Below are 144179 nucleotides of genomic sequence, written 5' to 3'. Positions count from 1 at the left end.
GAAGGGAGTTGGAGAAGTGAAGATTAAATTGAAACCAGGAGCAATTTTACCAAAAGCACAACAGTATCCCATGTCTAGGGAGGCAGATGAAGGGATTTTTAAGACAATTTCTGTCATGATTCAGCAGGGCATCTTAGTGACGTCATGCAATACTTCTATTTACCCAGTGAATAAAGCGAAAGGGAGGTCTTGGAGGCTAGTGCAAGATTTATGCCCGAAAAACCAGATAGTCGAGGCTGAGTTCCTTCTAGACCCTAACCTGTCCACGATCCTATGCAATATACCCGTTGAAGCAAGTTATTTCACGGTGATTGACTTGAAAAATGCATTTTTCTCAATCTCATTGCACAAAGTCTCACAAGATTTGACATTTTTTACGTTCAGACAAGTTTGTCTGAAAAGCACAAAGCTGCCTCAAGGCTACTGTGAGTCTCCTTCGATTTTCAACAGAGTACTGCAGATGGACTTGAGCAATATCGCATTAGAGAGTGTTGTCTTACAATACATGGATGACATTCTAATTTGCAGCATGACAGAGGAAAAGTGCAGATACAATTCTGTTCAGCTATTGACTATACTTGCTGAGAAAGGATACAAAGATGACAAAGAGAAGTTACAATATTGTCAACAAGAAGTGCTGTATATAGGGCAGCTAATCTCTCATGAGGGGAAAAAGGTTACCCCTGAGAGCTGAAGCCATTTCAAAGACAGCCAAACCACACACGATAAAACAAATGCAGAGTTTTCTCGGATTATGCGACTATGTCAGGGCATGGGTCTTTGACTTCAGTTCCTATACCAGACCTTTGTTACAAGCCTTGAATAAAGCACAGGCAATGAAAGAAAAAATTGTGTGGACCAAGACCATGGAAGAAGGGTTTGTTGGACTAAGAAAGTCCATTTGCACGGCACCAGTTTTAGGGATTCCCAATTATGCAGAGGAATTCTACCTCTTTTCACACACAAATGGCAGTGTTATGACAGCAGTACTCACACAGAGAACCACGTTGGGGTACAAGCCCCTTGAATACTACGGTGGGAATGTGGACCCAGTGATGAGGGGTCACTTCCTGTGCGTACAAAGTTTAGCTGCAGCAGCATTCACCATAGAGAAGGCTACAACCATTGTGATGGGATGCCGAAAGACGTTATTAGTCGAGCACGCATTATTTGCCATTTTTGAGAAACCAAAAGGCACATTGACATCTCAAAGAGCTTCTGCTTATGAAGTGATCATATCAAATCGAACGATTAAAACAGGTTGATGCAAAATAGTGAACCCAGCTATGTTTATAGCAGAGCCAGTCACTGAAGGAGAGCCAGTACATGGTTGCGCAAACTATGAAGAATTCTTTGATGAGATTCCCAGAGTGAAAGAAAATGCATTGGCAGGAAGAGAAATCGTCTTTGTTGATGGTTCTTCGAGGATTGATCAAAATGCTGGGCAGAGATATACAGGTGCCGCTGTGATGAAGCACGTGGCAAATGGAAATTTCGAGTACTCATTAGTGCACAATTACCCTCACATTATTCAGCATAAGCTGCAGAATTATTGGCGTTGATACTCGCACTCGAGAATCACGCAGACCAGGAAGTGACAGTGTACAGTGACTCCGTCTATGTGATGTCAACAGTGCATGCAGGCCTAGCATGCTGGAAAAGGAGGGGCTTCCTCCGAGCGGACGGCACACCAGTGCAACACGCAGCCTTATTGGAAAGGCTCATTATGGCACTACAGCTCCCACTGGGCATAGCGGTCGTGAAATGTGCCACCCACACGAAAGGGACAGATGTTATCTCACGTGGAAATCAAGCAGCAGACACTGAAGCCAAGCGTGTGGTGACTAAAGACGAAATAATCATGAGTGCGGAAATAACTGATGTGCACGAGCGAATGACTGTTGCACGAAGCGAGCTTGAAGGCTATAGCAATTTGGCAAGAACTCAGTTAGTGGAGCTCCAAGGGGAGGCACCACAGGAAGAAAATAACTTATGGAAGCGACAGGGGTGTTCTTTAAACCCTTCTGAGAGCTTGTGGTGACAAGACAGCACTGGTAAACCGGTAATGCCTATAGCCTTATTAAAGATAGCACTGGAACAGTTACACTATCCAGCGCATATCACAAAGGAGAATCTAGCAGCAACGATTGCTGAAGACTGGTTCATACCGAACTTGGCAGAACACGTTGCATTTTTTATGGTGAACTGTATAATTTGTCATCAGTTCATGGCTGGGCATTCACTACGTGTAATTAGAGGAGTAATCCCAAGGCCTAATGGGCCTTTTCAGCACTTGCACATCCACTATGTCGTTATGATTCAAGTATGTAACGGGTTGAGATATCTAATTGTTGTGGTGTGTACATTCTCTAGATGGATAGAAGCAGGTCCATGTACACACCCAGACTCTACCTGTGCGGCTAAATGCTTGGTGAGGGAGGTGTTTCCAAGATGGGGAGTGTGTGAAGTCATAAGGTCAGACAATGGTCCTCATTTTGTTAATGCAGTATTTGAACAGGTTAACTTGTTGCTTGGTATAAAGCACAAGTTTTCTTCGCTGTATCACCCTCAAGGGAACGGCATATGTAATAAGCTCAACGGCTTGTTAAAAGAAAGGCTAGCCAAGTTGAAGCTTACTCTGAAGAAGGGATGGCTACTCTGTCTTCCACTGGCACTGTATGCACTCAGAAACCAGCCTGGTTCTGACCATCATCTCATGCCACATGAAATCGTGACAGGCAGAAGAATGCGCACACCATTGACACCTCAAAATAGAGCTAGATGTAATGCCCAGCCAACAGGAGAAGTGTTAGGATTGGAAATACAAAACTACTTGAATTGCATGACATCTTGTCTTACTGTAATTTCAGGACAGCTGCAGCGATGACAAGAAGGGTGCAGGCCAGCACAGAACAAAGGAGTTACTACAACAGACCCAGTTCTGAAATTACATGTTCCTCCCATATTCCCTGGGGACACAGTACTGGTGGAGTTAAAGCGAGACGGCAGATCGAGCGGTTGCAGATGTTCATTGAACTCCCCATTTTTTTTACTTGTCATTAAACGGACTCCCTTTGCCCAACTATTGAGTTGTCATTATTATTTGATGCAAGAGTACGAATCTGCATCCCCATCTATCTCGAGGGTGCTGCTGCTCATCTTAAAGGGCTGTTTGGAGACCCCCAGTCTCATGGGCCGGCTGGGGTCAATCCAGTTCAAATGTGTTCAATTATAAGATGGGCAGGGGGCAGCCAACCTAGCAAGCCAAACAAGGACACGTGCCCAGATCATAACAATGCAGGGATAACATTCCATTTAAACAGCTAAACTGGGGTACTGCTGAACTGCATGCTGGTGAACACAGGCTTGGATCTCTGCAGCTGCATCATTCTGCACCCAACTCAAATCACAAAAGGCTTTCTCCCAACCAGTGGAGCGAGGTGCCCGCATCCACCTGTGTAGTAGACTCGCGCAGATCGGGTACACTACATCAATTGCGTCTGTGACGCGCATCGGATGCAAACTTATCTGGTACAAAAATGGAGGAAAGTAGTAAACGACACAGGTCCCTGAACAAGAATGGCGGTAAAACTTGCACTTGCTGACATCACATAAGACAAGAGCAGGTGTGCACAGCAAAACCAACACAATGCATATAGCACAAGTCACAGAACGAGCATAGTCGTTGCTATGACCAAAACCCCACTCCGGCACTGACTCTCAGCAACAGACGCTCCCACGCTTTTCACATATAGTGAAAGTTCAGGATTAAATGGTATAGCGTGTAACTCCAGCACACCCCGGGAAAAGAGGCAGACATGAACCACCAACATTACGCCTACCAATATGATGACGGAGAGCATCCAACAGAAAACGCACAACCAAATGTTGCACTGGACTACTGGGGCAGAAAACGGGTGCTACAGGTCCAGCCAATCCCCAAGTACACAAGCTTGCTGAGTTGTTGCAGTGGGCACTCTACACATAACAAATGATACGCTTCAAGCACCAGACAGCCAACTCTGGAGGTTTACCGGTGTCCAGTGCTTCATTTTTATGGGATGTTTGCCAGGGTTCAGCCCTGGAGCTTATTTCTGATCCCTGGCACTTAGTTTCTCAGACTAACTTTAACTATGAAGTGGTGATGGTCACTGCATCCATCAACCACAATGAGCAGGTGTGCGCTGAAATGTAACCCCAAATCTGTCGACACTGTGGGGAGCAGCTATGGGTGGTGGCAGCAGTGCTGTGGAACTGCACACCTGCAATGTCACAGTATTGGTAGAAAACGTTAGTGCCCTGGCACTTATTTGTTTACAAATGAAACACTACATACTGCAGGCCATACCCACAACTATCAAATGTAACATATTTGGCAGACTGCAGGCAAAAGCAGCCCTCTGGCATCAAGAGCCATCAGGGACACTCAGGACATCTCTACACAGGAGTTATAACATCAGGGGTGTTGCAAACGCAGTTGCTGCACATACAATTCCTTGAAAATCAGTGCCGTTTGAAGGGCGCTCATGGGACGGTCATCAAAACATCTGGCAGAAATCCACATGCACCACAAAGGCAGCTCTGCTTGCGGTGCACCAGACCACTTTGTTTGAATCTCATTTACATGGTTGCCTAGCAACAGGTACTGTGGCTCTTGAGAGCCAACCCGAACGCCAGTAGGTGTTAGCCGGCCCCTTCAGGTAAGGCCCCTGTCTGTGCCTTAAGAGGAGCCACACACTCTGCCTGTGCATGGGCAGGAGCTCCTCACTCCGAGCTGCTACAGGAGCAGCATGACATTCATCCTGAACATTGCAACAATCCACAGGGGTACAGCACGCTCCCCCTGCACATCACCATTAAAGCTCACTTTGCTGAAAATTGACTAAGAGTCACCTGCTATGAGACAGGTTGTCAGATGTGTGCAGTTTTCAAGTTGCTCAACTCACCAGCTTAAGATCTTCCTTTCTGACACCGAACACTGCACCAGAATGGCCGCTCTGCTTGCGGCACGCCAGACTGCTTTGTTTGAATCTTGTTTACATGGTTGCCTAGCAGTAGGCATGGAGGCGCTATTGAGAGCCAACCTGGATGCCAGTAGGCCTTATCCGGCATCTTCAGGTAAGGCCCTGTAGTGAAGGCCTCTGTCTGTGCCTCTCAATGCCAGAAGCACGGTATGTCGGGTCAGACCTGTTGGGCGATGCACTACGGTGTATCTTGCATCCTACCAGCCAAACTCGCTGAATCACAACATTCCAGGACACACACCACGTCATACAGTCTTACGGGACCAGCCCGATTCCACCCGACTCCCTGCACAGTGATTCACGCCCACAGTGTGCTTGGTTTAAGGTAAGACACTTCGTGACAGTGCCATTTTCATCATTAACAACCTGTTGCCATTTAGATATGGATGTAACTCCTTGCACCTTAAGGGGCTACACCATTGGAAATGCCAGCCTGTCCACTTGATATCAGTCCCAACCATACGAGACATGTACACTACCATCTGTTCACCATGAAGCCTGGGTTTGAAGATGCAGTATATTCTTACCTTGTTAAAATACTATGCATAACTAGCCTCAATTTCAGGGGTGACATTATGTGATGGCTTATACCTACCCTTCCGAGTTTAGCTTACCAGGGGGGTCATTACAAGGTGGGCGGTAAGGGATACCGGGCACCGGTAAGGAGACAGGTGCCAGTAATCCCTTACCGCCCTATTCCAAGGTCCCTTGGCGGGACCGTAAGGAACGTGTGGTCTGACGACACGTCCCTTAGGGGTCCCGCTAAGGGACCAGGGTGCTAATAACGGGCTTGCAAGTCGCAAGCCCGTTATTAGTGCCCTTCCCTTTCTCATTGAGCCCTATCGGGGCTCAAATGGGAATGGGGACTGGTTTGTACAATGGGGACTTACCGGTCCTGCCAGGGTCAGACTACACCGGTAAATCCCCATTGAACAACACCGGACACGGGCACGGTATGGGAGGCAGCCATGGAGCTAATAGCTAATAGCTCCATGGCTACCAACCATCTCCTAATGAGGCCCTAAATCTTAGCCTACTTTGCTCCCAGGCCTGAGGTAGCTCCCCGCAACAAGAGGCAAGACTTTCCCAGCCTGTATACTATGTACAAATGATGTCCCATTTATGCATTCCTGAAGTAGCTCTCTGCAACAAGAGGCGAGACTTTCCCAGTATGTATGCCTTGTACCTTTTAAGTCTTTGAATGCCTGATTTGCAGCTATTGTAACATGTTGTCAACAGCACTTTCTGTAACTGAATTCTTAAGTTAAAAGTGCCTAGATGCCTCTAGGCTTTGTGCGCTATATCAATGACTAAATAAAAATAAATAATAAAATGAATACAGCTTTCCCAAAACTAGGCTACAGATCACCTGAGCTTCTGAAGAGATTATGACATGGATCTGCAATTTTGGCTTGCAAGGTCTTTTGGGCTACAACTCCCATCAGCCCTATCTAGCCTAGTCAATGGGGAGGATCATGGAATTGTAGTCCAGAACATCTGGTTGCAGCCCTTGGCATTATGGAATGCCTTGGTATGGGGGCGGTGGGGCTGGGTGAGGATAAGGAGGTCTGTAGCACGGTGCTTTACAGAGAATACTGTACTGAAGTCAGAGCATTTCAGCATGAGTTGCTGAACATAGAGCAGTATGGGGCATGAGACTGGATTACAGAAATGGGGAGGCGATGCAGAAGGGATGTGGGCATGCTGTTGGGACAGTACTAGAGGACACACTATTCATTGACATTTCTACTTGTAGACATGGCATAGCACTTGAGGCAAAGGCAGATGAGCGTTCCTGCCCCTTCCGTAATGGCATACCACACTGAAAGACAATCAAAAGGATACCGTCTCAGAGCAATGCAAGTGGTTTTGTTTAATTCAAATCACGTCCATATATTACTCTTCATTGCTGCAAAGTCGTCATAGGTGGCACGGGAATGCCCAGCCCGGGGTCCAAACTTTGCTATCCCAATCTACACCTCACCGATGAAGTCCAAAGAGGACGAAACATGTCTGGGGTTGCTTATTGCAGTCATGACCGGAGGGATGTGTCCTATCAGTTTAGCTGCACTGCTCCTTTTTTATGGAACTAAACCTGAGTTCTAGATGTTTTCCCCTTCTTTAATGGCATAGCAGATTGAAAAGCAATGGCATGGAAGGCTACCCAGCACAATTACCAGTGGTTATGATCCAGATCTAGGTCTTGGGAGGATAGCTCAGCGGCAACGTGCTTGCCTTGGAAGCAAGACTACACGGAGCACCACAGGTTCGATCCCTGGGTCCGCGCTTAGAAACCTCTGGGTATTAACCAATCATATCATATCATTCAATGGATAACTGGTGCACCCAAGCACCCTACAACACCCTACTCTCTCTACTGACCTGGACTACGGTCCCCAACGGCGTTCAACCTATCAGCGCTTTGAGGGCATCCCAATGATATATAGAGCGCTACATAAATGCCAAATAACATTAACAATAAAAACAATTTCCATCTGTCACACTCCAGTAGTGATCTGCCCAGAACGACATGATTATCTCAATTATCCGCCGACGCCAGAATTAGAACCCGGATCTACAGGTTTCAAGGTCAGCAACATAGATACCGGAAATCATTGTAAAGCGTTGTAGGGTACAAAAAGAAAGCATACACCAAAATATGCTCATTGTCCAACAACTTCTTGGCGCCCGAATAAATACTTTACGTTACCTCGAAACCGGTTAACAGCTCGGGAAATTTCTTTTGTTCCAGCTTGCATGAAATGCAAAATAATTTTTGGCAAGCCCTAATTCCAAATGATTTAAACAGAGGTTTCAATAAAACATTCTAGGTTTTAGGAGCTCAGGACAAATGAGTAGCACGCGGTCTACTGTTGGTATCCCAGTGTCTGCACACCCTTTATTGAATGGGATTTATGTTGCAGGTTCCAGCTATCAATCTAGCTTTAGAAATCAGCATTCACTTGCCATCTATCCGTTTCTTGCATATCTCCAGACAAACGCAGCTGGATGCCGACCAAATTCTCATTTTCATTTTTGCCATATGTCAAAAGGTTTATGGCTACCTCAAAACTCACTTCCTTAATAACATGGGCAGCCAAGTAACTTTCAGTCTTTGCCAAGACAATGCAATATTCTTTCTATCTTCACCAGAATTAAAAATATGTAGCTATTACTGTGTTCCATTCTGTCCAAAAAAAGGCTCCTTGGCAAGGCAAGGGGACTGAGCAGTTCAAGGAAGGGCCAAAGACTGCAGGCGATGGAGAGATCTCGGAAACATTCTCTGAACATGGCTTACTGTGCCTTAGTTTTAAAAATACTAATAATGTAGCGGTTACGTGTCTTTATATCGAAGTAATTTATAACGAATGCCCATATATCGAATCTTTTATCTTGAAAACCTTTATAGTGAATGCAATTTATTTTGGGGGTGGGGGTCCCCCAGACCCCTGTTTCCCACCCCTAAAAACCCATCCCGACTGTTTTCCAAAAATATTTCACCATTTACCCCACCCTAAATACATTCACTAAAAAAGTTTTCAAGATAAAAGATTCGACATATTTGCATTCAATATAAAGGATTCGATATAAACACGGTATATATACCAATGGATTTCTTTCTGAGGTATGCAGCGGAAACGGCAACATAGTTCTTTATGTGCCAAAGAAATCCCCCCAAACCTAATTCCTGTCGAATAGTCACAATTGCGTTCCTGTTCTTTAATCTTTTAAGTGCCTGGACCACTTCCCGGGGCCCAGAGTTCCGGGTGATAAAACTCCTGGCGGTGGGCAGGAGTTCTAGATCAGCTTTACAAGCAAAACCATACTTTAGAGTAACATTGTGCGTGCAATGGCTGCAAGCAATTACTACGCAGTGCTCCGCTTTGCACACTGCTTGAACCATACAATACAGGTTTTCTCACAGTAGTTGCCAAGGTAATGGCCATATCTAATAGAATGTGTGGCCATTTTAGCCTTTCTGTGAAATCCCGGAAGATCCTTGGAAGTTTGCAAATCACAACTTTCCTCCCCTAGCGTGGGTGGCCTCATACAGGTTTCAACCTGATGGAAATCAAACTCTAGAGACTAATTACAAGTTTGCCGGTCCGGAAATAAGGTGCCGATATTAACGTATATGGCACAAACTACAAGTCTGCCGGTAGGAGCTCTGACCTGCCAGTAGATCTGACCCCTCCTGGCAGGAAATTGCCTGAATCACCGGCACTGTTACTAATGGGGAGTTACCGGCATCTTTGCTGCCCGTAATATTTATTTATTTATGTATTTATTTTATTTGTTGATAGCGCACAGGACCCGGAACTATCACATCGCTAGTAGAATGCAGTTACAAATATAGTTTGGTTGGTGTCCAGTTAAAGGATCGAATGTAAAAGGATTGAATGTAAAAGGATCGACGCAATAGGGCCGAAAACAAAAGGATCACATTTTATTTTTTTATTATATATATTTTTTTTTGTTTTCGTATAGTTAAAAAAGTGGTTTTTACCACAAAAACAGGGATTGGGGGGGACCTCCCAAAAAAAAATGTAAAATAAAAAAACGTTATTTCGATCTTTTTGTTTTCGATCCTTTTGAATCAATCCTTTCTTTTACCATTCGATCCTTTTTTTTCGATCCTTTGACCTACAACCAGTTTGGTTACAGGCACAGTTTTGGTTACAAGCGGTACATTTCAGGCAGTAAGGTTAGGCATATTTGTCGAATAGTGCAGTTTTGATTTTTTGGTGAAAGATCGGGTAGGAGGGTTCTTCTTGGATAGAGGATGGGAGAGTGCTCCAGAGCGTGGGAGCAATAACGGTGAAGCGACTTCCTCCGGCTCTTTTCCCGATGAATCTGGGGGTAATAAGGGAACTGGTGGTGGACGATCGCAGGCTGCTATGTGACGCACCTCAAAGATGAAGCAGGGTCATCCATTGACTCGTAGGCAATGGGGTCCTGTGAAGACACTCATGCTGTCATCAATGATAATAGTCAATTTTTGGATCCTCGAGTCACTTTGTGGGTCCCTTAAGCATATGGTTTTTCTTCTGCCTTGCCTAGTTTTTTTTGCTTTAGTTTTGTGGCCAGAGGGACCTCTGCTCATGTGATTTGTATGCCCCTCATGCTGGTCCCAAAGTGATTCCATCACCCTATCATTGTGCAGTGAAGTAGAACGGGGGCAGCTGACATTTAAGTTTCACTTCACCAGAGGTGCAGACTTCACTGCAGATGCCAGTCACCACTGGCATTCTTATTTACGGCGCCTCATGGACCTCTGAACCCAACACCATGCACCAGATCTCCACCGCTGCAGCTCCATTCTGATGAATTCATTCATTGGATTCAAAGCAGCTCACCCAACAACTACATTGCAGCCAAACCTGAGGGAAAGCTTGGATTCGGCAAGCAAATGAACCGCAGCACTGGAGTAGCACAATCCCAAAACATATTATAAGCAGAAATGGATGTGGGTAAATGAAACAATTAGATTTGAGCTGTGTGGCATTTACAGAACCTATGAAATACTTCTCTAGCATCTGATTTATGCACATCATCTTCCTGTTGACCTGTGGTGGATACCCAGAAAAGGGGTGCGGGGTGGTGTTCCACTCCCAATGCTGTACATACAGCCACCCAAAACCTTAGGATATATGGCAAACCTCAATAAGAAATAATCTTACATGGTTGGCCATGCAAGCAGAATCTAACCACTACCAGTGCTGTGTGTAATCCCTAAAGACATGGAAAAGCACTATGTTATAGAAATAAACACTCCTTGTCGGGGGGCTGAACCAGGTGGTAATGGCCTAGAGCCCAGGTTCTAGTCTGTTAACACCCGGTTCAACTCCAAGAAAGGCAGTTCATTGCTATTAGCATCCCAAGGGAAACCTCCAGGGTGCAAAAGCAATATTTATGTTAGGAACAATGTGTCGCGGAGTGCGCGCGTGCCATTGTATCTAACAATGACATCCTCACCTAACATGGCCGCCCCGTACAGCGACCTTCTTCCATTTTCGTGGAGACCAAGCACAGGCAGACAGGTGCGGTGCGGCGGTGCCCCAAACAAAAGCTATGGGTAAATGAGGGCTGGTGAGATCAGGAGCGAGAGGTAAGATGTCCAGCAGATGCTTTTGGCACACAGGTTTCTCCGAACCTGGGCTCGGATCACGATATTCATCCCGGGTTTGAAGCAACCTGATTGGCCGATGCATTGCTATGGTGCCAATTTACTAGGTATAACCCTAAGACAAAGGGCAACGCAAGAACACAATCAGGGTAAGTTGAGGCTTTGACAACCGAGCAAGTAAATGAGATGTTAATTTATGCTATGTTATGTTGATTTATACTGTGCTCCGCTTCGATTTGCCTGGTCTCCAGGCACTCACGTGGATCTGTAAGAAACTGGGTGGGGTTGGTCAATGAGGGAATAGGGATAGAATAGAAGTTATGCTCTTCTGTTGATGCTTACAAAACCAGGATAAACTGACGTCTGAGCGTGTCGGCTTTCTGAGTGCTTTGTTGTGTGCATTTGACGTGTTGTGTTTGGAGGGGTAACATCCAGTGTCTGGGTTGTTTGTTGTTTGCGGTTCTTTGTTCTTGCGGCATGTGTGTGTCTTGTGTGTTGGTCTGTGTAGTGTGGCAGCCCTTCAGAGGTGTGCAGTAGAGGAAAATGGAAAGGGGCACTAGTTAGTTAGTAGGTTTGGCTCAGGGTGTGTGGTTGTTTTACAATGTTTGCCTTGAGTCCGTGGTATGATTTGTGGTGGTGCCTGTTTTTATGCTTATCTCAGTGAATTGAAAAGCCGCGTATTCAGTTGTTTTCTAAAGGTTAGGTGATCTTTGGTCATTCTTATCTCGGTAGGTAACGAGTTCCAAAGTTTGGCTATCAAACGGGAGAATGCAGTTGATCCAAATGTCCTTTTCTAATAGTGTTTCATTTTGATGTGGATGTCATTGCTCGATCCTAGGTTTCTTCCTGGTTGGGCTTGGAGGAATTCAGCCCCTTTCCGTGTAGTGATTTATGGGCGATGCACAGGGCTTTAAAGTTGATGCATTTTTTTATTGGAAGCCAGTGTAGACTTCTCAGGGCCGATGAGATGTGGTCTCTTCTGTTTAGGTTCAGGAGTAGTCTTGCAGCAGCATTTTGGATTCGTTGGAGTTTATATGTGAGGCGTTCTAGAATTCCAAGGTAAAGGCTGTTTGCTTAGTCTAGTCTCGACAATACCAAGGAGATGATTGTGAGGGATCTATGTTGGAAGGTGAGGTAGGGGAGTATTTCTGTAATTAGTTGCAGGAGGTACAAACATTTCTTCCCAATTGCATTGACTTGTGGTTCCAGTGAGAGACTGTTGTCCATGAGTAGTCCCAGGTTTTTTATCACTGAGAATGTCACTGTTTGGGTACCCAAGCAGGGTGGCCAACTCAGACGTGCGTTGCATTGTCTTCTGGTGGGGAGATCATTATTTCTGTTTTGGTCGGGTTTAGTTTGAGATTGTTGCATGTTATCAGGTGTATATGTCCATGAGGCAATTGATGAGAGTGTTGTTTGGTCTTGAATATGAGTTGGGTATAGTCTGCGTAGTTGTAGGCAGTCAGTCCATGGGTATGAATGAGTTTCTTTAGGGGGGACACGTATATGTTGAAGAGGAGTGGGCAGAGGCTAGATCCTTATGGTTTTGCCACAGGTGATGTTTTTGGTGTTAGATGTAAATGGCGGTAGCTGTGTTCTTTCACTTTGGTTGGTGAGGAAAGATTTCAGCCATTGTACTGCAGAGTTTTTTTATGCAGCATTCCATCAGTCTCTGGCTTAGTCTTGTGTGTCTGATTGTGTCTAAGGCGGTTGATATGTCTAGTAGTATGAGGGCCGATCACTTGCTGTTGTCTGTGTTTATTTTTAGGTCATTGTTATGGACAGAAGTGCTGATTCTGTTCCATAGGTCTGAAGCCGACTTGTGAGTGGTCAGGTATTCCATTGATTTCCACATGGTAGTATATTGTAGATGTGGTTCTCAAGTAGTTTCGCTGGGTAGGATAGGTTTGATATAGGTCTGTAGTTGGTGAGGTCTTCTGCATTTCCTGTTTCATTTTTAGGAGGGACTTAATGTATGCTGATTTGTACGTTTTAGGTACTTTTCCCATGTCTAGGGAAATGTTCACTAGTATCGCATTCTGTGGATGCCCAGTGGCATGGGTTGCTGGGGGATCTGACGAGGTTGGTGGCTTTTAATTGTTTTTTGAAGGTTTCTTTGTTTACAGGTTCAAAGCGGTCGAGTGCTGTGATGATTAGTGGAGCGTGGGTTTCCAGTGGTCCCGGAGTTGGGTTTTCTGTAAGCCAGCTTGCATCAATGGTCTGTTGGATTGTTTAAATGTTTGTTCTTAAGTCATTTTGTGATGTTGTCACATAGGGATTGTGATGGTACGACACATTTGTTGCAGGCAGTTGGGGTTTTGATTTCCTTGATGATTCTGAATAGTTGTTATTGTGGGTTAGTTGACACTTGGATTCTTGTAGTGTAGTATGCTTTTTTTGCTTTCAGGACTGCTGATTGGGAGATTTGGATCCATTTTTGTTTTTGTCCAATTGGTTGTAATGATTTCTCCATTCTTTTTCCAGTTTGCGTTTATATTTTTAGTTCCCTCACTTCTTCTGTGAACCATCTTGCTGCCATTTTCTTTGCAGTGGCTTTGATGAGTTTTGCAGCTACTAGTTGGTCTAGGGCCTCTGTGATCCAAGTGTCATGTTATTTTTCTGCTGGGTCCAGAGTCATTCTGTTTAGCTGGGGGAAGTTTGGTTTTGTTGATTCCATTAGTTCTGTTAACGTTCTAGGTGAAGCCTCATTCAGTTTCTTTCATTAGTAGCTGGGAGTGTTATGTTTGCGGGCATCATGCAGTATGGGATTTTGATGGCGAAAGGGATCATAAGGTTATGGATCCATATGATTGGTACCAGTGGGCAGCGATTGAGAGTCCATCTTGGCAGAAAATTGCATCTAGGGTCCTAGGGTGTGTCTTTCATTATGGGTAGGTCCATTTACTATTTGTTTGAAGTGGAGGGTTTCCAATAGAGCGCTCAGGGTGTTTCCTGAGGTTTTGTTTTCTCTCTTGAACCAGATATTAAAGTCCCCCAGGACAATTTTGTTATCATGGTAAGTAGATAGGTTGGCAATGGCATCAGTGAGATTTATTGCAAAGCTGGGCTTTAGGTTGGTATATCAGGAGGAACAGTAGGCTGGATTGGCCATTGAGCTTGATGTGAATGAGGAGTGATTCCCAATCTTCTCTGTCGGTTGGGGGGATTGGTGTGTCTTAGATGGGGTCTTGGTGCGCTACTGCGATTCCTCCTCCTCTTCAGTTTTCTCTGTTAGCATGTATTAGTTTTAAGTTGTCTGGTATGGCTTCATGAGCGGTTGTTGTGTAATTGTCCAATAGCCATGTTTCCGTGAGGAAGATCACGTTGGTGACGCCCTCACTTAGGAGGTCGTACATTTCTGTTTTGTGCTTCACCATGGATTTAACTTTGAGTATATCTTTTTGGTTCTCTCTGGGGTGAGGCTGTTATTTGCTGGTTGTGTAGTTGGAGCTTCTGTCTCTTCGTGGATTTCAATTAAATTGAGAGATGGTTTTCTATGTTGTGGTTCATAGTAGTTAGTTGTTTGGAAGAGCGTGTGATCTATTTTATAGTCTTTGGTTATGAAAAGGGTGTAGATGGTTAGGCGTTCTAGATTAGCTCTGAATCTTGTTGAGGTATTTCAGAAAATGTTTCCAGAGTTGCTAGGTTTTGTTTGTTGCATTGTGCGGTTTGATGGTCCGGTGTGATCCACGCTGGGATTATTGGGTCCTTCTTAGTGGGGAGTTTGTTTTCTGCTGCAATAGGGTCATAGGTGGAGAGGTAGCGGTAGATGTATTCTGCTTTTGTTCTTGTCTTGGTCCATATTCTTAGTCCATCTAGCAGTGGCTGGCAGTGATTTTTAGTGGGTGAGTTATGTGAGTTCTGGTAGGTTGTTCTGGTTCCACTGGGGTGCAGTTTCCTTTCTCTTTCTGTTTTCCATTCTTGTTTTTTTGTCCTTCTTGTATAGTGGCATGTTTGTTGTTTGGATGTCTTGGTCTTGGATTTGGGTTTGTGGCATATTCTAGGGGTGTATTACCTCCTGGGTTTCTTTCTTTTGCTCATGTCAGAGGTAGGACTATGTGCTGTAGTTTACAGTGGCATCTGCCTCACTGTGGTTGTAGGGCTGTGACTCCGTTTTGGATTCAGATTTGAGTTTGCAGTATATTCAAGGTGTGGGTGCCCTCCTGGGTTGGTTACTATCCTGTTCTCATGTTAAATTGGTTTACTCCGACCCACAGTGGCGTCTGCCTCACTGTGTTTGTCGATTTGTGCCTCCGTTTTGGGTCTGTGGAAGAGATATGTTCCAGCGGCGGGTGCCTTCCTGGGTTGGTTACTTTCCTGGTTATGGGTTGAATCTGTGTGCTCTGACCACAGTGGTGTTTGTGTCGCTGTGCTTGTTGTGTTGTGCCTCTGTCTTGGGTTCGGGTTTGTGATATGTTCCATGTTTGGGTGCCCTCCTTGGTTGGTTACTTTCCTGGTCTCGGGTTGAATCGGTGTGCTCCGACGCACAGTGCTGTCTGTGATTGTAGTGTAGTGCCTCTGTTTTTGATTCGGGTTGGTGATATGTTCCAGGGGTGGGTTCCCTCCTGGGTTGGTTACTTTTATTGGTCTTGGATTGATCAGTGTGCTCTGACACACAGTGGCGTCTTCCTCACCGTGGTAGATTTGTTGTGCCTCTGCTTTTGCTTTGCATTAGTGATATGTTCCAGGGGAGTGTCCCCTACCAGGTTGGTTACTCTCCTGGTCTTGGGTCAAATTGGTTTGCTCCGACACACAGTGGCATCTTCCTCATTGTGGTTGTTATATATGTTCCAGGGGTGGTTGGCCTCCTGGGTTGGTTACTTTCCTGGTCTTGGGTTGAATTGGTGTGCTCTGACACACAGCAGCATCTGCCTCACTGTGGTTGTTATGTTGTGCCTAGGTTTTTTATTCTGGTTTTTGCGGTATGCTCAGGGGTGGGAGCTCTCCTGTTCTAGTGTGGCTAAATTCAAGTCAGCATCATCTACACCATTACAGGTTCTCTAGTGTGCTTGAATTCAGTGCAATTCTGGGGTGAATGAATTCAGTAGCAACATTGTCTAAACCGTTAACATTCTAGTGTGGCTATACTCACACGCTAGCGTTGCCTGATTCAATACAATTCTAGTGTGGTTAAGTTCAGCTGCAGTATTTCTTGCTTCAGTACAAATCTAGTATGACTAAGTTCATCAGCAGTGTTACCTGATTCCATTCAATTCTAGTGTGGTTTGATTCAGCAGCAGTGTTATTTGAATCACTACCGTTCTAGAGTGACCACATTCTACACTGCCTGATTCTGTACAATTATAGTGTGGCTAAATTCAAGGGCAGCAACAGTGACAAGCTTCAGAGCACAGTTTGATTTAACACAATGCCAACATTCAAAGGCAGCAGGATGAGAGAAAGTGGCAACATCAAAGGTAGATAGATTTGAAAAAGTGACAATTTGTCAGACTACAGCTTGATTCAATACAGTGCAGAGATTTAAAAGGCAACAGGCTTTGAGATAATGGCAAATTCAAAAGGTAGCTAGATTTAAAACAGTGTAAATACTTCAGAGCGCAGCTAGATTCAACACATCGGGCAATATTCAAAATGCTGAAGGATTTGAGATGGCAGCAAATTCAAAGGTGGCTAGATTAAAATAATGGCAATAGTTCAGAGTGGAGCTAGATTCAAAACGGTGGCTAATTTCCCATTGCAACAAGATTCATCCCAGTGGTAACATTAAAAAGCAGCAGGATTTGAGATGGTGGCAAATTCAAAGTTGGATAGATTAAAACAGTGGCAATACTTCAGGGTGCAGCTAGATTCAACACAACGGGAACATTTAAAAGGCAGCAGGATTAGAGATAGTATAGCAAGAAACTATGTACAATATTAAAACAGGGATTTCAGAAATGCAGCACTGGCTGTGCTGCTACTTTTCCCACCTTACCTGATAGTTGCAGTAGGAGGCTTGGCAGGATGTCCAGGGAGAACAGGCAAACAGGCACTAGAGCTGCCGTTGGGAGGTGCCCTTTGCCGTGCCCTTAGCCGGCTGCCCGGGCAAGGCTGCTCTGGTACTCACTGCTAGGAGTGTTTCCTGATGCGATGGGCCATTTAGGGATGGGGTGGGCGGGAGTAGGGTAGCGAGATGTGCTGGGGGAAGGAATGGAGGCCGATGGCGGCCAAGAGAGTGTGAATGGCACAGAAAAATAAACGGGCCAAGCCAGAGTGGAGGTGGATGTTTACCCCAGGTGCAAACCAGTCAAGTGAGGAGGAAGGTTTGGCGAGTTGTGTTCACAAGCATCAAAAGCACAAAGACTGCTTTACGAGCAATGTTTAGAGGTACAGCTGCTTCCTGGTGCAATGGGCCAATCGGGGATGGGGTAGGCGGGGAGATGATCTCGGGGAGAGATTGATGATTTGCACTGCATGAAGAAAAACATAGAGGTGAAAATCGGCTGCTACCTTGGGATACTGCATGGAAAAGTTCACAAGTTCTAAAGTTGCCTTGACCCTCTCGATGCCAAGAAATACCATCGTCATTAGACATTTCTACTTCCATCGACTCCATTTGTAGTTCAACAACAAGCACAAAGAGAGCTGGACCCCAAAAACCAGCAACACATCCTCCAAGATCAGTTTGACTGAGAATGGTAATGATACTCATTTTTCTCTTTGAATTCCGAGAAAATCCCACAATGTGTTCTGGAAACACCAAATAGAAAAACAGACACTCCACATGGCCTAACTCGGGATACTTTCTCGATAAAGGCATCAGCCTTTAAACTATAAGGCATGTGTAGGTATCCAATTGGAAAATCCTGATGAACATAAAATAGGTCTATCTAGACTACTGACTGTTTTATTTCATTGTTCCGTACAGCTCATAAATGGGGCTGGCGGTCCCAACAATGAAAAATCTTTCATTGACAACTGCTCTCTCTCAATCTCAGAGGCTGTCCCTCGGCAAGAAATGTATAAGGAAGATTAAAATATAAGGTGCGCAAGCTGATTATCCTCCCGAGCTTTCAATAAAATAGCACCAATTTCTCTATCTAAGGCATCAGCTCAACAACAAAGATGTAATGGATGGAATGTCTAAAAAGAGGCGCTGAAGTTGAGGCCTTCGTCAAAGTCAAGAAGTTGCTTCCATCCTTTTCATTGCAGTGTAAATCCTGCTGCAGATTCTGTTTGTGAAACGACATGATAATGACACATATCTAAATTGGCAAATCACAACAAATGCTGAGCTTCCTTTACAAAAACAGGCACTTCAAACCAGACCACGGCAGCTATCTTCAATGCCAGCCAATCAACCAACAAATTATCCCCCAACTATTGAATTATTCAGTCAAATAGATCAGAGACTTTACGAATTTAGCAGAGAACAGATTGGTTTGTTGCATCTCCAAAACCTGACAAAGAACTCTCTGCTGATTTAACATAGTGACAACACTCAAGATGCGCACACCCATGGGAGGCTGGACAGGAACGCAAGCTAGGTGCACCGATACCCAGGAGTTTCGACAGAACCCATTTTTCCATGGATCCTGCCCCTGAGTACTTACCTACCCAACTGCACTCTGCTGACATGCACCCGCATTCGCCAGGGCCTATACTCACTGCACTAGAAAAAGTATTGCCACTCAGCCTGAGCTCTCTTTACTAATTCCAGCTGCCATCTTTCTAGATCTATTAAAGGAAATGGACACGCGCAGTACTCATCAAGCCAATTTACCTTAATAGGTAATGGCCATTAGCACCCAAGATATTTTCCTGGGTTCCAGATGGTGTTAATGTCCAGGGGTGGGCTTAAAAGCCAGGTAATGGCCCTAAACACTTGGTGAAGCCTTTCCATTTGCTTGGGGGTATCACCTGATGATATCAGGGCATTACTAACCTAGTAACCCCGCCCTAACAGGCATTAACCCCTTGAAAAATAGAGGCGCAATTATGCAACCCCCCATTTCCTAACGCTTTGGAAGTGCGAAGGGGGAACACCCTGTTGCTGCTTCAGTCCTTGCCGAATGCTAGCCCTTCCGTCGCCATCCACTACATGGCAAGCACCAACTTGTAAAATACCTTGTGATACTCATGCTTCATGGCTCTTCTATGGGTTGACAGAAGGTGCCCATGCCACACAGCGATACACGATGGTGCAGTCTCCCCGAGACTCCCATTCCTCTTGCCCCACTATGGGTGTAGCACCAACTCCTTTCAAAAAGCTGGGAGTAAACATCGATTCTGATTGCCCTTTCACCCCACAATTCAGTGTCATTATACAGGAAAACGTATTTCTGTTTTTCCCAGCTCAAACATCTTCCCCGTACTCACATGCAAATTAAACATCTACTGATCAGGGCCTTCACCCTCTCCTGATTGGATTTATTTATTTATTTCATTTGTTGACAGCGCCCAAACCCGTAAGTATCACAGCGCTGGTAGCTTGGGAACATGGGAAAAATGTGGTACATACAGGACAGTAAATGTTACAGAGGGACAGGTAGGCACCAAGGGCTGCCCCGAAACAGGTTTATCATTTTTTTCAAACAGTCTGGTTTTTAGCAGTTTTCTGAAGATGAGGTAGGAATCCTGCTCTTGTATGTGGGGAGGTAGGTCATTCCTGATGGCTATCTACCTGGGTTCCCCTAAAACGTTAGCTTACCATAGGCAACTTCAAATGAGCAAATCCGCAAGGGTGACCTTGGGACGCATATCACGCAACCAAATCAGCCCAGCACCAAAGGCTAGAACCGGACTCCTGGCAAATAGCGGATTGTTCTCATGAGATTCGACTGGAGCCATCATGCCATATCATGAAGCAGCCCAATTTCCCTTTGCCAGCTCTTTCCGAAGCATGTTTCCCAAGAACCTTCACACTCATGTCCCCTGGCAGCCATTGCACCCCCGGGTACAATACATTCAAGCATAGAGGCGGAGCCCTCTCGGTTCAAGGCTTGAGAATGTGGAACAACATGAGCCGAACCATCCAAATCGATCCCAACTAGAAACTGCTCCTCAAAGCCTAACTCCTCCGCCAAGTCTAATTCAGCCTGATCCCCTCTCCATGCAGAAACTCCCATAATGACATGAGCCTGATCTCCACTACTATTCTTTCTTTATAATGTGCCCTGAAATGCTTGATGGAATTTGCACTTGGTTTGAGCTGGAATCAGAATGTTAATATTCGTACTTAGCCTGATTGACCCTCCCTCCCCTCTCTTTAGTTCCCACTCCTTCCACCCGGGTTACTCCTCTGCTCCTTCCTCCTCTCCTCCATCCTCTCTATAGCTCCTTGAAGCAGCTTGTGTGTCTGTATAAATTAGAGATAAAATAAAATAAAGTCTCCCAGTATTTTCTGGGATAGAACATTTAACTTTATCGCTTAGTTCAAATTTAAATCCTGCAAGACTCTGTATTAAGTTCAAATGAACAATGGGCTTGGTGTCCATAGTCACGTGTCTTTCCTTTCCACTTTCCTGGGTAGTGAAATGGTCCTTGTCCAGCACTTCTATCCACAGGCAGCTAGCCTCTTCCCAGCATACAATTTCTCTTGCCCTTCCTACACCCAAGGTCAGGATGTCTGCTCCTTCTCTTTGTCCCTTAGCAAGCTGGCCTAGGGTGCACCGACATGACCTTCAAATGCCTGCAGAAGCCCACTGAGTGCTACTAGTCCAGGAACATTTTAAGTATCAGACACTCAACCTTAATGGAACCACAGATATGGGAGATGGTACCAGAGGTAAGTACCAGACACTGAACCTTAATGGAACCAGTGAAACCAGAGATGGTACCAAAAATAAGTGAAACTTAATGGAATCAGAGATACACAGATGGTACCAGAAATAAGTACCAGACACGACCTCGGCGGTAACCCTTAAATCCGGCGGTAGCACTATTACCGCCAGATTTAAGGGTCCGCCGAATCAGGGCTTTGGCGGATTTCGCCCCAGCTCTTGGCTGGGGGGAAATCCGCCGAAAATTCGCGCTATCACCGCCGGCGGAAAATCGCCGGCGGTAAGAGCGCAAATTTTCCCCATTGAGCCGACTGGGGAATGGGGCATTGCCGAATGGGCTCAATGGGGAATGGGGACTCCCAAGTCCGCCCAACTCGTGATCCCGCGCTATTAGCGCCGAGGGCTATGGCGGTCGTGCTAATAGCCCCCGCGCTAATAGCGTTAGCGTTACCGCCGAGGTCGTGATCAAGCCATAGCCTTAATGGAACCAGAGATATCAGAAATGGGACCAAAGATCAGTGAACCTTAATGGAACCAGAGATACCGGAGATGGTATCAAAGATAAGTACCTGGCACTGAGCCTTAATGGAACCAGAAGTATCAGAAATGGGACCAAAGATCAGTGAACCTTAATGGAACCAGAGATACCGGAGATGGTATCAAAGGTAAGTACCTGGCACTGAGCCTTAATGGAACCAGAGATAACAGAGATGGTACCAGAGGTAGATACCAGGCACTGAGCCTTAATGGAACCAGAGATACCAGAGAAGGTAACAAAGATATGTTAACCTTAATGTAACCATGGATACTAGAGATGGTACCAGAGATAAGTCTCAGATGTTGAACCTTAATGGAATCAGAGATACCACAGATGGTACCAAAGGTAAGTACCTGACACTGAACCTTAATGGAAACAGAGAAACTAGAGATGGTTCCAGAGATAAGTCCCAGACACTGAGCCTTAATGGAACCAGAGATGGTACCAGAGATAAGTACCAGACACTGAGCCTTAATGGAATCAGAGATATCTGAGATGGTACCAGAGATATGTCAACCTTAATGGAACCAGAGATACCAGAGACGGTACCAGAGGTAAGTACCAGACACTGAACCTTAATGGAACCAGATATACTATAGATGGTACCAGAGGTAAGTACCAGACACTGAGCTTTAATGGAACCAGAGATGGTGCCAAAGATAAGTACCAGACACGGAGCCTTAATGGAACAAACCATGCAACATGTTTCTGAGTCCGCAAGTGTGATTCACTTGGTGCTCCTGCCAAGCTCTAATAGAACTTTCCTCGAGGTATCCTTGAGCTCTAAACCCATCTAAACTCTTGGTGTCGGTTTCTGTTGCACTTTATAAATCCCACTGATACAAGCATACGTGCATGCATGGGTAGGCTGGGCTGGGGTTCTTTCCTCTTGCTATTCTTCTGGATGTGTCTGCCTGTGTCAATGTCTGGGCCTGGTGTCAGTCAGGGACCAAGCCCCCACTCCTTCTCTGGCACAAGAATGAAGAGAAGACAGATTTGTGCATGTGCCATGCACCTTCCTTTCATAAAGTGGTGGCAACACCCGGCATACATCCAATGTGGCCGGGTGCACCCGGTTCCCTGAGGGCTGCATTAAGGGCCTGGAGATTAACTCAACCAGTGCAATTTCCTAGGGCGTTTCCTCCCTTCTCATGCAATACTGAAAAAATGCATACCTTCACCAATCCCCTTATCCTCAATTCTTGCAACCACGTGCAGTTATTCCCCCGCCCAAACCCCCGAGATCGTGTGAGCCAAGGAAAGTTAAAGTGACAGAAAGTGTTCGTAGGTGTGTTGTGCATATTTGAATGATCTGTATTGCAGTGTGCGTACTGTGCGCATGATTTGTAATGTGTGTTCCTGTATGTGTATGTTTGTGTGAGCGAGTCTGTGCTATTGAATCTGCGTGTGTGTTGGCGCATGCAGTACATGTGTTTTGCTGATTTGGGCTCTGGGTAGTGGAGACGTTATGATTGGTTATTTATAACACGCTTAATGCCCAGAGGTTTCTAAGCGCGAACCCCGGGATCGAACCTGTGGTGCATCGTCTTGCTTCCAAGGCGAGCACGTTACCCCTGAACCATCTTCCCGAGAACGTTGAAATTTATTTACAATCAATCAATCAATCATATTTATTTTGTTAAAAAAGTACTATAAAATCATAATTTTATAGTAGGATAGCCCAGGGGCAATGCGCTGGTCTTGGAAGCAAGACCATGCAGAGCAACAAAGGTCCGAATCCGGGATCCGTGCTTAGAAACAGAACTCAGGGATGGTATTAGGCATGTTATAAAAAAGAAGAATAAAATAAATAAACTATATCACTATTGATACAAAAGTAATTCCATGCCTTAAACTGGCACAACTCAAATAGCAGTGAGTACACATGTGGTGCGATATAAAAATTAAAGAGATAGATAGATAGATAGATAGATAGATAGATAGATAGATAGATAGATAGGTAAGGTGTATAAAAGGTGGGAATTATATACAGTGTGGGACTATAAACTCAAGCAATTCTCACGTACGACAATAAAGTCCAAGAAACTAGCAAGTAGAAAATGCGTGTTGCAGGTCTCCAATGCATACAATTAAAATTGCGTAATATCGGGAGTAAAGTGCACTTGCCGGCTTCTATAATACGTTTGGCAAAAAAAAAAGAAAGTTTATGAGGTCCTCGGTTCCTCCATTCCACAAATCACAGATAACATTATCTGATGGGGAAACAGCGCATTTAGAAGTTACAACCTTCAAAGGTAACAAGCTCTCGCAATAAAATACAGTTCTTTTAAAAGTCTGGCGAAAGCTATTGTGAACCAATGCACATCGGTGCAAAATGCTGGCAATCAGAACTTTCCGTAAGCTCAGTATGTTCTCTTTGCACTAACAAAATCATTTGAAGGCTAGATGTGTAAATCTTGGCTGCTTACAGGTGATAGAGCTAGGGTTTGTAGATATACTTTCACAGTTCATACCATCAGCCAGCTCTCTAATATGTCTAAACCAAGAAATAAACATCATATTATTGCTAGACTTTACCAACCATATGATAATTTGTTGGACTAAAACCGCATTCACTTTACCCCAAATACGAAACCATAAACCATAGCTTCCACGCACACGCAGAGCACCGCCATTTTGAAATAAGCCCTACAAAAGCCTAAACAAGCCATAAATATAAGAAATAAACACACAAGCTTCATTCTAAAATACCGAGCAAGACCCTGGAATGATGACCTTCCTAATAAGAACATAACCTTCAGAAAAGAATCAATACCGGGGCAACCTCCGTGGAACAAGGACCTTGCAAAGCACATAGCTCCAAGGAATTGGAGAGGTTTCCATGCAATACGGGCGATGCGCCACTGTAAATTGACTCTGCATCAATACTTGATGATGTGAAACAATAACTGATATGCAAAGATTATGATGATGTGTTAAGAACAGATCGTATGTTCGAAGTAATTGGAATAGCATCAGAACAACCTCTGGTCGTTATCAATTTGGATTTTGAATTAACAACGTAAGGATGGATTTATAGAATATTATGTACACTGGAACTAACTAAGGATATATCGAAAAACCTTATGATATATTAACCTGTACCTTCAAAACAGTTTCCTTTGTTTTAAATTGTTAGGAGTTTGCTACGTGTTGACAAAACCCGGTCACGGTAGAAACATTTGTATTTGCCACCATTTGGATGATGTTGGCTTGGGATAGGTTTCAAAATAGCCTAGGATGATTTAGGATTGTGATAAAATATCTAAGGACTCTAGTTTTTACAACTAATAAATCTATTTATTATTCACACACTTGTATTGAGTTTAATTAGCACTGGCGCAGTACGCTACCTAACTACTCTTTTTCCAAAGCAAGCGCTTTCTTCAAAAAAGGGACGTCCCAGGTCCCGATGAACCGTTGATGTATATATTTTTAACATCAGATCAATGGGAGAGCAGTTATACGATTTCGCAAAAAAAAAACTACAACTCCAATTGCTTTGGCCATACTGTCTGCTTGTTTTATACACACTTGTGTGCCCAAAAGAGAGGTAGTGAAGTTCAAACCTCGATAATCATATGATGTCAACCGAGTTAGTTTTCTAGCCTTTACAGTCAGAGAAGGAGAGGGATCAACCTGCCTTCCTGCATGATTCGTCTGACAAATCATCATGTCTGATTCGTCTACATTAATTTCTAAATCCAAACTATCCATGAAATCAGTATATTTACAAATGATCACTTGGAGGGCCCGTCGAGTTCTACCGATGAAAACCATAACATCTGCATACTCCAGTATGGATATTAATAATTTCCCAAAATGGGGGACACCCGCATTACATGCAACACGTCTGTCCATAAGCCGATTAATGTATAATGAGAACAGGAATGGGGCCATTGCACAGCCCTGTCTCACTTCAGTCTCCACAGGGAACCATGCAGTAAAGTGGCCATTACTACCACTTCTGATAGATGTACTTAGATTTTTATGTATAAGGATTCAAATTTGGACTTAGTCTTCCGGACAATTATAGTCTCCCAGACACTGCCATAATATCTCCCGATTCACCTTGTCGGAGGCAGTTTAAAGATCCATAAAGGCAAGGTAAACTCTCTCCTTCTTCAGCCACAGTGAATTTCCTACTGTCAGGTACAGATTTAAAGTCGGCTCATTATTATTTAGGCCTTTTCTAAAAACCAAGTTGAGATTTGGACAAGATATCTTTGCTAGATTGCTAGATACCAAGTAATTGTATTATAGCTAAGATAACTCTATCGAAAATGTAAAACTGTGTATTTAAAAGTGAAATTAGCGTATAAGAATTGGGCAGACCTCTCGGACCCTGCGGAAGATAACCACAGAATGCCACGTATAAGGGAAACTTTAATGTTTCAAAAATACATTAAAAAAGATGGTAAGAATGGGTTCCAGGAATTCATGCACGTTTTTTGATAGATCTACAGGGATGCCATCTGATCCTGGTCTGCAGCCTAACTTCTGATTAGATAGTACGAGTCACACTTCTTCCAGGGTTATTCTCATCTTTATCGGACTGGTGCAATGCACGACATTCTCCCTTGAAGTATAAGGATTTGCCATGTAGAAGTCACCAAAATGGGTCACCCATGCAGAATCAGGTACATTAACTTCAATGGTATTATGGTAAGGGGTATTACTGACATAGATTGTAGATGCAACTGCTTTAAAACAACTTACAGTGCCTGTTATTGACATACATCGTAGTCACAGGTTCATGAAAGTGATTTACAGTAGGGACCATACAAGCATAGGTCATGGCAAAAGCATCATGAAAGTGATGTTCAGTAATGATCATACTATCATAGTTTGTGGCATCAGGATCATGAAAGTGGTTCAGGATTTTCGAAAGATGGGTTAGGAAAGGACCAGGCTCACTTATCTGATGTTCCGGAGATTTAAATGACAGATGTTCAGGCATAATAACTTATGGTGGTTTGACGATGACAGTCATCTCATATTCCCTAAGCCCAATTTGATACACAATGGGGAAGTACACTAAGGACGGAATGGGAAACGTTTTTTAGTAACTGTAACTTAATGATGGTGAATAGCAGAATATCGGGGGACTGTCCCAGAAAATACACCATATTTGACTCCAAAACTGAATCTACAATTTACTATTATTTCATTAGCACATAGCATTGTGACAAGTGTAAAGCATTAAATACAGATATAAATAATTACTGTGACCATGTGTTTTCATCCTTAACACTATCTGGTAGAGCTTGACCAAAAAATGCAACTTCGGGGCTCGGAGAAATCTATTTAATTTCACAAGCCAAAACTATATTGTGGTCAAGTTTATGTATTAAGGCGTTCAGCAATTACATGACATAAATACAATCAAAGAGGTGGGATTGTTTTCCGGTGATCCTAGCACTGTATATAGCCATTCAGAGCTATGCCAAACAAATAATGAGAAGGACAGAGGATTATTTTTGTCTCAAGGTTTAGATATAAAATAACATACTACAAAGAATTTTAGAACTAGCATGGGCCTCAAACAATAATGTGTGTTAGCCCTCTCCCTTTTCAATCTGTATCTGTCAGATTTCATAGGGATTTCATAAGATAAGATCATGTTCCCTCCTAAACCAGGGCAATACAATTTACACTTCACATTTTATGTGGACAAATCCCCATAGGACTACAAAGATCACTGAGCATACTTAGCCAATATGCAACAAGAAAGCATTTCATAATAAATACTAACAAAAATTATGATATTTTCCCCTTTGAAAACAAACATTGAGAAAAATGATTGTACATGATTCTCTAAAATATAGTGGTTACTAAAATATAAATATCTTGTAAGAGATATCTTCAGGGAAATCTGACGTTAGTGTAATAAAGAAAGGGGTCAAAAAAGCTTGGAAGATTGGGGGCTTCTCATTATTCTTCTGCGCACTCATTACCTACAGAAATTCATACCGATCATCATTTACCGGTTAGAGGTACTGAATATTAACATTGACAAATAACTCGCAAAAATAGAGGGACATTTTTGTCGTGCAGCATTGGGTCTGCCTAACAATGTAACACTCTATGCAATTAGACTAGAAATAGTACTGGTCGTATTAAGTATAGCACTCACAATCAGAAGAGGCTTTATTCCTTACTACGATAATTACCTCACCTCTTTGTGTGAGATGAACAACATATTGAGACTAGCTATTACACAAAGAAAGCACTCTAGACCTAATAAGTCTAGAGAGTATTACATGAGAAGTTTTTCAAAATATAGACTAAGTCTCCAGGCCTGAACTTTCCATAGAGATGAATTTGAGAAATTTGAAAAAAAACATTCAAATGAACTTGGGTCATGAATTGGTCGGATGCGATAACCAGACACAATTTAAATTAATTCTGTTATTTCCCTCCACTACCAGAAGTCCCACAGAAATATATTACACATTTTTTCACTTACTTAAAATGTTGGTTTAATTCTTTAGATTCAGAAGATTACTGGTGGTAGAAGAGGGATTTTGAGATTCAATAGATCATTTAGACTATGCAAATATATAAAATACATAGAAAATCTGAAACACCTGTATTTACATTCACCGATATTAATTGATGACAGGGTTGTGATCTTTGAAAGTGTGTCCACAATACAAACAATCTGATCTCGAATAAACTCTGAATGAGGTGTTATGAATGGGCAAAAACAGAGCTTATCTTTAGTTGTGACAAGAATTTGGAAATTAATATAAAGTAAGTTAATTTGTATGGGATAGATACGTCTGAGGGAGCTCTCTAACTAGATTGACATCAACACCATCAGTGAGTTTGGGATATTTTATTGTACCATTAAATAAAACGTAATTTGAGCAAGTTTATTTTTGTTATAATGTTTACAATGTTTATAAAAGTTGTGCACCACAATTTTAATAACAACTGTGTCACAAGTAAACGTTTACTATAAAACCAATGAAAACTTCTTAATTTAAAAAGAAATCATAGATTGTCGCTGCAGTTTCATGATAGTGATTTACAGGAATATACAGACATAGAAAGTGGCAATGACATCATGAAAGTGATTTTCATTACTGACAATACCTCCATATGGTGTGGCTACTGAGTCATGAAATAATTTCAGTAGTGGCAATATTGGCGATGATAGTGACGGCAGTTTTATCAAGGTGGTTTTAAGTGACCATACTGGCATAGAATGTCATTGGAGCTTCATGAAAATAGTTTACCATGACCATTACTAGAATATATTTTGGCTACAGCTTCATGTAAGTGATTTCCAGTAGTTATTAGTGACATAAATTGTGACCGCAGCTTCATGAAAGTGATTAACAGCAGTGAATGTATTGACATAGACTGTGGTCACAACATCATGAAAGCAATTTTCAGTAGTGACCATACAGGCATAGATTATGGCCTCAGAATCATGAACGTGATTTACAGTGACCATACCAGCACAGACTGTGGCCAAAGCTTCATGACAGTGATTTACAGTAGACAAAACACATTTGTTTTGAATGGGATAGAGCATAATACTCAAACAATATATACATATTGAGATGCAAAAAGCTATCACTGGATTAAGTGGAGGTAGCCACCGGCCAAAAAACACAATGAAATTAGGCAATATACAATTTATGAGAAACATGGAACATTCATCAAGTCATATCCAAATACATCAAAAAGCATAAAGATTGAGTGCATATGTGTACACTGCACATAAAGTGCAACAGCAATGAAGTGTTGAAGGATTCATAACCATTCAAAAACACCAAACTATCTCTCAGAGAGACATGGAAATATGTTTAGGATAATTCAATATGTATCATAAGGAGTTCATAAATGGCCTAAAAGTTAGGTTCAATATTAATTCCAATCATTGTTGATTATGATCACATTCCAAACATTATTCATTATAGTGATCAAGCTGTAACAAAGCAGATATTTCTTGCTCTTTTCCTATCCTTGGAGCTTAAATTATTTTCTAAATGAATATAAACACAAGAACTCGTTTTCGACATACTTGGCCCAGTTTGTCTCATTCCATGTCTTCCTCGTGACTGATTGATTACATCTATAAAACAAACACATTGGATGCATGTTACCAACAAAGCTCTGTTAACCATGTACTTAATGTGAAATCTGATCTATATGCACGTCCTGCATTATCTTCTCAAACAATTCTTCTATGGTGGCCGTTATCTGAATTCAAACAACACCCACTTCACCTTGTTGCATGCAAACATAACACATGGCATGGTAAGATGAATCCAACCCATATCGTGTTGCTCACTGGCTACATTCACTGAGCCTGCAAATGAGAAAATGCTCAAATACCTGAACAATTTCTTGTATGGCATTTGAAGGAAGGAATTAATCTCTTCGTTCCAAATTCTGTAGTTACTGAAAAGCCAATACAATATAACGCCCACTCCTGGGCCCCCTCCAACAGTCCAGGGTACCTCAGTTGCCAAAGGTTCCTTGCTGACTCAAGGATAGTGCTTAGGTAAAGAGAGAGACTGGGAAGGTGCATGGACACCATGCAACCTGAGAGTTAGTCTGCACCGTCCCTATACCCACAGCTGAACTGCCTGCCTGTAAGAGACGTGGTGTCCAGACATTGGCGGTCGAGTAATCTATCGACCTGGTTCCAGTGCGCTAGGGTCCATGGCAGCGTGTGGAAGGGGCACAAACATTGCATTTAGTCATGGAGTGCCATGCTGTCTACTGCAATATCTGCCCAAAGGTGCTTCAAACTGTAGTTTCATTCTTTAAATGCTATAGTCCTTTAGTGGAACCTTTCCTTTATGCTCCCGCTTGCCATAGCTATTGTATTGCTGAATAATGTCTGATAGTCTATCTTGTTGGAAAGTTTGCTATCATTGCTATAGTGGATATTGTCTGCTCCCCATGTTGATTATTGCCCTTTATGACATGTACCGTTTATGTATTTATGTCTGTTTTGTTTTTGTCTGCGCCATCACGCCTATGGGTTCATTGTGCGCATTAAAAATGTAATTAAAAATAAAATAAAAAGGATGATGAATTTCTTTCCACCAGGGCCACCTGAATGCTGCCTTTCCCAAGAGAACTTTATGCAATCCATGTCTGGTGTCTCCTTTATCCGATTTTGGTCTCAATTCCAGGATTGGTCACAATGCTCCATCCATCCATTTCTTCTTTAATTCAATGCTTCCTTTCATTGCTATTCATTTCCTTTCCACCTCTGGCATCAATCATTGACTCCCCCACCCCATCTCCTTTTGGCGTCTCCTCCTCCGACTTTCTCTGTTGCCTCCACTCCACTTCTGTCAAGGAATGTGGAGGTGATAGGGAGTGGCCATGCTCATCTTTAGGTCCACAAGGGATGGTAAACACTCAGGTGACTCCGGGCATGGATAATGGAGAGTCATGTGTTCGTTATCTTCCAGGAAGCTGACTTACCAGAGGTTCGGCAGCTGTTCTTCTGGGATGAAAGATCCCATGCACAGCAATAGTTTCACAGCTTCTTTATCTTCCAAGAAGCTGGTTTACCAGAGGTTCTGCAGCTGCTCTCTGGGAGTACAGATCGCATGCACAGCAATGGTTTCACAGCTTCTTTATCTTCCAGGAAGCTGGTTTACCAGAGGTTCTGCAGCTGCTCTTCTGGGATTATATACCGCATGCACAGCAATGGTTTCACAGCTTCTTTATCTTCCAAGAAGCTGGTTTGGCAGAGTTCTGCAGCTGCTCTTCTAGGATAACGGACCACATGCACAGCAATGGTTTCACAGCTTCTTTATCTTCCAGGAAGCTGGTTTACCAGAGATTCTGCAGCTCCTCTTCTGGGATTACAGATTGCATATACAGCAATGGTTTCAAAGCTTCCTTATCTTCCAGGAAGATGATTTACCAGAGGTTCTGCAGCTGCTCTCTGGGAATACAGATCGCATGCACAGCAATGGTTTCACAGCTTCTTTATCTTCCAGGAAACTGGTTTACCAGAGGCTCTGGAGCTGTTCCTCTGGGATTACAGATTGCATGCACACAATGGTTTCACAGTTTCTTTATATTCCAGGAAGTTGTTTTACCAGAGGTTCTGCAGCTGCTCTTCTGGGATTACGGATTGCATGCACAGCAATGGTTTAACAGATTCTTTGTCTTCCAGGAAGCTGATTTACCAGAAATTCTGCAGCTGTTCTTCTGGGATTACGGATCACATGCACAGCAATGGTTTCACAGCTTCTTTATCTTCGAGGAAGCTGGTTTACCAGAGGTTCTGCAGCTGCTTTTCTGGGATTATGGATTGCATGCGCAGCAATGGTTTCACAGCTTCTTTATTTTCCAGGAAGCTGGTTTATCAGAGGTTCTGCAGCTGTTCCTCTGGGATTAAAGATCGCATGCACAATAACAGTTTCACAACTTCTTTATTTCCAGGAAGCTGGTTTACCAGAGGTTCTGCAGCTGCTCTTCTGGGATTATGGATCGCATGCACAGCAATGGTTTTGCAGCTTCTTTATTTTCCAGGAAGCTGGTTTACAAGAGGTTCTATTGTATCTTCCAGGAAGCTGGTTTACGAGAGGTTCTGCAGCTGCTATTCTGGGATTACGGATCACATGCACAGCAATGGTTTCACAGCTTCTTTATCGTCCAGGAAGTTGGTTTACCAGAGGTTCTATTTTATCTGCCAGGAAGCTGGTTTAACAGAGGTTCTGCAGCTGCTCTTCTGGGATTACAGATGGCATGCACAGCAATGGTTTCAGAGCTTCTTTATTTTCCTGGAAGCTGGTTTACCAGAGGTTCTGTAGCTGCTCCTCTGGGATTACAGATCGCATGCACAGCAATGGTTTCACAGCTTCTTTATCTTATCTTCCAGGAAGCTGGTTTACCAGAGGTTCTGCGGCTGCCCTTCTGGGATTAAAGATCGCATGCACAGCAATGGTTTCACAGCTTCTTTATCTTCCAGGAAGCTGGTTTACCAGAGGTTCTGCAGCTGTTCTTCTGGGATTATATATTGCATGCACAGCAATGGTTTCATGGCTTCTTTATCTTCCAGGAAGCTGGTTTGCCAGAGTTCTGCAGCTGCTCTTCTGGGATAACGGATCGCATGCCCAGCAATGGTTTCACAGCTTCTTTATCTTCCAGGAAGCTGGTTTACCAGAGATTCTGCAGCTGCTCTTCTGGGATTACAGATTGCAAGTACAGCAATGGTTTCAAAGCTTCCTTATCTTCGAGGAAGCTGGTTTACCAGAGGTTCTGCAGTTGCTCATCTGGGATTACATATTGCATGCAGAGCAATGGTTTCAAAGCTTCTTTATCTTTCAGGAAGATGGTTTGCCAGAGTTCTGCAGCTGCTCTTCCGGGATAACGGATCACATGCACAGCAATGGTTTCACATCTTCTTTATCTTCCAGGAAGTTGTTTTACCAGAGGTTCTGCAGCTGCTCTTCTGGGATTACGGATTGCATGCACAGCAATGGTTTCACAGATTCTTTGTCTTCCAGGAAGCTGATTTACCAGAAATTCTGCAGCTGTTCTTCTGGGATTACGGATCACATGCACAGCAATGGTTTCACAGATTCTTTATCTTCCTGGAAGCTGGTTTAAAAGAGGTTCTGCAGCTGCTTTTTTGGGATTATGGATTGCATGCAGAGCAATGGTGTCACAGCTTCTGTATCTTCCAGGAAGCTGGTTTGCCAGAGGTTCTGCAGCTGTTCATCTGGGATTACAGATCGCATGCACAGCAATGGTTTCACAGCTTCTTTATTTCCAGCAAGATGGTTTACCAGAGGTTCTGCAGCTGCTCTTCTGGGATTATGGATCGCATGCACAGCAATGGTTTCACAGCTTCTTTATCTTCCAGTTAGCTGGTTTACTAGAGGTTCTATTGTATGTTCCAGGAAGCTGGTTTACCAGAGGTTCTGCAGCTGCTCTTCTGGGATTACGGATTGCATGCACAGCAATGGTTTCACAGCTTCTTTATCATCCAGGAAGCTGGTTTACCAGAGGTTCGATTTTATCTTCCAGTAAGCTGGTTTACCAGAGGTTCTGCGGGTGCCCTTCTGGGATTAAAGATCGCATGCACAGCAATGGTTTCACAGCTTCTTTATCTTCCAGGAAGCTGGTTTACCAGAGGTTCTGCAGCTGTTCTTCTGGGATTACAGATCGCATGCACTGCAATGCTTTCACTACTTCTTTATCTTCCAGGATGCTGTTTTACCAGAGGTTCTGCAGCTGCTCTTCTGGGATTACAGATCGCATGCACAGCAATGGTTTCACAGCTTCTTTATGTTCCAGGAAGCTGTTTTACCAGAGGTTCGGCAGCTGCTCTTCTGGGATTAAAGATTGAATGCACAGCAATGGTTTCACAGCTTCTTTATCTTCCAGGAAGCAGGTTTACCAGAGGTTCTGCAGCTGTTCTTCTGGGATTACAGATCGCATGCACTCCAATGGTTTCACAACTTCTTTATCTTCCAGGACGCTGTTTTACCAGAGGTTCTGCAGCTGCTCTTCTGGGATTACAGATCGCATGCACAGCAATGGTTTCACAGCTTCTTTATCTTCCAGGAAGCTGGTTTACCAGAGGTTCTGCAGCTGTTCTTGTGGGATTACTGATCGCATGCACAGCAATGGTTTCACAGCTTCTTTATCTTCCAGGAAGCTCGTTTACCAGAGGTTCTGCAGCTATTCTTCTGAGATTACAGATCGCATGCACAGCAATGGTTTCACAGTTTCTTTATCTTCCAGGAAGCTGATTTACAAGAGGTACTGCAGTTGCTCTTCTGGTATTACAGATAACATGCACAGCAATGGTTTCACAGATTCTTTATCTTCCAGGAAGCTGGTTTACCAGAGGTTCTGCGGGTGCTCTTCTGGGATTATAGATCGCATGCACAGCAATGGTTTCACAGTTTCTTTATTTTCCAGGAAGCTGGTTTACCAGAGGTTCTGCAGCTGCTCTTCTGGGATTACAGATCGCATGCACAGCAATGGTTTCACAGCTTCTTTATCTTCCAGGAAGCTGTTTAACCAGAGGTTCTGCAGCTGCCCTTCTGGGATTAAAGATCAAATGCACAGCAATGGTTTCATAGCTTCTTTATCTTCCAGGAAGCTGGTTTATTAGAGGTTCTATTGTATTTTCCAGGAAGCTGGTTTACGAGAGGTTCTGCAGCTGCTCTTCTGGGATTACGGATCACATGCACAGCAATGGTTTCACAGCTTCTTTATCATCCAGGAAGCTGGTTTACCAGAGGTTCTATTTTATCTTCCAGGAAGCTGGTTTAACAGAGGTTCTGCAGCTGCTCTTCTGGGATTACAGAGAGCATGCACAGCAATGGTTTCAGAGCTTCTTTATCTTCCAGGAAGCTGGTTTGCCAGACTTCTGCAGTTGCTCTTCTGGGATAACGGATCACATGCACAGCAATGGTTTCACAGCTTCTTTATCTTCCAGGAAGTTGTTTTACAAGAGGTTCTGCAGCTGCTCTTCTGGGATTACGGATTGCATGCACAGCAATGGTTTCACAGATTCTTTGTCTTCCAGGAAGCTGATTTACCAGAAATTCTGCAGCTGTTCTTCTGGGATTACGGATCTCATGCACAGCAATGGTTTCACAGCTTCTTTATCTTCCAGGAAGCTGGTTTACCAGAGGTTCTGCAGCTGCTTTTCTGGGATTATGGATTGCATGCACAGCAATGGTGTCACAGTTTCTTTATCTTTCAGGAAGCTGGTTTACCAGAGGTTCTGCAGCTGTTCCTCTGGGATTACAGATCGCATGCACAGCAATGGTTTCACAGCTTCTTTATTTCCAGGAAGCTGGTTTACCAGAGGTTCTGCAGCTGCTCTTCTGGGATTATGGATCGCATGCACAGCAATGGTTTCACATTTTCTTTATCATCCAGGAAGCTGGTTTACCAGAGGTTCTATTTTATCTTCCAGGAAGCTGGTTTAACAGAGGTTCTGGAGCTGCTCTTCTGGGATTACAGAGAGCATGCACAGCAATCGTTCAGAGCTTCTTTATTTTCCAGGAAGCTGGTTTACCAGAGGTTCTGCAGCTGCCCCTCTGGGATTACAGATCGCATGCACAGCAATGGTTTCACAGCTTCTTTATTTTATCTTGCAGGAAGCCGGTTTACCAGAGGTTCTGCAGCTGCTCTTCTGGGATTATAGATCACATGCACAGCAATGGTTTCACATCTTCTTTATCTTATCTTCCAGGAAGCTGGTTTACCAGAGGTTCTGCGGCTGTTCTTCTGGAATTATAGATTGCATGCACAGCAATGGTTTCACAGCTTCTTTATCTTATCTTCCAGGAGGCTGGTTTACCAGAGGTTCTGCGGCTGCCCTTCTGGGATTAAAGATCGCATGCACAGCTATGGTTTCACAGCTTCTTTATCTTATCTTCCAGGAAGCTGTTTTACCAGAGGTTGTGCAGCTGCCATTCTGGGATTAAAGATCGCATGCACAGCAATCGTTTCACAGCTTCTTTATTTTCCAGGAAGCTGGTTTACCAGAGGTTCTGCAGCTGTTCTTCTGGGATTATATATTGCATGCACAGCAATGGTTCCACAGCTTCTTTATCTTCCAGGAAGCTGGTTTGCCAGAGTTCTGCAGCTGCTCTTCTGGGATAACGGATCGCATGCCCAGCAATGGTTTCACAGCTTCTATATCTTCCAGGAAGCTGGTTTACCGGAGATTCTGCAGCTGCTCTTCTGAGATTATATATTGCATGCACAGCAATGGTTCCACAGCTTCTTTATCTTCCAGGAAGCTGGTTTGCCAGAGTTCTGCAGCTGCTCTTCTGGGATAACGGATCGCATGCCCAACAATGGTTTCACAGCTTCTCTATCTTCCAGGAAGCTGGTTTACCAGAGATTCTGCAACTGCTCTTCTGAGATTACAGATTGCAAGTACAGCAATAGTTTCACAGCTTCATTATCTTCCAGGAAGCTGGTTTGCCAGAAATTCTGCAGCTGTTCTTCTGGGATTACGGATCTCATGCACAGCAATGGTTTCACAGCTTCTTTATCTTCCAGGAAGCTGGTTTACCAGAGGTTCTGCAGCTGCTTTTCTGGGATTATGGATTGCATGCACAGCAATGGTGTCACAGTTTCTTTATCTTTCAGGAAGCTGGTTTACCAGAGGTTCTGCAGCTGTTCCTCTGGGATTACAGATCGCATGCACAGCAATGGTTTCACAGCTTCTTTATTTCCAGGAAGCTGGTTTACCAGAGGTTCTGCAGCTGCTCTTCTGGGATTATGGATCGCATGCACAGCAATGGTTTCACAGCTTCTTTATCATCCAGGAAGCTGGTTTACCAGAGGTTCTATTTTATCTTCCAGGAAGCTGGTTTAACAGAGGTTCTGCAGCTGCTCTTCTGGGATTACAGAGAGCATGCACAGCAATGGTTTCAGAGCTTCTTTATCTTCCAGGAAGCTGGTTTGCCAGACTTCTGCAGTTGCTCTTCTGGGATAACGGATCACATGCACAGCAATGGTTTCACAGCTTCTTTATCTTCCAGGAAGTTGTTTTACAAGAGGTTCTGCAGCTGCTCTTCTGGGATTACGGATTGCATGCACAGCAATGGTTTCACAGATTCTTTGTCTTCCAGGAAGCTGATTTACCAGAAATTCTGCAGCTGTTCTTCTGGGATTACGGATCTCATGCACAGCAATGGTTTCACAGCTTCTTTATCTTCCAGGAAGCTGGTTTACCAGAGGTTCTGCAGCTGCTTTTCTGGGATTATGGATTGCATGCACAGCAATGGTGTCACAGTTTCTTTATCTTTCAGGAAGCTGGTTTACCAGAGGTTCTGCAGCTGTTCCTCTGGGATTACAGATCGCATGCACAGCAATGGTTTCACAGCTTCTTTATTTCCAGGAAGCTGGTTTACCAGAGGTTCTGCAGCTGCTCTTCTGGGATTATGGATCGCATGCACAGCAATGGTTTCACAGCTTCTTTATCATCCAGGAAGCTGGTTTACCAGAGGTTCTATTTTATCTTCCAGGAAGCTGGTTTAACAGAGGTTCTGGAGCTGCTCTTCTGGGATTACAGAGAGCATGCACAGCAATAGTTCAGAGCTTCTTTATTTTCCAGGAAGCTGGTTTACCAGAGGTTCTGCAGCTGCCCCTCTGGGATTACAGATCGCATGCACAGCAATGGTTTCACAGCTTCTTTATTTTATCTTGCAGGAAGCCGGTTTACCAGAGGTTCTGCAGCTGCTCTTCTGGGATTGTAGATCACATGCACAGCAATGGTTTCACATCTTCTTTGTCTTATCTTCCAGGAAGCTGGTTTACCAGAGGTTCTGCGGCTGTTCTTCTGGAATTATAGATTGCATGCACAGCAATGGTTTCACAGCTTCTTTATCTTATCTTCCAGGAGGCTGGTTTACCAGAGGTTCTGCGGCTGCCCTTCTGGGATTAAAGATCGCATGCACAGCTATGGTTTCACAGCTTCTTTATCTTATCTTCCAGGAAGCTGTTTTACCAGAGGTTGTGCAGCTGCCATTCTGGGATTAAAGATCGCATGCACAGCCATCGTTTCACAGCTTCTTTATTTTCCAGGAAGCTGGTTTACCAGAGGTTCTGCAGCTGTTCTTCTGGGATTATATATTGCATGCACAGCAATGGTTCCACAGCTTCTTTATCTTCCAGGAAGGTGGTTTGCCAGAGTTCTGCAGCTGCTCTTCTGGGATAACGGATCGCATGCCCAGCAATGGTTTCACAGCTTCTTTATCTTCCAGGAAGCTGGTTTACCGGAGATTCTGCAGCTGCTCTTCTGAGATTATATATTGCATGCACAGCAATGGTTCCACAGCTTCTTTATCTTCCAGGAAGCTGGTTTGCCAGAGTTCTGCAGCTGCTCTTCTGGGATAACGGATCGCATGCCCAGCAATGGTTTCACAGCTTCTTTATCTTCCAGGAAGCTGGTTTACCAGAGATTCTGCAACTGCTCTTCTGAGATTACAGATTGCAAGTACAGCAATGGTTTCACAGCTTCTTTATCTTCCAGGAAGCTGGTTTGCCAGACTTCTGCAACTGCTCTTCTAGGATAACGGATCACATACACAGCAATGGTTTCACAGCTTCTTTATCTTCCAGGAAGTTGTTTTACCAGAGGTTCTGCAGCTGATCTTCTAGGATAACGGATCACATACACAGCAATGGTTTCACAGATTCTTTGTCTTCCAGGAAGCTGATTTACTAGAAATTCTGCAGCTGTTCTTCTGGGATTACGGATCACATGCACTACAATGGTTTCACAGCTTCTTTATCTTCCAGGAAGCTGGTTTACCAGAGGTTCTGCAGATGCTTTTCTGGGATTATGGATTGCATGCACAGCAATGGTGTCACAGCTTCATTATCTTCCAGGAAGCTGGTTTACCAGAGGTTCTGCAGCTGCTCTTCTGGGATTACAGAGAGCATGCACAGCAATGGTTTCAGAGCTTCTTTATTTTCCAGGAAGCTGGTTCACCAGAAGTTCTGCAGCTGCGCTTCTGGGATTATAGATCACGTGCACAGCAATGGTTTCACAGCTTCTTTATCTTATCATCCAGGAAGCTGGTTTACCAGAGGTACTGCGGCTGTTCTTCTGGGATTATATATTGCATGCACAGCAATGGTTTCACAGCTTCTTTATCTTCCAGGAAGCTGGTTTGCCAGAGGTTCTGCAGCTGCTTTTCTGGGATTATGGATTGCATGCACAGCAATAGTGTCACAGTTTCTTTATCTTCCAGGAAGCTGGTTTATGTCACGCTCACCTGATTCCCACGAAGGCGCAGCTCTGGCTTCGAGTGCTGATGCTTCTTCTATGGTGAAGCGCAGGACTCAGAAGATGGACTCACTGGCTCGCAGGAATATTCCCCTGTGCGTGAAAAGGGAGTATTACCTACTTACGGAATAATGCTCAAGCTTCCCACTCCCTTCCAACCCTCCACGATACCCTTCCTCGATTCCGTTAAGTCTCACCTTAGGGTCTGGAAGGATGAGTTCTCCATTCTGCTTCTGATGCAGGGGCACGTTGAAACCCAGTTACTTCACTGGATTGAGGTAAAATGGGAGTTCAAATAAGCTTGACTATTCAGGTAAGGCGCTGTAAGAGTTCTGTAGCAAGTTCAAAAGTTCAAGATTAATAATAATGTTCATTGTCTTATTGCAGCAAGCGCTAACGCTTATGTCTTTTTCCCCTTAGGGGCCGGGGTTCGGAATGCCGGAGATATGGCGCCGACCCGAAGTGAAACGTGCAGTTCCAGTAAATGACAGGTAAGTTCTGGATTAGCGTTCAGGTAATGTCTTTGCATTCGCTCATTCAATGTCTTTGTCTTTTTTCCCCATAGGGGCCGGGGTCCGGAATGCCAGGAAGCGGCAGGACCCGAAATGAAATGGGAATGACCCAACAGGTAAGTCTTAGAAGGAAACTGAGCTTTTCCTATTCCCTTCCTTCTCTCACCTTGTGTTCTTGTCTTTTTCTCTCTAGGCTCTGGGAAGAGGCTGCGGATCCAGATGATCGCTGCTGAAGATGGAGGGGCCCAGGAAAGGTGATTGAAATGCAGTGCTGCAGCGATCGGAGCAAAATGCTTTTAAAATGATGTCTTCCCTTTCAGGATCGTCGGTGTGAAGTCTCCGTGATGCAGCTTTAGCAGGTAAGGTCTTCTTTCTCTCCAATTCTCTCTTAGCAGGTGACCCAGGATGCTGACAGGCGTGGCTGAAGTCCATATGCAGGAGCTGACACGGTGAGCGTCCAGCTGCGAGGAGCAGAACAACGCGAAGCGTGAGTTGCTGATCAGGCGGGGTTTAAATAGCTTTGGAAGAAGTTCCAGGTATGTATCCTTCCACCGATCAGGTATGCATCCTTCCCCGACCACACCCAGGGGAAAGTAGGTCCACAGGTAAAGTAGTTCCATTCAGGCCTCAAGAGGGCCTGGATGTAGCAGCATGGTCTGCATCAGGTAAGTGCACCTTAAAACACTTGAACACATGTCTAGCTTTATGAGCCTGGCGCCTAAGGCTCCAGGACTGTGTCCAAAGGGCCCCAGCTTGGGCCCGCTGGCACTTCCCTGGGGGAAATGATACCTGCCTCTGGGGTTGCTGGGTCGGACCTGGCTCCTTCGAGGTTGGCATCATGAGAGTACCCCCCCTCAAGGCCCCTCCCAAGGTTGTTCCCTCCGGGGGTTTTGGCTTGTTCGGAAATCTCCGGTGGAACCTTTGTATTAATCGAGGTGCGTGAACATGGTTACTAGGCTCCCACGATCTCTCCTGATGTCCATATCCCTTCCAGTCAACAAGATAGAAGAGTTTGGACTTTAACACCTTGGAGTCTAAAATGTCTTTAACTTTGAATTCTAATTCCCCTTCAATTTGAACTGGGTCTGGAGGCTTGGACAGTCGGGTCCCTGGTTGTACTGGCTTCAAAAGTGATGCATGAAAAACTGGATGAATACGCATGTTAGACGGTAAATCCAGTTTAAAGGCCACGGGATTGATTATAGCCTTGATGGGATAAGGTCCTATGAATCTGGGATTGAAGGTTCGCGGGCCCTTGAGGGGTAAATGTTTGGTTGCTAGCCATACCTGATCTCCTACTTGGTAAGGAGGAGTTTTACTTCGGTGCAAATCAGCATTTTCTTTATACTTTTTCTTGGCTTGCTGTAAATGAGTTGCAGCTTCTTTGAAGGCTTGGATTATTGTGGAATGCAGATGATTTACTGCGGTCATTTCCAGGGTCAGAGGTGGATCTAGATCAGAGGTCCGAGGATGGTGACCATACAAAGTATAAAAAGGAGTTTGTCCGGTTCCAGAATGCACAGAATTGTTGTATGCATATTCTGCGATCCAAAGGATGTCTTTCCAATTTAACTCGGATTGGTGTAACATGCACCGAAGATATTGCTCGAGAGTCTGATTGGTTCTCTCGGGTTGTCCGTCGGTCTGGGGGTGGTGGCTGGTGGATAGCCGCACATCTATTTGTGCTAGTTGGCAACACTTCTTCCAAAAATGGGAGATAAATTGACTTCCACGATCCGAGACTAATATGGAAGGGAAACCATGTATGCAAACTATATTCTCCAGAAATTCCTTGGCCAAGGTGGAAGCTGAAGGCAAACCTTTTAAAGGGATAAAGTGGGCCATTTTGGAGAATAGATCCACAATTACAAGGATAGTGTTGTAACCAGCACAAGGAGGCAGGTCAGTTATAAAGTCCATTGACAAGGTGTGCCATGGTGCCGGTGGAATATCCAAGGGTTGAAGTAGGCCGGCTGGCCTTTTCTTTTGACCCTTGTTTTGGGCGCAAATTCCGCAAGACAATACAAAAGACTTTATGTCTTTTCTCCAAGAAGGCCACCAGAAGTGGCGTTTGATTTTTTCCTCCGTTTTAGCGATACCAGGGTGTCCTTCCATTAATGATTCATGATGATGGGCAATAACAAGTTCTTGCAATTCTTTACTAGGCAGAAAAAACCGCTCCTGGAAGTAGGGTAAGTCATCCTTAACGGTGTAATGAGGACCCTTTTGACTCCATTCCAGTAAGGCTGAAGAGTCTAGAAGTTGTTTTACTTGCGTTTGGATGTCCTCAATAGTTTGCAATGAGGTTAGGCCTAAGATTCTTTGTTCTGGTATGATTGGCACAGGTTCTAAACTCAAATTGGGTTCTTCCATGCCAATCTGGGATAAGGCGTCCGCTTTACCATTCTTGCAGCCAGGGCGATAGGTAATTACAAAATCAAATTCCGCAAAGAATAGAGCCCATCGGAGTTGTCGTGAAGAGTGAGCTTAGGCCGTCTTTAAATACTGTAAATTTCTGTGGTCCGTAATTACGGTGATGGTGTGTCTTGCCCCGAGAAGGTAGTGACGCCAAGCCTTGAAAGCAGATTTAATAGCCAGTAACTCTTTGTCGGTAATTGCGTAGTTGATTTCAGGAGGAGAAAATTTCCTGGACCAAAAGGCCACAGGGTGTAGTTGGTTAGTTTCTGGGTCTCTTTGCGACAGGACAGCTCCCATGGCCGAACTGGATGCGTCGGTTTCCACAATGTAAGGGAGATCTGGGTGCGGGTGCTTCAATATAGGTGCAGAGGTGAATTTGGTTTTCAGGTCCTGAAAGGCTTGTTCGGCCTCAAGAGTCCATTCAAAGCGTTTGTTTTTCTTTAGGAGAGCTGTGATGGGTTGGACTGTTCAGGAAAATTCCGGGATGAATCTTCGATAGAAATTGGCGAAGCCGAGCATGCTCTGAACTCCCTTCACCGAGCTAGGAGATGGCCATTTGAGGATGGCGTCCACCTTTCGCGAGTCCATTCGGACTCCTTGAGGTGTCAGGATGAATCCGAGAAACTCCACTTCTGTAGTATGAAAAACGCATTTTTCGAGCTTTGCAAATAGTCTGTGCTGGCGCAATTTCTCAAGAACTGCCCTAACATGTTTTCTGTGATCGGATTCTGAAGAGGAGTACACCAGGATGTCATCAATATAAACAATGACACAGACGTCGATAAGTTCCCGAAGAACATCATTCATAAAGTACTGAAAGGCGGCAGGTGCATTGCACAAACCGAAGGGCATCACCTGATATTCGAAGAGCCCAAATTTGGTGCAGAATGCAGTCTTCCATTCGTCGCCTTCTTTTATACGCACCAGGTGATAAGCTCCTCGGAGATCTAACTTGGTGTACACACAAGCGTCTTTCACCTGGTCGATAAGCTCAGGGATCAGGGGCAGAGGATAACGATTCTTAATCGTTATTTGATTTAGGGCGCGTTAGTCTATACATGTTCTAAGGTCGCCCTCTTTTTTCGGCATTAAGAACAGAGCTGAGGAAACAGGAGACTTGGACGGGCGAATAAAACCATTGGCTATGTACTGATCTAAATACTGACGCAAATGTAGGTTCTCAGGTTTCGTAAGAGCATAAATCCTACTACAAGGTAGTTGAGCATTGGGTACCAGATCGATTTGGCAATCATAAGACCGATGGGGAGGTAACATGTTAGCCTGTTCCTTCTGAAAAACGTCTTGGAATTCTTGGTATTCTGACGGTAGCTGTACAGGGGTGGAAGTTGCTGAGGCTAGACCCATAACTGGATTTCTTGGGTAACAAGTTGGTTCACAATTAGGAAAACTTATCTTCTTTGCTCGCCAGTCAATTCTGGGATTATGTGTTTCTAACCAAGGAATTCCAAGAATTACCTGAAATTGTGGGGCCTTGATCACATCAAACACGATTGCTTCCCGATGTCCATCCTGACCCACCAGTGTCATTTCAACAGTGGAATGCGTTACAGGCCCTGAGGCTATTTCGGTTCCATCTACTGTAGTAATGACATCTTGGGTTACTTTCGGGCGGAGAGGGAGCTTAATCCTGGAAGCCAATTCACGGTCTATGTAATTTCCAATAGCTCCACTGTCGATGTATGCTTTTATAGCATGCAACAGCTGAGGCTGTTTTGGATCCACGAGCACCATTGGCATGACAAAATGCGAGGTCAAAGAGTTTGTTTTCAAGCTCGGCAAGCGGACCCCTACGCTTATCGGGCTAGGTCGTTTCCCGAATCAGGTGTCAATAAATCGTTATCAGTGGCTCCAACCACCTTCTTAGGTGGTTTAACCGGACAATTTCGAAGAAAGTGGCCGGAAGTCCCGCAATACAGGCAAAGTTTCATTTGCCGCCTTCTCTCTCGTTCCTTCTGTGTTAATGGTCCTTTAACACCGCCGATTTGCATAGGTTCGGATATGTCGGTACTTTGGAGTTAGCGTGGGTTTTGATCGGTGCTCGGGTTTCGTACTTGAACCGATCTGCTTTTCTATTTTGAAGTCTGTGATCAAGTTGAACCACCAAGTCTATGTAGTCTGCGCAGACCTGGGGTGGATCTACTATCTGAGCTAGAACATCCTTAAGCTCTCCGCGCAGGCCTCGATGAAACAATGTGATCCTTTTGTTTTCTGGCCATCCAGTTTCCACAACCAGTCTATTAAAGGTGGCAACGTAGGACAGAAGATCCTGATTACCTTGTCGTAAGGATAGCAGTTCGTTATCAAGGGCCTGTCCTTGAGAGTGTCAAGCAAACAATCTTTCCATGCTGGCGTGGAAACCCTGAAAATTCTGGAGCATGGGATCATCCTGATTTACCAATGGAATAGACCAATCGGCAGCACTGCCACTGAGGTAAGATAGTATAAAGGCTACCTTGGTCTGGTCGTTAGGGAAGGCCCCGGGTCTGCATAGAAAGTGTAAACGACATTGGTTCATAAAGACGGCATATTTCTTGGGATCCCCCGCAAAACGTTCAGGCGGGGCCAAAGGCATATGTCCAGGTAGATTGATTTGTACCGGGTTATTCAAACCCATTGATGTGAAAATGTCTCCGGAATTAGGTAAAGGAGTGTGCCCTGCCTGGGCCTGCAATAACCTTTTGGCCAGGTCATCTTTTCTTTCCTTGGATAGGATCAATTCTCTTTTGAGAGCGTTAGTCTCCTGGCGGGCTGAGTGCACTTCTGCCTGTAATTCCCCCAAAAGCTGGGCCAGCTGATCTGTCTCGGAAGTCTCCATAGTGCCCGAGTGGGAAATTGTGGGTAGTCTTCGCATTCTGTCATGCTCACTTGATTCCCACGGAGGCGCAGGTCTGGCTTCGAGTGCTGATGCTTCTTCTATGATGAAGCGCAGGACTCAGAAGATGGACTCGCTGGCTCGCAGGACTATTCCCCTGTGCATGAAAAGGGAGTATTGCCTACTGACGGAATAATGCTCATGCCTCCCACTCCCTTCCAACCCTCCACGATACCCTTCCTCGATTCCCCGTGAAGTCTCACCTTAGGGTCTGGAAGGATGAGTTCTCCATCCTGCTTCTGATGCAGGGGCGCGTTGAAACCCAGTCACTTCACTGGATTGAGGTAAGATGGGAGTTCAAATAAGCTTGACTATTCAGGTAAGGCGCTGTAAGAGTTCTGTAGCAAGTTCAAAAGTTCAAGCTTAATAATAATGTTCATTGTCTTATTGCAGCAAGCGCTAACGCTTATGTCTTTTTCCCCTTAGGGGCCGGGGTTCGGAATGCCGGAGATATGGCGCCGACCCGAAGTGAAACGTGCAGTTCCAGTAAATGACAGGTAAGTTCTGGATGAGCGTTCGGGTAATGTCTTTGCATTCGCTCATTCAATGTCTTTGTCTTTTTTCCCCATAGGGGCCGGGGTCCGGAATGCCAGGAAGCGGCAGGACCCGAAATGAAATGGGAATGACCCAACAGGTAAGTCTTAGAAGGAAACTGAGCTTTTCCTATTCCCTTCCTTCTCTCACCTTGTGTTCTTGTCTTTTTCTCTCTAGGCTCTGGGAAGAGGCTGCGGATCCGGATGATCGCTGCTGAAGATGGAGGTGCCCAGGAAAGGTGAGTGAAATGCAGCGCTGCAGCAATCGGAGCAAAATGCTTTTAAAATGATGTCTTCCCTTTCAGGATCGTCGGTGTGAAGTCTCCGTGATGCAGTTTTAGCAGGTAAGGTCTTCTTTCTCTCCAATTCTCTCTTAGCAGGTGACCCAGGATGCTGACAGGCGTGGCTGAAGTCCAGATGCAGGAGCTGACACGGTGAGCGTCCAGCTGCGAGGAGCAGAACAACGCGAAGCGTGAGTTGCTGATCGGCGTGGTTTAAATAGCTTTGGAAGAAGTTCCAGGTATGTATCCTTCCACCGATCAGGTATGTATCCTTCCCCGACCACACCCAGGGTAAAGTAGTTCCATTCAGGCCTCAAGAGGGCCTGGATGTAGCAGCATGGTCTGCATCAGGTAAGTGCACCTTAAAACACTTGAACACATGTCTAGCTTTATGAGCCTGGCGCCTAAGGCGCCAGGACTGTGTCCAAAGGGCCCCAGCTTGGGCCCGCTGGCACTTCCCTGGGGGAAATGACGCCTGCCTCTGGGGTTGCTGGGTCGGACCTGGCTCCTTGGAGGTAGGCATCATGACAGTTTACCAGAGGTTCTGCAGCTGTTCCTCTGGGATTACAGATCGCATGCACAGCAATGGTTTCACAGCTTCTTTATTTCCAGGAAGCTGGTTTACCAGAGGTTCTGCAGCTGCTCTTCTGGGATTATGGATCGCATGCACAGCAATGGTTTCACAGCTTCTTTATCTTCCAGGAAGCTGGTTTACTAGAGGTTCTATTGTATCTTCCAGGAAGCTGGTTTACAAGAGGTTCTGCAGCTGCTCTTCTGGGATTACGGATCGCATGCACACCAATGGTTTCACAGCTTCTTCATTTTATCTTGCAGGAAGCCGGTTTACCAGAGGTTCTGCAGCTGCTGTTCCCGGATTATAGATCACATGCACAGCAATGGTTTCAAAGCTTCTTTATCTTATCTTCCAGGAAGCTGGTTTACCAGAGGTTCTGCGGCTGTTCTTCTGGGATTATAGATCGCATGCACAGCAATGGTTTCACAGCTTCTTTATCTTATCTTCCAGGAAGCTGGTTTACCAGAGGTTCTGCGGCTGCCCTTCTGGGATTAAAGATCGCATGCACAGCAATGGTTTCACAGCTTCTTTATCTTATCTTCCAGGAAGCTGTTTTACCAGAGGTTCTGCAGTTGCCCTTCTGGGATTAAAGATCGCATGCACAGCAATGGTTTCACAGCTTCTTTATTTTCCAGGAAGCTGGTTTACCAGAGGTTCTGCAGCTGTTCTTCTGGGATTATCTATTGCATGCACAGCAATGGTTTCACAGCTTCTTTATCTTCCAGGAAGCTGGTTTGCCAGAGTTCTGCAGCTGCTCTTCTGGGATAACGGACCGCATGCCCAGCAATGGTTTCACAGCTTCTTTATCTTCCAGGAAGCTGGTTTACCAGAGATTCTGCAGCTGCTCTTCTGGGATAACGGATCACATAGACAGCAATGGTTTCACAGCTTCTTTATCTTCCAGGAAGCTGGTTTACCAGAGGTTCTGCAGCTTTTCTTCTGGGATTACGGATTGCATGCACAGCAATGGTTTCACAGATTCTTTGTCTTCCAGGAAGCTGATTTACCAGAAATTCTGTAGCTGTTCTTCTGGGATTACGGATCTCATGCACAGCAATGGTTTCACAGCTTCTTTATCTTCCAGGACGCTGTTTTACCAGAGGTCCTGCAGCTGCTCTTCTGGGATTACAGATCGCTTGCACAGCAATGGTTTCACATCTTCTTTATCTTCCAGGAAGCTGGTTTACCAGAGGTTCTGCAGCTGTTCTTGTGGGATTACAGATCGCATGCACAGCAATGGTTTCACAGCTTCTTTATCTTCCAGGAAGCTGGTTTACCAGAGGTTCTGCAGCTATTCTTCTGAGATTACAGATCGCATGCACAGCAATGGTTTCACAGCTTCTTTGTCTTCCAGGAAGCTGATTTACAAGAGGTACTGCAGTTGCTCTCCTGGGATTACAGATAACATGCACAGCAATGGTTTCACAGATTCTTTAGCTTCCAGGAAGCTGGTTTACCAGAGGTTCTGCAGCTGCTCTTCTGGGATTACAGATCGCATGCACAGTAATGGTTTCACAGCTTCTTTATCTTCCAGGAAGCTGTTTAACCAGAGGTTCTGCAGCTGCCCTTCTGGGATTAAAGATCCCATGGAAAGCAATGGTTTCACAGCTTCTTTATCTCTCAGGAAGCAGCTGGTTTACCATAGGTTCTGCAGCTGTTCTTCTGGGATTACAGATTGCATGCACTGCAATGGTTTCACAACTTCTTTATCTTCCAGGACGCTGTTTTACCAGAGGTTCTGCAGCTGCTCTTTTGGGATTAAAGATCGCATGCACAGCAATGGTTTCACAGCTTCTTTATCTTCCAGGAAGCTGGTTTACCAGAGGTTCTGCAGCTATTCTTCTGTGATTACAGATCGCATGCACAGCAATCTTTTCACAGCTTCTTTATCTTCCAGGAAGCTGATTTACAAGAGGTACTGCAGTTGCTCTTCTGGGATTACAGATAACATGCACAGCAAAGGTTTCAAAGCTTCCTTATCTTCCAGGAAGCTGGTTTACCAGAGGTTCTGCACTTGCTCATCTGGCATTATATATCACATGCACAGGAATGGTTTCACAGCTTCTTTATCTTCCAGGAAGCTGGTTTGCCAGATTTCTGCAGCTGCTCTTCTGGGATTATGGATCGAATGCACAGCAATGGTTTCATAGCTTCTTTATCTTCCAGGAAGCTGGTTTATTAGAGGTTCTATTGTATTTTCCAGGAAGCTGGTTTACGAGAGGTTCTGCAGCTGCTCTTCTGGGATTACGGATCACATGCACAGCAATGGTTTCACAGCTTCTTTATCATCCAGGAAGCTGGTTTACCAGAGGTTCTATTTTATCTTCCAGGAAGCTGGTTTAACAGAGGTTCTGCAGCTGCTCTTCTGGGATTACAGAGGACATGCACAGCAATGGTTTCAGAGCTTCTTTATCTTCCAGGAAGCTGGTTTACCAGAGGTTCTGCAGTTGCTCATCTGGGATTATGTATCGCATGCACAGCAATGGTTTCACAGCTTCTTTATCTTCCAGGAAGTTGATTTACCAGAAATTCTGTAGCTGTTCTTCTGGGATTACGGATTGCATGCACAGCAATGGTTTCACAGCTTCTTTATCTTCCAGGAAGCTGATTTACCAGAAATTCTGTAGCTGTTCTTCTGGGATTACGGATCTCATGCACAGCAATGGTTTCACAGCTTCTTTATCTTCCAGGAAGCTGGTTTACCAGAGGTTCTGCAGCTGCTTTTCTGGGATTATGGATTGCATGCACAGCAATGGTGTCACAGTTTCTTTATCTTCCAGGAAGCTGGTTTACCAGAGGTTCTGCAGCTGTTCCTCTGGGATTACAGATTGCATGCACAGCAATGGTTTCACAGCTTCTTTATTTCCAGGAAGCTGGTTTACCAGAGGTTCTGCGGCTGCTCTTCTGGGATTATGGATCGCATGCACAGCAATGGTTTCACAGCTTCTTTATCTTCCAGGAAGCTGGTTTACTAGAGGTTCTATTGTATCTTCCTGGAAGATGGTTTACGAGAGGTGCTGCAGCTGCTCTTCTGGGATTACGGATCGCATGCACAGCAATGGTTTCACAGCTTCTTTATCATCCAGGAAGCTGGTTTACCAGAGGTTCTATTTTATCTTCCAGGAAGCTGGTTTAACAGAGCTTCTGCAGCTGTTCTTCTGGGATTACAGAGAGCATGCACAGCAATCGTTTCAGAGCTTCTTTATTTTCCAGGAAGCTGGTTTACCAGAGGTTCTGCAGCTTCTCCTCTGGGATTACAAATCGCATGCACAGCAATGGTTTCACAGCTTCTTTATTTTATCTTGCAGGAAGCCGGTTTACCAGAGGTTCTGCAGCTGCTCTTCTGGGATTATAGATCACATGCACAGCAATGGTTTCACAGCTTCTTCATCTTATCTTCCAGGAAGCTGGTTTACTAGAGGTTCTGCGGCTGTTCTTCTGGGATTATAGATTGCATGCTCAGCAATGGTTTCACAGCTTCTTTATCTTATCTTCCAGGAAGCTGGTTTACCAGAGGTTCTGCGGCTGCCCTTCTGGGATTAAAGATCGCATGCACAGCAATGGTTTCACAGCTTCTTTATCTTATCTTCCAGGAAGCTGTTTTACCAGAGGTTCTGCAGCTGCCCTTCTGGGATTAAAGATCACATGCACAGCAATGGTTTCACAGCTTCTTTATTTTCCAGGAAGCTGGTTTGCCAGAGTTCTGCAGCTGCTCTTCTGGGATAACGGATCGCATGCCCAGCAATGGTTTCACAGCTTCTTTATCTTCCAGGAAGCTGGTTTACCAGAGATTCTGCAGCTCCTCTTCTGAGATTACAGATTGCAAGTACAGCAATGGTTTCACAGCTTCTTTATCTTCCAGGAAGCTGGTTTGCCAGACTTCTGCAGCTGCTCTTCTAGGATAACGGATCACATGAACAGCAATGGTTTCACAGCTTCTTTATCTTCCAGGAAGTTGTTTTACCAGAGGTTCTGCAGCTGCTCTTCTGGGATTACGGATCGCATGCACAGCAATGGTTTCACAGATTCTTTGTCTTCCAGGAAGCTGATTTACCAGAAATTCTGCAGCTGTTCTTCTGGGATTACGGATCACATGCACTGCAATGGTTTCACAGCTTCTTTATCTTCCAGGAAGCTGGTTTACCAGAGGTTCTGCAGATGCTTTTCTGGGATTATGGATTGCATGCACAGCAATGGTGTCACAGCTTCATTATCTTCCAGGAAGCTGGTTTACCAGAGGTTCTGCAGCTGCTCTTCTGGGATTACAGAGAGCATGCACAGCAATGTTTCAGAGCTTCTTTATTTTCCAGGAAGCTGGTTTACCAGAGGTTCTGCAGCTGCTCCTCTGGGATTACAGATCGCATGCACAGCAATGGTTTCACAGCTTCTTTATTTTATCTTGCAGGAAGCTGGTTTAACAGAGGTTCTGCAGCTGCGCTTCTGGGATTATAGATCACATGCACAGCAATGGTTTCAAAGCTTCTTTATCTTATCTTCCAGGAAGCTGGTTTACCAGAGGTAACGCGGCTGTTCTTCTGGGATTATAGATCGCATGCACAGCAATGGTTTCACAGCTTCTTTATCTTCCAGGAAGCTGGTTTGCCAGAGTTATGCAGCTGCTTGTCTGGGATAACGGATCGCATGCCCAGCAATGGTTTCACAGCTTCTTTATCTTCCAGGAAGCTGGTTTACATGAGGTTCTGCAGCTGTTCCTCTGGGATTACAGATCGCATGCACAGCAATGGTTTCACAGCTTCTTTATTTCCAGGAAGCTGGTTTACCAGAGGTTCTGCAGATGCTCTTCTGGGATTATGGATCGCATGCACAGCAATGGTTTCACAGCTTCTTTATCTTCCAGGAAGCTGGTTTACTAGAGGTTCTATTGTATCTTCCAGGAAGCTGGTTTACGAGAGTTTCTGCAGCTGCTCTTCTGGGATTACGGATCGCATGCACAGCAATGGTTTCACAGCTTCTTTATCATCCAGGAAGCTGGTTTACCAGAGGTTCTATTTTATCTTCCAGGAAGCTGGTTTAACAGAGGTTCAGCAAGTGCTCTTCTGGGATTACAGAGAGCATGCACAGCAATCGTTTCAGAGCTTCTTTATTTCCAGGAAGCTGGTTTACCAGAGGTTCTGCAGCTGTTCTTCTGGGATTACAGATTGCATGCACTGCAATGGTTTCACAACTTCTTTATCTTCCAGGACGCTGTTTTACCAGAGGTTCTGCAGCTTCTCTTCTGGGATTAAAGATCGCATGCACAGCAATGGTTTCACAGCTTCTTTATCTTCCAGGAAGCTGGTTTACCAGAGGTTGTGCAGCTATTCTTCTGTGATTACAGATCGCATGCACAGCAATATTTTCACAGCTTCTTTATCTTCCAGGAAGCTGATTTACAAGAGGTACTGCAGTTGCTCTTCTGGGATTACAGATAACATGCACAGCAAAGGTTTCAAAGCTTCCTTATCTTCCAGGAAGCTGGTTTACCAGAGGTTCTGCACTTGCTCATCTGGGATTATATATCACATGCACAGGAATGGTTTCACAACTTCTTTATCTTCCAGGAAGCTGGTTTGCCAGATTTCTGCAGCTGCTCTTCTGGGATTATGGATCGAATGCACAGCAATGGTTTCATAGCTTCTTTATCTTCCAGGAAGCTGGTTTATTAGAGGTTCTATTGTATTTTCCAGGAAGCTGGTTTACGAGAGGTTCTGCAGCTGCTCTTCTGGGATTACGGATCACATGCACAGCAATGGTTTCACAGCTTCTTTATCATCCAGGAAGCTGGTTTACCAGAGGTTCTATTTTATCTTCCAGAAAGCTGGTTTAACAGTGGTTCTGCAGCTGCTCTTCTGGGATTACAGAGGACATGCACAGCAATGGTTTCAGAGCTTCTTTATCTTCCAGGAAGCTGGTTTACCAGAGGTTCTGCAGTTGCTCATCTGGGATTATGTATCGCATGCACAGCAATGGTTTCACTGCTTCTTTATCTTCCAGGAAGCTGGTTTGCCAGACTTCTGCAGCTGCTCTTCTGGGATAATGGATCACATGCACAGCAATGGTTTCACAGCTTCTTTATCTTCCAGGAAGCTGATTTACCAGAAATTCTGTAGCTGTTCTTCTGGGATTACGGATTGCATGCACAGCAATGGTTTCACAGCTTCTTTATCTTCCAGGAAGCTGATTTACCAGAAATTCTGTAGCTGTTCTTCTGGGATTACGGGTCTCATGCACAGCAATGGTTTCACAGCTTCTTTATCTTCCAGGAAGCTGGTTTACCAGAGGTTCTGCAGCTGCTTTTCTGGGATTATGGATTGCATGCACAGCAATGGTGTCACAGTTTCTTTATCTTCCAGGAAGCTGGTTTACCAGAGGTTCTGCAGCTGTTCCTCTGGGATTACAGATTGTATGCACAGCAATGGTTTCACAGCTTCTTTATTTCCAGGAAGCTGGTTTACCAGAGGTTCTGCAGCTGCTCTTCTGGGATTATGGATCGCATGCACAGCAATGGTTTCACAGCTTCTTTATCTTCCAGGAAGCTGGTTTACTAGAGGTTCTATTGTATCTTCCTGGAAGCTGGTTTACGAGAGGTGCTGCAGCTGCTCTTCTGGGATTACGGATCGCATGCACAGCAATGGTTTCACAGCTTCTTTATCATCCAGGAAGCTGGTTTACCAGAGGTTCTATTTTATCTTCCAGGAAGCTGGTTTACGAGAGGTGCTGCAGCTGCTCTTCTGGGATTACGGATCGCATGCTCAGCAATGGTTTCACAGCTTCTTTATCTTATCTTCCAGGAAGCTGGTTTACCAGAGGTTCTGCGGCTGCCCTTCTGGGATTAAAGATCGCATGCACAGCAATGGTTTCACAGCTTCTTTATCTTATCTTCCAGGAAGCTGTTTTACCAGAGGTTCTGCAGCTGCCCTTCTGGGATTAAAGATCACATGCACAGCAATGGTTTCACAGCTTCTTTATTTTCCAGGAAGCTGGTTTGCCAGAGTTCTGCAGCTGCTCTTCTGGGATAACGGATCGCATGCCCAGCAATGGTTTCACAGCTTCTTTATCTTCCAGGAAGCTGGTTTACCAGAGATTCTGCAGCTCCTCTTCTGAGATTACAGATTGCAAGTACAGCAATGGTTTCACAGCTTCTTTATCTTCCAGGAAGCTGGTTTGCCAGACTTCTGCAGCTGCTCTTCTAGGATAACGGATCACATGAACAGCAATGGTTTCACAGCTTCTTTATCTTCCAGGAAGTTGTTTTACCAGAGGTTCTGCAGCTGCTCTTCTGGGATTACGGATCGCATGCACAGCAATGGTTTCACAGATTCTTTGTCTTCCAGGAAGCTGATTTACCAGAAATTCTGCAGCTGTTCTTCTGGGATTACGGATCACATGCACTGCAATGGTTTCACAGCTTCTTTATCTTCCAGGAAGCTGGTTTACCAGAGGTTCTGCAGATGCTTTTCTGGGATTATGGATTGCATGCACAGCAATGGTGTCACAGCTTCATTATCTTCCAGGAAGCTGGTTTACCAGAGGTTCTGCAGCTGCTCTTCTGGGATTACAGAGAGCATGCACAGCAATGTTTCAGAGCTTCTTTATTTTCCAGGAAGCTGGTTTACCAGAGGTTCTGCAGCTGCTCCTCTGGGATTACAGATCGCATGCACAGCAATGGTTTCACAGCTTCTTTATTTTATCTTGCAGGAAGCTGGTTTAACAGAGGTTCTGCAGCTGCGCTTCTGGGATTATAGATCACATGCACAGCAATGGTTTCAAAGCTTCTTTATCTTATCTTCCAGGAAGCTGGTTTACCAGAGGTAACGCGGCTGTTCTTCTGGGATTATAGATCGCATGCACAGCAATGGTTTCACAGCTTCTTTATCTTCCAGGAAGCTGGTTTGCCAGAGTTATGCAGCTGCTTGTCTGGGATAACGGATCGCATGCCCAGCAATGGTTTCACAGCTTCTTTATCTTCCAGGAAGCTGGTTTACATGAGGTTCTGCAGCTGTTCCTCTGGGATTACAGATCGCATGCACAGCAATGGTTTCACAGCTTCTTTATTTCCAGGAAGCTGGTTTACCAGAGGTTCTGCAGATGCTCTTCTGGGATTATGGATCGCATGCACAGCAATGGTTTCACAGCTTCTTTATCTTCCAGGAAGCTGGTTTACTAGAGGTTCTATTGTATCTTCCAGGAAGCTGGTTTACGAGAGTTTCTGCAGCTGCTCTTCTGGGATTACGGATCGCATGCACAGCAATGGTTTCACAGCTTCTTTATCATCCAGGAAGCTGGTTTACCAGAGGTTCTATTTTATCTTCCAGGAAGCTGGTTTAACAGAGGTTCAGCAAGTGCTCTTCTGGGATTACAGAGAGCATGCACAGCAATCGTTTCAGAGCTTCTTTATTTCCAGGAAGCTGGTTTACCAGAGGTTCTGCAGCTGTTCTTCTGGGATTACAGATTGCATGCACTGCAATGGTTTCACAACTTCTTTATCTTCCAGGACGCTGTTTTACCAGAGGTTCTGCAGCTTCTCTTCTGGGATTAAAGATCGCATGCACAGCAATGGTTTCACAGCTTCTTTATCTTCCAGGAAGCTGGTTTACCAGAGGTTGTGCAGCTATTCTTCTGTGATTACAGATCGCATGCACAGCAATATTTTCACAGCTTCTTTATCTTCCAGGAAGCTGATTTACAAGAGGTACTGCAGTTGCTCTTCTGGGATTACAGATAACATGCACAGCAAAGGTTTCAAAGCTTCCTTATCTTCCAGGAAGCTGGTTTACCAGAGGTTCTGCACTTGCTCATCTGGGATTATATATCACATGCACAGGAATGGTTTCACAACTTCTTTATCTTCCAGGAAGCTGGTTTGCCAGATTTCTGCAGCTGCTCTTCTGGGATTATGGATCGAATGCACAGCAATGGTTTCATAGCTTCTTTATCTTCCAGGAAGCTGGTTTATTAGAGGTTCTATTGTATTTTCCAGGAAGCTGGTTTACGAGAGGTTCTGCAGCTGCTCTTCTGGGATTACGGATCACATGCACAGCAATGGTTTCACAGCTTCTTTATCATCCAGGAAGCTGGTTTACCAGAGGTTCTATTTTATCTTCCAGAAAGCTGGTTTAACAGTGGTTCTGCAGCTGCTCTTCTGGGATTACAGAGGACATGCACAGCAATGGTTTCAGAGCTTCTTTATCTTCCAGGAAGCTGGTTTACCAGAGGTTCTGCAGTTGCTCATCTGGGATTATGTATCGCATGCACAGCAATGGTTTCACTGCTTCTTTATCTTCCAGGAAGCTGGTTTGCCAGACTTCTGCAGCTGCTCTTCTGGGATAATGGATCACATGCACAGCAATGGTTTCACAGCTTCTTTATCTTCCAGGAAGCTGATTTACCAGAAATTCTGTAGCTGTTCTTCTGGGATTACGGATTGCATGCACAGCAATGGTTTCACAGCTTCTTTATCTTCCAGGAAGCTGATTTACCAGAAATTCTGTAGCTGTTCTTCTGGGATTACGGGTCTCATGCACAGCAATGGTTTCACAGCTTCTTTATCTTCCAGGAAGCTGGTTTACCAGAGGTTCTGCAGCTGCTTTTCTGGGATTATGGATTGCATGCACAGCAATGGTGTCACAGTTTCTTTATCTTCCAGGAAGCTGGTTTACCAGAGGTTCTGCAGCTGTTCCTCTGGGATTACAGATTGTATGCACAGCAATGGTTTCACAGCTTCTTTATTTCCAGGAAGCTGGTTTACCAGAGGTTCTGCAGCTGCTCTTCTGGGATTATGGATCGCATGCACAGCAATGGTTTCACAGCTTCTTTATCTTCCAGGAAGCTGGTTTACTAGAGGTTCTATTGTATCTTCCTGGAAGCTGGTTTACGAGAGGTGCTGCAGCTGCTCTTCTGGGATTACGGATCGCATGCACAGCAATGGTTTCACAGCTTCTTTATCATCCAGGAAGCTGGTTTACCAGAGGTTCTATTTTATCTTCCAGGAAGCTGGTTTAACAGAGGTTCTGCAGCTGCTCTTCTGGGATTACAGAGAGCATGCACAGCAATCGTTTCAGAGCTTCTTTATTTTCCAGGAAGCTGGTTTACCAGAGGTTCTGCAGCTGCTCCTCTGGGATTACAAATCGCATGCACAGCAATGGTTTCACAGCTTCTTTATTTTATCTTGCAGGAAGCCGGTTTACCAGAGGTTCTGCGGCTGTTCTTCTGGGATTATAGATCACATGCACAGCAATGGTTTCACAGCTTCTTCATTTTATCTTCCAGGAAGCTGGTTTACCAGAGGTTCTGCGGCTGTTCTTCTGGGATTATAGATTGCATGCACAGCAATGGTTTCACAGCTTCTTTATCTTATCTTCCAGGAAGCTGGTTTACCAGAGGTTCTGCGGCTGCCCTTCTGGGATTAAAGATCGCATGCACAGCAATGGTTTCACAGCTTCTTTATTTTCCAGGAAGCTGGTTTACCAGAGGTTCTGCAGCTGTTCTTCTGGGATTATATATTGCATGCACAGCAATGGTTTCACAGCTTCTTTATCTTCCAGGAAGCTGTTTTACCAGAGGTTCTGCAGCTGCCCTTCTGGGATTAAAGATCGCATGCACAGCAATGGTTTCACAGCTTCTTTATTTTCCAGGAAGCTGGTTTACCAGAGGTTCTGCAGCTGTTCTTCTGGGATTATATATTGCATGCACAGCAATGGTTTCACAGCTTCTTTATCTTCCAGGAAGCTGGTTTGCCAGAGTTCTGCAGCTGCTCTTCTGGGATAATGGATCGCATGCCCAGCAATGATTTCACAGCTTCTTTATCTTCCAGGAAGCTGGTTTACCAGAGATTCTGCAGCTCCTCTTCTGAGATTACAGATTGCAAGTACAGCAATGGTTTCACAGCTTCTTTATCTTCCAGGAAGCTGGTTTGCCAGACTTCTGCAGCTGCTCTTCTAGGATAACGGATCACATAAACAGCAATGGTTTCACAGCTTCTTTATCTTCCAGGAAGTTGTTTTACCAGAGGTTCTGCAGCTGCTCTTCTGGGATTACGGATCGCATGCACAGCAATGGTTTCACAGATTCTTTGTCTTCCAGGAAGCTGATTTACCAGAAATTCTGCAGCTGTTCTTCTGGGATTACGGATCACATGCACTGCAATGGTTTCACAGCTTCTTTATCTTCCAGGAAGCTGGTTTACCAGAGGTTCTGCAGATGCTTTTCTGGGATTATGGATTGCATGCACAGCAATGGTGTCACAGCTTCATTATCTTCCAGGAAGCTGGTTTACCAGAGGTTCTGCAGCTGCTCTTCTGGGATTACAGAGAGCATGCACAGCAATGGTTTCAGAGCTTCTTTATTTTCCAGGAAGCTGGTTTACCAGAGGTTCTGCAGCTGCTCCTCTGGGATTACAGATCACATGCACAGCAATGGTTTCACAGCTTCTTTATTTTATCTTGCAGGAAGCTGGTTTAACAGAGGTTCTGCAGCTGCGCTTCTGGGATTATAGATCACATGCACAGCAATGGTTTCAAAGCTTCTTTATCTTATCTTCCAGGAAGCTGGTTTACCAGAGGTAATGCGGCTGTTCTTCTGGGATTATAGATCGCATGCACAGCAATCGTTTTAGAGCTTCTTTATCTTCCAGGAAGCTGGTTTACCAGAGGTTCTGCAGCTGTTCTTCTGGGATTATATATTGCATCCACAGCAATGGTTTCACAGCTTCTTTATCTTCCAGGAAGCTGGTTTGCCAGAGTTATGCAGCTGCTTGTCTGGGATAACGGATCGCATGCCCAGCAATGGTTTCACAGCTTCTTTATCTTCCAGGAAGCTGGTTTACCTGAGGTTCTGCAGCTGTTCCTCTGGGATTACAGATCGCATGCACAGCAATGGTTTCACAGCTTCTTTATTTCCAGGAAGCTGGTTTACCAGAGGTTCTGCAGCTGCTCTTCTGGGATTATGGATCGCATGCACAGCATGGTTTCACAGCTTCTTTATCTTCCAGGAAGCTGGTTTACTAGAGGTTCTATTGTATCTTCCAGGAAGCTGGTTTACAAGAGTTTCTGCAGCTGCTCTTCTGGGATTACGGATCGCATGCACAGCAATGGTTTCACAGCTTCTTTATCATCCAGGAAGCTGGTTTACCAGAGGTTCTATTTTATCTTCCAGGAAGCTGGTTTAACAGAGGTTCAGCAGCTGCTCTTCTGGGATTACAGAGAGCATGCACAGCAATCGTTTCAGAGCTTCTTTATTTCCAGGAAGCTGGTTTACCAGAGGTTCTGCAGCTGCTCTTCTGGGATTATGGATTGCATGCACAGCAATGGTGTCACAGTTTCTTTATCTTCCAGGAAGCTGGTTTACCAGAGGTTCTGCAGCTGTTCCTCTGGGATTACAGATCGCATGCACAGCAATGATTTCACAGCTTCTTTATTTCCAGGAAGCTGGTTTACCAGAGGTTGTGCAGCTGCTCTTCTGGGATTATGGATCGCATGCACAGCAATGGTTTCACAGCTTCTTTATCTTCCAGGAAGCTGGTTTACTAGAGGTTCTATTGTATCTTCCAGGAAGCTGGTTTACGAGAGTTTCTGCAGCTGCTCTTCTGGGATTACGGATCGCATGCACAGCAATGGTTTCACAGCTTCTTTATCATTCAGGAAGCTAGTTTACCAGAGGTTCTATTTTATCTTCCAGGAAGCTGGTTTAACAGAGGTTCTGCATCTGCTCTTCTGGGATTACAGAGAGCATGCACAGCAATCGTTTCAGAGCTTCTTTATTTTCCAGGAAGCTGGTTTACCAGAGGTTCTGCAGCTGCTCCTCTGGGATTACAGATCGCATGCACAGCAATGGTTTCACAGCTTCTTTATTTTATCTTGCAAGAAGCCGGTTTACCACAGGTTCTGCAGCTGCTCTTCTGGGATTATAGATCACATGCACAGCAATGGTTTCACAGCTTCTTTATCTTATCTCCCAGGAAGCTGGTTTACCAGAGGTTCTGCGGCTGTTCTTCTGGGATTATAGATTGCATGCACAGCAATGGTTTCACAGCTTCTTTATCTTACCTTCCAGGAAGCTGGTTTACCAGAGGTTCTGCGGCTGCCCTTCTGGGTTTAAAGATCGCATGCACAGCAATGGTTTCACAGCTTCTTTATCTTATCTTCCAGGAAGCTGTTTTACCAGAGGTTCTGCAGCTGCCCTTCTGGGATTAAAGATCGCATGCACAGCAATGGTTTCACAGCTTCTTTATTTTCCAGGAAGCTGGTTTACCAGAGGTTCTGCAGCTGTTCTTCTGGGATTATATATTGCATGCACAGCAATGGTTTCACAGCTTCTTTATATTCCAGGAAGCTGGTTTGCCAGAGTTCTGCAGCTGCTCTTCTGGGATAACGGATCGCATGCCCAGCAATGGTTTCACAGCTTCTTTATCTTCCAGGAAGCTGGTTTACCAGAGATTCTGCAGCTGCTCTTCTGAGATTACAGATTGCAAGTACAGCAATGGTTTCACAGCTTCTTTATCTTCCAGGAAGCTGGTTTGCCAGACTTCTGCAGCTGCTCTTCTGGGATAACGGATCACATAAACAGCACCGGTTTCACAGCTTCTTTATCTTCCAGGAAGTTGTTTTACCAGAGGTTTTGCAGCTGCTCTTCTGGGATTACGGATCGCATGCACAGCAATGGTTTCACAGCTTCTTTATCTTCCAGGAAGCTGGTTTACTAGAGGTTCTATTGTATCTTCCAGGAAGCTGGTTTACGAGAGGTTCTGCAGCGGTTCTTCTGGGATTACAGATTGCATGCACAGCAATGGTTTCAAATATTCTTTATCTTCCTGGAAGCTGGTTTCCCAGAAGTTCTGCAGGTGTTCTTCTGGGATTACAGATTGCATGCACAGCAATGGTTTCCAATATTCTTTATCTTCCAGGAAGCTGGTTTCTCAGAAGTTCTGCAGCTGTTCTTCTGGGATTACAGATTGCATGCACAGCAATGGTTTACAGCTTCTTTATCTTCCAGGAAGCTGGTTTACCAGAGGTTCTGCAGCTGTTCTTCTGGGATTATAGATCGCATGCACAGCAATGGTTTCACAGCTTCTTTATCTTCCAGGAAGCTGGGTTACCAGAGGTTCTGCAGCGGTTCTTCTGGGATTACAGATTGCATGCACAGCAATGGTTTAAAATATTCTTTATCTTCCAGGAAGCTGGTTTCCCAGAAGTTCTGCAGCTGTCCTTCTGGGATTACAGATTGCATGCACAGCAATGGTTTACAGCTTCTTTATCTTCCAGGAAGCTGGTTTACCAGAGGTTCTGCAGCTGTTCTTCTGGGATTATAGATCGCATGCACAGCAATGGTTTCACAGCTTCTTTATGTTCCAGGAAGCTGGTTTACCAGAGGTTCTGCAACTGCTCTTCTTGGATTACAGATCACATGCACAGCAATGTTTTCACAGCCTCTTTATCTTCCAGGAAGCTGGTTTACCAGAGGTTCTGCAGCTGCTTTTCTGGGATTATGGATCGCATGCACAGCAATGGTGTCACAGCTTCTTTATCTTCCAGGAAGCTGGTTTACTAGAGGTTCTATTGTATCTTCCATGAAGCTGGTTTACGAGAGGTTCTGCAGCTGCTCTTCTGGGATTACGGATCGCATGCATAGCAATGGTTTCACAGCTTCTTTATCATCCAGGAAGCTGGTTTACCAGAGGTTCTATTTTATCTTCCAGGAAGCTGGTTTAACAGAGGTTCTGCAGCTGCTCTTCTGGGATTACAGATAGCATGCACAGCAATGGTTTCACAGCTTCTTTAATTTATCTTGCAGGAAGCCGCTTTACCAGAGGTTCTGCAGCTGTTCTTCTGGGATTACAGATCACATGCACAGCAAAGGTTTCACAGCTTCTTTATTTCCAGGAAGCTGGTTTACTAGAGGTTCTGCAGCTGCTCTTCTGGGATTATGGATCGCATGCACAGCAATGGTTTCACAGCTTCTTTATCTACCAGGAAGCTGGTTTACTAGAGGTTCTATTGTATCTTCCATGAAGCTGGTTTACGAGAGGTTCTGCAGCTGCTCTTCTGGGATTATGGATTGCGTGCATAGCAATGGTTTCACAGCTTCTTTATCATCCAGGAAGCTGGTTTACCAGAGGTTCTATTTTATCTTCCAGGAAGCTGGTTTAACAGAGGTTCTGCAGCTGCTCTTCTGGGATTACAGATAGCATGCACAAAATGGTTTCACAGCTTCTTTAATTTATCTTGTAGGAAGCCGCTTTACCAGAGGTTCTGCAGCTGCTCCTCTGGGATTACAGATCGCATGCACAGCAATGGTTTCAGAGCTTCTTTATTTTCCAGGAAGCTGGTTTACCAGAGGTTCTGCAGCTGCTCCTCTGGGATTACAGATCGCATGCACAGCAATGGTTTCACAGCTTCTTTATTTTATCTTGCAGGTAGCCGGTTTACCAGAGGTTCTCCGGGTGCTATTCTAGGATTATAAATCGCATGCACAGCAATGGTTTCACAGTTTCTTTATTTTCCAGGAAGTTGGTTTACCAGAGGTTCTGCAGCTGCCCTTCTGGGATTACAGATCGCATGCACAGTAATGGTTTCACAGCTTCTTTATCTTCCAGGAAGCTGTTTTACCAGAGGTTCTGCAGATGCCCTTCTGGGATTAAAGATCGCATGCACTGCAATGGTTTCACAGCTTCTTTATCTTCCAGGAAGCAGGTTTACCAGAGGTTCTGCAGCTGTTCTTCTGGGATTACAGATCGCATGCATTCCAATGGTTTCACAATTTATTTATCTTCCAGGACGCTGTTTTACCAGAGGTTCTGCAGCTGCTCTTCTGGGATTACAGATCGCATGCACAGCAATGGTTTCACAGCTTCTTTATCTTCCAGGAAGCTGGTTTACCAGAGGTTCTGCAGCTGTTCTTGTGGGATTACAGATTGCATGCACAGCAATGGTTTCACAGCTTCTTTATCATCCAGGAAGATGGTTTACCAGAGGTTCTGCAGCTATTCTTCTGAGATTACAGATCGCATGCACAGCAATGGTTTCAGAGCTTCTTTATCTTCCAGGAAGCTGATTTACAAGAGGTACTGCAGTTGCTCTTCTGGGATTACAGATAACATGCACAGCAATGGTTTCAAAGATTCTTTAGCTTCCAGGAAGCTGGTTTACCAGAGGTTCTGCAGCTGCTCTTCTGGGATTACAGATCGCATGCACAGTAATGGTTTCACAGCTTCTTTATCTTCCAGGAAGCTGTTTAACCAGAGGTTCTGCAGCTGCCCTTCTGGGATTAAAGATCCCATGAAAGCAATGGTTTCACAGCTTCTTTATCTTCCAGGAAGCTGGTTTACCAGAGGTTCTGCAACTGTTCTGGGATTACAAATTGCATGCACTGCAATGGTTTCACAACTTCTTTATCTTCCAGGACGCTGTTTTACCAGAGGTTCTGCAGCTGCTCTTCTGGGATTACAGATCGCATGCACAGCAATGGTTTCAGAGCTTCGTTATCTTCCAGGAAGCTGGTTTACCAGAGGTTCTGTAGCTGTTCTTGTGGGATTAAAGATTTCATGCACAGCAATGGTTTCACAGCTTCTTTATCTTCCAGGAAGCTGGTTTACCAGAGGTTCTGCAGCTATTCTTCTGAGATTACAGATCGCATGCACAGCAATCTTTTCACAGCTTCTTTATCTTCCAGGAAGCTGATTTAGAAGAGGTACTGCAGTTGCTCTTCTGGGATTACAGATAACATGCACAGCAAAGGTTTCACAGATTCTTTATCTTCCAGGAAGCTGGTTTACCAGAGGTTCTGCAGCTGCTCTTCTGGGATTAGAGATGGCATGTACAGCAATGGTTTCAAAGCTTCCTTATCTTCCAGGATGCTGGTTTACCAGAGGTTCTGCACTTGCTCATCTGGGATTATATATCACATGCACAGGAATAGTTTCACAGCTTCTTTATCTTCCAGGAAGCTGGTTTGACAGATTTCTGCAGCTGCTCTTCTGGGATTATGGATCGAATGCACAGCAATGGTTTCATAGCTTCTTTATCTTCCAGGAAGCTGGTTTATTAGAGGTTCTATTGTATTTTCCAGGAAGCTGGTTTACGAGAGGTTCTGCAGCTGCTCTTCTGGGATTACGGATCACATGCACAGCAATGGTTTCACAGCTTCTTTATCATCCAGGAAGCTGGTTTACCAGAGGTTCTATTTTATCTTCCAGGAAGCTGGTTTAACAGAGGTTCTGCAGCTGCTCTTCAGGGATTACAGAGAGCATGCACAGCAATGGTTTCAGAGCTTCTTTATCTTCCAGGAAGCTGGTTTACCAGAGGTTCTGTAGTTGCTCATCTGGGATTATGTATCGCATGCACAGCAATGGTTTCACTGCTTCTTTATCTTCCAGGAAGCTGGTTTGCCATACTTCTGCAGCTGCTCTTCTGGGATAACGGATCACATGCACAGCAATGGTTTCACAGCTTCTTTATCTTCCAGGAAGTTGTTTTACAAGAGGTTCTGTAGCTGCTCTTCTGGGATTACGGATTGCATGCACAGCAATGGTTTCACAGATTCTTTGTCTTCCAGGAATCTGATTTACCAGAAATTCTGCAGCTGTTCTTCTGGGATTACGGATCTCATGCACAGCAATGGTTTCACAGCTTCTTTATCTTCCAGGACGCTGTTTTACCAGAGGTTCTGCAGCTGCTCTTCTGGGATTACAGATCGCATGCACAGCAATGGTTTCACATCTTCTTTATCTTCCAGGAAGCTGGTTTACCAGAGGTTCTGCAGCTGTTCTTGTGGGATTACAGATCGCATGCACAGCAATGGTTTCACAGCTTCTTTATCTTCCAGGAAGCTGGTTTACTAGAGGTTCTGCAGCTATTCTTCTGAGATTACAGATCGCATGCACAGCAATGGTTTCACAGCTTCTTTGTCTTCCAGGAAGCTGATTTACAAGAGGTACTGCAGTTGCTCTTCTGGGATTACAGATAACATGCACAGCAATGGTTTCACAGATTCTTTAGCTTCCAGGAAGCTGGTTTACCAGAGGTTCTGCAGCTGCTCTTCTGGGATTACAGATCGAATGCACAGTAATGGTTTCACAGCTTCTTTATCTTCCAGGAAGCTGTTTAACCAGAGGTTCTGCAGCTGCCCTTCTGGGATTAAAGATCCCATGGAAAGCAATGGTTTCACAGCTTCTTTATCTTCCAGGAAGCTGGTTTACCAGAGGTTCTGCAGCTGTTCTTCTGGGATTACAGATTGCATGCACTGCAAAGGTTTCACAACTTCTTTATCTTCCAGGACGCTGTTTTACCAGAGGTTCTGCAGCTGCTCTTCTGGGATTACAGATCGCATGCACAGCAATGGTTTCACAGCTTCGTTATCTTCCAGGAAGCTGGTTTACCAGAGGTTCTGTAGCTGTTCTTGTGGGATTAAAGATCGCATGCACAGCAATGGTTTCACAGCTTCTTTATCTTCCAGGAAGCTGGTTTACCAGAGGTTCTGCAGCTGTTCTTCTGGGATTACAGATTGCATGCACTGCAATGGTTTCACAGCTTCTTTATCTTCCAGGAAGCTGATTTACAAGAGGTACTGCAGTTGCTCTTCTGGGATTACAGATAACATGCAGAGCAAAGGTTTCACAGATTCTTTATCTTCCAGGAAGCTGGTTTACCAGAGGTTCTGCAGCTGCTCTTCTGGGATTACAGATGGCATGTACAGCAATGGTTTCAAAGCTTCCTTATCTTCCAGGAAGCTGGTTTGCCAGATTTCTGCAGCTGCTCTTCTGGGATTATGGATCGAATGCACAGCAATGGTTTCATAGCTTCTTTATCTTCCAGGAAGCTGGTTTATTAGAGGTTCTATTGTATTTTCCAGGAAGCTGGTTTACGAGAGGTTCTGCAGCTGCTCTTCTGGGATTACGGATCACATGCACAGCAATGGTTTCACAGCTTCTTTATCATCCAGGAAGCTGGTTTACCAGAGGTTCTATTTTATCTTCCAGGAAGCTGGTTTAACAGAGGTTCTGCAGCTGTTCTTGTGGGATTACAGATTGCATGCACAGCAATGGTTTCACAGCTTCTTTATCATCCAGGAAGATGGTTTACCAGAGGTTCTGCAGCTATTCTTCTGAGATTACAGATCGCATGCACAGCAATGGTTTCAGAGCTTCTTTATCTTCCAGGAAGCTGATTTACAAGAGGTACTGCAGTTGCTCTTCTGGGATTACAGATAACATGCACAGCAATGGTTTCAAAGATTCTTTAGCTTCCAGGAAGCTGGTTTACCAGAGGTTCTGCAGCTGCTCTTCTGGGATTACAGATCGCATGCACAGTAATGGTTTCACAGCTTCTTTATCTTCCAGGAAGCTGTTTAACCAGAGGTTCTGCAGCTGCCCTTCTGGGATTAAAGATCCCATGAAAGCAATGGTTTCACAGCTTCTTTATCTTCCAGGAAGCTGGTTTACCAGAGGTTCTGCAACTGTTCTGGGATTACAAATTGCATGCACTGCAATGGTTTCACAACTTCTTTATCTTCCAGGACGCTGTTTTACCAGAGGTTCTGCAGCTGCTCTTCTGGGATTACAGATCGCATGCACAGCAATGGTTTCACAGCTTCGTTATCTTCCAGGAAGCTGGTTTACCAGAGGTTCTGTAGCTGTTCTTGTGGGATTAAAGATTTCATGCACAGCAATGGTTTCACAGCTTCTTTATCTTCCAGGAAGCTGGTTTACCAGAGGTTCTGCAGCTATTCTTCTGAGATTACAGATCGCATGCACAGCAATCTTTTCACAGCTTCTTTATCTTCCAGGAAGCTGATTTAGAAGAGGTACTGCAGTTGCTCTTCTGGGATTACAGATAACATGCACAGCAAAGGTTTCACAGATTCTTTATCTTCCAGGAAGCTGGTTTACCAGAGGTTCTGCAGCTGCTCTTCTGGGATTAGAGATGGCATGTACAGCAATGGTTTCAAAGCTTCCTTATCTTCCAGGATGCTGGTTTACCAGAGGTTCTGCACTTGCTCATCTGGGATTATATATCACATGCACAGGAATAGTTTCACAGCTTCTTTATCTTCCAGGAAGCTGGTTTGACAGATTTCTGCAGCTGCTCTTCTGGGATTATGGATCGAATGCACAGCAATGGTTTCATAGCTTCTTTATCTTCCAGGAAGCTGGTTTATTAGAGGTTCTATTGTATTTTCCAGGAAGCTGGTTTACGAGAGGTTCTGCAGCTGCTCTTCTGGGATTACGGATCACATGCACAGCAATGGTTTCACAGCTTCTTTATCATCCAGGAAGCTGGTTTACCAGAGGTTCTATTTTATCTTCCAGGAAGCTGGTTTAACAGAGGTTCTGCAGCTGCTCTTCAGGGATTACAGAGAGCATGCACAGCAATGGTTTCAGAGCTTCTTTATCTTCCAGGAAGCTGGTTTACCAGAGGTTCTGTAGTTGCTCATCTGGGATTATGTATCGCATGCACAGCAATGGTTTCACTGCTTCTTTATCTTCCAGGAAGCTGGTTTGCCATACTTCTGCAGCTGCTCTTCTGGGATAACGGATCACATGCACAGCAATGGTTTCACAGCTTCTTTATCTTCCAGGAAGTTGTTTTACAAGAGGTTCTGTAGCTGCTCTTCTGGGATTACGGATTGCATGCACAGCAATGGTTTCACAGATTCTTTGTCTTCCAGGAATCTGATTTACCAGAAATTCTGCAGCTGTTCTTCTGGGATTACGGATCTCATGCACAGCAATGGTTTCACAGCTTCTTTATCTTCGAGGACGCTGTTTTACCAGAGGTTCTGCAGCTGCTCTTCTGGGATTACAGATCGCATGCACAGCAATGGTTTCACATCTTCTTTATCTTCCAGGAAGCTGGTTTACCAGAGGTTCTGCAGCTGTTCTTGTGGGATTACAGATCGCATGCACAGCAATGGTTTCACAGCTTCTTTATCTTCCAGGAAGCTGGTTTACTAGAGGTTCTGCAGCTATTCTTCTGAGATTACAGATCGCATGCACAGCAATGGTTTCACAGCTTCTTTGTCTTCCAGGAAGCTGATTTACAAGAGGTACTGCAGTTGCTCTTCTGGGATTACAGATAACATGCACAGCAATGGTTTCACAGATTCTTTAGCTTCCAGGAAGCTGGTTTACCAGAGGTTCTGCAGCTGCTCTTCTGGGATTACAGATCGAATGCACAGTAATGGTTTCACAGCTTCTTTATCTTCCAGGAAGCTGTTTAACCAGAGGTTCTGCAGCTGCCCTTCTGGGATTAAAGATCCCATGGAAAGCAATGGTTTCACAGCTTCTTTATCTTCCAGGAAGCTGGTTTACCAGAGGTTCTGCAGCTGTTCTTCTGGGATTACAGATTGCATGCACTGCAAAGGTTTCACAACTTCTTTATCTTCCAGGACGCTGTTTTACCAGAGGTTCTGCAGCTGCTCTTCTGGGATTACAGATCGCATGCACAGCAATGGTTTCACAGCTTCGTTATCTTCCAGGAAGCTGGTTTACCAGAGGTTCTGTAGCTGTTCTTGTGGGATTAAAGATCGCATGCACAGCAATGGTTTCACAGCTTCTTTATCTTCCAGGAAGCTGGTTTACCAGAGGTTCTGCAGCTGTTCTTCTGGGATTACAGATTGCATGCACTGCAATGGTTTCACAGCTTCTTTATCTTCCAGGAAGCTGATTTACAAGAGGTACTGCAGTTGCTCTTCTGGGATTACAGATAACATGCACAGCAAAGGTTTCACAGATTCTTTATCTTCCAGGAAGCTGGTTTACCAGAGGTTCTGCAGCTGCTCTTCTGGGATTACAGATGGCATGTACAGCAATGGTTTCAAAGCTTCCTTATCTTCCAGGAAGCTGGTTTGCCAGATTTCTGCAGCTGCTCTTCTGGGATTATGGATCGAATGCACAGCAATGGTTTCATAGCTTCTTTATCTTCCAGGAAGCTGGTTTATTAGAGGTTCTATTGTATTTTCCAGGAAGCTGGTTTACGAGAGGTTCTGCAGCTGCTCTTCTGGGATTACGGATCACATGCACAGCAATGGTTTCACAGCTTCTTTATCATCCAGGAAGCTGGTTTACCAGAGGTTCTATTTTATCTTCCAGGAAGCTGGTTTAACAGAGGTTCTGCAGCTGCTCTTCTGGGATTACAGAGAACATGCACAGCAATGGTTTCAGAGCTTCTTTATCTTCCAGGAAGCTGGTTTACCAGAGGTTCTGCAGTTGCTCATCTGGGATTATGTATCGCATGCACAGCAATGGTTTCACTGCTTCTTTATCTTCCAGGAAGCTGGTTTGCCAGACTTCTGCAGCTGCTCTTCTGGGATAATGGATCACATGCACAGCAATGGTTTCACAGCTTCTTTATCTTCCAGGAAGTTGTTTTACATGAGGTTCTGCAGCTGCTCTTCTGGGATTACGGATTGCATGCACAGCAATGGTTTCACAGATGCTTTGTCTTCCAGGAAGCTGATTTACCAGAAATTCTGTAGCTGTTCTTCTGGGATTACGGATCTCATGCACAGCAATGGTTTCACAGCTTCTTTATCTTCCAGGAAGCTGGTTTACCAGAGGTTCTGCAGCTGCTTTTCTGGGATTATGGATTGCATGCACAGCAATGGTGTCACAGTTTCTTTATCTTCCAGGAAGCTGGTTTACCAGAGGTTCTGCAGCTGTTCCTCTGGGATTACAGATCGCATGCACAGCAATGGTTTCACAGCTTCTTTATTGCCAGGAAGCTGGTTTACCAGAGGTTCTGCAGCTGCTCTTCTGGGATTATGGATCGCATGCACAGCAATGGTTTCACAGCTTCTTTATCTTCCAGAAAGCTGGTTTACTAGAGGTTCTATTGTATCTTCCAGGAAGCTGGTTTACGAGAGGTGCTGCAGCTGCTCTTCTGGGATTACGGATCGCATGCACAGCAATGGTTTCACAGCTTCTTTATCATCCAGGAAGCTGGTTTACCAGAGGTTCTATTTTATCTTCCAGGAAGCTGGTTTAACAGAGGTTCTGCAGCTGCTCTTCTGGGATTACAGAGAGCATGCACAGCAATCGTTTCAGAGCTTCTTTATTTTCCAGGAAGCTGGTTTACCAGAGGTTCTGCAGCTGCTCCTCTGGGATTACAGATCGCATGCACAGCAATGGTTTCACAGCTTCTTTATTTTATCTTGCAGGAAGCCGGTTTACCAGAGGTTCTGCAGCTGCTCTTCTGGGATTATAGAACACATGCACAGCAATGGTTTCACAGCTTCTTTATCTTATCTTCCAGGAAGCTGGTTTACCAGAGGTTCTGCGGCTGTTCTTCTGGGATTATAGATTGCATGCACAGCAATGGTTTCACAGCTTCTTTATCTTATCTTCCAGGAAGCTGGTTTACCAGAGGTTCTGCGGCTGCCCTTCTGGGATTAAAGATCGCATGCACAGCAATGGTTTCACAGCTTCTTTATCTTATCTTCCAGGAAGCTGTTTTACCAGAGGTTCTGCAGCTGCCCTTCTGGGATTAAAGATCGCATGCACAGCAATGGTTTCACAGCTTCTTTATTTTCCAGGAAGCTGGTTTACCAGAGGGTCTGCAGCTGTTCTTCTGGGATTATATATTGCATGCACAGCAATGGTTTCACAGCTTCTTTATCTTCCAGGAAGCTGGTTTGCCAGAGTTCTGCAGCTGCTCTTCTGGGATAACAGATCGCATGCCCAGCAATGGTTTCACAGCTTCTTTATCTTCCAGGAAACTGGTTTACCAGAGATTCTGCAGGTGCTCTTCTGAGAATACAGATTGCAAGTACAGCAATGGTTTCACAGCTTCTTTATCTTCCAGGAAGCTGGTTTGCCAGACTTCTGCAGCTGCTCTTCTGGGATAACGGATCACATAAACAGCAATGGTTTCACAGCTTCTTTATCTTCCAGGAAGTTGTTTTACCAGAGGTTCTGCAGCTGCTCTTCTGGGATTACGGATCGCATGCACAGCAATGGTTTCACAGATTCTTTGTCTTCCAGGAAGCTGATTTACCAGAAATTCTGCAGCTGTTCTTCTGGGATTACGGATCACATGCACTGCAATGGTTTCACAGCTTCTTTATCTTCCAGGAAGCTGGTTTACCAGAGGTTCTGCAGATGCTTTTCTGGGATTATGGATTGCATGCACAGCAATGGTGTCACAGCTTCATTATCTTCCAGGAAGCTGGTTTACCAGAGGTTCTGCAGCTGCTCTTCTGGGATTACGGATCGCATGCACAGCAATGGTTTCACAGCTTCTTTATCATCCAGGAAGCTGGTTTACCAGAGGTTCTATTTTATCTTCCAGGAAGATGGTTTAACAGAGGTTTTGCAGCTGCTCTTCTGGGATTACAGAGAGCATGCACAGCAATCATTTCAGAGCTTCTTTATTTTCCAGGAAGCTGGTTTACCAGAGGTTCTGCAGCTGCTCCTCTGGGATTACAGATCGCATGCACAGCAATGGTTTCACAGCTTCTTTATTTTATCTTGCAGGAAGCCGGTTTACCAGAGGTTCTGCAGCTGCTCTTCTGGGATTATAGATCACATGCACAGCAATGGTTTCACAGCTTCTTTATCTTATCTTCCAGGAAGCTGGTTTACCAGAGGTTCTGCGGCTGCCCTTCTGGGATTAAAGATCGCATGCACAGAAATGGTTTCACAGCTTCTTTATCTTATCTTCCAGGAAGCTGTTTTACCAGAGGTTCTGCAGCTGCCCTTCTGGGATTGAAGATCGCATGCACAGCAATGGTTTCACAGCTTCTTTATTTTCCAGGAAGCTGGTTTACCAGAGGTTCTGCAGCTGTTCTTCTGGGATTATATATTGCATGCACAGCAATGGTTTCACAGCTTCTTTATCTTCCAGGAAGCTGGTTTGCCAGAGTTCTGTAGCTGCTCTTCTGGGATAACGGATCGCATGCCCAGCAATGGTTTCACAGCTTCTTTATCTTCCAGGAAGCTGGTTTACCAGAGATTCTGCAGCTCCTCTTCTGAGATTACAGATTGCAAGTACAGCAATGGTTTCACAGCTTCTTTATCTTCCAGGAAGCTGGTTTGCCAGACTTCTGCAGCTGCTCTTCTGGGATAACGGATCACATAAACAGCAATGGTTTCACAGCTTCTTTATCTTCCAGGAAGTTGTTTTACCAGAGGTTCTGCAGCTGCTCTTCTGGGATTACAGATCGCATGCACAGCAATGGTTTCACAGATTCTTTGTCTTCCAGGAAGCTGATTTACCAGAAATTCTGCAGCTGTTCTTCTGGGATTACGGATCACATGCACTGCAATGGTTTCACAGCTTCTTTATCTTCCAGGAAGCTGGTTTACCAGAGGTTCTGCAGATGCTTTTCTGGGATTATGGATTGCATGCACAGCAATGGTGTCACAGCTTCATTATCTTCCAGGAAGCTGGTTTACCAGAGGTTCTGCAGCTGCTCTTCTGGGATTACAGAGAGCATGCACAGCAATGGTTTCAGAGCTTCTTTATTTTCCAGGAAGCTGGTTTACCAGGGGTTCTGCAGCTGCTCCTCTGGGATTACAAATCGCATGCACAGCAATGGTTTCACAGCTTCTTTATTTTATCTTGCATGAAGCCGGTTTAACAGAGGTTCTGCAGCTGCGCTTCTGGGATTATAGATCACATGCACAGCAATGGTTTCAAAGCTTCTTTATCTTATCTTCCAGGAAGCTGGTTTACCAGAGGTACTGTGGCTGTTCTTCTGGGATTATAGATCGCATGCACAGCAATCGTTTTAGATCTTCTTTATCTTCCAGGAAGCTGGTTTACCAGAGGTTCTGCAGCTGTTCTTCTGGGATTATATATTGCATGCACAGCAATGGTTTCACAGCTTCTTTATCTTCCAGGAAGCTGGTTTGCCAGAGTTCTGCAGCTGCTTTTCTGGGATAACGGATCGCATGCCCAGCAATGGTTTCACAGCTTCTTTATCTTCCAGGAAGCTGGGTTACCAGAGGTTCTGCAGCTGTTTTTCTGGGATTATGGATTGCATGCACAGCAATAGTGTCACAGTTTCTTTATCTTCCAGGAAGCTGGTTTATCAGAGGTTCTGCAGCTGTTTCTCTGGGATTACAGATCGCATGCACAGCAATGGTTTCACAGCTTCTTTATTTCCAGGAAGCTGGTTTACCAGAGGTTCTGCAGCTGCTCTTCTGGGATTATGGATCACATGCACAGCAATGGTTTCACAGCTTCTTTATCTTGCAGGAAGCTGGTTTACCAGAGGTTCTATTTTATCTTCCAGGAAGCTGGTTTAACAGAGGTTCTGCAGCTGCTCTTCTGGGATTACAGAGAGCATGCACAGCAATCGTTTCAGAGCTTCTGTATTTTCCAGGAACCTGGTTTACCAGAGGTTCTGCAGCTGCTCCTCTGGGATTACAGATCGCATGCACAGCAATGGTTTCACAGCTTCTTAATTTTATCTTGCAGGAAGCCGGTTTATCAGAGGTTCTGCAGCTGCTCTTCTGGGATTATAGATCACATGCACAGCAATGGTTTCACAGCTTCTTTATCTTATCTTCCTGGAAGCTGGTTTACCAGAGGTTCTGCGGCTGTTCTTCTGGGATTATAGATCGCATGCACAGCAATGGTTTCACAGCTTCTTTATCTTATCTTCCAGGAAGCTGGTTTACCAGAGGTTCTGCGGCTACCCTTCTGGGATTAAAGATCGCATGCACAGCAATGGTTTCACAGCTTCTTTATTTTCCAGGAAGCTGGTTTACCAGAGGTTCTGCAGCTGTTCTTCTGGGATTATATATTGCATGCACAGCAATGGTTTCACAGCTTCTTTATCTTCCAGGAAGCTGGTTTGCCAGAGTTCTGCAGCTGCTCTTCTGGGATAACGGACCGCATGCCCAGCAATGGTTTCACAGCTTCTTTATCTTCCAGGAAGCTGGTTTACCAGAGATTCTGTAGCTGTTCTTCTGGGATTACAGATCGCATGCGCAGCAATGGTTTCACAGTTTCTTTATCCTTCATTAAGCTTGTTTGCCAGAGGTTCTGCAGCTGTTCTTCTGGGACTACAGCTCGCTAGCCGAGCAATGGTTTCACAGCTTCTTTATTTTCCAGGAAGCTGGTTTACCATTGGTTCTGCAGCTGCTTTTCTGGGATTACAGATCGCATGCACAGCAATGGTTTCACAGCTTCTTTATTTTCCAGGAAGCTGGTTTACCAGAGGTTTTGCAACTGCTCTTCTTGGATTACAGATCGCATGCACAGCAATGGTTTCACAGATTCTTTATCTTCCAGGAAGCTGTTTTACCAGAGGTTCTGCAGCTGCCCTTCTGGGATTAAAGATCGCATGCACAGCAATGGTTTCACAGCTTCTTTGTCTTCCAGGAAGCTGGTTTACCAGAGGTTCTGCAGCTGTTCTTCTGGGATTATATATCGCATGCACAGCAATGGTTTCACAGCTTCTTTATCTTATCTTCCAGGAAGCTGGTTTACCAGAGATTCTGCGGCTGCTCTTCTGGGATTATAGATTGCATGCACAGCCATTGTTTCACAGCTTCTTTATTTTCCAGGAAGCTGGTTTACTAGAGGTTCTGCAGCTGCTCTTCTTGGATTGCAGATTGCATGCACAGCAATGGTTTCACAGCTTCTTTATCTTCCAGGAAGCTGTTTTGCCAGAGGTTCAGCAGCTGCCCTTCTGGGATTAAAGATTGCATGCACAGCAATGGTTTCACAGCTTCTTTATCTTCCAGGAAGCTGGTTTACCAGAGGTTCTGCAGCGGTTCTTCTGGGATTACAGATTCCATGCACAGCAATCGTTTCACACATTCTTTATCTTCCAGGAAGCTGGTTTACCAGAGTTCTGCAGCTGTTCTTCTGGGATTACAGATTGCATGCACAGCAATGGTTTCACAGCTTCTTTATCTTCCAGGAAGATAGTTTACCAGAGGTTCTGCAGCTGTTCTTCTGGGATTATAGATCGCATGCACAGCAATGGTTTCACAGCTTCTTTATGTTCCAGGAAGCTGGTTTACCATAAGTTCTGCAGCTGCTCTTCTGGGATTACAGATCGCATGCACAGCAATGGTTTTGCAACTTCTTTATCTTCCATGAAGCTGGCTGACCAGATGTTCTGCAGCTGCTTTTCTGGGATTACAGATCGCATGCTCAACAATGGTTTCACAGCTTCTTTATCTTCTGGGAAGCTGGTTCACCAGAGGTTCTGCAGCTGTTCTTCTGGGATTAAAGATCACATGCACAGCAATGGGGTCACAGCTTCTTTAGCTTCCAGGAAGCTGATTTACCAGAGGTTCTGCAGCTGTTCTTCTGGGATTACAGATCGCATGCGCAGCAATGGTTTCACAGCTTCTTTACCCTCCATGAAGCTTGTTTGCCAGAGGTTCTGCTGCTGTTCTTCTGGGATTACAGATCGCATCTAGAGTAATGGTTTTACAGCTTCTTTATCTTCCGGGAAGCTGGTTTACCAGAGGTGCTGCAGCTGCTCTTCTTGGATTACAGATCGCTTGCACAGCAATAGTTTCACAGCTCCTTCATCTTCCAGGAAGCTCATTTACCAGAGGTTCTACAGCTGTTCTTCTGGGATTACAGATCGCTTGCACAGCAATAGTTTCACAGCTCCTTCATCTTCCAGGAAGCTCATTTACCAGAGGTTCTACAGCTGTTCTTCTGGGATTACAGATCGCATGCACAGCAATGGTTTCACAGCTTCTTTGGCAGTTGAGACTGTACAATTCTCCAAGTTCCAGATGCCAACCACCCCTAGTGGCTGGTGCAGGCTGACACTAGCTCTTTCTGGAAGCATTCCTTCTTTCTATTCCAGGGAGATGTTATGCCAGTGGCTTTAGCATCATCACTGTGTGTGGGATGGTGCCCATATGTTGAGGAAAGACGAGTCGAGGAGTCGGTGTCCGTTCTTATGATGGTGCTATAACCCTTGTAGCCAGATAGTAATATATGTTAATACGTCTCAACCACCTCATCATCCTCTGTATGTCTTTGGACCCGTACCTTGATTGTTGGCCATTAACATCTATTGCTATCACCCAGCTGGCATGCAGCATACATCACACCATCAGAAAAACATTTGCCAAATGCAACCCATGCCTTTGTCCTGCCCCAGCCTTCTGTTGCAATGCACTGCTTCAAAACCATACCTTTCTGATAGAATTGCATACTATTCTTATTTCATTTTGGTGATTCATTAAACCTTTGCCTGGCTTGGGGAACCAATGAAGCGCTGCACATCAGTAGGAGTTGCTGGCATTGGGGAACAGTCCATATAAAGTGACGTAGGGTAGCAAGAAATGGTCAACATTAGCAGTTACTGTGCAGAAAGAGGAATGCTGAGATGAAATGGTGGATGGTGGGAGGAAATGGTGGATGGTGGGATGTAGAGGGGTTATACATGCATTTCACTGCAGTATTTTTCATCGCGTGTTTTTTCATCGCCGTTTTTATTTCGAAAAAAAACTCTTTTTTTTGTTTTTTTGGGGGGGTTAAAAATTAAATATATGGTTGTGGGTGTAAGGGAATACAAAATAAAAAAAGGGGGGGCTTGGGCGGGTAACCCCTCCCAAAAAAAAAAAAATAGTTTTTCGGAAGAAAAACGGTGATGAAAAAACCCGCGATGAAAAATACTGTGGCTAAATAACGTAGAACCGTATAGGGTGATCAGCAGGAGGGATGGTGGCCTATGTGGGTTCACTGGGTGTATTTTATGGTGTGTTAATAAGCTGCTCCTTGAAAAAGGGATTCTTGATTCCTGTTCTAGTCACATGAGTGCGGTGGTGGGAATGATGTCTCGGGAGGATAGCTCAGGGGCAACATGCTTGCCTTGGAAGCAAGACGACATGGAGCAACACAGGTTCGATCCCCGATTCCGTGCTTAGAGACCTCTGGCTATTAAGCGCGTTGTAAATGATCTATCATATATCCTATCATGTTGATGCCTCCATGAATGAGGCCAAGAGTGCTTGGGGTGTGAGGTTTTCCTGCTCTAGCCTGGTTAGACCTTGCTTCTTGGGACAAAAGGCAACAGGATGTTCATGGGTTTGCAGGGCCGGGTTTCTCGTTTTTGTGTAAAAAACACTTCTTGATCATGTAGTGAGGCGCAAGGCAAATAGAGGTTTAAGGGGTGAGGCCAAGGACTAAAGCACACTGAGATAAGGTGGGAACTGAAAGGGAAATGTGAGTAGGAATGAAACTTGACTTGGGATGGTGTGCGGATTAAAAATGGCCATAAAAGGGCACTGACTGGAGGGAGGCAAGTACGTGTCATGGAAAACGTGAAACGTGGGTCTCGAATCTCCGGTGAGGCTGGTTTGATAAAAATTTAGTAGGAACTGCAGGGTGAACACAGAAAGCCTGCATTGCTCAAACAATAATACCCTGTGTCCCAGAGCCCCCTCAACATGTTAGTATAACATTCTCATTACATTGGGCCTCATTACAACCCTGGCATTAAGGGGTTAACGGCGCCGTAAAAGGCTGCGGCGCCGTTAAACCCTTAACGCCCGATTCACACTTTAATGCCTGCTTTTTGCAGGCATTAAAGTCCAACCCGCTAAGGGACCTTGGTGCTAATTACGGCACCGTAATTTACAGTGCCGTAATTAGCGCCTTCCCCATTCCCATTGGCCAAAAATGGGAATGGGGAAGGGGCCATGGTGAATGGGGATTTACCGCCCCACCAACCTTGGAATGGGGCGGTAAATCCGCCATCCACCATGGCGGAATCCGGCATGGACCATGGTGCTAAAAGCACCATGGTCCAACGCCAGGGTTGTAATGAGGCCCATTGACTCAGGGGTGTTGCTAGGTCTGGAAAAGATCTGGGGCTATGCTAAAGTCGGGACTCAGGGCTAGCTAGCCATTTGGTTGTAGATCCTGAGATTCTATCCGGGACTACAATCAAAAGACCCAGGGCTATAGCCCCCTAAGCGCCCCCACCCCATAGCAACGTCTGACTTCAGTGCAACAAACAGAAGATCCTGTGACCTAATTTAAGAGGATTTCAGTCTCCACAAATTAGTGCAGTGGTCTTCGATGTGGAGCCAGGCAAACCTAGACACCCAGGGTCACTTCTTCAGTCTTCAGATAATCAACACAAATGTGTACCCTTAATAAAATTAAGACTCTCTCTCTTCTATCAACATTTGTTTGAAGTAACTTCTCTCTACGATGCTGAATATACTCTTAGCAGTGTAAACAAGGTTATAAGTAATTTTGGTAAAGCAACAGAAAACAAACATGTGAGTAAACACAGCATTATTTGCCAAGTTCCATATCTTCTCCGACTGCAGGATTATATTTCAAAATGGATTCTCTCCCTAAGCACCATTGGGCCTAGTGCAGAATATACAGTTCTAGTCCTTCCTATTTCAGTATTCTTCTTTGACTTACATTGGAGTTCACTTCCAATTACATTTCCCTTCAATTATTTTAGAAATTCATCTGCATTTTTCCTCCACAGAATGGGACTCTAAGATGGTACGGTTCTCAAAAAAGAAAAGCAACTTGTGAAGCAGGCCCTGGGCTAAGAAGCTGCTGGACTCAGAGAGGGAAACCGACATGGGGCAGTGCCAGAAGGGAAGCAAAAAGTGTAACTGACCTGGAAAGATGGAGGTTTACATTAGGCGAAATGGATTCACATGTTTTCATCGCAGCAATTTTTCTCGCAGCTGTTTTCACCGTGGTGTTATCTCCGCCGTTTTTGGCGCTTTAAAAAAATGTGGGGTCCCCTCTCAACGCCCCAACTCTAGCCCACCCCCATCACCTCACCCGTCACCCCCAAAACCGCTACACAAACACCCTACGAATATATTTGTACAAAAAAACAAATCGCCAAAATGGCAGGTGTGTAAACACCACTGTGAATACCGCCATGGCAAAAATTGCTGCAATGAAAACACGGTAATCAGCCAAAATATATGCAAGACACATGTTGATGCTCTGGTTCTCAGTGTTTGCAACTATTCTTTAATGTTTTAAACTTTTATGTTACTAAATGCCTATAATTATCTGCCTAAGTAGATAATCCCCATGTAGAGGTGGGGAGGAGGGAGGCTGGTGGTGCCAATGTACTTGCAACACCATTGTGACATCTCCCGTCAATGCGGTCAGGGGTGGGGAGAATGCCACCTACTGATCACCTTTATAATAATGTTATGCTATGTCATATTATGTTAAGTAGTTTCTTGGTGCTGTAGAACAGTTAGCATAAAGAGACCAGCAACAAAGTGGGAAAGGCATTAAGGGTCGGTGGTAAACAGGTATGTTTTTTCACGAAAATGCAGAAGAGCTCGAGCCGTTTTTAGGGATAGTGGGATAGTGAGATAGAAATAGTGGAAACGCTTCTACCAGCAATTCTGCGTCTATTACATTTTCTTGGTTTCATTAACAAGCCCTGTAATTGTAAGGTTCTGCCTGGTTTGTAGTGGTTTGGATTTTCTGAAATGAATTAAGGGGAATAGCCATAATAGGCTTCAGATGAACGGCATAAGACCTTAAATATTGTTCTTTTTCTAACTGGAAGCCAATGAAGTTCGGCCAGCACTCGAGTCAATCATCAGAATTTCCCCCTTCGCAGGGGTTGATTTGCAGCAGTATTTTGCAATCTTTGGGGTTTTGCTAACAGGAAAGCTGCTAAACCCAGAAAGATACCATTCGAGAAGTCCAGCCTGGACATTACCAGGGCTTGGATGGCTCGCATCCAGAGCAACAAAGTTAAATAAGGGGAACTATGTTTGTTCATGTTGTAAAGCCTCTCTGTAGCCATCAGCACTCATCACTCATACACATACCTGCTGTGGAGTCTAGATTAGTCCAGGTAAGGCTTTATTATACAGTACGTACAGTATGTCCATATTCCAGTGACTCTTATGGTATTTACAGTCACGTATGGACAGGACAGTATCATGGATAGGTAATAGCAGTACTAACAGAGGAGTAGACCCACCGGCCATCCTATCATCCCAGCTCAGGCCCCCAACCGACACTCTCAGAACAATCACACACAGATCCACTCAACATTCTCTTGAGCTGCATTCATGCATCAACATTCTGATAGCAAGCACTCCCGGCTAGTGACAAGACAAGACCACAATATAACAGTTCATCACACACAGATCCACTCAACATTCTCTTGAGCTGCATTCATGCATCAACATTCTGATAGCAAGCACTCCCGGCTAGTGACAAGACAAGACCACAATATAACAGTTCATCACACACAGATCCACTCAACATTCTCTTGAGCTGCATTCATGCATCAACATTCTGATAGCAAGCACTCCCGGCTAGTGACAAGACAAGACCACAATATAACAGTTCATCCCTACCTTTTTGGATCATGTGCAGTTTTGTTGAATTGATTTCGACTAATTTTATTTTCTATAATCGGAATCGGGACGTCTCCCCTATCAGCCACCAGCCCACACCCCTCCCCCTAATTCCCTTACTCCTACATACACAGTACCATATACATATAAATATATATGTTTATGTAATTGGGGAAATTCGAGCAAAAGCGCACTAACAAAGTGCCCACGATCAATAAGGCGGCAATCCACAAACATATTTCGCAATATGGAAACATTTGTTGCAATTGCTGTGACTAAAAGTGTCCTACTTTAAGCACTTGATTAGTTTGTGGTTCTAAAGTTAATGCAGGGTCTACCGCAACTCCCACATTTCTGACCTGCAACACTTGGGTTGGACAGGTCCCTGGTCTGTAGGCCAGATTTCTATTGTCTGCCCACCTCCATTTAACTTCCATTTACACAGTTTCATCCATCGATCAATTACTAACATACAGATCATACAATTATTACACTCTACATAGGTTTCTGGTAGTATTATTTAGCACCATCTGGGTAACTCCTGCATAATTTAGATAGGTAATCGGATGAAAATTCGAAAGTTTCATTAAGAGCTGAATATACAAATTTAAAAAAGTATTGGCGACGGGGCTGAGCCCTGTTGTACCCCACAGGGGTGAAAATGAAAAGATGATTGGCAAGGACACAATTACACTGCAAAGCTGCCACCTTCAAGAAAGGATACACACCATCTCAAACCCATCCTTGTAATACCTAAACTATTTAAAGATTTAAGGAGAGTCTGGCAATCGTAATATCACCTTTTCGTGTAGCACTTCAATGCAGATTCCTCCTGCTTCTAAGCTCTTTGAGAATAGGGTATTTTTCGGACCCACTTTGTTAGTGGTCAATTTATAGACCTCGGAAAGAGAAAAGGCTCGGGCAGCAATCCTAAGATTTGAAACTGTGACTATAGGTTGCAAACCGGTGTCTGAGGTGAACACGCTGAGCCTAGTTTTATGATCTTTCTTTGTAACCTAGAAGGTATTGTGTGTGACCGAAGGAAGGAGTACAATTGAATATTATTCCATGCATTCCTTAACATCTGTGGGCTACCCCAAAGATTAAAAGAATAAGTAGTTGTCCAGCGCATAACATGTAATGGATGATGATATGAGGTTGTTGAAAGGATCCAGCAGACAGGAGAGTTTATTTCCTCTTCTTTATTTCAGAGCTTGTCTACGCGCCACTGGCTTCCTTCAGGTCTACTCTTTTCTGTTACTCTGGGCCTCATTACACGGAAGGCGGTAATGGTTAACGGTAACGGTGACCGTTAACCATTACCGCCTTACTACGAGGTCCCTTAGCGGGTTGGTGCTTTAACGCCTGCTTTTTGCAGGCATTAAAAACCAACCCGCTAAGGGACCTTGGTGCTAATTACGGCACCGCAAAATTGCGGTGCCATAATTAGCACCTTCCCCATTCCCATTATGCCCTATGGGGCAAAAATGGCAATGGGGAAGGGCAGTGGTGGAAGGGGGAATTACTGCCCCGCCAACCTTGGAATGGGGCGGTAATTCCCCTTTCCACCAAGGCGGTGCCGGTATTTTACCAGCATGGACCAAAGTGCTAATAGCACCTTGGTCCTCCGCCTCCCGTGTAATGAGGCCCTCTGTCTTCTAAAGATGGACATTCTAATGGAAGATTCATCTTGTTACCATTCTACTTGAAGAGCTTTACATTCTAGTGTTCCAGGCACATTTGTTACATAATGCAGAATGTTACACATCGCCTTCATTCACATGACTTTGAGATAGACATAGTTAACTATTTACACTGACACAACCTATTTACAAATGGAGTTATTTACAAATGGAATATGGTCAAAGCAAACATGGCGAGGATAGCAACAACAGACTACAAGTGGTAAGCGTCAAACCTTGTTGTCCACATAACCCCTCAGTCCCTTCAGTGGTGGTGACATAAGATCACTCTGCATATTCCATCAAGTAAGGTGGCTTCTTCTTGGTCGGCCTGTATTTTTACTGCTAGATGCAGTAATAAAATCCATGTATTATTCATTTTCACTTGGTCAACACGACTGCAACACGCTCTATTTTTGTTCCAAACTTTACCATAAGAAGTTCTGACAGCACCATGCAGCACCTTTATCACTTTGATCGGTTCTGACCAACTCACCACACCTTCTTTCCCCCTTGAGGCAGTTTTATACGCACTTCATCACCCACTACAAACTTCCTCTCTTTCACAACTTTCCGGACACCAAAACATTTCTTATTCTGTAATTGTTTCTTACTAATGTTTTTTCTAATGTTATGTAAATCCATGCTAAGTCAAGGAGGACAAACTCTTGAATTGGGTGTCCTGCCCCTGGACATCTCAAAGGTTGAAATACCCGTAATGGCATGTGTAGTGAACCTATACACTACCACCACTTCATCTGCAGATTTACTCCAATCTCTCTCCTCAGCAATGGCCCCTCTGATGCTATTCTTGATGACACGATTAAACCTTTCTACTATCCCATTGCTTTCAGGATGATAGATAGAACTTGTCTTATGATGAATCCCATTGCTTTAAAAAAAAAATGTCCATCTCCTATGACCCCAATTGCACACCATTATCTGTAATGATACTTGACAGAGATCCTTCCCTCCTGAATACCTCATCTAGGAATTTAGCAATGTTTCTTGTACAAATATTTTCTACCAATGATGTCTCCACCCAATGAGACAACATGTCAACTAATACAATATAGTATAAACATGTTTGACAATGTACCGGTCCCACAATATCCAAACCTACCCGCTCCCATGGAATTAAAAGGAATGGACATTAATGTCATTGGCTCGACCCTCATGACAGAAGTTTTGCCAGATTGCTCACAGATATGACATTCTCTCACCAACCTCTCCACTTGTACATCCATGCCCAGCCACCAATAATCTTGTCTCAAAAACTGCTTAGTCTTTGTCATACCCTGATGGCATTCATGTGCTCTAGCCAGTATTTTGTTTCTCACACCTTGAGGAGGTACTAGCTTGTTACCCCTCATCAACATATCCACCTTCCAGTTTAGCTCATCAAATACTAGTCTCATGGAATCAGGTATAGAACCACCTCTCCTTATTTCGTTGCTTTTCCTTCGGCATTCAATACGTTCTCTGGCATCCCTCAATACCTCATCTTCTGACATGGCATTCGGCCATTCTTGCCGTCATCATTTGTACCTTGTTCCTCAACCACATTGGTCAATTGAGACAAACAATCTGCAGCTTTGTTTTTTACTCCTGGTACATACTCCACCTCCAATACATAATCCTGCAGGCTGGCCACCCACTTCCTATTCCTGGAGGATACCTTGTCTCGACCATTGGTGGTTAACATTTCTTTTAAACGCTTAAGGTCCAAGCAAATTGTACATTTCATGCCCAAAATAAATGACCAAAACTTATCCATGGCCCATTTGATTGCCAACAACTCTTTCTCAATTGCCGAGTCATTTTTCTCTGCTTCTTCTAACACTTGTGGAGCAAAATAAACAGTGGGTTCCTTACCCTTACAAACTTGTGTTAGCACAGCTCCTAAACTTTGATTACTGGCATCTGTCGTTACTATAGTTCTCCTACTGGGATCATAGCTACTGAGCGTTGGGCCTTTATTCAAAGCACCCTTGATAGCCTTAAATTCAGTTTCACAAGTATAATACCATTGGAATTTGTCATCTTTCTTCACTAATTTCCTCATATTCACAAATTTTGTGGCTAACCCTGGAATACATTTTGAGTAATACTCTGCCATTCCCAAAAAGGAAATTACCTGAGCCTTATCCGTGGGACTGGGAAAACCCAAAATATTATTCACAAGTTCAAATTTGTGTCTCATAATATTTTCAGAAATATAGTTTCCTAAATACTGAATTATGTTCCAGGAAAATATCAATAACTTTCTTTAGTCTTTCATCATGCTCTTCCCAGGATTGGGCATAAACTAACACATCATCTTGACAACATAGAACCCCCTATGTCACTAAACATGTGATACATCACCCTCTGGGAGACTGCAGCGGCAGACACTAAGCCCAATGGAATGCATTTAGACTTGAATAGTTCCCTCAGGTGTAATAAATGCAGTTACATTCCTAGAATCCGGATGAAGAACAATGTAATGGTAGGCAGATCTCAAATCTAGAGTGCTAATGAATTTGGCCCCTCTTATTGTGCCTAACATTTCCGTAATGTTTGGTAATGGATGCCTATCAGATATAAGTGAGCGATTCACCAACCTCAAAACGGTACAAAGTCTTAGTGTTCTATTTGGTTTGTGTACAACCAGCAGGGGCGAAACCCATTCAGAGGACTCAGTTCTCTCAATGAAACCATTCTTCTACATTTCTACAAGTTCATCTTTGACTTTCGGTCTAAGATTTATGGGAATAGGTCTAGTAATTTGTACTACTGGAAGATAGTCTGGTTTCATCCTAATTTTGCACATGTAATTTTTGAAACAACCTAATATGTTTCTAAAAACCTCATGAGATTCAAAGTTCATCAAATCACCAACTGAGGATACAACCCCAATCATTCCATCAACTGCATACACCATCTCTTCAGCATTGGGGATCTAACTTTATTCTTAGTCTCTTTTGATGAGACCAACTCAACAACGGAAGTCTACCATTATCTGATACGTATACGTTTCCTTTGACCATTCTATCTTTAAATTGTATTGTGGACCAAAACCAACCTAATATCTCAATTCCTTTCCCACCATAAGCTACTGGCTTTATATCCAGCTCGTTGAGATGAACTTTCTTGAGTAATGTGCTTTCAATAATTCTCTTCAGCATTAAGGTATATTTAGCACCCAAACTGAATTTTTACGGTCGACATGAGCTCTTCTTCATCAGCATCTTCATCAATAATGTTATATATGTCTTCTTCCTCCACAATACACGCACTCTCTGACTCATCACATACTTCGTCAACACACTTTACATTCTCTTTCTTTGTTCTGAAACAGTCTTCCTATTACATTCCTTACAAATGGCCCTGACAGCAGGACATGTGTCACTATTAGCAAAGTGATAAATACTATCACAACGGGAAAAATTATTCTATCTTCGCCTTCTCTCTTTTCTTTAAATCTAGATGCTTTCTTTTTTTTAACATACTTTTTCATATATGGTTTCTTGCTTTGTACAACTAGAGCATCCATGACCTGTGCATCATTACCTTTCTTGGTATGAACTTCAGATCTCGTGTCTAATTCTCGTACACAATGGTGGGTGTGCTCAACCTTCTTCGTGGAACTCTCTGCAATACCTGGAAAGTTAAACCCTCTCCAAACACTTTTTTCCTATTACTGTGAAGATGCAACTGACTCCATTAAATGCACTCTTCTCAGCATCGCCGGCTGACTCTGTCCTCTCCAAAGCAAGGTACACTAACCACATTGTTGTAGAGGCTGTGGCTGGCTCTGAATTCAGAAAGTATGTATATATGGAGCACTGCCATCTAGTGGTGAAACAAAGTTTATTCAAACTTTTGCCACTGACATCCTTATTTTTTAAATATATTTAGAAGATAATTGTGCGATACATGATATATAAAGGAACTACAGAAGAAGAGGCATTTAATTCCACTAGTTCCACCAAAATAATCCTTTGTAGGCAATAATATGGTGCAACTTTTAAATGTCCTTAGAAAATCCAGGTACTGCTGTCTTAAGGTTTCCAAGTGAACAAATGATGAGGAACTGTCTGTCATGAGTTCCTTAGAGATACCAGACTAGACTTAAATATGCTGGCCTTCAAAGGGGAGGACGCCCCCACACCTGTATTTCAGCTGACAGTAAAGTGCTAGCACCTTTTCACGTGACATGGTAGCACATGGTCATTAACTCAGACCCCAGAATACCTTTCTCCTTTCACTGAGTACAACACCATTGTATGCTCTGCTACTATGGTATTATTGATTGATTAGGCTTGTTCAATCATAGGAAGGCAAGGTGCCCTTCTTCAAACCTCTCACATAAACACATTTTATACAACTATTACACCCTATTAAATAAAGTGTTACCTCACACGCATTTTAGAAAGGGATAGAGAAGAACAAACGGAATGGCATGTTACATCAGCACAACATTTACACCTTTAGTCAAAAATAACTACTTTTGTACAAGAGAATGCTTTTTTATTTTACAAAATATAATATCCATCAGTTTTCTCTCTAATGAATCGCCAACAAATCAAGTCAACCCTCTTACGGGTCTATTTATGTATTTATTTTGCATTTTTAAAGCACTCACACAGCCCACGGGCATCGAGGCGCTGTTACAGGAATTGTTTGTTTTTTAGTTGCGTAATTGTTTTTGTCTTAGTTGCGTATTTATAATGCGCTTAAACACCCAGATGTTTTTAAGCGTGGACCCGGGGATCGAACCTGTGTTGCTTCGTGTCGTCTTGCTTCCAAGGCGCGCACATTCCCGGGACAATAGGCCCAATTTCTGTCAAATTTCATTCATGAACAGGGGCTGCAAGAAACCACTTTTCAAGAAAAACCCCTAAAGATGCTCTGTTCATACCCACATGGGCATATCACAATTCTTCAAAAAACCCAAAAGCTTCAACACCCAGTAAGTTAAAAGAAAACCTGCCAATGCTAGGTATTCAAACTCAAACGAAACAAAAGTATATATAAACATCTCTTTGCAAGAGCGAAATGCAATAATGAAAACACAATGAATCATTCATATATCTCAAAATTGCAAAAACCAAAAGCAAAATGCCATAATGAAAACGCAACGTTAAATAAATACATAATTCATCTAAAAAATGGAATAACCAGCAGGAGCTCACATTTAGGACGAGATATTGCCCAGCAAAGTAACTTATAGGATGCCTGCTTTTTAAGTCAACAAGCAAAAAACGGTCCCATGCATCCATAAAATGTATTAATACTGGGCTACATGCAGTTGATAGAAAACAATTATTTTAATGCAAAGGCTGTGGATATATCAAATAATACAAACATACCAAAATAATAGAACAACACTGATTGTTCAGGTGTCCTAACCCTATACAATCATCCATGCTTCAACCATACCTAAAAAGTCCTACAAACATGTAGACAACAGCAAAATAATTATAATAAAAAAAGATTAAATGAACAAGAAAAAACAGAGAGTATCAGCAACTGTCTGGTACTGGCTTAAGGCCAAGCGTAGGACCCAAGTAAAGCTGATACACCCATAGTGAGTGGATCTACCCTTCTGGTGCATCAATCCTATAATAACAGCCACTTTGAGTTTAGGCTCCGAGGTCAGTATAAATTCATAGAACCTCTGCCTTCATCAGGGCTAAATGAGACAACTTTTTGTAGGTTCTGTTAATGAAAAAACTAATGTATCACACAACACTCTGTGACTATATATTTCTAAGTCCCCAAATAGTTGCATACATCTGTGTTTCTACCGGCTATGTACACGCCCAACCCTTGCCTGTATTAGCTCACCAGAGTGCCATGCACCCCACTTGCCAACCCTGTGTCTAATTTAGACAACAAATGACAAAGGCACATGTGCCAAGCCAAAGTGCCATACTTGCCAGAGCACTGCAACGCCAACCAGCTCTCGAGGGCATTGTGAAAAGGCGTGCTTTTTAATTCAGGCAAGTCATCCCCTGTGACTGTGGTCTGTCAGTTGTGACAAGACCATCTGACAGCAACTCCTCAGTTGGTCATATCTGTTCAGCCAGACCGCCTTTTCAGGCGTGTATGGCATTTATATACTTTCTATATGGAAACCCCCTAATTATTATACTTGCATGTCACTTTATGTACAGTCTCCCCAGGTCTCATGGGTTTAATGCAGATCGATGTCACAGGGACGTTAAAGTCCTGCCCTAAGGTGTGTTACGTATCAGCAATCTAATTAGTACTTCTGCATCAGCTTAATGCTGGAGTAAACAAATCGCAATGCCCAGTGACATATCCTTCATATGCAAAATACGTACATTGTCTGTCTGGTTATCAATCTGCAGCAAAAACTGCCCAACGTGTCTGAGTTTTCTGTGCCCAGTATAATTTTTGTGGGGCAGGATTCTCCAAAGCAACTATCTCTTTGCTATACCAGTCCGTAGCTCTGTGACCCTGGTAGCTAGTGCCGTCATCATGCTATCATAGCACAGCCAAATGCATGTATGCATAAAGTACAAGGCCATTTGTACAGTGCATTCATAGAGGTCTACTGTTCTAATCCTTTTCATGGGGAATTAAAACTAAGTGGCTGGTACCTCTTGCTGGTTCAATCTGCAAGCTATAGCATTCTATTCAGAACTAGATATGTATGCATAACTCATCCATTCATAAGTGAAAAAGTACCCTAAAAACACACATCTCACTGCAGGGCCGGTCTCTGCGCCAGGCAGCTCAGGCGGCTGCCTGATGTCAGTCACCCTCTGGGGGCGCTGCACCAGCAGTCCACAGTGCTAGTTCTAGAATACACGTGTAACACGTTCGTTTTCTAACATTATAAAAGTGAATGTGCCTGTTCATTTTTATAATGTTAGGAAACGAATGTGTTACACATGTATTCTACCACTGCTGCAAGCTGCAGCCTCGGCCCTCAGGCAGGGCAGGGTAATTGGCAAATAAATGAGCAACCTTTGTTGCTTTATTCACTTCCCCGGGCCATGGGTGGTGCCGGCACCGCTGGCGCCAGCCAGTCCCATGGGCGCACGTGCGGCGTGCTCTCCTCCAGGTTATGCGCGTGCACTGACACTGAGAGTGAAGTGAGGAATGATTGGGGCTGGCTGGTGTTGTCGGCCCCGGCCAGAAGTAACTACAGCCTGCCGAGGCAAGCACACTTCTTTCCTCCTGCTCCCGTCCTCGCAGGTGTGGCATATTGCTGCATAGGCATTCTAAAATGGTATTGTAGAAATGATTGAGCCAACCAAGAACGGCCTCTGGAGGCCACAAAGCTAGACACTTTTGTCAAGGCTCAAGTAGTCATGAAAAAGGAAGCAGGCACTGGTGGTGGACTCACCTCAGGAGATCAAAGGGCCGGTTCACAGAAGACCCGGGCAGAGTGTCACTGTCAGCAGATCATAGACAGTTGCAAGTTCCAGCGGGGTTGGATTGGTCCGTCTGTCGGCCATTTGGCCCTGGCCGGGCTGAAATCACTTCGAGGGCTAGGCCCTGGGGGCCGGTACCACGCTTGGTCCGGTTTGGGGGATACAACGCCCCCCTAGATCCCGCTCCCAAGCATATTGTTCATTGTTCCCTCTTTCCTGGGCATGCACTGCTGACTGTATTTTAGTGCAAGAGTTTCATACTTTTCACTGTTCGCTCAGACTTGTCTTATACTCTTCTTTGTCGTTGTGCTTCTTTTGTTTGGAATAGAAATCACGCTAGTCTAACGAGATAAACAAACCCCTACACGAACGTGCCTCGCCAGTGCAGCTTCTGATCTCCTTTAACACAAACGCTGGGAAATGGCCATGACTAGCTAACGCCACATTAATCAAAGCCAAGTCTCTAAAGAATGCTTCAAGTGTTGGGGAATAACCTGCTCACACTTTCTGTTGTGAGACCAACCAGCGCGCAAAAGATGTTTCAGAGCATGGGGCTCTTGATGCCACCCGTTTCTGCATTTGATACACCAGCAGCTAAACACACCCTGGGTAGGCAGCTCCTTCTGCATAGTCCATTTCTCTCCCAAGCTCGGGACAATGCCCTTTACCATAATGGAGAATGTGAAAAAGCGCAGGGCTGCAAGGCTGGGGGCGGGGGTGGAGGGCAAAGCGCACTCCGCTTGGGGTACACTGGAGATGCCGCCCCTGATACCCGCAATACTCCAAGTCCCTTGAAATGAAATTCGACTATACACTGCACAATGTGCACGGGACGCTGTTATTCAAGCAGCACGTGCCTAGTAATTTGCAAAAAGTAAACTGAAAGAGTCCCAAGAAAAGGTTGCCTTGCACCCTATACGAATTTGATTGTTTTTGTTTTTATGTTGGGATGGAAGACATTGTTTTTCTTTGTGATCTTACAGTTTCATGGTGCTGTCAGAAGCTAAAATGAGTGATCACGAAGGAAACATTTAAGAATTTTGAGAGTTCATGAGCATGGGCGAAACAAACCCCAATACTCAAACTGCCATTTCTCTGCCGCGGTAATGCACTGTTGTGTGTTTCAATGTAAAGTCCACAATATAATGTCATAATTTTAGAACGCCACCTCTCCAACATTTACATTGGGAGCTATGAGGAATTCTACATGCATGTCAACTCTCTGCATATGTTTAAAGTAGACTTTATCACTCACATGGAGTAGTGATCTTGTTTACGTGTGTCCCTCTTAAATATATTTAACTTCCCGTGAAATATTTGATGCAATACATATTGCATAAATGCATGTATTTTAATGCCGAGATAGACAGGCTTGTACAGCTATCGGTGGGTATGTTGTTGGTGCTTGTTCTTGGAGGTTCGAGTAACACTGTTCAAAACCAGTTCATCGCCTTTTAAGAGTGGCTAAATGTTTGAGGTCATACGAAGGACATTAGTGTAGACCTGAAATTGTCGATTCTCTGACCTGAGTCACAGCAGCAAACTGGTCATTGTTACTAAAAATGAAGAGCAAAAGCAAACTAACATAACCAGGCCTGTTCGGGTTTGACCCTCTTCATGCAGATGCCAGCATTGACAGTTATGTTAACTCATAGTGCCCACTCCCGCTGCTCAGCCCATGACACATGCATGAGATGACAGGTCGGGGTTGGGAGGGTGCCAACGATGCATCCCGCCTGGAGTGCAATCTGGTGTAAGACCGGCCCTGATCTCACCTGAGAGGTTGTTTGTAGTACAAGCAAATAAAGTTAATTCAGGCATCTAGCATTTTTTAGTGTTTCCTTCTACTCTATATTGCTTTTCTAAATACATCTTGTTACACTGCTCTTTAGGCGCACAACACATTACTCATTAAATAGCGTCAAGGCACCATTTTCTACTACAAGTACCTGGGAAGGCCTATGCACATTTTCTTAGATGAGGGGAAGTCTAGCATGTCGTTGGGCCTCATTACACGGTAGGCGGTAACCATAGTGCTAATAGCGCCATGGTTGCCGCCGGTATTTTACCGTGTCCACCTTGGTGGATGGCGGAATTACCACCCCACTCCAAGGTGAGCGGGGGCGGTAATTCCCCATTCACCAAGGCTCTTCCCCATTCCCATTTTTGCCCCCATAGGGCATAATGGGAATGGGGAAGGTGCTAATTACGGTACCGCAAATTGCGGTACCGTAATTAGCTCCGAGGTCCCTTTGCGGCACCCTACTTTAACGGCTGGTAAAACCAGTCGTTAAAGTCGGGTCTCGCAAAGGGAACTCGTAGTAAGGCGGTAGGGGTTTACCGGTACCAGTGCCCTTACCGGTACCGGTAAACCCCTACCGCCTACCGTGTAATGAGGCCCATTGTATCTCACATGTTGCTTCCCTACCCTGAGGGCAGAATGGGTGCTAACACATGACAGAGCGATACATGTTAACTTGCAATGGGTTCTGGGGACGTAGAGAATTAGAAACATGTATAGGTTTGTTGGTTGGGCTACAGTGCCGGGGCTCATTTTCATCACAGAAAGGACCATCCTGCGGCAATCCTCTGACGTGTACTGATTGTAGTTGATAATAGGCACATGTAACAAACACATGTAATAACTGTTACCACATGCTATAATTACAAGACTCTTCCTCGTCATGATAGATCTGCTTGGTTGACACTTATGGAAGCATCATGCATTCTTTCTGTAAAGTGGATTTTACATACTTATTTTAAAACAACCTTTATTTTGAGGATGGTAACGCAAATGTACAGCTGCTGTATGATGCGCCCAGGGTCATTTCTGACGCTTTTGTGCTTGACATTGTGAAAGGTGGGCATCAGTGAGGGAGAGAGGGACGCTTTCCATCCCACCCTATGGTTGCCCACCTCCAGAACGCTTCCCTGCACTACTCGACATGTTTTTTTTAAATCTTCAGGTGACGTGTTAAAAATCGGAGGCAAATATTTGAGGTTTTTCATAATGAGGCGGTATTTTCTGCACGCAGTATTCCTATGGAATCCCTTCAGCCCACATGCCTGCTCCATTATGCCAGACCGTGTCACCGCCACTCACAGAGTGCCCAAGTGTGCACAGCTCCAAAACAACCCTCCTGACGCTTTGCATGCAACCTTGTTTAGCGTTGCGCCCCTGCCACCGCCCTACTCTGGCAGCATGCTTTCTGCACCACAAAGGAGGTTACGCAGCCTGCCGGGCCCTGCCTCCACTCATGGCGGCTGGGCTGTCTAGTCTCTCGTCTACGTCACCGAAGTGAGGTTCAGCGCCATTAAAAGCCCCACTTTGCTGACTAACGAATTGCACTCGTTCAACACTTGCTTTGACTACACACACATGGAGCAACCTGCAATCTCACCAGTCAGGAAACCACTGCGGAAAGCAACAATTAATGTATGTATTGTATTTATTGTGTATTTGTAAGGCACTTATACATCAAGTAAATTGTGTTTCAAAGCGCCCACGGGAAAGGGGAATGGAATATGGGAATGAAAGGCAATTATAATAACAATGAAGGTAGAAAGAGGCAATCCTACTAGGCCCTGTGAGCATTCAGAACGTGCAAGTGCAGACAACAATAAAAATCCCAGAGCACTTCACCCAGCAGCAGAGATTTTCAAGGTTCGGATTGGAGAAATTAGCACTGCCAGAGAGCTAAAGTACTCTTTAGCAAGACCTTAAATCCTAAAATCGCACCCATGTTTTAGGGAAGACAACGGACATCATTTATTTGTAAAGAAAATAATAATACACTTTCATATCTTTTGCGCACACACCTACACTGTGCTCAATCAACTAATATTGAAAAATGTGGTCATATTTTTTACATCATGGCCGGTGGGGTAGCTCAGGGGCAACGTGTTTGTCTTGGAAGAAACACAACGCAGTGCAGCACAGGTTCAAATCCCGGTCCTGCACCGGGATTTGAACCTGAAAGCTCCTGCAGGGAGCACAGAAAACAGGAAGTGTGCTAGAGATGGCACACGGCTGACCCGGTGTAACCTCTGGATCATGATCATTGGCGCGCACCCGTGTAAGTCCCGTGAAGTCCCGCTTTGCCGCGGACCCTGTTTCCAGCGCTTCTTTTGTGGATCCTTGGATTTTTTGACAGTTCAACTACAAGCCCCAGCAGGCTCATCTGCAATAAGGGCTGGGCGGAGCTATATAAGCTCAGGGGCGCGCGCACCGCACGCGCGCACCTGTGTAAGTCCCGTGAAGTCCCGCTTTGCCGCTTCGCCGCGGTGCCGCGGTTATCGTGGGAGAGCTAGGTTTTAAGCATTTCATGATTAATTATCAATACTGGTTTTAAAGTTTTTAAAAAGCAAAGCGAGGCATTATTGTGAAGTAAGAAAGTGTCAACTATGTTCACTCTTAAATCTGGTATGCCTTGTGCGGAACGAGTGCGTGCCTTATTGGAGTCTACCTCAAGAGATAGTCCAACGTTCACCCCCAAATTGACGCGTCCTTTTGTTAAAAGTGCGCCTCTGGATATGCGAACAAAGAAGAAAAGATCACGACTTGACTTTGTTGCAGGTGACCTGAGAGACTACGGATTTGACGTTGGTCGTTCTACACGTCCTGTGGTTCGAACTGCTGAATGTAATAATTTAAGTGTATCAAGTGTTGAGGCGCACCCTCTCAATAATGAACAAGCGGGTTCCGCTATCCAGCAACCCGCTCTGAGCCCTCGATTGACCCAGGTCATAAATGCTGGTATTGAGATGGGAGAGCAACATTGTAATATTTCTTTATCGGACTCAATGATGTTGTTGAACGCTCGCTCAGGAGTTGTTAGTTTAGCACCTCTGTCCACGCAGAAGCAAGAGTGTGTTGCTGTTGAAGACAATGCAATTATAGAGTTGGGGTCATCGGACTCTTGTTTTGTGGCCAAAGATGACGAATCCGACCTCTCTAAGTCCCCTGTTTTATTTAAAAATGGAGATATTTCAGAATCAGAAAGCTCCATCTCATTTATTCCACCGACTCCGAGGAGACTAAATAGTAATAGTTCAGCTGCAAGCCCGACTTTGATAATAAAAAAAGCAGCTCCTGTAACATTAGAAGCAATGAATATGGCTTTGATGTCCCTCGCTAAATTATTTGAAATCTTAGACTCAAAGATCAACTCATTACAAAATAATGTTGAAACTATCTTGAGGTCACAGAAGGCTTTTGGTTTATCTTTGGCCCAGAAACAAGAGTATGATGTTGATCAGATAGAATTCTTCTCTAAACAGTTAGGTGAGTTGGTGTCATCATGTAATAATATTGGTGACCAAGTGGACAGGAAATTGAGCTCATCTAGAGTTGAGAAAAATATGCAAAAGTCTATGACTGCGGTGCCTTTTGTGGAGGGTATTATACGAGAAATAATAGCAGAGGACGTAGGGTTGGTATCTGTGGTGTCACAGTCAAGCCCTTATGTGGGAACAGCCAATGTTGTTGGTGAGGACGCAAGGGGTCAAGGGACTGTGAAGCTGACTAAACTGGCACCTATATTTGACCAGGTGGTGTTATGTGAAGAGGAACCTGAGGTCCCTTATGCTATTGCCTCCAAAACAAGAGACGAGCAGCAGTCTAAAGGGGCATATACAATATTTGCTAAAAATGCTAAAGGGCTAGACCATCAACAGAAGAAAAATGTGAAGAAATCAAAAAATCAGAAGTCTAGGACAATACCTTCGAGTGGGAAAACAAAACAATTCTTTAAATCCTTGGCTAAACCGGATAGGGGCGCTTTGATAGCTTCTGATGCAATTTTAAAAAAATATCAGAACTTATCTCAAGAGCGACAACGAGTGAAGAGTGGGGGTTCGGACCCCCTCAATGTGATCCCCCCGCATGCTCCCCTCAATGAGCTGGTGCAAATAGCGGAAGATCTAGAGAGCGAATCCATAAATGCGACAGATCGGAATTCAGCTTTAAGGGCCCCGAAGAAAAAGCAATCGAAAGATGATAGAGTATCCAACTCAATTATTAACACTCAAAATCTTAGAAAGGCAGTGGATGAGTATATGGCTCAATTTCACCCAGAGCCATCTCTGACTTACCCACTGTCCAAGGTCCTAAGTCCAGCAGCAAAAAAGCTTGAATTAGAGATTGATGGGAAGATAATTACTGGGAGGGCCTCTGATAATCAACTAATAACATCATCTGGAAATGTTTTGCCAGTAGCAGATCGGACTCATGATACTCAAGAAAATCTACAAAATAATATCTTAATCACAATTAAAGACTGTCTAGCTGCTCTGACCTCAGAACAATTGACTCTTAAATCATCTCTGAAGGCAATGAGCTGTAGTCAGGCATATCTGGCAAAATTTTCTGATGAAAGATCCACCTCTAAGAAGGTTTCGTTCAAACTTCCAGTTGAAGAGACCAAATATCATCCGCCCATAGAAACATCTAGTATTCAGAGTCGCTCCGGCTCTAAGGGAAGATTCAAGAGCAAAATGCCCCCCCAGCTATTTGCCTTGTCTCTTAGCTGTCGTGAGGGCTCTTTCCCTAAGTACATTATGAATAGACAAAGTATAATGCAAATATTCTCGGATGTGCCGAGTTTAGAGGACATCTCTTCCCGGGATGTAGTACAAGTAGAATTTCCGGATGACAACGATCTAACGGTGTCCTGTTTGTGGTTGGGATCCCGTGTCATTTATAACATTATTTGGTCTGCTAAATCTGATCTTTTTGATCTGGGTTTTAACCTAATTCCAATCACAAAAGATCCCCTGGTGTCCGAGACTGCTTTCAAATCTACTAGTCAGGTTACTAGTGATGATGGTAATTCAGCTAGGAGTTGTAGCTGTGGAAAAGCATAACTAAGAACAGGTGAATCTGCTGCGCGAACCCAGAAATTTGTAGTTATGAGCTGGAATACTAGGGGCCATAAACACCTGCTAAATAATATGAGTAGCTGTTTGGAAGAATGCGATTTAGTTTCTATGCAGGAAACATGGCTAACTGCCCCACTATCATGGGACAACCATTATGTCCATTTGGCTCCAGCAATTAAGGGACAAAAAGGTAGACCTATGTCAGGGATGACAATTATCACTAAAACGTCCACGATAAATACAATTTCAGATGGTCCTAACCCAAATCCCTATTTGCAATGTTCCAGAATAATGTTTCATAAACTGACATTTCTTGTTATAAACATATACTGGAACCCAATTGCAATTACAACATCTACCTTTTTTAATGATTTGAATGCATTGATGGAAAATACTATGACCACCATAGAGATTGCGCATGTGATACTAGCAGGGGACCTGAATCTACATCTGTTGGAACCAACTAAGAAAAGAAATACGGATAGGGTCTCCCAATGGTTGGTATTTATTGATACCTGGGACTTAATAATGCTAAATGGAGCAGTTAATTCTGACAATCCACCATCTTATACTTGGACTTGTGGGGGCCAAAATGCTACAATTGATTACATGTATGTTGACCGAAAGCTATTTGAAAAAATATCTGAGTTCAAGGTAATTCCGACTACAGTAAGTGATCATTGGATGCTGAGGGCTGAGTTTTTACTCCAGGTTATGATTGAACCTCGATATTGTCAGTATCAACTGAATGGTCTGGTTATAAATCCTCAACGGAACAGGCTATTATGGACAAGCGAAGGACTAAACGCTTTTGCGGCCAGTGTAACAAATGACCATCACTGTTTGTTGAAAGGTATTGACTCATCCAATTATCATGATAAAATGCACCTCTTTGCCTCCACTCTGTCTGCAGGTTTTGGTAAGGGCAATAAGTGTCATACCCATGTATTTGATCAGGGCATCAGAGAGAGAAAAGCACAGTATCGAAAACAGAAAAGGCAGATAGCCCTTTTACCGGTACACTATCGAGAATCTGCGTTACGCAAATTGAAGACTAATTATAGGAATTGGGTCCGGGGCAACAAGGCAGCTTTGTTCCAACATGATGGCGAAAAGTGGTTACAGGTGGTTAAAACCAAAAACACATCGCAAATTTGGAAGTTGTTAAATAATGGAGTAGCTGGTACTCAACTAGCAACTCAACTTAATGGTGTGTCGGAGAAGAAGTGGGTTACCTATTTCTCTGACATATATGGTCTTCCAAATAATAAAAAATCTCACAACCAAACTTGGAATTGAGCAATCCATCTTTTCAAATCAAGTTTGATCGAGAAGATGTATTGTTTTATATAAATAAACGAGCTCATCTAGAGCTCCCGGGCCAGATGGCCTGTCAAATTTTGTATTAAAACAGAATTCAGAATTATGGGCATCAATTTTATATGATGTTTTTCAAACCGTGCAAATTAAACAAGCAGTTCCTCCATCATGGTGTAAGGCCATTACGGTACCAGTCTATAAGAAGGGAGATCGAGCGAACCCTGCGAGTTACCGTCCGATTTCCCTTCTTGACGCCCTGGGTAAGATCTTTAGTAGAATTATTCTAAGAGAGCTCAACAACTGGGCGTCAGAAGAGAATCGGCGAGACCCATTTCAAACTGGATTTGTGGCAGGTCTTGGCACCAGTATTAACATAACGACTCTGAATGCAATTAAAGAACTGTATGCATCAAGAAATCAACCAATTTATCTTGCTTATGTTGATTTTCGAGTAGCGTTTGACTCCGTAGATCGGAGTCTGCTATTGGAGAAATTGTTAAAATTTGGGTGTCCTTCTTCACTTGTACATTTAATATATTTACTCCATTCTAATACTTCAATGAAAGTTAAATTAAATTTAGAAGGACTACTATCTGAAGAGATTCTAACCCAGCGAGGCCTGAAACAAGGATGCATCCTTGCTGCCACACTGTTCAATTTGTTTATTCTAGATTTAGGCAATGAATTCAATATTGTAGTGAATGATGCTCCGAAACTAGGGAACCAGATCATTGCATGGCTTTTGTATGCAGACGATTTAGTCCTCATCTCGAAAACACCGAGTGGCCTACAAAACATGCTTGATAATTTAGATAAATACGCCACCAAGAATAATCTTACTTTGAACTTAGAAAAAACTCAAGTGATGGAATTGGGGAGACAGAAGTCAAGATTAAGGAAACAGTACTGTTGGTTTCTGAATAAACAAAAGTTGTCCGTGGTGAATGAATACAAATACCTGGGCGTTTTATTCAGTAACTCTCCCACAAATAAGCCCCAAAGAGACAGTCTAAATGGTAAATTGACCACATTAATATCACAAGCCAGAATATTGCAATACAAGTATGGTAAGTTCTCATGTAAGCATATTCTTACCTTTTATCAGCAAAAGGTACTTCCCATTATTACCTATGGATGTGAGGCTTGGCTACCTATGGAGGCATGCTATTGGAACAAATTCGAGGCAAAATTTTGGAAGAAAGTCTTGAATCTCCCAAACTCTAGTCCAACAGCACTGCTCCGCTTTGAGTTGGGAATTCTATCAGTAAATATACATGCTTCATGGAAGAGATGCTGTTTATTCAGAAAATGTGTGTTGGGCCTGGCGAGTAATGGCATACTTAAGATTCTGGCAGACTATCTTCTACGTTCAGTACACTTATTTCCATCAAGTTGGAGAGCGGCAGTTATGTCCGATTTGACGGAAGCCAATATCTCATTAGACGCTCTACTAATTAATCCCTCTAAAGCCAAAATTAAATTATACCAACTTGATTGGCATATAACCCAACAAGATTGTCTAAAATTAAAAGATTTTGATAGAGCTCTGTTTGGGCATAAAAAATTCCGCCAAACCGCGGATTACCTACTAAAATGCCCCTCTCACAAACTCAGAAACCAAATACTGAGGTTTCGCCTGAATCTATGGCCGACCAAACAAATTTTGGTAAGAAGGGGCATCATTAAGTTGGATGATTCATTCTGTCGATTTTGTAATGATAAACTAACCAAAGAAAGTTTGAAACATCTTTTAATAGAATGCACGGCTTTAAAAATGCAGAGAAAAGACATTATTGATAAATTAACAAGACATCACTATATAAGACGCTCAAATGATGAATTATGGAATGAGCTATTTGCGACTTCAAAGATCACAGTAAGAATAGCCACTATTCAATTCCTAAATAAGCATCTATGCCCAATTTGTCCAAGTGAGTAATTGATTGCTTTCTTTATTCCGATTATATGATCAATCATGCTAATTACATGTGATATTGTACGATGTTTTATCTGTTGAATTGACATACCTTGCCTTTTATTGTATTGAATTGGCATATCTTGCCTTTTATTGTATGTGTTTTGTATAAAAGTAATTTTGTTTGAAAGGTTAATCTAATTAGCCATCCCAAACTAAATAAAAAAAAAAAAAAAAAAATGATCATTGGCGCCATTGAGTATGCGACAGCTCTCTGGCCCCACCTGCTGCTCCAGAGCTAAGATGCCATGCTATTGGAGATAGTTTGTAAAAAGCTGTAAAAAGTTGAAATCTATAAATATTGGGAATTACAGAATTTAGGTTCCACATATAATTGCATACAACAACTTCATATACAATAAAACCAGCATTAATACTAAATTTACAATAAAAACACTTCAATTCTGAAACTTTAACTCGCCCTCTTTTCTGAATTGTTATTAATGTGGGAATGTGTTGATGTGTAAATAGAGTGTTTATTGGGCATAGGTCTATCTTCAGGAAGCTTGCGGCCACTAACCTAGAAGATCTCAGGCCGCAGTCTCCACACAGCACGTGAAAGGTTGTGGAGCTGCCGGGTTGCTGCACTCAGTCGATTTTATGGGGGTAGCCAATTTATTGAGTCTAGGCGATTGTAGAACGTGTCCATTGCATGGAATTCAGGTGTTGGAAGAATGCAGCCTCAATGGTCATTTGTGGGTTTAGAATGTAGTCCATACAATGCCGACTAATGGGCAATCCGAGTAAAAAGACAGACAACCTGAAGTGTGCGGGATGCTCAAGAAAACGATTAAAATGGAATCTATTTAATTGTAATTACTTTGTAAGGTGGCTCTTTTTAAACTATAAAATGTTGATGTCTAAAGATCAACTCGATCATTTATTTTTGGCATAATAGGAAAGGAATGTTAAACTTGTCTTATGAAGCAAAGCACATTATTAAAACCTGCAATAACCAAATACATGTTTTCTTATAGGTTATCAATCCAAGAATGACTTTATGGTAGGCTCCAATGCACTCTTTCGTAAATACCCTTAAGAAAATCAAGGAGACAAACAGAACCAATGGGCGTTTCTGGCTGATTTACATAACATCAAAGAGTACGCTGGAACATAAGAATGACCACAGATCTTATTAGCTCAGAAATACATTTGTGATAAAAAGGATTGTATGCTTGAATCACTAAGTACATGATACACACTGAGTTTGGTGCTCATTTCATTTTTCAAAACACTCACTGTATATTCAAAATGTTTGCATCTCTGAACCACATGAGACTTGAGGGAAGAATGGCTGTGACACATGTCACTCCATTGGTCTTCTAAGGCTGCCTTCTTATTTCTGGAGAATGTTAGCAGAGGTGGATCTGGATAGCATTGTGAGCATGCACAGTCAGTCCTGCAGAGACAACCTTAAATAATGATACCTTATTATGTGTTTACTTTTGTGTGTTTATAGACTGTATTGTATGTTTGCTATGTATGTTGCTTTCTTGATGGTGTACCTATGTGCTGATGTCACTTGTATCACCCATTCATGAGGGTGAGTTAAGTTTCCAACAAAATGTTTATAATATATGATATAGTTGATTTTATGTTCTATGTTGATTGTTAATATTGATTTCATTTTATGTTATGTTTAGTGAAACCTTAACACTGGCTTGCATGCTTTTCACTCCAGTGGTTTCTTCCATTTTTTCAAAGGGGGTGCGGGTTCTTAATTTTTCACATGTATGTGTTTTGTAAATTCCTTTCGGGTTGGGAATTGTAAGTAGATTTGCTCGTGATTTTCTGTGTCCACGTTACATGGTGTTTACTCAGTTTAGTTGTTGAATCAGACCAGTGTCTTTTTCTATAATTCGTCAAACTCTTGTACTCTTTTATTGCACTTCACAAATTACGCTACAGTGGTCTTTGCTCCATTATTTAAGGGCACTGCGGTGAATAAGCAAAATCACATTCACCAATCATCCCATAAAGTATTTTTAATTCACGCTGTCAATTTGAATGATTAGAATCATCAGATTTCAAGCTAATGACTCCGATTTTGTTTTTGCCTTTTCTGTGTTTTAACATGCCTTTTGTGATGTTTGATGATGTTCAGTGTTTAATTATATTTGAAAACCTTAACATTGACATTCCCAATGTTTATAAACTTGAACTTTTTATATAAATAGTCGGATATTTTTTTCTTCACTTGTGTTAATGGGGGGATGCCCTTAATTGGTCACATGCATGTGTTTTATCAACCCTTTTCTGTTTCGTGAATTGACCAGTGTGAGTTGATTTGCTGTTGACTGTGTTTGATTATTTCCACAGTTTAGTACTACACATTGTACATATGCCTACCAGATAAAATGGACACACCTATATAAGACTTGCACGTATGTGGATGTTTATTCAGATATCGCTGTCTTATTACCAACACACAAGCAACACCTCAAGGAGTCTGAAACACCTGCCTTTGTGTCACCTGCAAAAGGTATGTAACCTAGCAATTCACCTTTTGGGGGGAAACCAGTCATGATAGGTATGTGGTATTTTGCAATGTCAAGGCATGTGATCTGGAGGGTTTCCCAAAGCAAAGCCAGTGATTGTGAATCATTCAAAACCCTCCAGCAAGCCTTCTTCAGCTTTGCTATTGTTTTTGTTCCCTACTGTTTGTGAATGGAGGCTGACATATTTGAGACGGTTTGTCTTGCATAACACCTTATGTAACAGATACAAATTCACTGTTTGCATTTGCAACTTATATGTATTGCAATCTTATATGTAAAGTGTGTACTACTGTACAGTTGTTATTGCCGTTTTGTTGTGCAAAGTGTGTACTACTGTACAGTTGTTATTGCACAGTGTTGCTGTGCAATGTTTGTGGAATTCGAAGAGCGTTAACCATCTATGTGTTCATTTTAGATACAAATGTATGTTATTTTTTTTAGCCTACATATTTTAATGGGCATGCCCATGACTTTCTTGGTGAGAGCTTTTATTTGGATCCATGTTTTATGGAATATGGTCGCAGTTTTGGCTGACTCCTTGAATCTTTTCTGTTCAAGGTTTGCAACAGAAAGAGGGAGCTTTTTGGTTTGTGTGGTGTGTTAAGAGCATGTTTCCTGAAGGCTCAACAAACATTTGTTTTGTGTTTCCCTGTTTTCAAAAGGTGCGCATGTGAGTGGATGGTTAGATTGTTCTGGAAGGAAAGTGAAAGAGTGATGCAAAACAGTGTTGCAGGTCTACTGTGTGTGCTTTTTTAATTGTTCCTCATTGTATTTCTGAGAAGTTATGAGTGTGCCGCTGCTGTATTGTTGCACGTGCATGGTACGGACAACTATGGTGTGTGAGTGTATTTGGTTCTTCCACATGACGATTGTTGCATTTTGTGATGATACATTTGTATTGTGTAGCATTCATTTTGCCTGTATGCTGTGGATATGCTGTTCTGGATACGTTGTTGCAGAATGCTTTTTTGGTGGAGTGATTTATTCCTCCATTTGTTGTTGTCTTCAGATGTTATACTGCGATTTGCCACTGTGAGTGTGGATGTACATTTGTGTATGTTTTGAATTATATTTGCATGCTATGACGCTGTGCTGTTGTGTCACCTTGTTTGCTTTTTCGCAGTACCCCTCTCATTTGCATGCTGCGATGCTGTGCTGTAGTGCGACTGTGGATGTGTATTCACTGATATTTTGCTTTGTATGATTATTTTCATCATTTTGTTGTGTCCCACTGACTATCCTTTTGACTTGTATGTGAAAAAGGTTTGTGTTCGGTACAGCTAATTATTGTGTGCATTTTGTTATATATTTAATTGTGCAGTATATTTTACATATTTTATGTTTCGTGTTGCACCTCCCTTGCATGTAGGGCCTCCTTTCTGCATGTTGACTGGGGCACTATGTTTTTCCTTTCATTTTGTCCCTCTGCGCCTACTGCGCATGCCTGAATGGGAATCTGAGTACTGAGGGCTTGTATTCTGCCCTGTATTTCCCATTCTCTTTTGTTCCCAGGTGCCTCTCGCGCATGCAGTTTTGTGGAAAATAAATTCATTTCACAGTGTGTTTTTCATTTGGTTTTGCCACTCTGACTTTCTAGTGCGTCTGATCATTTTGTGCGTTTTATGGAGTTTTTGATTTTGATATATGTTTTTCATAGGCTCGTCTCTCCGACCATTCTGCGCGGGTGCAGCAACCCTACTGGATTTTGGATGTGTCAGATCCTCTTGTTCGTTTTATGAAATAAATGTCATTTCACTGCGATTCCTTCAATTTTTGTTCTTCCAAACCTTCTGAGCATGAAGGGCCTTCTGTGTTGGTTTTGTCACATTTCGCTGCGTATTTTGTACGTCATGTTGTCCCTCTGGCTCTTCTCTGAACGTACGGTGGTCCTAATACATATTTATTGTGGAAAAGCATCTTGTGGATTTTGCAGAACATATTTGTGGTACATTTTTTAATATTGTTTTGTCCCTTTGACCTCACCGCGAATAACGGAACGAGGTTGTGATGTATGTCATTTATAACGCGCCTGTACACAAGTGTTTCTAGGCGCGACAAGACAAGGGTGGGAAGACAGAGGGATGACAAGACAAATGATCTTACTAGGCCTTGTGTCATTCAGATTGTGCAAGTGCGACGACGTAAAGTCCAAGGGAAATCAGGGTGCCAGGGAGAGGGGAAGTGCAATCAGGGCTGCATTTCTCTGCGTAAGTGCAGGAGACAGGGGGCTGTGGGTAACAGTTACAGCCCCTAGGTGCACGGTAGGCCCAGAGGCAGTGCAGGGGAGACTGATCATGGAGGAGCCTGGCACCCAGTAGACTCTGAGGATAGCCAAGCAACCAGTCACTGCAGGAGAGAGGTAGGTCAGCAAGGGAGAGAGAGAAAGCAGAGGAGAAAAGGAAGGTCTTGAGCTGCTTCTGGAATTTCAGGTGGTCCGGCTGAAGTTTGATAAGGGCAGGGAGGCCATTCCAGAAGGAGGCACCTGCAGAGGAGAGAGATCTACCCCTCACTCTCTGTCTGAAGAAGCGTCTCACCCTCAGAGAGTTTGAGGTAGCTGAGCGAAGGGCTCGAGAAGGAAGGTATTTTGGAAGAGAGAGTTGGATGTGAGAGAGTTTGATGTAGTGCAGGCCCTGGCCCCAGAAAGCCTTGTTGACGATGCAGAGGGTCTTGAACTTGATCCTTGCAGCCCCCGCAGAGCCAGTGGAGACATTACAGGCCAGTTTGTCTGAGGATGCACCAGAAGCCCTCCACTTCTTCTCAGCCACCCTGCACTTGCTTTTCAGGGCAGCGAGGTTGGAGTCGTACCAAGAGTTGCACTTGGAGGTAGGCTTCAGATGGATTCTCATGACAGAGCCAAGGACATTCAGAGTGCTGTAGATGGAAAGATGAAGGATAGAGAGGGCTGTGTTAGCGTGTGAGTCAGCTGCAGGTGTAGGAGGAGCAGAGAAAGTAGCAGCCAAGGCATCCACTGATACATGCTTCATGGGCTGAATGACCGAGAAGGTAGGTAGCAGGGCTGGGGTAGGCTTGACCTGTGGGACAGAGAGTTTCAGGTGAGAGCGGAGCAGAACGTGGTCATTTCAAGATAGAGGAGTGGTGAGATGGTTAGAGAGGGGGATGTCTGAAGAGATGAGAACATCCAGGGTGTGACCGGCAGAGTGTGCCGGACCACACGGTAGAATGGAATAGAGAGAGCGTGTTGCAGAAGTTGCAGAAGAGAACAGAGGAGGGATTAGAAGCATCTAGGTGGTTGTTAAGGTCTCCAAGTAAGAGAGGTTGAGAGGTAGAGCGAAGGAGAAAAGAGCAGAGGTCAGCCCACTCTGCATACCAGGCATTCAAACGAGGACTAGGCCTGCGTATGAATGACAGAAGCAGGGACCTATCCAGAAAGATCACTGCTACTCCAACTCTGGGTTGATTGATTCTTGGTTTGGATAGAATCTTGTAGCCATCAGGGAGGAGAGTGCCAAAACGTGTGACAGAACTGGCCGCGAACCATGTCTCGGGGGGAGCGAGGACATCCAGTTGAAGTTCGTTGAGGAGGTGCCAGATGTCGGAGGAGTGTTTGACAACAGAGCGAGAGTTAAGCGTAGAGACGTGGAGCAGGTTGCCACATTTGAAAGACTTCTGGGGTAGGGTACAGGCTTGAGGTACACCCAGCGGAGGAGGTGGGGGAGCCCAAGAGTGGGCAGAGATGGGAGCAGGAGGTGGCATGGTAGCGAGAGAGGAGGAAGTATGTGTCAGAGTGGTGGCTGAAGAAGGAGGAGGCAGAGGAGGCCGAGAGGTGCTAGAAAGAGTAGCAGGAGAAGGAAGGAAGTTGATAAGATGCGGGAGACGCCTATCAAAAAGGAGGAGATTGAGCTGAGGGCTCAGGACCAAGACAGTGCCATTCAAATAGACGTTAATGATGATCTTGGAGGAGTGGAAGGAGGCCAAGAGGGCCTCCCATTGAGTGCCACCATTAATGGGAGAGGAAGAGATAGGAGAAAGATCCAGAACCATATGAGGAGTCCACCGGTTTGGCGAGGAACGACAAAGAGGATGTTGGTGAGAGTTTTTCTGGAGGAAGCACTGATGTAGGTATCAGCCATAGGAAGTCCTGGGTTGGAGACTAGGATGTCCCTCTTGAACCTCTTCCTTCCAGGCTTAGTGAGAGGGATAGGATAGGAGATAGAGTAGCAGTTAGAGAAGATGGGGGAAACAGAGAACACCATAGGCGGACCGAAAAGGAAAATAAGAGGAGGGAGAGAGAGAGAGAATGGAGAGATGCACAGAGAAGAGAGCATACAGGAGGAGCAGATAGGTGACAAACAACAGTAGAAATGGTACCCCCCGCTAGGTTGGTACCAGAGAGTGGGAGAGAGCTTAAAAGGACGCAGTTCAAAGGACAACAGTAGAGGAATGGGTACCTTGAGAGTAGGAGAGAGCATAATGGGACACAGTTCACAGCAGAAGAGTAATCACAGATGAATGGGGACCTAGAGAGTGGGAGAGAGCCTAATTGGACACAATACACATAGCAACAGTAACCCCAATTGAAAGAAAGTGGACCTAGAGAGGACACAAAACAGACATACGGCTAACCGCAAGGGGGAGAGCCTAGGGTTGCACAGAGACACAGTTTGTTATGTCAGACGGTTAGGTGGAGTACACGCAAAGGCCGGGAAGTTTAATAGAGAGCAGTAGTGGCTGCGCCCACTTCCCGTACTTTTCTTACTTTTTGTCAGTCGCTGCTGGTCGACGGCTGCACTGAGTGCTTGCACTCTGCACCACAACCCCTTTGTCGCCTAACACCTGCGTCACGCAACATCGCGGCCTTGTCCTGCGAGGGCTTTGCCACAGAGGGTCCGATCCTTAGTTCTTAAATGTTTGGATGCATGGACGTAGGTGCAATGTATTATGTATCAACGTGAAGCTTCTCTTGCGCACCTGCATCGTACAACACTGCAGCCTTGTCCTGTGCAGGTTTGTTGGGGGCTGTTGATGTCTTTGTGCATTTTGAGGTGTACTTTAATGTTGTTTCTTCACACCTACTGTGATTGTTTCGAAGGATTGATACTTCTTGTGGGCATTGAAAAGTTAATATATCGCGTTGTTGATGTTTTGATCGCACGCACAACCTCAGTTTAGGTCGGAGGTCTGTGAAAACAATCTTGACAAGCAAAGCAGACAATTTCAGATATCATGTTCTAAACATTGCATTTTTCAGCCATCATTTTTTGCATGAAAACATTGCTCACACAGAGATAGTTCAGGGTCCACCCACACTGGGCCTATGTGCCCACACACACCAAGGTTTAGCCTCAGTTTGGCACCAGTAGGCCCACACAGACCCATCTCTGGGACCATGGATCCTGCGCGTAATCCAATGGGCCACAGAGGCCTCGCTAAACCCTGAAAGTGGCCCACAGACCCACATCTAGGTCTGCTTGCCCACACAGACCCAGATTGGGTTCTGCTGGCCCTGAGCCAGGCATGTGGCCCAATCCAGTTTAGGGTCAATGGGCCCAAAAACAGATCTGTGGGCCACAGAGTCACAGCATACAGTCTGCAGGTTTAGACAGACCATTCTCAGACTCAGCAGGGGACCACAGGTCCCTGATTTGGGTTTGCAGGCAACACCAGGCACTCAGCCGCCGAGCTGGGCCAACATATACCCTGCATCGACTCAATGTGGGGCATATGGACCCAGATCCGAGTCCTTGGACCCACATAGACCCAGAATAGAACTGCCTCAGGTCTGACAAGTTTCAAGCTAGATCTGCATGTCCGTTCAACCAAAAAGGCAGATTATTTGGGGTTTTGGGGCAATATTTCACTTGTCTGAGGTCTCCCAGACCCTGCCAAAGGGTTAAGAGATGCTTGAGTTAGAGGTGAAGAGTTATCTTACTCGAGCTAGAAGTGAAAACCTAAAAACCTAAAGGCAGATTGCCTTCTCTATCTAGACTCCCCCAGGGATGTCCTATGTGTCCCTACTCTATTCAGTCATTAGTGTTCTACATCTGATTGTGCCTTAGAGACAATCTGCCTACCCTTTCAACTTTCACCGTCCACTTCAGGGGTAGGATTGGCCCTGGATTTCTCTCTGGTGGGCCTCACACCACGGTTGAGAAGGGTACACCAGTACACTAGCCTTGTCATAGCTCTTGCTATGGGGACTCTAACTTAACCTACAGAGTCGCTATTGCCAACTCTGTAACTTTCAGGACGTCTAGTCATGACCAGCTTCCTGTATGATGCATTACCTTAAATTCATCTTAGTCTCCAACTTTGTAGTTGCTCCTACAATGCGATAACAGCATTTTACATGGTGGATCATTATTTATTTCTCTTGGCATTTCTGTAATGGCTTTATTTTGGTTCTCTTCCTAACTTTCTGATCGCTGTACTCTGCGTCTTGAACTGAGGTTCACGTTTCTACTTCTTCTTTACAGTACGGTGTTCCGCAAGTCTCTGTCCTGGGACCTCTTCTGTTTACCTTTTACACCATTCTTTTAATCTAGAGTGTTACTTTTATGCTGTTGATACCCAGACATTTGATTACTTGTATTCTTTTTCTGAGCAACTCCTTTATTTCCAGAGGTCTGTTGCCTATTAAGTCCTGGATGCTCACACATTCTTTCCACCTAAATTATTGAACTTCTTTCTTTCCTTGTGCCCCCTTCCCTCTCTTCACTCATCTCTCTATATACCCTTGCTTTCTCTTTGAGCTAATCTTCCTCATTTCACCGTATTGTTCCTCCGTCCTCCTTTTGCCAAGTCCTGTTTCCACGTTTTTTACTCTCTTGCTCCCAAATTCTGGATCGTATTACCTTCATCCATTAATTCAGCCTCTCCTCTTGCTTCATTGTGCTCTTCTCTTAAACCCTATTGCCTTCCCTCTTCTAAAATGTAATAGTGGTACTTCATGCTGGTTGCCCCTTTTATTACTCATGAAATATCTATTCTGATTTTGTTAAATAATGAATCACATTTAGGGGTACACATTTTAAAAATGTGAATATATAAATAACCCCCTGCACCTTTGTCTTTTCTAATTCTTGTACTGATTTTGCCCCAGCTCCTCGCTGCTAAGAGTCCGGCCTATGGATCGCCCTAACTGTGTTGGCGATGGGGTTGCCTTGATCTTCCCTGAGTTGGTCCCTTCTTCCCCCACACCCACCCAGCCATACTCCTCTTTCTAGAGCCTGGTCTGCAAGCTGGTCATCTCTCCTACCGCCTCCCTGACCATTGGCACTATCTATAAGCCACCTGGCTCTAATCAGCCTGTTCCTCTCTGAATGGGCTGATTTCTCCTCCTCTCTCCTGACATCTTCTTCTAAACTCCTCCTACTGGGTGACTTCAATATCCACCCTGACTCCACTAGCACATCATCCACTCTCTTCCATGACCGCTGCACCTCGCTCTCCCTCTCCGTTCTCCCCTCTTGTCCTACCCACTCAGCTGGAGACACCCTTGATGTTTTTATCCACACAGATCTTTCGCTCTCTGCCCCTCTCACCACTCCGCCCTCCTGGCCAGACTACTCCCTCCTCTCCTGCCACCTGTGCCCTCTCAACCCTCTGACCACACCTCCCCCAGCTCTGCCAACCTCATTCATGGACATCCGCCCGAAGAAACGAGTATCAGTTGCTGCCTTTGCAACCACCTTCATCCCACCCTCTCCTCCCATTGCAGACCCGTCCTCCGACTCTGCTCTCAACAACCTCCATCTCACCATCTCTGACACTCTCGACATTCTCACCCCAGTCATGAGGATCTGCCTGAAACAAGCAACCAAGAGTAACACTTGGTATGACTCCGATCTAGCAGACTTGAAGTGCAAATGCAGAGCTGCAGAACGGAAGTGGCAGACCACAGGTTCATCCTCTGACAAACTGGCCTGTCACCTTCTACTGAAGCAATATCGTCTCACCATTTGTTCCAAGAAGAACACCTACATCCAAGCCCGTGTCTCTGGAGCATCCAACAACATGGCTGAACTCTTTAAAATCTGCAAGGAACTAGCCAATCTCTACCTCACCTCTTCCCTCTCAGACCCCAGCACTGCACTGGCCACCAACTTCACTGCTGAAACTCAGGACATTCTGAGCACTCTTTCCTCCTCCCCTTCCCATTCCCCTGGCCTCCTAACCTCCCTCAGCCAGTGTCTCTTCCTTCTCTCCTATCACTTCGGACGAGGTCACTAGGGTTGTCCGCTCCATGAAGGTCTCCTACAAGCAGCTCTCTCCCTGTTCTTTCAGAACTATTAAAGAAAACATCGGCTCCCTTGTCCCTGCGCTTGCTGATTTCTGCAACCACTCTTGCTACTTGGTCTTTCCCCTCCTCCCTCAAGCACTCTCTTGTGTGCCCCCTCCTGAAAAAAGCCTTTGGCCTACCCCCATGTCCGGCTAACTACCGTCACATCTCTATCATTACCTTCCTTGGAAACTCCTGGAGGAGCTGCTTTTCCCCCAACTGGCCCAGCATACTGAGCTTGTTGGTGGCTTACATGACCATCAACCTGGATTCTGAGCATCCAGAGGCAAAGAAACTGCTCTTCTGAACACCTGTGAAGAATTGCTTGCATCTCTTGACACTAACTCTCCCACTGTCTTCATTCTACTCGAACTTTCCTCTGCATTTGATACGGACAAACACTCCATCCTCATAGTATGTCTCCATGATACCCTTGGTATCTCGGAATGGGCACTGGACTGGCTGGCCTCCTTCCTCACTGACCATCCCTCCCAGGTCATCCTGGGCTCTTTCTCCTATCCTACCCCATCTCCACATGTGGTGTTCCCCAGGGCTCTAACCTTTCACCCTGGTTCTTTAACGTCGACCTTGTTCTGCTTGCACACCTTATCCCCACTTTCTCCCTTCACTTCCAGTGTCATGCAGATGGCACCCAACTCTTCTTCAAACTTGCCTCTGATGCTCTCCCCACTCCCACTACCATTTCTGACTGCTTATCTGCCATGCAGTCCAGGTGTGTCTCCAATATCTGCCTTAATGCAAGCAAGACTGAGACCATTGCTATTGGGATCCCCACTCCCTTATTCCTCCCTTCACTTTGGCCACCCTGTTTGGGCTCTACCCCTTCTCCTGCATCTGAAGCCAGAAACCTTGGAGTCATCTTCGACTCCTCTCTCTCTTTCCTCCCTCACATCGTTTCCCTTGCCAAGAAGACCCACTTTCAATTCCATCTTCTCAGAGGTATCCTTCCTTTCCTAACTTTCCCCCAGAAGCTCAATGTCTCTAGAGCTCTGATACTCTCTAGGCTTGATTATTGCAACAGCCTCTTCCTCAATCTGTGAAAACCAAAAGAAGATATTGAGGCTGAGTACTCCAAAAGGAAATACACCAAACGCAGGTTACAAAGGAACATACAAACGATCTTTATTTTATGCTGAACAGTTTCAAAGGACAAAGCAACAGATAGCTATCGGCCCTCAGTACAACACAGCAAACTCCAGCTTGGTTCGGTGTGCTCAGTGAGTGGGACTGTACATTACAATAGTCATACTCTTTATACCCTCGAAATCATGATGTTCAACCCACTTCCCAGTTAATACAAGTTAATACATTACGGATCTAGGGTTCGTGCTGAGTTCGTACATCTGTACATTTAGGGTTTACCTTTAATGTATTCACTAACAAGTCTCAATGGCAACAGTATATCTTAGGATTTCATGTTAAACCTTCTCAAACAGTTTTATACAATGTAGTCAAACAAGTGTTCACATTTCAGTATTTGAATACATTGTGTTTAACATATGCTTGCGGATTAGCTTCGTTGGTGCAGGAAATCCTCTACACACAGGTCAACGAAGGACAAGGTCTCAGTTCATGACCCCAACATGTAGCCTGCAGGCAAGTTATACATTAGTTTGTACACAGAGGTCAAGACGGCCATGTTACATTCGGAATGACATTGTCCACCATCTTAGAACACAGGGTGACTTTAGAGGGAGAATCTAAAATGGCGGATAGATCTAAAATGGCGGCTTACACTGTGCTAAGGTCAAGACCTTGCAACGTGGTTTTCCCATAAGCGACTTATAAACAGCTTGGCGTAGGCCAATACACATATTTTCATACAGTATAGGAGGAACGATATGATTTTCCATTCGACAAATCTTCACTCTTCCTTTCTCCACCCACTCTAACTTGTCCAGAATCGGGCTGCAAGACTTATCCTTGGCCTCAAAGCCTGGGACCGTATCTCTCCAGCCCTAAAATCCCTCCACTGGCTCCTGGTTGCTGCAAGGATCAAATTAAAATCCCTCTGCATCATCCATAAGGCTGTCTGGGGCCCGGGGCCTATTTATCTACAACTTGCTCTCACTTTCCTTCCAGATCCTTACGTGCCTCTGGCTCCAACTCTCTACGTGTCAGGCGCTTTTCTAAGCAGCGAGCTGAGGGCAGATCTCTCGCCTTGGCTGGCTTCCTCCTCTGGAACAGCCTCCTCCTTCCTCTCTGTATTGAGCCAGATCCCATCAAATTCCAGAAGTTCCTCAAGACTTTCCTCTTCTCCTCCTTCCCCCTCTCACTCCTGTATTAATAACCTACAGTTGCTGAGATTGGTGGCCTGGGACCTTATGTGTTCTTCTGGATCCCGGCCTTCCTCCCAATTGCCCTCAGCCTTCCGCCCCATCCCAGCACTTGCTTTCTGGCACCCACTGGCTTGCGTTCTCACAGGCCTGCACTTATTGTTGGCAGGTGAACCCTCTGTACCAAGTTGTCTCTTACTGCTGCACTCAACTGTCCCCCTGTCGCTTCCCTCTGTGGAACTCCTAGCACTTCCACCTTCCCTGCACCTGCTCATTCTGAATGCTCACAAGGCCTAGTAGGACTGCCCATTTTGTGTTCATCAATTTGTCCTATGCCATTGTTCCCATTTTCCCTCCTCTTTGCCGTGCAGGTGCTTTGAAACACACATTTGTGATGTATAAGCATTTTACAAATGCACAATAAATGAATAAAGAAAGAAAGAAAATCATGTGATTCCAGAGCCTGCCTTGCAGCGTCTTGCCGGCTATCCTCTGGGATGTTTGGGTGATCAAAGAATGGGGTGATACAGGATCGAAATTGACTACATTGTTTTGGGGCCTGGCCACTGATGAGCAATATGGAGTGCACAGATTGGTCAGGGGCACTTACATACTTTATCAGTGCTTCAATGTAACTTAACTCTGCACATCTATGAGTCTAAGAGTGCTTAACAGGATGTACAGAATCCCTAGTAGCCCTCTCCGCCGCTGGCACACAACCAATGTTTTGAGGGTACTCCATGGTGGGTTCCAGTGCTCAGTCGCCTGCCGTGGTGGAAATTCTTGCTCACCAGTTACAACTGGGTTCCACTGGATTCACTTGCTTTCCTTGTACTTCCTGCCACTGCTTTTTCCAACTCCCTCTCAAACCATCTCCTTCCCATTCCCACCACAGACCAAAGTCCGGAAACCCAGGCCTTGGAACAATACACAAGATCAATTCAGATGAGCCTTGGTGCTGGGAGACAAATGTGGTCAACTCAGGCCTGGGAACGATACACAATATCCATTTGGATGAGCCTCAGTGCCGGGAGACAACAGCCGTCAACTCAGGCCTGAAAACGATACACAATATCCATTTGGATGAGCCTCGGTGCCGGGAGACAACCGCGGTCATCCCAGGCCTGGGAACGATACACAATATCCATTCAGATGAGCCTCGGTGCCAGGAGACAACAGCGGTCAACCCAGGCCTGGGAACGATACACAATATCCATTCGGATGAGCCTCAGTGCCGGGAGACAACAGCGGTCAACCCAGGCCTGGCAACAATACACAATGTCCATTCGGATGAGCCTCGGTGCCGGGAGACAACAGCGGTCAGCCCAGGCCTGGGAACGATACACAATATCCATTGGGATGAGCCTCTGTGTCGGGAGGCAACAGCGTTCAACCCAGACCTGGAAACGATACACAATGTCCATTCGGATGAGCCTCGGTGCCGGAGGCAACAGCGGTCATAGTAGGCGCAATGTTTATGATTATCACATTACATATGATTTTTTACAATCTACTAAACTGCTTTGTTGAAAATTCTGTTTAGCATTTGGAACCGAACTTGGCATCAAACTGTGTTCATTGACCAAAATGAATAATTTAATTTAATGAGACAAATTACCCAAATGACCTATGTCTTGTCCACTATGTATACCACCTTGTGCCAAAAAAAGCAAATGTCAGAAACTGGACCTAGTAGAAATCACTTTTAGCTTGCCACCCGCAGCCCATTCTTCTGATTTGCCTTTAAAATGTTGGTTCTGTGTGATTTGTTCGAATTCAAACCCTTTTATTAATGTTATTTTTTTAAGCCGCGTTGCTGCTCGTATAGGTGGGTGGAGACCCTCGCAGCATCCCACACTTACCCCCTCCACCTTCCCTTACTCTCCCCCCACATAGATACGCAGCAAAATTCGTTAAAAAAAATGTGATGGATTTGGATTCGACAAAATCTCCTGTTCAGTAAACCACCTATCCCAAAACTTTACAACCTAAAAAATGAATCTTTGGGAAAGCACCAATGTTGCCTGGAAGCCGCTGCCTGGGCACAGTGCTTGTGCAACGGAGGATGGCACGTCCCCTAGCCGCCACTCGCATCACACGCGCCTCTGAATACCTCGGATTTCCCTTTGAACTGGTAAAATATGTTACAAACTGCGCGAGTGGGAACTCGGCTCCAATCCCCAGGTCTGGACGGGCAGAGCGCTCCAGAAGCAACGTGAGGCCATGGCGCAGGTGGGAACCTGCTCTACCGGTCTCTCTCCAAGGTCCCAGGTTTACACACTATGGCTCCCCCACCCCCCGGGGTGTATAGAAGCTGCAGGTATAGATGTGTGGGGCTGGACCTGTAGCTCGAGTTTGCATTGCTGGAGGGATAGATAGAAGATGGGCTTTTCTGATCTCGTTTGCCAGGGACAATTATTGCTCTGGGGTGAGGTGGGCCTGTCGTGGGGAGATTTTTGCAGCAAGTGGGTAATGACACAAAGTTACTAAAAATCATATTCATGATGCACCTTTGGGCTGTAAAGACTTGGCACCGTCTCTATAACACCCCTACATGCCAAATCTATGTGTTTTAACACACTGGATCCACTTCTAAAAGTACTGCCATTGTGTAGATATAAAGTACCCCCAGCATGGTGTGTCAACCCACCTGGAAGGAAGGTATCTCCCAGGGCTCGTGCTGCTAGGCCCTGAAGACCCTCGTGTATGGAAACAAGGCACAATCACCTTACACCCAGTGATACCACAGACACGAGGATCAATTTCCAAGTACTAGGGTTTATTGCAAAGCAAATAGTCTCAGTCGGCCGACTGGGTCTGTTGTCTCACAACATGTGTGTCACCCAGACCTTGTGAGACGCAAGAGAGCAAGCATTCTACAACAGTATCATATATACCAAAAGACAATCGTACAATCTTTTTGTGACACATCAAAACCGCCCATAATGTATCTTCTTGAGCTAGGGTTCGGTAATTGATCATTATGACAAATACGACACATTATGACACGTTTCTTTCTTAATCTATATTTCTCGGTTTAGCTACTGTTGCAATTTGCAGTAATCAGACATGCTTCTTTGTTATGGAGAACACAAAGCACCTGTTTAGCGGGAAACTGTGTTCGTAGAAGAGACACATTCCAAAGCATGCTATCTTCTAGTTTCTATTTGTGAACTAGGGGTCAGCCTGATATAAAGAGGGCCCCGAAAGGGGGGGACTCTAGGAAAGTATAATTCATGCCTTAACGGCCTTTTTCTACAGTTTCAGTGAGACCGGCTGGCACCTGGCTTGGTGATTAAATGCCTCTCTGCTCATCTTCAAGGAATTGTGAGGGAGGGAAACAATGGCCCTCATTACAACACTGTAATTAGCACCATGGTTGCTGCCGGTATTGTAACTAGTCTGCCAATGTTCAAAGGGGAATTACCACCCCATTCCAAGGTTGGTGGTGTGGTAATTCCCGATTGAACATTGGCCCTTCCCCATTCCCATTTTTGTCCTATAGGGCTCAATGGGACTGGGGAAGGCGGTAATTACGGTACTGCAAACTGCGGTACCGTAATTACCTCGAGAGTCCCTTTGCGGGTCCCTACTTTAACGGCTGGTCCAGACCAGTCGTTGAGGACGGGTCCCGCAAAGGGACCTCGTAATTAGGCGCTAAGGGGTTAACAGGGCTACAGCCTTTTACGGCACCGTTAACCCCTTAGCGCCAGGGTCATAATGAGGCCCAATGTATTTCTGTACTGCTTGGCATTTTTGTCTGGGCCGGTCTCTCAACATGTAACATGTGGCCTTGCTTCGTATTAGAGCAGAACAAAATAAAATACATTTTGCAAAGCTTTTGAACAGAAAGGCCAGGAAGGCAAATGGTGGATCAAGGGCGCAAAATGGATACTCTGTGGTTATGCTGACGATTCTGTATTGGCGATGTAGGGCATATGATGTGATTGGCTTTCGGCCAACATAATATACCATTTATGCTTTGGTAGGGTCATTTCTAGACTCACATAGTTCTGAACTATGCATACTACTGTAATCGTCATCATCAATATTAATCGACATGAACTCTTTCATAGTTTCTGTTTCGTCATTCGTATCTAATTTGGAAGTTCTTTCTTTCTGTTACTATGTGTATACATTCATCTGTTCTTTCAGAGCAAATGATTGGTGGCAGTGTATGCAACAACAACATGTCATGAGGATTCCAAGTAATGTTACTTTGATTGCAATTAGTTTTCATCCCCTTGAGCGCAGTAACTCCCAAAACCAGGAGCTTATATTCAGCTCCCAACCGCCTGTCGGGGCACAAAGGTCAGAGCTTAGAATGTGCAATTTCTTTATTGCCTCAAAAATCGTAAGGGAGGAGTCACTTACAAATACGCAGCACGCTGACCCCACGATTTTGCAATCACCTCCACGGTCGGCCAAAATGATATCAAGAGCCATTCTATTTTGAAGTGTCATTCATCTAACTGCCTTTTCTTCTAGGGTCATATTATACAATATGTCGGTCATTCCGTTTATCGTTTTTTCTAAAATTCTGGACAATCTCCGTATATTGCACAAGTTTATTGCTTGGCCCCAAAATGGTATAAATTATTTCGCTATGACTTCCGCAATTAATCCTGTTTCATCCCGCCGGGGCCTGGATCTAGATAATTTGCATATGTCTGACGTTCTGGAAAGGAATACACCTAGAAAAAGGATCCCTAGGTAACACGTTCCTTCCCAATTTCTAGGTAACCAGGTAAAAGCTTTTTCTCCACATATAAAATAAACGGGTTCACCTACATATATTGGTTCTTCTTCTCTCTCAAGCACTGCAATATTCATGCATCTAGTGAATGTCCCTACTGAATAGGAAACTTTTTTCGGTAGACAAAACGGGACAGTGCGAGGATTGTAATTTATTGTATAGTAGGGGGGCACTACGTCCTTGTTCCCTACTGGGTTCATGTGAAACGTGATTACAGATGATTTATAAGGCACATACAGTCTATCTACTGGCGTTACCACTGGTTTTATCACTCTTGCTCTGTTAAATATGGAACAACCTACAGGTTTCATTACCACTTTCTCAAACTCATCTATGTTTGTTCTATTTAACTGACCTGTATCACTCTTATTCCACGTACCATAAAAGAGTGCACTTAGTGATGCATAGCATGCTGTATTGAGGGGTAATGGCTGCACATACCAACCCATTCCTTTCCCGCCATGCTGGGGTAAATGGGAGCAGACCCAGCAATTTGTTCTGTTCAGGATAGAGTGAGTCATATTCATTATCAAAATCAATGTGTTATTACCATAACCTTCCCTGTGTCTCTCTTCTAATGGAGGGAGAGTATAAGAGAGTACATGAACTGGACTGTCTGTGACAGGTGCTTTTGTGGCAGGCAAAAGAGAATTCAATGGATGCACTTTTTCAAGATACCATAACACTGGGATCAGTGTACTCAGAATGCAAAGAAGTATTATAATCATTAGCATGAATTTTCTCCAGAAAATTCTCCTAGACATTTTTATAGTCTCTATATCTACTACATTATCAGCGTTGGTGCAGGAGGGGACAGAAGCAAGTATGGGCATTGTGTACAATTCTTCTTCTCCAACAATGTTCGTCGTGAATAGTTCTTGCAGCCGCGCCCGTTAAAACACTTTGAATGTTTGAAGAGGTCAGCAAAGTCTTTAAGCCAGTTCTCAGCAGCCTCGATTGCTAAACATGTGGCAAGATTATTGTGCCTCTGCACAGTGCTCAAAAAGACTCCAGAGCAGACATCAATTGCCTTTGTACCATATGCGCCCCGCTTGTTCGTAAGGGGAGATCAACATACGTCATTTACTTTTTTTTCAAAGATAGCACTGGGAAGCCGTGTTCCAGAGATCCCAAATTGATGCAGATTGGTACAGCCCCCACCTCCACTTCCCTAGGCCTCCGATTCCCACTTCATCCGTGATGGGAATAGAGGCGAAAACAAAACACGTAGATCAGATCACTTCCGATTTTGAGCACGTAGGTTGTACCTTATCGCTCCAGGTATCAATGAATTGTGCAGAAGCACTTCCAGATGCAGGCTCAGTATCAGCCTGTGATGCAACAAGTGATGAAGCAGGCTTTATGTCAGCCTGTGATGATGCAGGTTCAGCTGGGCAAAGTTGGGGCACATTTAGCCTTTTTTCCTCTGTGGCAATCGTTTCTGGCTTTTTCTCAGGCTCAGGCAGTATCTGTGGCAGAGAACTGGCGACTGTGCCTTTTAAGTCAAGGGCAGCTGTTTCTTCCTTGTCGTCCCGATCATGCAGCTCTTCCAATGGAAATGGAATTCTTTTCATTTGGGTGGCATGGATCCATGCCTTACGACCATCCACTCGGACTGCAGTCTGCGCTGCCAGGAGAATTTGATACGGGCCCCTCCACCTTTGTGCGAGCAAAGACTTTCTCTCAAAGTTCTTGATCAGAACCCACTTGCCTGGCTGCAGACAATGCCCCGGGCCTGTATCACTGTCAAGAAGAGCCTCCTGCACCTGCTGATAAATCAAACAGTGTTTCTGCGTTAACATGTCACAATAAGTGCTAAGCAAAGGGTATTCTACTTCACTCAAGTGCCTGGGCTGTGGGGCGCACCAAACATTCGCGAGTATCCCCATGATGATGGGGAGAGTCCAGTCTTAGCTTGCACAGACGTGCGCATGCACAACAAAGCTAAGGGCAGCACATCAGGCCTCTGAACAGATTTGACTTATTTTGTTTTTTAAGATGCCGTTCTGGCGCTCAACAAGACCGGCACTCATCGGGTGCCTGGCGGAATGGAATCGTTTATCAATCGGAAGGCCTGCACAAATCTGTATTATCATGGCGGCAATAAAATGCGGGCTGTTATCTGACCATATGACCTGTGGCAGGCCGAATCTAGAGAAGTATTCCTTTAGCATCTCTTTTGCTGTGCTCATTGCTGTGCAGTCCTTAAGCGGGTATGCTTCCAGCCATTTACTGAATGCACAAACTACCACCAGGATGTATTTAAGGTTCTGACATCTTTCCATTTCTATGAAATCAAAATGGATGACTTCAAAGGGCATAGAGGGGGGGCCAAAACTACCTATTGGAGTAGTTGTTCCTTTTCCAATGTTATGTTGCAAACAAGTCATACAATTCTTGACTAGCCTTTCAGCAGTTTTTCTAATGTGTGGGTTCTGCCATACCATGGCCAAATGCTGAATCATTTTTTTAGCACATATGTGTGTGGGGCTGTGGGCCATGATGACCATCACGGTTACATAGGAGTTGGGCAGCATCCACTTTCTACTTTCTTTGTCTACCCAGCAACCCTCTACGTCTAATTCTGCTGGACTCTCAGCCCACGCTTTTATTTCATCTGCAGTTGCTTCTGCCTACATCTCTTTGACCATGGCAATCCCATCTTCTATCATGCAGGGCACTTCTTCTGCCTGTGCTATAAACATTTCGTATGTGGATCAGTGGCAGTTTGTTTCGCAATTTTGTCTGCAAATGCGTTTCCTTTTCCAACGTTACATGTAACTTTCTTATGCGCCTCGCATTTCATTATTGCTAGTCGCTTTGGATACGTTAATGCAGACAACAATCCTGCTATTAAAGCACCATGTTGAATCTTGGTTCCATGTGATTTTAGGAAACCCCTCTCAGCCCAGAGTTGACCAAAATTGTGTACCACCCCAAATGCATACTGACAGTCAGTATATATGTTTACATTCAAATTTTCAGAAATTTCACATGCTCTTGTCAATGCTATTATCTCTGCAGCCTGTGCTGAATTATATGGGATCTTTTTGCTCTCTAAAATACTCTTCAGGGTTGTGATGGCATATTCAGCAGTTGATGTGCCATTGGGCAGTTTAAAACAGGAACCGTCACAAAACAGTTCTCCATCTGGTTCTTTCTGTGGTGTGTTTGTTAGGTCAATTCTTCCTTTCGTTTCTTGTTCAGTAATCATTATACAATCATGGGGCGGTGATTTCTTCTCACCCGTACCTTCATTGGGAGGGGGCATTAACTCTGCAGGATTCAAAGCGCAACATCTCGAAATATGAAGATGTGATGCAAAAGCGGATAATTTTGTTTCTCGTCAGTCTAGCTGATGTAAGATGTTGCGTCTGCGTTCTATTTAAAAGAACGTCTACTGTGTGGGGACCCAAAACAGCGCGGAAAAGTGCATGCAACAGGATCCAGCGCGGAAGAAAAATAACCGCATGGTCTATTTCTTCCTCCTTGTTCCTGAGTCAAAACAGCCAGCGCACAGCCATTATTTTCATGCACAAATAACTTTAAATCCTTTTCATAATTTGGTGTGCCCAAAACTGGAGCTGAGCACAATGCAACTTTGAGCAGATCAAATGCATTCTGACATTCCTCACTCCATGGTAAAGGCAAAGCAACATCCTTCTTTGTCAATGCCACCATAGGTTTCACAATCATAGCGAAATTGGCAACCCACTGCCTACAATATGAAGCCATGCCTATTATGGCTCTGACTTCCTTCTGTGTCTTTGGAATAGGCATACCAGAGATACTCTCTATCCTTTCTGGTGTCAGCCTCCTTCCCTCTTTCGAAATGAGGTAGCCCAAATAGGCCACTTCCTTTTGACACTACTGAAATTTTTTTAATAAAGCTTTATGTCCATGCGCTGCCAAATATGTCAACAATTTAACAGTACTCTCTTTGCAAATATATATGCTGTCGGCAGCAATCAGCAGGACATCAATGTACTGCAATAGTGCACACCTTGTTGGTAATTCTAGCATGTCTAGTTGTTCTTTTAGTGCTCTGCTATAAATACTCAGGCTTTCAGTGTAACCTTGTGGAATTTGTGTGAATGTAAAAGAACGTCCTCCTAGTGTGAAAACAAATAAATATCTGCTATCTGGATGCACTGGGATGCAAAAAAATGCATTCTTCAGGTCTACGACACTAAAATATGAAGCAGAGGCTGGAATCATTGTCAAAATGGTAGTGACATCTGGGACCAATGGGAATTGGGGATCAACTATTTTATTCAATCCGCGCAAATCAATTATAAATCAATATGGTATTTCATTACCTCCTTTATTATAAACTGGAAGAATGGGACCGTTACAAGTGCTACCAGTAATTTCTTTTGTCACGCTTCATTTAATCAAATCAGAAACAATGCATTTCAATGCTTTCTCACCCTCCACCGAAATGTTATACTGTGGGATACGTGGCAATGTAACTCCCTCCTTCAAAACAATTTTCACTGGCTCTATTTTTAAGCAACCAACATCATTGTCATTCATCGCCCATATACAAGTCGGTACCTTACTTAATTCAGTTGGTAATGGTTTATACAAAAATTGTGAAACTGGCATCTTTTGTGGTGATATTGGCAAATACACTCCATCAGTGTAACGCTCACCTGATTCCCGTAGAGGCGCCGGTCTTGACTGGGCGTATACCGTATCCTCAAAGGTGATGTGTAACACACGGCTGGCTCTTTGGGCTGGACCTCTGTGCACTGTATGCCTGGCTCAAAGGGTAAGATGTCTGCAGATAGAAAATATGGGATTAATGAACTGGGTTGTTGAATGTCTCTCTCTTCTTCCCTTTCTCTTCTCCTGTAGAACCCCAAAGGTTAACGCTCTCACCTTAGGTAAGTGAACGCCGTGCTCTCCATCTGCCTCGAGGCAGGGTGCTGTAACCAGTTTCTTCACTGGATAAGGGGAGCAGGCCTCTTGACTTCAGAGGACTGCTGTCCGTCGTTTACTGCACGAACGGTAAGTTTCGAGTAATTCTAATGTCTTTAAAGTCTTTAGTAATGATGTCTCTTGTTTTGCAGGGTTCCGGCAATGGCGGATGACGGGCTGCAGTGAGTTGAAGATGGAGCCCGTGTGATGAATAGAAGCGCCTGGAAGCACGTAAGTAAGCGCTTGTTGTCTGCTTCACAAAGCGCTCTAACTGTCTTTTTATTTTGCAGGTACAAGTTCGGAGCGGCTGCAGGGTGCCGGAATACCCACTGGGTTAGATGTGGAAAGGAGTAATGGCACGTGAGTATTAAAGTTCCCCAATGTCTTTAAACGCACCTTGTTTTGTCTTTCAGATGCGGGATGCAGCGCCGAAGGCCTCCGGAGCGTGCGAAGAGTTGGTAAGCTTTTGTCTTTCAGATGCCAGAATGCAGTGTGAAGACCTCCGGAGCGCACGAAGAGTAGGTAAGCCTTAGTCTTTCAGATGCCGGAATGCAGCACGAGGCGTTGGTGACAGCCGATGGACCGGGTAAGTGAAGAGCTGTCACTGAAGACCGTAATGCTAACCTGTTCTTTCTTGTCTTTATAGGTGTTGCTGAAGACTGGATTCAGGATGGTAAGCCCTTTTTCCTTAGGCCCAGGATCAGATGTAGAAGACACGATGAGCGTTCTGCTGCTGAGGATGCAGAATAACGCAAAGCAAGATTCATCCATCGGGTGTGGTTTAAATAGCCTCCAGTAGTGCTTAGGTGTCTCCTTCCACAGCCACGCCTAGGCAAGAAAAGAGTTCCTGTTTTCCAGAAGAGTTCCAGTGTTCTGAATCTAGGGAGTGGCTCCTGCCCCACCCAACAGGAAAAGTAGTTCCAAACAGAAGAGGATCAGAGGCTCAACTGGCAGGCAGGTAAGCAGCATGGTCTGCTGCAGGTAAGTCCACCCAAGCATTATGAGCCCGGCGCTTCCAGCGCTGGGACTGGGCATATTTATGAGCCTGGTGCCACTGGCGCCAGGACTGGGTCCAAAAGGTCCCAATTGAGACTGGTTGGCACTCGGAACCTGGGTTATGGATCTGCTTCCAAGGGAGTTGGGAAAACCCCGACCTTTTGGAAGCAGAGATCATGACAATCAGGAGAACAATGAATAACCGCACTTATTTTTTCAACAAATTTAAACCCAATAAATTCTCACCACAATTTTATGTCAAAAGGAACGAGCAAGACTCAGTGAATGGACCTAGTGTTATAGGTACCGACTGTGACACTGGACTGATTACTGGGGTGCCTGCAAACCCTACTGAAACATTCTTTTGCCCTGACAGTGGTATCTCCGGAACCAAGTGATGGTCAATCGAGTATTTCTGCACACCTGTGTCCACTAGAAAAGTGTGCTCCTTATTCCCCACTTTCATCTCTACGTAGGGCCCTTTCTGGTCAACGGGAATAGATACTGGTTCCGACCCCTGTCTTGGGCTGTCCTAGTAGAACAATACATCATCTGATGTAAAGTCACCTGAATAGTATGAATGGGACTGAGTATCAAAAACATTTCCTTCTCCTGCACCATTCTGCTGGTGTTGGTTTTGGTTCTGACTCGGGTTGTTATTTCCTTGGTTATTCTGATTTTGTGGCATTCTAGTGTTTCTATTTTGTCCTTGCATTCCTGGGCGACCTCTATTCTGTCTTCTTGGGGCATTTTGATTCCTATTCTGTAAATGTGGGCACTGTGCTCGCCAATGACCTTCTTCCTTACAATATGCACATTGATTCTGTTCAATTGGACCTCCGTGCATGTTGGAGAAATTCACTCTCATTTGTGCATTTCCTCTGCCCCTATTATTATTCGCTACCTCCTGCATTAATACTTGCGTTTTTCATTCTATCCCTCACCTCTTTCTCTTTTTCTGTATTTACTCTGTTCTCATAGTATTGTGCCATGTGTAATACTTCACTGTGATTTTGCTTGCCACGCACTTTCAGACGTCATTATTAAATTTTGAATTTTTGGTAGCAACCCTCTCACATATTTGTCAACAAATAGTTTCTTCCCAGGTTCAGTGCTTAAATCTTGGCCACTAAAGTCTGCAAATACTCCTTCAAATCTGTTATAGTAGTCAGTAGCCAATTCATCGTTTCCTTACACGCATGCAGTTAATTTGTCCCAGATAATTCTCCTTTCCGGTACCAAAATCTTTCATTTTTGTACTATTCGTGCTGGTAATGCTGACAGAGCTGGTGATGGCTTCTCACCAGCTTTTCTGTCTGTATCTTCTTTTATCAAATGTTCCCATGTATCACCCAAAATCTCAGTGTCATCGACATTCCTTATTTGCTTCCATATGTCTACTGGGAGAATTACAGGAAATAATAAATCAATATCACTCATTGTCAAAATAGATGATTTCAAATTGGAGTCAATCTCTTTATAGAATCCTGCCGGATTCTTTCTCAAATCAGGGATTGTTTGTTTTATATTGTTTACCTCTTGTCTCGAAAAAATGGACATGCATGTAGTGGCCTGTATAATGGGCTTCTTTTACCTGCGCGGGAGCTCCATCAACACCAGGAATTTCTGCTTTTGGCACAAAAGTGGGAGGCACTTCTCTCATAGAAAATATCGAACTGGCCCTATCTTCCTTCTCTCTCTTATTAAGAACTATAGCTAGATGGAGGGAAAGGGCAGTCTTTCCAGTTTCAGGTGAAAACGCTCTCTTGTCATTAATTCAGAGGGACAACAATCATTTTTCTCAACACATTTGTCTTGCAAATACTCAACCATTACCTGCAATAGCTTCCTTTGCATTTCTATCGTATACTGCTCGAACGTATCATGCACCTCCATTGTAGAAATGCTAGCATCCGTAATCCATCTAATCGCCTCTCGTGTACATATTTTCATTTCCTCACTAACAGGTTTTGACGGTGGAAAAAATCGCCGCACAACATATGGTACCACCTCGTCTCGTTTCCCTCTCTTCATCTCTGCATGCAATTCATCAGCTTCATCTTTAAACTCAAATAGCCTGTCTACGTGCTCTTTTATTTCTGCTGCACTTTCCCTCATACGTGAAAAAGCATTTAGATCCCGCAACTTTTGTGGTGCTACCATACAAGTTAATTTCCTTCATATATCCATAAGATACTCCCCCATGCATTCTAACAATACCTGCCTTTCACCGAGCTTCTGATAGTCACACATTGCACTCAGCGTGGATCCCTCGATATTTCCTTCAATGTACATTTCTGCCCATTCTTTAAGCTCCTCTCTCCTTGCTCTGCTAACCGTACTACGCATTACTCTAGTGCTTCCTCTCTATGCAGGCCCCGCCTCTGTGGAACTGACTCCTAAGGCAGCTGCTAATTCCTGCTCTGTCGGCAGTGGGGGGAATTGTATCACGACGTGCACAGGGGGAGACGGTGCAGTTGGAACAACAGGGATAGGGGTGGAAACTGAGGTGGAGCAATGGCTACTGGTGCAATTATGTCAATCTTACTTTGAAGGCATTTTTGGCTTTTTTCATTCAAAATCTTAGTTATTAGTTCATATAATGCATGTAATTCCTGTTTGGATTTATCTTTTGTATGCCTAATTGGGTGTGCCTATCCCCTCTCCTGATATCCTCATCCCATTTTCTCTCTTCTAATTCTATCGCTTTCTCTGCGTTTGATTTATGCCTGCGCACATGTTTCTCCCTACTTTTTAAACATAGTTTAGCTTCTTCCCTCCAGTCTCTTATGATGTCAAATGTTGCGGTGCGTGCTGTCTTGAGCAGCAATACAGATTCCAAGTGCTCTATTCGGGTCATCTCAAAAGTACCAACTTTCGGCCACTGCAAATCTACTACATGTCTGGTCTGCCTATGCCAAATTTCATTAAACATTATCGCTCCTATTCCATATTTCACATACATCTCAAACGCTGGTGACCCTATGGGCGGCGCAGCCTGGCCAGTTTCCAAAGATTGTCTACCACAGTGGAAAAATCCCACTAGACAGGAAGACAATTTCCCAGGCATGTTTATCTTTTTCGTACCTTACCCTGGGCGTTTGATCTTGCAAGAGCAACTCTCAACCAATATTAGGGCTGTTAAGAATCAGGGCACGACTCACCTGATCAATCGATTTGTCTCTTGAGACGCAATTCGTCCGTATACAGAATCGTCGTGACTGCGTATCTGGCTCAATCTGCCTCCTTTTGGGACCCTCTCCTTCTTTGCTCTGTGGCCGCTGCTCATCGATCAGGGACCGGTTGTGTACAGATCTGCAAAGGAGTCTCTCATCACTTTCAAAGGGGCGCCGGAACACCTTTCGATCCCAGTTCGACGGCCTCGTCCTCGATTAGTTTTCGCCTTCTTCAAATGCAACTGTACACAATGGAGCAAATGGGGGAGGGTCCCTATTCGGTGCTATTTTTTGCTAGGCCCTGAAGACCTTCGCGTATGGAAACAAGGCACAATCACCATACACCCAGTGATATGACAGACACGAGGATCGATTTCCAAGTACTAGGGTTTATTGCAAAGCAAATAGTCTCAGTCGACCGACTGGGTCTGACGTCTTGCAACGTGTGTGTCACCCAGACCTTGTGAGATGCAAGAGAGCAAGCATTCTACAACAGTATCATATATACCAAAAGACAATCGTACAATCTTTTTGTGACACATCAAAACCGCCCATAATGTATCTTCTTGAGCTAGGGTTCGGTAATTGACAATTATGACAAATATGACACATTATGACACATTTCTTTCTTAATCTATATTTCTTGGTTTAGCAACTGTTGCAATTTGCAGTAAGCAGACATGCTTCTTTGTTATGAAGAACACAAAGCACTTGTTTAGCGAGCAAACTGTGTTCGTAGGAGAGACACATTCCAAAGCATGCTATCTTCTAGTTTCTATTTGTGAAGTAGGGGTCAGCCTGATCTAAAGAGGGCCCCGAAAGGGGGGGGCCGCTAGGAAAGTATAATTAATGCCTTAACGGCCTGTTTCTACAGTTTCAGCGAGACCGGCTGGCACCTGCTTGGTGATTAAATGCCTCTCTGCTCACCTTCAAGGACTTGTGAGGAAGGGAAACAATGTATTTCTGTACTGCTTGGCATTTTTGTCTGGGCCGTTCTTTCAACATGTAACTTGTGGCCTAGCTTCGTTTTAGAGCAGAACGAAATAAAATACATTTTGCAAAGCGTTTGAACAGAAAGGCAAGGAAGGCAAATGGCGGATCTAGGGCACAAAATGGACGCTCTATGGTTATGCTGACGATTCTGTATTGGCGATGTAGGGCATATGATGTGATTGGTTTTCGGCCAACATAATATACCATTTATGCTTTGATAGGGTAATTTCTAGACTCACAGTGCCTGTGTCACATGTCAGTGACCATGTGACTAAAAACAATAAAAGGGACGAGCCAGGTCCGGCTCGTCAGTCGATGTAATCCTGACTCCTCCCTGCTATGTATGCCTTGGTCAGTAGCGCGATGCTGGCACTGCGGTTGCTGCAGGGCCCTTCCACCTAACAGTGCCTCTGCTGGGAAACGCTGGGCAGGATGGCCCTCATGGACGTAGAGCCTCTGCTGGGCAACTCTACAGGTGAACCTCGCAGAGCCCCTGCTGGGCACCCCTGCGTGTAGGCGCTGGTGCCCCGGCTCTGCAACACCAGTGCCGTCTTTTGGTATTGGTCTGGGTACACCCAGGCCCTGGAAGAGCCGGTGTGCTCATGGGCAGGCAGGGTGCTCCCTGTCAATATCTGGAGGTGGTGTGCCCCCAGCATGTCGGCTGAGTGCCCCAAGCCGTGGTCCGTCTGGCCTGCATGACAGCAGGCCAGGACCTTACAGCCAGATCGTGTGCAGTAAGACTACAAAGGGATAGCCGGGTTGTGATAACAGAATATTGACCACCTTTTGGGGTTTGAAAGACATCAGAAATGCAAGGCCGGGACACCAGATAAATGTTGAACAAAGCGGGGAACAGAGCGGGGAGGGGGCTGATCTTGGTGTCACTGACTGGCTATAGTGCGAGTCAAACTTTAACAACACAATCCTGCAAATCACCTAAATCACATGGCTCCTCATGACGTACTGCGGAGCACCATGCCATATCACTTAAAGTTAAGTTAACATGATTTGGAACTGATACACAAAGCTAAACGGAGTCAAGGCCACTTTACAACCTGTAAATAAGAGTTTACTTATGGTTTTCCGTTTTGTAAAAATTGTAACACAATTAAATCAAAATAAAAAAAAAAAAAAAAAAAAAAAAGTTAAGTTAACCCAAGCAGGGCCATTTTTAGCACTTTCGGGTCCCCGGGCACGGACAGCCTTGGGGTCCACCTCCACCGAACCAAAGGGATTAAGGGAATCTAAATATCTGGTTGCGTCCCTCTCGTCGCGATCACCACCCGTAGCTTTATATGCTGCTTGCAGCGATCAAAACAAGCCTGGTTACTCCCTTTCAGTACCCTTATCCCATTCATTCTTGCTGTGATAAGAATGATAAACAAGAAGCGTTTCCAGGGCAACATTAGCAGTCCACGATGAGGGTGCTTGTGTTCTAGGATAGGTACAGGGCACTGTTCATCAATAGCAGCCCCGAGGAAGGTACACCGGCCATGCTGTAAATGCAGGACACAGATCGTATGACAAAGGGGTCACAATACAGAGTAAACAGATTAATCACATTAGCAGCCTCACAGAATGCAATGGTGCCCGAGCATGTTCACAGGAGACCAATGGGAAGCACGGAGAAAGCTATAGCACAGATGGTGGGGGAAGATTAGAAGCTACCAGGCAGACGGAGAGGGACATGGTTTTCAAGCAGTGTTTCCATTAGAGAGGAAAGAAACAAGTGTTTCTGGTGAACAATATATACGTGCTTGCTACTATTACAGAGGAAGCAACACTGTAGCCAATTTTGAAAGGTTTAGGTACTGGTGATATTGACAGGTTAGGTGATACAAGATTAAATGGGATTGGGATCACACATTGGCTAAGAGGTGATGCCGGGATTTGCACCCATTCTGTAATTCCTGAACTTCACAATTTATTTTCCCAGTTGCTATCATGGAACTAAAAATAATCCAATGGTATAGAAGTGTCTTGGAAAGTACACAAATCACATAATGCAAAATGAAAATGTTTAAAAGCAAAATCTTATAGGAGCATGTTATGCAAAATGGAAATGCTTCTAGCTTTGTTGTCTCCATCATCATCAAGGAAAGTATTTTTAAGTACCAGCATTCTAATTGATGTGATCTTAATATTCTCTTTTGTACTGTAAAGCTCTTTCAATATGCTCAGAATAAAGGCTTGATAAATTGTTATTTATAAATGTGAAATAAACCTTTGAACTGCATGAAAAATGTGCAGAATGAAATAGGCTTGCAGAGGCCTGTGATATCTGGTCTGCTTTCTTCTGTGTAGAACCCCTTTCACTCAAATGACCTATATAAAATTTAGATCAGGTGATGGGCTAAACAATGCCTCCAGCATATGAGAAGGCAAACCTTTTCAAGGAAGACATCACGGTACTGTCAGTGATATAAGATGATTTGTCCAGAATCACTCTATAATCTACTGACAGCCAGGATATGAGAATGAACACTTTGGTTGCAGTCTTAAATTTCATTACCTAAAGACATGACGCTCCGCCTCTATTACCCAGCTTTCTTTGAATTACACACGCGATTCTGGAGAGTGCTTCTGTTGAGTGCTGGTCATCTGGAGTCCCCCTGTGCAACCGAATCCTCGTTACGCTGTGTTACTGAAAAACTGTGCTATTGACTACTACTACATATCTTGAGTGATGTTCCTCCTCTATTACCCAGCTTTCTTTGAATTACACACGCGATTCTGGAGAGTGCTTCTGTTGAGTGCTGTTCGGCTGGAGTCCCCCTGTGCAACCGAATCCTCGTTACGTTGTGTTACTGAAACACTGTGCTATTGACTACTACTACATATCTTGAGTGAGGCTCCGCCTCTATTACCCAGCTTTCTTTGAAAAGCACACACGCTTCTGGAGAGTGCTTCTGTGGAGTGCTGTTCAGCTGGAGTCCCCCTGTGCAACCGAATCCTCGTTACGTTGTGTTACTGAAACACTGTGCTATTGACTACTACTACATATCTTGAGTGAGGCTCCGCCTCTATTACCCAGCTTTCTTTGAAAAGCACACACGCTTCTGGAGAGTGCTTCTGTGGAGTGCTGTTCATCTGGAGTCCCCCTGGGCAACCGAATCCTCGTTACATTGTGTTACTGAAACACTGTGCTATTGACTACTACTACATATCTTGAGTGATGCTCCGCCTCTATTACCCAGCTTTCTTTGAATTGCACACACGATTCTGGAGAGTGCTTCTGTTGAGTGCTGTTCATCTGGAGTCCCTCTGTGCAACCGAATCCTTGTTACGTTGTGTTACTGAAACACTGTGCTATTGACTACTACTACATATCTTGAGTGACGCTCTGCCTCTATTACCCAGCTTTCTTTGAAAAGCACACGCACATCTGGAGAGTGCTTCTGTGGAGTGCTGTTCATCTGGAGTCCCTCTGTGCAACCGAATCCTTGTTACGTTGTGTTACTGAAACACTGTGCTATTGACTACTACTACATATCTTGAGTGACGCTCTGCCTCTATTACCCAGCTTTCTTTGAAAAGCATGAGCGCACGCGCTTCTGGAGAGTGCTTCTGTTGAGTGCTGTTCGGCTGAAGTCCCCATGTGCAACCGAATCCTCGTTATGCTGTGTTACTGAGACACTGTGCCATTGTCTACGGCTACATTTCTTGGTAGGTGCTCCCTAAACCAACTAATAACTGTTACCTGAAAAAGCTTAGACTCAGCACAGTCTAATAAGAAAAAACCTTATATTTTCTATTACAGAGTGAGACTCCGCCTGTATTAACCAGCTTTCTTTGATAAGCACGAGCACGTGCGCTTCTGCGTGCGCGCATTTTGGAGAGTGCTTCTGTAAGTGTTGTTCGGCTGTTCAGCTGATCAGCTGACCATCCCACAGCCCTCACCACAAGGCTCTCCCTGACTCCTATATTTTGCAGCGTGAGTGTGATTAGGCCACCGAGCAGTAGATGGCTGCATACCATACATGCTAAAATCAGACATGCCGCTTTGAGTACCCAAACTCGGGAATCGCTCTCCTTCGTTTGCTTGCCTCGATGCAGCGAATGAAAAGAAATGCAAAAAAACCAACTTGAAAACTGCGCGCTCGAAATCCCTAACATCATCCTACGACTCACGCTAGCTGCTTAAAAGAAACTTCGTTCAAAATGGCAATAACTTCCACTAGATCTCGCATGGAAGAAACTATCTGCGATATGAAAAAAGTGACGCCACACGCTGTTACCGAGCAACAAATATCAGATGGTGACTTCCTGGCTTGCACCACACAAGCTGAACCTAAACTCTCGCCCTCTAAAAATAATTTACATAAACTTGCAGAAAGGAATGCGGCTACAATTATTACTACTACAATGGCTCAAGTACATAAAGACGTTTTACCTCCAAGTATCCCTTTATATTCGGGAATCATTAAAATCAATCTCTTGAGAGAAAACCAGGAGGAGATCATGATGACGGATGAAAGGCGAGGCCCTGAAATAAACAATGCACCCCTAAAAAAGGCTGAACGCTCAACTAACCTCCATAATCAAGAACCAATTAAAAGTGAAAATGAGTGTACTATCCCTGTAAGGACAATCACGCAGGAAAGAGTGACAGTGGGCAAAACGCTATCAACCCAAATTGTCTATGAAACACAAATGGCAACACTTGCTATTGTAAGGGATTTCAATCAGGCACAGACCCAAGTCTCGTCTAGCATGTAGTGCGCAAATGAAACCCTTATTTTATTTTTGTCTATAAGTTCAATGTTCTGAATGATATACCACTCTTATCACACACTTCTCAAAATCCCCCCCAGGTTACACTGAACCAGGAATCAGGCTAGTTTGTAAAGGTAAAGATTTATTTATTTATTTAATATTCAATCACACAAAGGTTTAAGATAGATATATATGGGGCAGCAATAACCCAAAGGGTGAAAATACAATTCAGAAAGATAAGCAAAGCAAATGAATTCACTTATAAGGAGGCAAAATAGAAAACACAGGGAAAAAGAACAGTCTTGTTTTGTAAACAGATAGCTCTTAGGTTAATGTTCCGCCTGAAAAGTTTTGTTTAAATACAAATAAGCAATCGTACACCAATGTGAGTAATCAGCAGGTTTTCAGGATGTTATAGGCAATCTTCCCTCCCTAAACAAGAGAGAAAACCGTTTTGCCAAATGACACTTTTAAACTGACAGATGAAAAAATGGCTTTGTGAAATACTGCAAAAGGGTGCAAAAATGCTTAAATGGATGGAAATTCTAAGAAAAGCAACACTAATCAGGTCCTAACATACATGGGCTATAATATAAACAACAATACACACTTGAGATTAGGATGGAATGGAAAAAGCACTTTGAAATGGGGAAATGACACGTGTAAACTTGGGAATTTTGCAAATTCGCTGCAAACTTTTACTATGCCATACTGAAGAAAAATGGGTCAAATACACTGTTCCGCGATGCATTAGTAGTGGATGTAGCTAAGGATGTTAGGTATCAGTGAGAGTTGAAATGTTGTTTCTATCTTTAAAACTGAAGGAGTTATAGAGGTTTTAGTGAGAAGCATTTTTGCAAATTAGGTGCGAAAATGAAAACAGAAATGTACTTTGAAAATGACAGATGGGTTTGATTACACTATATTATGACTATGAAAAAGAGAATGGCACATATGGATCTTACAGTCACGTGATCAGCGTAACCCGTCCCGTTGTGGATACTCTACTTCTTCCTGGGATTTGCTTTAGTTATTCAGAATCACTAGGGAGTTATGGTTTTGGAACACAGGTGAGACAATCAGCGCAAGAAAGATTCTAACACTACTGGAGTTCTGAATTAAAGATGTTATGGGTTGAGATAGGGATAATACAATGTAGATATACAATGGGTCACTGTTCTTCCTATTAATACTTACAGAAAAAGTTATTAAATTGGACCGTTAGCCCTGGTCAATGAATTGGATCTGGTCTACTGGCGGCAGGTCACCTCTAGCGGGATTGGTTCTGGTCAATTTGGACTGCACCTTAGCCTGGTTTTGGAAGGGCCCCTTCTGGTTACTGGATACGGTAGATAGCAGGATGTAAGATTTCAGCGGGCAAGCCTGAATGGTAGCAAGCCAAGCTGAATCAGAATTAAATCCCTTCAAGTTTGGGATGTTTGCAATTGGGTCAAGCTAGCAATAATTTTACACTGCTAGAGTCTGGATTCTGCAAAGAAATCTGGATCTTTTAAAGAATTCTGGAGTCAGCTACAAGATGAAAAGTTCTGCAATAAGGTGCTGCGTGGACATCTGGATGGATTCTGGAAGCAGTTGGTTCGGGAAGCAGTCTGTCTCTTGTGTAGAGAAACTTCTATATTTATACATTACAAATGCCATCCCCCAGTTTATGGTGTGGGCAGAACTTTAAAAAAAACACCCCCATGTCTGTGAGTGGCTACTGGCATGTGCTTTGTCCTGGTTAGCAGTCTAAACAGAGCTGTCATCTTATGACAGGATTTAGGTACTCCCACCTTGATTTTTACCAAAACTTAACTCTTGCACACATGTACATTTCTAACATTATGTACCCTCATAAAATCGGACACATATATTTCATATTTGATTGTCTACAACCGCATTCAATCCCCATCTTTGTGCAAGCTGTCTTTCTCATTCTACAGATTTTTATCAATTTTCATCATAATAGTTAGGATTCATAATTTCTAATTCAATACACTTCTGGTTGCTGATCAGGGGATCATGCACATACAATTTTAAGCTTGCAACATTAATAGTTTTGTAATAGTTTTAGTGTATCTTTGGTTCCTTATTTAGTAAGAACTCCTACGACATCTTCAACTGTCTAGCATGAGTTCAGATTCATAAGTTTGTATTTTTCACTTGTCTACTTATTTTGGCTGTCATGTTAAATGTCATTAAGTTCTGAGGAAAAAACAAGTATTTTCCATTCAAAATCCAGTCCAGGTTTTTTTGTTTTACTTCCAAAGTGTTCAAATGGCCAGTCCTTTGAAGTTCACTGAGAAACCTCCTCCACATCCTGCCCCTCCTTTAAGAAAATGGGTGTCCAAGCCTTCCTTTGTCCTTGGGTCAGCCAGGAGACAAATGTCTGAGGTTTTCTTTGTTTTCATTATGCGGGAACCATTAACATCACTTAAGCCTTCCTGTAGCAACTGAGTGTTAAGCTGACATGTGAATATTCCCAGGCCAGGCACTGTCAGATCGGAATTAAAATGTTGATTCGCTCCAGACTGGGCTCCTATACATTAAAGTCTTTTCAATTCACATATAAACTACAAACACAGTTTATAAGGGATTTGGACATTTTAAAAGAATTAGCCCTTCACAAACATAGGCGATTTTTGCTATTTTAATCAGGAAACAGAAAAACTTTTAAACTGGGTTTGACAGCCAATTTCCTGATGTAGCTGTCAGTCAGTGAGGCCTGGATTCCTCTGACTGCCTGGAGAATCCATGATTTCAGCACACTTTCCTTTCAATAAAGAAAGAAAATGACTGAATTTAGCACCAAAACAGCACTTTGAAGGTTGCCATTGATTAGGAAGCTGTATTTAAGGGCATTTTCGGATTTCAGCCCTTCTGTGGCCTTTTTTCAAGTGACAGGTGTCAGATGACAGATGACAGCAGCGATTTCTGTTTTTACACCACCTTTGCCTGCGTGTGTGGCAGGGTGTGCAGCTCTTTGGTGGTTTTATGCACCATGTGCAATTTTACAGATATAGCGCGCACAGGGTTATTTCCTCCATTTTTGACAATTCTCTTTCCCCATTAGCAAAGGGGTGCAGTGTGGCACAGTGGTGTGGATAAAAATATTCCACATATATCCCCCCCGACTCCAGCATGATGTTCAGTCATGTGGGAGTTGGACAGGTGGGATTATTTTTCTTTCTGTCCATGTGAAGAAATCCGGCTGTTTCTCCCATTAGCGATGGATGCGACACGCTCCCCTTGCAGGTTCTGGTTGGGAGTATGGAGCGACACTTCGGGCTCTTGGTTCTTTTTTTTCGGTCCCCGAGGAGTCCTCCTTGGTGATTAGGTGGTTTTTAGTTCCAATGCTAGCAAACAGAACATAGCACGGTTATGGAAATTTCCCCACTACTACTCCGAGGGGTGTAGTGGGGTGGATGCATGCATTGAATACAATTAACAATATTCCCCGCCTATGTTTAATAATGGTCTTAACACTCTCCTCGCACGTACATGATGAACATTTAATAATTCTTTTTATGTCTCTGGATTGTCCCCTTTTGGGTTTCCGGTCGGCTTCTCTATTTTCCTCAAAGTATGCCTAGGATGGCAACTCTTTAGCTGGTTCATGTGGACCCACTTGTCTTCCCCTTCTGTCAAACTGCCCTTGGGGATGCGGATTCTGTAGGTGACTGGTGAGATCCTGTACACAATTTCAAAAGGGTCCTGCCAACTTGGGAGGAATTTGCACTCTTTGGCTTGGTTCCTTTGGTTCCTTTGGAAATTGTACAAATAGACCCGGTCTCCTACTTCATATTTCTTTTTAGTTGTTTTAAGGTCATAGTGGGTCTTCATACTGTCTGCAGATCTTTCTAAAAAGCATGTTGAAGGTGTTTTCTCAGATTCTCAACATACTCATGAGTACTGGAGGCATGGATCAAGGTCTACTCTTGGGTTCTGTAGAGAAGATGCTGGGGTAGCACCATCCTTCGTCCAGTCATCAGCTCAAATGGAGACATTTTTGTTGCAGAAGAAGGGGTAGATCTGATGGCCATCAGGACAAGGGGTAATCGAATATCCCAACTTGGCCCAGAATCTGCCACAAACTTTTTTAATATGCTCACAATAGTTTTATTGTACCTCTCAACACCACCACTAGAGGACAGTGATATGCAATGTGTAATTTCCTTTTTACCCCAAATATCTCCCACATCTTTGCCATCACTTCGCTACTGAAGTGACTACCACGGTCTGACTCAATCCTTTGGGGTAGTCCAAAATTCGAGAAGATATGATTTATCATCAGGGCAGCTGCTGTTTCTGCTTTACAATTTCGGGCCGGGAGACATTCCACCCATTTAGTAAACAAGCATATTACGGTTACCATGTACTTGTTAGAGGAGCGAATCACGCGCCCGATAAAATCAACTTGCAAATCTGACCAAGGCAGTGTCATCCCCCTCTTTTGGAGGGGAGCATGGTGTGTGAGTGATGTTGGCTGAAATTGTGCACACACAAGACATCCCTTCAAGTATTGGTCGAGGTCCTGTCCCATGTGTGGCCAGTATGCAACCTCTCGTAAGATTTGTAATGTTATATAAAACCCCTAGATGACCGACTGTGGCCGCATCATGGGCGTGACTTAGCATCAGGCTTCGGAATGAGGTAGGGACTACCCACTGTTCATGGCCAGATATGAATCTCCTCACCAACAAACCATCTTGGATTCTAAACATTTTTGGACATTTCATCAACACTCTGAAGTCCTCTTTCCCAATGCAATTGGTATCCGTTAGGGGAAAGTTCTCAGGGTCCTCAATGTTTTGATAAAACTTACCAATTATTGGATCCCCTTTTTTGAGCTGTCATCAAATCAGCTTCTGGGGTCTAAACTGGGCAGTTGAGAGTTCATTGTGAGCATTTGTATGGGACCTAGTGATAGCAGTGACCTGGATTTCCCCCAACAGGGACTCGATCTCAAGTAGATCCCCTTCAATGGCTCTGGTTTTAGCCAGCTGATCAGCTAAATCATTTCCAGATTTGTCTGGTCCCTCTACTTTAGAATGACCCTATATCTTTTTCCATTAGATGGTCATCTCATTCGAGGTGACCAGATCATCAATATTCGGCATTAATTTTCTATGTTTTAGTGGTTTATTGTTAGCACATAGCATGCTTCTGGATTTCCAATTAACCAGGTGCTCCACAAAACCGTTCTGTACATAATCTGAATCAGTGATTATGACCAGTTTGTGGAGTTGGTGCTGGACAGTAGTGAGGATGGCTTGATGCACAGCCATCAGCTCTGCTACTTGACTACTACGGGGACCGATTTTGTACCCAGCAGAGGGTTCTGGGGCATCATTCACCCATGCATTCCCCATGCCGGCCACAGGTTCCTTTTCCCCGTTGTTGCCAACATGGTCGGAGCACTCATCCACATAGACAGTGGGCATTCCCTCACACTTGTCTTCTTCATAGACCTTGTGTGTGGAATTAAGTTATGCCTCCATGTTGTCCTTGATTTTAAGACTTTCATCCTCGAAACAGTTTTCTCTGGCACAATCATGCAAGTCAGCCAGACCTTGTGCGAGGGGACTCTTCTTGTTTTGGCCATATCTGACCTCCACAGGAAAGCTTTGCATTGACAGAATGCAGGAAGTAATTCGGGAATTGCTCACATTTCCGGCCCGGATTCTGTCACTTTGAAGATATGGCAGAGGCTGGTGTGGAGTCCCCACTATGATGTGTTCCCCCTGGATAAACGGGCGGTAATTCTTCAATGCCCACACTGTTGCCAGGAGTGCCTTCTCACAATCGTTGAATTTTTCCTCCACAGAGGATGAAGTCTTACTCGCATAGGGGATTACTTTATTGACCTTGTCATGCTTTTGGTATAATACTGCAGTCAAACATGTATTTGAGAACTCTGTCTCCAAGAAGAACTCCTTGTTTTTGAAGCGTAAGCTAGGCAAGGGGCTTGTGAGAGGCTTCATTTGAGTTGTCTTACTGCCTCGGCTTGTTCTGGACCCCACTCCCACTTGACCCGCCCTTCAACAGATGGATCAGGAGTCTTGTGATCTCTGCGTAATCCTCAATGAACTTTCTGCTGTAATTAGTCAGTCCAAGGAGGCTCCTTAGCTCCCGCAGAGTTGTGGGGTCTTTTAGTTTCTGGAGTGCTTCTACTTTCTTTTCCTGGTGACAGAGACCCTCAGGAGTTAACTCATGCCCCAAGAAATTGACACGGGTCCTGCATCACTGTGCCTTTTGGAAAGATAGGTTTGCTCCAGCATCCCTCAACTGTGTCAGAACATAACAGATCCATGCTATGTGTTCCTCCAAAGTGGAGCTTTTAATTAGGGCATCATCTACATAGGCCATGTTACCCCTTTCACCCAAGTTGGGCATGGCCTTATGCAAAAAGATATTAAATTCATTGCCGGAGTTGATGTATCCAAAGGGAGTCCGGGTCCAAGTGTACTACTGCCCCCCAAAGGTAAGGGCCAGCTTGAATTGGTCCTCCTTACTGACAGGTACAGTCCAGTACCCATTGGTCAGGTCAATGGCAGTGTATACCTTTGACCCCTTGATCCGGGCCAGCCCTTGGTCAATGTAGGGAAGAGGCCATCGGCAAGTGTGGACCCGTTTGTTCAGCTCCCTTAGGTCAGCACAGAGTCTCCACTGGCCATTTGGTTTCAAAATCCCCAGCACCAGATTATTGAAGGTGCTGTGGACTGGACGAATTATCCCATGGGACTCAAGGTTCTTAATTATTTCTGTAAGGGACTCCATTGATGCGAGAGGCAATCGGTATTGCTTCACAAACACTGGAGTCATGCCAGGGTCTGTGGGAATTGTTGTTGTGTGGATTTCGGTGTGGCCACAGTCATATGAGTCCACTGCAAAGAGATCTTGAAAATCGAAGAAAACTTGTTTCAATTTTTGCTTTTGCTCCAGAGCCTCACAGGCATCAGCTAGGGTGACTCTCTCTTCAACCATTTGTCTGAAGCCCAGTGGTTTGGCTATCTCAGCTGCCTCCTCCAGCTGGGTCGAGAAGTCCCTGGTTAAAGTACTGACTTGGACTGATGGCTTCAAGTGGGGAAGGCAGTCCTGGTGGACTTGAAAGATCACCTCATCCCTCCTGAAGTCACATGGCACCTCTTCCTTACCATAAGGGCATGAAAAGTACACCAGGAAATTCCCCCCATGCCGGGTGAAGATCCTGTCTGGTGTTGTGTCATTGTCGCTATCACTGTCAAAACAGTCATTGGGGATTGGTCCTACTAGTTCATTACCTAAATCTATGGAAAAATGTCAGTCGTCAACCGCCATTCCAATGGTGGTGCCTGCACCCAGAGTGATACTCCTAAGGTCGCTGTTATCCACCACTATTGGAATGGTGTCGTGTTCTGTATTGACTAGTGGTGTTGGGTTTAGCCCCAACCCTTGCTGTTGGAAATGGGCATTGAGGTGAACATATGCATCAGGACTTTGCAGTTTCTGTCCTCTTTAATTTTTACTTTAAGTGAGAATTGTCGGGTCCGTTCTGGAATGGTGACTTCCTCTCCAATCTGAACTTCAACTGCATATGGCAGCAGTTGAGCTGACCGAAATACTTTCTCTGAATCATCAAGGTCCATGGGATTATCCACTAATCGGGACCAGGCTTTGAAGTTTATTAGGTCCAAACAAATTGCAAAGCGATTGAGAATGTCACTGCTTACATAAAATGCGGCAGGGACATCTCGCACGACCCAGCAATTATGGACTATGCTCTTGTTGCCTATAGAAATTTTTAGCATACACCTGCTAGGCAGGAGATGTTTGGAATTGGGTGTTTCCAAGTCCATTTCCCATTTGTCTGTCAATTTAAATGTGGGAATGGCTGGATCTTTTGGGAGTTTTCAGAACATGGCTTTGCTGATGAAGCTCTTACTGCCGTTGTTCACACACACTCGGGTAAGAACAGTCTTTCCCCCCACTTAACAGAATAGGGATGAACAACTGTTCTCCAATCTTCTGAAAGTCAGCCAAGCTTTGAGCTGATTTCTCATCATTTTGGACTATAGAAGTGGGATTTTCTGATTGTGAATTGGTATAGAATTTCAGAGTATTTCCTTCCAGTGTGGAATGCCACTTGAGACTGGAAGGAAGGTTGATTTTCAGAAATAGAGGGGACTCCCATCACCAGTTTGTTGTCATACTGCAATTACTGTCACGTAAGGGATTTGGTCATTTTGAAAATGGAATTCAATTTGGTCAGGTTTTTGTTCAACCATGTGGCATGTGCCATTTAAACTAACATGGTTGACGCTATGTTTTAATTTTATTGGTCGGTTAGGCTGGGTCCAGGGGACCTTGTTCAAACAATGTATTAGGGGAGACAATCTACGCAGGATGTCATTCCCTAGTAAACATGGTGGGCCCTCTGGAGTCACAACTATGACCGAGTGTTTCACCTTGTGTCGCCCAATTTTAATGTCTAAATCCGCAGTCCCCTCGACAGGAATTTCATTCCCATCGAAGTTCTGAAGTTGTCCAGGAAGAGGGATGAGAGGGATCGGATATCTCTCCCTCCTTCCTGAATTCAGCTGATCAAAGGCCCTTTTTGACAGAAGTGTGGCTTGGGATCCAGTGTCCACCAGTGCCAAAAATGTACATTGCCCCTGTATTTGGACCGGGGCATAAAATCTTCCCTCCGTCTCCTCAAGGGGGCAAAGATAATGCGTATTTTGGGCCAATTGGTGGATTAATTTCTTTATTCTGGATTCTGACACAGGGGTAGTTTGGGCAGGATTCCATTCGGGAGCTTGGAAATCGGTAAGAAAAAGATGACAGTTGGATATGGGGGGAGTTTTGGGCTCCCCTTGATCTGATTCTGGGTTGCCCTCCCCCCCCTTTTTGGAGGCAGTCACCAGAATTGGTTTGGGCAAGGTGATTCTCTGGCTGGTCATTCTGGGGTTCAATGATGGGCAGTTTTAACTCAGTCCCCACATTTACCCAGTCTTGATTAGGATCTCTTGGGACCCATTTTTCTTTGGGAGGTGTTCCCCCATCCCTGAAGGAGAAGATCCTTTTCCCAGAGTCCTCTGAGGACCCCTCTACTTCAAATTGGAAGACTCTAACCGCCTCCTCAAAATGGGTCTTTTTAGGCCCTTTATTTCTCCTACCCACCCTCTGTTCCTTAGGTTGTAGACTTTTGGGGACAGGAGATTCTGGTTCCGGTTCCTGGGTATCCAGGGGCTTTTCACAAGTGGGGAAGGAAGCTTCCTCTAAGGCTTTAAACCCCCTTCCCCCTGTGCCTCCTCCTTGGGAACCGGTGGGTTGTCGGGGTTCTCTCCCCGTCATTGCTCTGGAGTACCAGACCCTTGGTTTTAGGGGTTCTGAGTTGCCATGCTCATCTGAGGGTTCTGCTGAGCCCTCAACATGCAACCCAGATCCTGTGACAAGTTCTGGACCTGGTGTTCCAGTTGGGACACCCGCTCTGGCTGGTATGGGGGTCTCTGGTCCATCCTAGGTTGATCACGGGAAGGGTAACTGTCCCTTCTCCCAAAATACCCTTGGTTGGGATAGTTCGGGTACCCCTCCACCCATGGCCTCCCCTCTCCCGGATTGGGCTGTCTGGGCTAAGGAAAGTGGGGAAAGAAAGAAGGGTTGTTTTGGGGGTTTATGTTTGGCGGTTACTGGGGAAAGAAGATCAACCCGGCATTTGGGGGATTACTGCCCTCCTGCGGAAAGTTAGGAGGGAAGTTTCCTGGGTTGGCATACCTGGTTGGATCCCCCCCTTGAGCTGGGGGAGTCCACACATAGCCCAGAATGGGTATGTTGCCCTTGTAACGGGGGCTGATATAGTCAGGGGAGTGAGGGTTCCCATTTGTAGGGTTACCCCTCTAACTACCTGTTTGGGATTGGCCCGAGGGCCTTTTGGGTCTTGGGTTGGAAGGATTTTGCACAAGAATATTTTTAGGCCCCCTTCAAGGGGGCAAACTTCACCTCCGCCACCTTAGCAACAGCAGGGGTGTTGGTTGGTTTGGGGTTTTTATTGTACGAGTTGCCTGTTCAATGACCCAGTCTAGTGATCTCTTCTCATGAAGGTCCCTCAACAGCTGGGTCATGATGTATTTAGGGAGTGCATGAAAGAAGGTATTAATGAACTCCCTACTGTCTGTGCGCACCCTTCTGGTGGTGTGCGCAAAGGCACATTTCAATTCTTGTACAAATTCTTGTGGGGCCTGGTCTTCCCCACATTTCAGATTGTAGGCCGCCTTGCGGGCCTCTTGAGGGTTCCTATGCATGGAGAAATGCTTTAAGATGGCTGCCCTATAAATGGACCAATTTGAATGGTTCTGATCCTCCAGCCCCGCAAAGAAGCTGGAGTATTCAGGGGAAAATGCCCACTTGACATATTGAATGCAACTCTGGCTATTTTTCAGGTGGAAAGTATCCATCGTTTGCTCATATAACTCGAGGTACTCACAAACTAAATACTTGGCATTTTGATGGTAGGCAGTTATGACGCTCCTAATGGCCTTGATTTGTTTCATGGGATCTTTTAGTAGGGCCCTCTTAATTTTGTTGGCCCTTTTAGTCTTAGTCACCCTTGTCCACTCATCCTCTGACTCAGAGGCACTGCTACAGGAGGTGGCTATCTGATCCTCTAGGCTCTCCCTGATTCTGCGAGCTTGGGAATGGTTTGCAGAGTTTGGGGGGCCTAGTCTCTTGAGACCTGTGGTGCTCAAAAGAGTCTTCTGACTTTCCCTTGCTCCCAGGATTGGCTGAGTACCCCCCCGGCACCACTGCCCTAGCACGGAAGAGGTCTTTAAGATACTCTTTGTGGGCCTAGTTTCATGGAGTTCCCCACCAAATTTGACAGACTGGTCCTTTGGTAGGCGGTATTTTTGAGGATCCAATTCTCTGATTCTCCCCTCACTGGAGTCTTCCTGATCAGAGAGGCTAGCCCTAACATTTTGGAATCTGTACAGGGACGCCCGCCCATCCATTTCTGGGAGGCGCTGATCTGTCAGTCCCATATTTCCCATTCTACTGAAGTCTACCATCCCCGTGGCCCATGGTTCCTATGAGCCAGTGGACATGAGGGTGGCAGAGTCCATGGAACTGAACTGATTAAAGTCCCTGATGACAGGGGTCGAGGTTATTCTCAGGGGTTTCTCTGTCCCTTCTTACCTCATCTCTTTCAGCCCCTATTCCCTGGTGACATGCTAAAATCTGTCCCTTTTGCTCCTCTAGTAAGGCCTTACTGGTCTCAATGATTTGCTCCTGCACAGCTATCTGTTTGTGGAGCCTGTCATTCTTTTCACAGAGAGCCTCATTGTCTCTCTGTGCTTCCTGCCTGGATTGGAAATACTGGGCCAATTTTTGCTGCAGGAGACTCACCTCCTGAGTTTTGTCATTATTGGTCTGAATGTTCTTTTCCAGAGCATCCTCCACCAGACTAGTGTCCTCTAGTAGCTTTTCATATTCAGCTTTAATTTCACTAAACTCCTGAAGGGCCAGCTTTCTTTCCTCCAATTTAGCTTTTAATTGGCTGACTTCCTGGCCTAAGGCGTCCCTCTCCTGATTTAAAGTGCCCTTCTGTGCAGCCAGGTCATCTCTCTGTTTTTTCAATGCACTAGATTTCTGGCGCTCCTCATTAAATTCCTCTTGAGAGTGGATGTCTTTAATAATTAATTTATTGTTTTCCTCTTTTAATTTGTCGATGCGGTCTTGTAGGTCAACTAACTGTTCTGCGCAGACTCTGTTAAAATTTAATTGCGGCTCCAGCTTTTGTTGACTCTATTGTAAAGAGTCAACCCTTTCCTGACATTCTTTTTGCAATGTCTGTACCTTGGTATCTTGCTCTGCATTCTTTTGCTGTAAGAGAGCCAGATCTTCCCTCAGTTTGGTAATATGCTGCCCAGCCTCTGTTTCTGATTCTTGGCTTTTCTGGAGCCTTTGCTCTGCAGAGTCCAGATTAGTCTGGATTTTCTGCAGTGTTTCCTCTTCCTTCTTTGCCAAAACTATATTGTCTGCATGTTTTTCCTGTATTATTCCTATGTGGAGGTACACTGCTTCTCTTTTATTTTTGGGGCCATGTACAGTTCGGTAAGCGCTTGATGTAATGGAACCTTGTCTATTGCAATGACTTGTTCTTTTATTTCCTGCAGCCATACCTGTTCATCCTGTTCTGGCCACTCACCCCTGACAAACATTTTGTGCAGGGTGTGTTGCCTAGCAATATTTATTTCCACTGGGGTCGCCATCTCAGAAATATCAATTTCCTTATGGTTTATTTCAGGGTTAATTTACTTTTGCAAATAGGCCCAATTCTTTTGAGTATTTCTTTTGAGGGGTGCTTGTACAGTGTAGCACAGTATGCCAACCCAACAAGGTGTCTGCACCCTTCAGGCTAGTATGCTGTGTTAGACTGTCAAGGGTGGTATTTCAATTCCGAATCGCGGCAAGTGCCCCAAGCTATAAGGGATTTCAATCTGGCACACCCAAGTCTAGCCTAGCATGTAGTGCGCAAATGAAACCCTTATTTTATGTTTGTCTATAGGTTCATTATTCTGAATGATATACCACTCATATCACACCCTTCTCAAAATACCCCCTATGTCACACTGAACCAGGAATCAGGCTAGTTTGTAAAGGTAAAGATGTATTTATTTATTT

Source organism: Ambystoma mexicanum, chromosome 4q (assembly GCF_040938575.1).
Source record: "Ambystoma mexicanum isolate Mex_15411 chromosome 4q, UKY_AmexF1_1, whole genome shotgun sequence".
Taxonomy (NCBI): domain Eukaryota; kingdom Metazoa; phylum Chordata; class Amphibia; order Caudata; family Ambystomatidae; genus Ambystoma; species Ambystoma mexicanum.
The sequence above is the reverse complement of the archived record's forward strand: the minus strand, read 5'-3'. Positions refer to the sequence as shown.